Source organism: Cavia porcellus, unplaced genomic scaffold (genome assembly GCF_034190915.1).
Source record: "Cavia porcellus strain 051 isolate PalLab524CR breed Dunkin Hartley unplaced genomic scaffold, mCavPor4.1 scaffold_24, whole genome shotgun sequence".
NCBI lineage: Eukaryota > Metazoa > Chordata > Mammalia > Rodentia > Caviidae > Cavia > Cavia porcellus.
This window is the reverse complement of record NW_026947507.1, coordinates 42,247,744-42,352,341: the sequence shown is the minus strand read 5'-3', so window position 1 is coordinate 42,352,341 and position 104,598 is coordinate 42,247,744. Positions and strand designations below refer to the sequence as shown.

At 53.7% G+C, this 104,598-nt stretch overlaps 3 protein-coding genes and 1 long non-coding RNA gene across 8 annotated transcripts; 1 reads left to right on the top strand and 3 right to left on the bottom strand.

Annotated features, from left to right (window-relative positions):
* Positions 1-3,860: 3,860 nt before the first annotated feature.
* Rp1l1 (RP1 like 1) lies at positions 3,861-42,825 on the bottom strand. Of its 4 annotated transcripts, none has more exons than XM_063234955.1 (4): positions 41,409-42,825; positions 16,533-17,160; positions 11,342-11,483; positions 3,861-10,257 (listed from the first exon to the last, which is right to left on the bottom strand). In XM_063234955.1, exons 2-4 carry the CDS (start codon positions 17,139-17,141, stop codon positions 5,627-5,629), a joined length of 5,382 nt encoding a protein of 1,793 aa, XP_063091025.1. In that variant the 5' UTR covers positions 17,142-17,160; positions 41,409-42,825; the 3' UTR covers positions 3,861-5,626. The 4 variants fall into 4 exon arrangements, with proteins under 4 accessions (XP_063091025.1, XP_063091027.1, XP_003479746.1 ...); XM_063234957.1 differs by having other exon boundaries at positions 17,037-17,160; XM_003479698.2 differs by lacking the exon at positions 41,409-42,825 and adding an exon at positions 18,577-18,653.
* A 10,501-nt stretch (positions 42,826-53,326) lies between these two features.
* Positions 53,327-66,513, top strand: CUNH8orf74 (chromosome unknown C8orf74 homolog). Its single transcript, XM_003479387.4, has 4 exons — positions 53,327-53,374; positions 54,571-54,763; positions 65,129-65,553; positions 66,162-66,513. The coding sequence occupies exons 1-4, from the start codon at positions 53,327-53,329 to the stop codon at positions 66,393-66,395; spliced, it is 900 nt and encodes a 299-aa protein (XP_003479435.1). The 3' UTR covers positions 66,396-66,513.
* LOC106025736 (uncharacterized) lies at positions 55,842-73,494 on the bottom strand. 2 transcript variants are annotated; one of them, XR_010042676.1, is made up of 3 exons: positions 73,236-73,494; positions 69,042-69,169; positions 55,842-61,085 (listed from the first exon to the last, which is right to left on the bottom strand). It is a non-coding gene; the product is annotated as an uncharacterized LOC106025736 (long non-coding RNA). The 2 variants fall into 2 exon arrangements; XR_001199322.3 differs by lacking the exons at positions 69,042-69,169; positions 73,236-73,494 and adding an exon at positions 62,090-62,732.
* Positions 73,495-78,939: 5,445 nt separating this feature from the next.
* Sox7 (SRY-box transcription factor 7) lies at positions 78,940-84,735 on the bottom strand. The gene is made up of 2 exons (XM_003479697.5): positions 84,409-84,735; positions 78,940-81,421 (listed from the first exon to the last, which is right to left on the bottom strand). The coding sequence occupies exons 1-2, from the start codon at positions 84,644-84,646 to the stop codon at positions 80,505-80,507; spliced, it is 1,155 nt and encodes a 384-aa protein (XP_003479745.2). The 5' UTR covers positions 84,647-84,735; the 3' UTR covers positions 78,940-80,504.
* Between the last annotated feature and the right edge of the window lie 19,863 nt (positions 84,736-104,598).

Genomic DNA, 104,598 nt, shown 5'->3' with positions numbered 1-104,598 from the left:
CTCCGGGGCTGCGTCCCGCAGCAGTCAGGGCACCCAGGCTATTCCCAGTGGTTCCAGCACTGGGCTCACAAAGGGGCTGTGTTCTGCACAGAACAGAGGCTTCCAGTCCAGGCGGGGAGAGGCACTGGGTGTTTGGCACAAAAGAGGGGCAGGGTACTGGGGCCAGATGAGTGTAAACCTGGGGGCACTGGAGTAAGGAAGGGACTAGGGCCTCTCTAGAGCCTGACCACTGAGTCCAGGCTGGGGTGGCCTGTGAGTGCTGGGGTAGGCAGGAATGGGCGGTGCTCTGGGGGTAGATACCTGTTCCTCAGAGCTTGCTTCTGAGCTCATTCCTGCGGTGACATGGCAAGGTGAGGAAGCAAAGGAAAGGAGAGAAAGGGCAGAGGAGGGCAAGGAGTGGAGCCAGCTGGCCGGAGAGTCAGCCTCTCCAGATGGCTTTGACTCTGGATGGTGAGTTATAGGTGAATGAGGACCCAAGGTGTTTCTCTAAGGAAGGTCCAGGAGCAGGCAGAGGTGGCCCTGCCCTTGGTGTCCCTCAGGACAGTGCCTGGGAGCTTGGGGAGGACCTGGGCAGGCGCAGAAGCAGCAGGAGTAAGGACAGGATCTTTGGGAAACTGAGGGCAGAGGGAGTGATGGATGCCTGCATCTCCTCTGCAGAGAGCCAGAGCCAGGCTGAGGGGGCAGGAAAGGAAAGTGGTCCGAGATGGGGCAGGTGTCATCGGGTGTGCTGGCCACTTAGTCCCTGGTGACCAAGATGGAAAAATTCCTGGCATCTGGGAAAGGATGGCAGTCATTGAGGTCTCAGGCTCATGGAGCAGTGAGCAAGATAAAAAAAAAATACTTCCCAGAAAGGGGCAGGAGGGCAGTGGCCAGTGGACCCCCATACCCACGGGGTTTGTTTCAGCTGCAGACCCCTGCACAGGTTCTGAGGACCCCAGCCAGGTTTCACAGCCTGGGAACCAGGAGATGCAGCTGGGTGCAGGCTCTGGTGGATGCTGCAGGCCCCTCTCAGGGGGGAAGCAGGGACTGGCTTCTGAGGGACAGTGCTCCCCTGGGCACCCCTAGTGGGCTGGGCTCAGGCAGGAGCCATCACTTCCCAGGGGTAGCCCTGGGTCACACCCAGCACCGGGCATGAAACAGGTCTGAGCAGTGAAATGGAATGAGCTCAGGGGACTGGCAGCCCAGCCTGGGGATCCTAGGTGACCCCCTTTACACAGACCCCAGGAACCTGGCCTCTCAGGCCTTTGGACTTGGGGGCGGGAGAGTGGGTCAGGGAAGGAGAGTGAACTTTATCCCCCTAATTGCCTCTCAGGAGACCAAGATGGAGAAAGGTTGACTTGGTTGACCCTCGCTGTTCCTTGGGGACACCATACAGTGAGGGACAGCAAGAAAGCTGACTCTGTGTGTATGCTCGCGCATGCACAAATATGTACATCTGTGCACATGTGGATGTGAACATGCATATATGTGCATATGTGTGCATATGTGTACATCACACTTGCATGTACATGTCCTTATGGGAGCCTGTGTTTATTGCACATGTTAGTATGAGTGTGCATGTGAGTATGCATGCACATGACAGCCCTGTGAGTGTGCACCTAGGTGTTTGTATGTGTGTGTGTTGTGTTTGCATATGCTTACATGGAGGAGCATGCATGAGAGATGAATCTGTGTGAGTTGCACACTTATTGGAGTGTGCAGGCATGTGCATGCGTATGCATGTGAGCAGGGGCAGGCGTACTTGGTGGGACTGGGCTGGTTAGAGTTGTTCATCGTCTCCAAGGAGCCCCAGTCCTGCGGGGGAGAAGGTACATCTGGCAAAGTTGGGCATTAGAGGTTTAAGCCCAGTTCCCCCAACTGTTTGCTGAACTTGCTTTCTGGCCCTGCCTCTTCCCAGGGGCCAGGGTTTCCTGCAGCAGCACTGTCAGTGCTCATGGAGCTCTCGGCATCTGCTAACTCTGCTACCTTGAAGGGAACATAATGGCCATGGTTTGTTCACAAACCTCCCTAGCAAGCCCCAGCCTACACTCCAGACTCCCGCTAGTGTGAGGACTCTCTGAGCCTGAGTGCAGGTCACCTCTCCCTGACCTCATCAGAGGGACCCCGTGGAGACAATGCCAGCCTCGGGGACACTCAGACGCAGGGCTCTAGGTGAGGAGGGCAGCAGAGACCCATAAGAGCGGTGCACAGGCTGTGCTGTGTGCTGTTACCCGCAGGGCCTCTCTGAGCTCTGGATGAAAGGTGCTAAGTGAGAGGTGGGAAAAGACTTGATGTCTGGGCTTGACCACTGACACAGCTGTGGGAGCTCTTCCCAGAGATGCCTCTTCCAGAGGACGAGGGACCAATTACAACCAGACATCCTATACATCTGGAAGCTCTGGAAGGAGCAGGGTGGAGCCCTGACCAGACCAGCCAAGTCAGCCTTGGGCTGTGCTGCTCAGCCACTGAAAGGGTGTGGTCCAGGTGGGCTGGAATCTCTGATTCCCACCAGCTGGACAGCAAGGACAGGATGAAGGATTTTTTTCCTCCTCCATCCTCAGGGAGCAAAAAGGATTGGCACTGAGACCGGAAGCACCTGGCTAGCATCTGCAGTGACCCATGACTTGAGGGGAAATTTGGGAAGTGGCTAAGGTGACCTGTATGCCAGGCTTTTAAGAAGGCTGAGCCACGATAAACCGGCAAGCACAATGCTGGAGAGGAGCTCTATGATCCCCACCTTAGCTGCGCCCCAAACCCCTTATCTCCAAGTCAGAAGGAAGCGCAAAGTTGCCCATTACCAGCAAATGTTTTACATAGAAAAGGCAGAAATGTTTAGGGCTTAAGGCAGATGAGTTTATAACCAAGAGGTGAATCCTGGGGTTAGATAAGTATTCTTCCTCTTCCTAGAGCCTTATTATCGCCTGCTCCTCACATCTGCCTAGAGGCAGATCACTACTGAGCACAAAGCGCCATCAGCTGAGTGGAAAATCCCACTGGATTTACTTCCCTAAATCTCCATTATTTTGCATTAAATTCCTTCAGAGGAGTGCTGACCGCCTTTAGCCAAGTTACTTATTCACAGACCTGATCTGAAATGGGGGAAAAAAAAAAAAAGACACAGTGGAAATAATGTGGACGTGAGAGTCCGAAATAGCTGAGCGTAAACCCTGGCTCTATCCTAGCCAGCTGTGTGGGCTCAGGTGGGTTTATGTTATCTCCACCATGCCTCAGTTTCCTCATTTGTGAGGGGGGTATGATGGCACCTGCCTGCCTGCTTGACGGAGGTGTTGGGAAGAATACACTGCACGGTTTCTGTGAAAACCTAGGATGGAACCTGAGGCACAGTACACGTCGGGTTCAGAGCAGTTCTAGCTGAAGCACAGCATTTCCAGGCGCCCGTGTGCTGTTGGGCCTGTGTCACCTGACCCATTTCACAGGAGTTAAAGCTGAGGTGCCATCCCTGCTGCTCGAACCTGCTGGCCTGCTCCCTCCCCCGCGCAATCTCAACTAGAGACAGATGATGCTATTTCATGAAGTGCAGGTTAGCGGCCCCTGGCACTGCAGGAGGTGACAGGCAGCGAAACAAGGGCACTGATAAGTCTTTTGGGGGATGACTTTGGACCCTCAAATCACAGCAGAGGTGCCTGCTGGGTGCAGTGCCAAGGGCACTCTGTGTCACCACATCCAGACAGTTCACAGCACCGCCTGTCTCTCTGTGGCTTCCAGCTAAGATGTCATTCTCCCGCTCTGCTGGATTAGTGGCCCATGAGTGCATCATCTCCACCAACTTTTCAGACAGTTGACACAGGCAGATTGTCAGAGCTAACTCAACAGCTGGCAACACCCTCCACCCAAAACAGACATAAAGCCATACACAGGTATATACGCATCGCCTTCTGCTTTTATTGTAAAAACTTTAAAGCATCACCTCTGCAGATATTAAAAACAGCTCTTCCATCTGTGGAGTGAGCACTGCAGATGCAACAGACAGCATCCAGCCGTCGCGGCTGCTCTGAAACAACCAGGAACCAAACCTGCTCATGAGGCTCTGATTTCCTTTTTCAAGAATCTGGATATCAAAATCCCCTGTCCAACAGGGAAGGGGTGAGAACCATCCAAAAAGATTCCGTCCACCCAGGAGCTCCCTACCCAGGCAGACCCAGTCCCAGGCTGGCTCTGGAATGTTAGGACAGGGTAATTTTTGAATCTCAAAAATAATACATGTAATTTTTAAAAATGACAAAGGGTACATACAAATCAACTCATTAAAAAAATAAAGCTAAGAACTCAGTAGAAAAATGGATTAAAGGCATCTACTTATAATTTATATGCAAATGTTTCTTCAAACCGTAGGGAAACATTAAATTTCATTAGTAATCAAAGATATCTAAAATAGTACCACATTAAAATGAAGTTCTTTTTTGCCCATAAAATTAGCAAACAATTTCTCATTTTCAGTGACAATACCAAATACTGATAGGTATGTGAAGGGCCAGGTGATATAATTTAGTGATTATGTTTATGAAAAATCAGAAGGATATTGATCTTCTGGGACCCAATAATTTCATGCCTCCTGGGAATCTACCAGAATTTAGGGGGAAATAATTATTAGAACAAAATAATAGAAACGTAGAGTCAACAGTAGGAAAATGGTGAAATAAAGTTTTTAAATTCTCAAATTGGAATTTTCTTCAGGTATTAAAAAATAAGTTTAGAGCCTGGCACAGAGGAACATGCCTGTAATCCCTGCTACACGAGAGACAGAGGTATGAAGATCACAAATTCAAACCCGGCATGGGCAACTTAGCAAGACCATGTCTCAAAAAATTAAAAGAGCTGGGATGTAGTTCAGTGTGAAGGATCTGAGCTCAGTTTCCAATTAAAAAATAAAGGTTTATGATAAATGGGGAAAATTCGTATACAGTCAAGCTTTTTTTTTTAAAGCAGTATGTAAATGTTATGTGAAGAACAATCCTAACTATAGATGCTTATAAAACCGTGGGAAGGGCGCATGCCAAGTTGCTATGGAAGCTATGTCTGGGGGGTGGAATTGTTTATGTTTCCCCTTCTTCCCCCTTTGCTTATTTATTTATCTACTGAGCTTGCATTTTTCCCATTGCAAAGAATTAAATATAAATTAGGGGAAAACACTGAGTTGGGGACTGAGAACACAGCTCCTCTAATGACCCTGCCATTACCTGCTTTTCCCAAGGGCCCACATCTGCAGTCGCCAAATGTATTCATGACCAGCAAAAAGCCCTTCAAAGTCGAACAAGGTGAGCGCCAGGCAAAGCCAAGAAGAGCAAACAGCAGATCAAGGGGAAAGGAGGAGCGCAGCCTTGCTCAAAGGAGCTGCCCCACGGCGCCCCGTGCATGCCTGCGGCAGCCACCCACCTGGGCCCACAGAGAAGCAAGGGCCACCGGCTTCCCAGGGCGTGGCAGACCCGCTCCAAGGCCCCTTGTCCCCTGCGTGGCAGGTGGTGGGGCTGTCCTGGGCCCAGGGATAGCCAGGGGCGACCTGTGCCCTTGGCAAATCCTCCCTGACAGCCTTTGCTCCTTGCAGTGACCCCTGGCCCGAACCGTGCAGAGTCTGTAGACAAAATATCAAAATGATTCCCACACTGGTCCTTGTCTTGCTGCTTAATGTCTAGAAATCTAAGATATCCTCGCCAAAGCCACCTGCCCCGTCCCCTGCAGGGGAGCCCGCACAGCCTCTAGCTGCCCCCTGGTCTTGTCCGAGGGCGGAGCAGCCTTCACCTGCTCCCGGCTCTGGAGTCCCTGGACCCGAAGGGGGCCCTCCCTCCTCAGAGGTGGAGCTGTCCGGATCCACGATGGCCACCTTCCCCTCTGCCTGTGGGGACTCCGGGCACCCAAGCTCTCTGCCTGACTGATCCTCCAAGTCCTTCTGAGAGACCTGGGAGCAGCTGCCCAGGGACATTTGGGAGCCTGGCCCTTGGTGGGGGGTGTCCTCAGCCTGGGCAGGGGGTGTCATGGGCCTCCCCTCCTGGTCTAGGCTGCTGTGTCCAGAAGCCTCTCCTCCGCCTTCCTGTGCTGTGCTAGCTCCAGGGCCACCTTCTTCCTCGCTGTCACGTCCAGCCTCAGACTGTGGGTGTCCTTCTGTGTCCTCCGCACCATTTCTCTGTCCTGCAGCCTCCGGAGCATCCCCATCCCTGGAGCCTTCACTGGCGGCTCCTTCCTGCTCAGCCGGGCAAGGCTCCAGCCCCTCGGCCACCTCCTCCGGGGCACTGCCCACACTGGCTGGGGTTCTCTTTCCTCTCTCCCACCCCTCGGCTTCCTCTTCCCTCTCCTGCTCACCAGCTCCCTCTGCCTCCCTGAGACTGGGGTCACTGCTTTGCCTCTGGTTCCCTGGGCCCAAGCCCAGCTCCTGCTCTCCGTCAGGTCCCTGGTCAGGGTGGTCCTCCTGAAGCCGCTCGGTCCCTATTCTCTTGGGGGTCCCCTCTGCTGCCTCCTCTCTCTTCTGCTGCAGAATTTGCCGTAGGTCAAAGGCTATCTTGATAGGTGCACTGGTAGCCCCTGTGGTGGCCTTCCGGGACTTGGGAGTCACCTTCTTCCTCACACAGGTCTCGCAGGGACAGAACTCATCCCCCTCGGCGCCCCCACCTGGCCCGGCTCCCCAGACTGCGCTGAGGCTGGGCCTGTCCTCCAGGGTGAGGAACTGGGGCTCCCCAGCAAGGTTCTGCTCAGGGAAGGCTGAGAAGTTGCGCAGGCCCTGGAGCCAGCGCCGGCGCTGCTCAGTCTGCAGGGACGCCTGTCCTCTGAGCGCAGTCCTCCCCGCCCGGCTCTGGATCTTCTGGAGCTCCTTGTCAGTGCTGTCTCGGAGCCGCTGGCCCACATCCTGCTGCAGCTCGGCCACCATGTGGTCCAGCAGGTTGTCGCCCTGCAGGCTCCAGCGGGCTTGGAGCTCAGACAAGGCACTGGCCAAGTGGGCCATGAAGGCTGTCTCCATCTTCTTCAGCAGCTTGGACACCCACACAGGGTCGGGGTCCAGAGATGTTGCTTGAGTCCCAGATAGGCTCATCACCCCAGGCTCCGGGGTGGACTGGGCCCGGGCTTGCTCCCAGCCTAGCACTGCTGCCCTGGGCTGGGCTTCCAGACCAGGCTCTGAGCTGGGGTTACTGGGACTCTCACAGGTGTTTGCATCCCCCTCGTTGAGATGGCACTCAGTGGGCTCCTCTGTTCTTCCTAGGAGACCCAGCGCTATAGGATCAGGGTTCCTGCCTGTGTCTTCCTCCTCACCACTGACCCTGGCCTCTTCTGGAAGCCCTTCCTCCTGGACACCTTCCTCTTGGGGTCTTTCCCTTTCTTTTGATTCCTCTGCTGGTCCCCTCTCCTCCTGCGTCCTGTTTTCAACAGACGGCTCTGGGTTATTGTCCAGTTGCTCCAAATCATCGTCCGATGTCTGCTCCCTGCTGCTGCTCCTGGCTTCCTCCTGCACTGGGGAGCCAGAGGAGGCCGTGGAACAGCTCTGCTGAGGGTTTTCCCTGTGCTCCGGGTGCCCTGAACTGCTGGAACTGGGCCTCTGGGAGGAGATCTGCAGGGACTGCTCCATCTGCTGAGGACCCGGGGCGGCCTCCATGGCACAGGGCACACCGCCATCCCCTGAGCCTCCGGAGCCACTGCTGACGTCCACCCCGGAGGAAGAGGTGGGCGTGAAGTCCTTGGTGATTGGCAGGGCCTTGAGATCTGGGTCCACGGGACCTTGTCCGAGGTCACAGCCTGGCCACAGTCCCTGGAAGAGCCCAAGCAGCTCCTGGTACTGAGGGGAATCTTTGAGCCTCCCTGTGTCTGCCAGAGCCCCACAGGCACCATCGAAGAAGCGCAGGCTGGCAAGGCAGGTGACGAGTGCCTCGGCCGACCGGCTGAGCCTCTGGGCCATCGGGCCTGACAGCTCCGGTAGGCTGCTGGGCCGGCCCTGCTTGGTGCCCATCAGGGCCTTCATGATCTGCGTAGAGGCAGAAACTCTGCCAGGAAGGGAACACAGTGTCAGCCCACAGCCCACAGGGACCCCATCTCCCACACCAGCCTTTGCAGTGTCCTTGGGCCCTTCATCCAGACCTGTGCCTTGATGGGGACCATCTCCCAAGTCGGGGTCCTCCTGAACAGTCCCTGGGAGGCCTTGGTCCTGTGTGGGTTGCTCATCAGGGTCCCCTTCTGGGACCTGCTGTCTGGTGTCTCCAGCGTCCTCCTCAGTACTTCCCAGGCTGTCATGGGACACAGGTGTGGCCTCATCCACCATCCCGTATCCCAGGAGAACGGGCTCCTCTGGGATGTTGTCAAGCCATTCACGGACCACTGCATCCGGAGAGGCATGGGGCAGTGCACTGGGTGTCATACCGCCGTCTTCCCGTGGCTCCTCAGTGCCTGCCCCGGCAGCAGGACTGGGGCTCCTTCCTGCTTCCCTGGCTGTGCTGCCCATTGTCCCTGATTGAGGGCTTGGGGCCAGCATGTGCCCCACTTGGAGTGTTTCTTCCCCTGTCTCACTAGCTCTGGGCCCCTCGTCACCAGTCCTTTGGTGACCACTGTGGTTTGAAGGGTGCCTCATGGTACAGGGCCGCCCTTGGGGGGGTGTGGGACAGTATCCACTGCTGGCCCAGCAGGCCTCAGTGTGATCACTGGGGGTCCTCAGGACAGGGCACACCCCAGTCTGTGAGCTGGGGCCACTGTGGTGAGCTCCGGGTTCCTCTCCCTCGGGCCATCCAGCCTGCAGAGACAAGGGCGGCGAGGGCCTGGAGGTGCTGCCAGTCTCATCCCCCAGGCCTCCAGCCCCTGATGTGTGGGTGGGTGTTGGCCATGAGGGGTGCACTCTGCCCTCAGTGTCCCCTGCTGGCTCTGCAGAGCAGGCCCTGGGGTGATAGAAATCAGAAGCCCCATCTGAGCTACTCACGGGGGCGATGGCAGCCTGTGGGGCAGGGGAGCAGGGGAGTGCCCCCTGGTTCCCAGAGACCTGTCTGCTGCTGCTGGATGACTTGGGAGAAGATCGTGGCACTGGCCCCCCTGGGCTAGTGCTTCTTCTGTCCGGGGGCCTTGGTGCTGGCGGGGGTTCGGGGGAGTCTGTGGGGCAGTGAGGGTCCCCGCAGTGGAGACACAGCCTGGTGTGGCTTCTCTGGGTCGCCTGCTGGAGGACAGGAGTGCAGGAGGAGGATGTGGTACTCCCTGGGCTCTGCTGCCTTCTCCTCCTCCGCAGGGCCAGAGCACAGGCAGGAAGACGCAGGGAGAGTCCCTCAGCATCCTGGGAGCCAGCCGACCCCTGAGCCAAGGGCAGTGTTGTCACAGGCCCATCCATGGCCTCAGGGCACCCAGCATCCTGTCCACACTTCTCTGGCTGTGGGTCCTCGTTGTTCAGAGACAGGCAACAGGGATTGTCACCAAGGGTGGCCTTCAGCTGGGAGGTCCCTGTCCTCTCCCGGCCCAGGCCGCCCCACTGCTGGCCTTCCCACTTGCTAGACTCCTTGTGGGACCTGGCACTGGCTGAAGAGTCCAAAAGGGCCCTTTCCACAGCTCGGGTCCCAGGTGCCTGGTAGGTCTGTTGCTCCCAGCCTGGTGGCTGTGCTCCCTCAGGGCACCGGGCCTCCCCACCTGCTTGCTCAGCCCAGCTGAAGGAAGCAGCCTCAGAGGCTGGACTTGGGCTGTCACTGTCCGCATGGCCCTCTGGGGTCCTGGGGCTGCAGGAGTCTGAATCGGAGCCTCCTGGGCGCTCAGCACTAGAGGCTGGGCTGCTATAGTCCTTACCGCATCTCTTCTTGCTCTGGCCCCAATCGGGCCTTCTCCAAGGTGCAGGCTTCACATCCAGGGGAGCACACAGAGGGTTTCTCCAGATCTCGAAGCTGGACCGGGGTCCCTCAAAAGCTCGACGGCACCCTGCCTTGCAGAGACCTGGGCCCTTGCCTCCCGGCTCCAGGCTGTCCCAAGAGTGGCCCTCCCATCTGCAGCAGTTGGGGTCCACTTCCTTCAGGCTGGGGCCCTCTCCGCTGGCCTGCCCCACCCTCTGGGACCACAGCATGGCATCCTCACCCAGGAGGTGGAGGCGGACTCTCATCTCCACGGACAGGCTGCCATCCTCATTCATGTGGACCTGCTTCTCCACGTTGTCACTTGTCACTAAGGGGCCAGGCAGGGAGGCCCCCATCCAGGCACGAGGCAGGGATGTGGGGGGCTCATTGAGCCCAGACCTTGCTGATGATAAGGACCTCGGCAGCCGGCTGCCTGACCTGGATCTGGGGTGGATCACGCTTGGCTTGGCCTTGGGCCCCCAGCAACCTGATGCACAGGAAGGAGGAAGAGAAGAGGAGGAGAGAGTGAGCCACCAAGCAGAATCAGGGTGCAAAGGACAGCGATTGGAAGCCTCCCACCACCTCCGTGCCCCATGTCCCGTCCTCACTGTGTCTGGCTGCATGGCCGGGATGACTGGCCTAGAAGGGATGTCCCCAGAGCTGGGAACACTTGGGCAGAGGCTCCTTAACTGTAGAAGTGTACTACCAGTTTAGTAGGCTTGCTTTTCTTTCATTTTTTTTTCCAGACAGTATTTGGGGATTGAATTCAGTGCCTTTGCACTAAGCTACATCCTAGCCATTTTATTTTATTTTATTTTTTTGAGACTAGGTCTCACTGAGTTTAAAATGCCCAAGTTAGACTCAAACTCTTGATCCTTCTGCCTCAGCCTCCCAGAATGCTCTGACTGACTGCATGCTCAGCTGTAGGTTTGCTTTGGACCATATCTTACCACACAGATAAATCACATGCTTCCACAAGCAGACAGATTGCTGCTCAGATAGGGAGTCTGGGTGGAAGTGGGCTCCCCACCAGCCACTTCCTCTGAAGGCCTGACTGAGCTGGTTCCTCATGATGGAGCACCCAAGGGAGCTGTTAAACGATCCTTGGGAAGGGCCTGAAATCACAGTGTCAGGTCCCGAGAGCTTGCACTGTACTCTAATCAGAAGGAAGAGCAGACAGGCTCTCTGGGGACAGAAGGAAGCAGACTTGGCAGGCTGTGGGTCATAGGTGCTCTCCTGAGCTAGGCTGAGCAGGACTCATGGAGGCAGCTGTGACCACCGTGCGCTCAGAGCTCTGCCTTCTGTGCTTCTCCATGGAGGTGAGTGTACACCCTAGAAATGCTGAACTCAAGACTCTCTAGCTCCTGACACCTCCAAACACTGTGCTCTGTCCTCTCATAGCTCAGGGAAGACTGATGGTGGTGAGGAGGAGGCAAGAGGGATCCCAGAATGACTGGATCCTGAGGACCTGGGGCCAAAGGCCCCTTTCCTGAATTGTACAGGACACCTGCCCACTCGTACGGACTCTCCAACCCAAGCATATCAGATGGGGAAACCCCAGACCAACTCACCGTTCTTGCTGCTAGAAGTCAGCGAGGATAAAGCTTCAGTTCCGCCTCTCTGGGCGCTGTCCATTGCAGGGGGTCTAAAGGCCTCATTTCCAGCACACACCAGCACGGAGGGGCCATGCAGCAGCACCTGCAGAGGGTCCACCTGCGGACAGCAAGGTGCAGTCAGGACCCAGGGGAGGAACTCAATAGCTACAGCCCTTCTGGACTTCTGCCGTCTCTGCCCATGACGCCTCCATCCCTAGCTGGACACCTCTTCCACGATCTCTCCAGTTGGGAGCCTGTGCTGCAGCTCACCCTGGAGAGAGAAGAGGTTGGAGAGCTCCAGGCCCACATGTCCACCCCGCAGAGTGTGTTCTTTCTGATGCTGCCACACCAACAGCCCCAGCCTGCAGGGTAGACTGACCCTCTGCACCGGGCTTTTCCCAGGCCCACTCTCCATTCTGGCCAGGATTTTGGTACAGCCCTTGCCTCTGCCCCTAACCTCACAGAATGAAGCTCTGCTCTCCTTCCCTTCCTGACTTCCTACAGTGGTGTCTGGGTCCTACCACCTATTCACCCCAGCACTCAGCAGCAGGATGTGTCCCTGGCCACTCCCGAATGACCCCAGTGCTTAGGGAAACCTCCCCCTACATGTGGGAGGATTTACACTGTTGCTACAGTAACATCACCCGGTAACGAGCAGCGCTGGGGATTTGGTTCCATCTTTGAAGGACAGAATATGTTCTTTTTCAGTCACAAGGAAACGAAGGAGGGAACTCTAACACCTCCTCCTCCTGACACGACATTTGTTGCACTCCCAGACCTTTCAGCTCAGTTAATTAGAAGTGTGTTTTCAGCTTCTAGATGCATGTCTCCTTTGATTCGGATTTCTAATCCGTCTTACAAATACGGACATGACCTGAGTCTATCAAAGGAGAGAGGCAGCCACGCTTCCAGGGAATTGGACTCCCCAGGGAGGAGGACAGAGCTGGTGCCTAAACAGCAAACCCATCCCAGAAACACGTGACCTATGGGGAGAAAGAGAGCATGATCAAGCGTCCATCCAGGAGAGGACCCCAAATTAACAGCTATGGCTCAGTTCTCTCTGGGGAGCAATAAGATCATTTTCACAGAAATTCCAAAAGCCTTGCAGTGAGTCTAGGTGAAAATGTCCCAACAGCTTTTCCTCCTGTTACCTTATTCTGCGACAGGTCTCCCTTCACCAAGCCTCCTGAACTGCGAGCTAACCAGAGACGGGGACCCAGCCTTACTCTGAATACTCCACGTAGTACGAGCTAGTGCCTGGAAATGCTCCATAATTCAACAGCATTTCTGCGTTATTGATGGTGGCACCATCATTTTCTAACTATGCAAACGTGGGAAAATTACTTAAGTCTACGCCCCACTCTTCTAACCTAGCTAGGGGCAGTAATAATACTGGTTGTACTCAGAGCTTGTGTGGCAGATGCTGCCCTCTAGACTGGTCCACTTTTCAGGCACCTTTTTTCTGGGTGCTTTCCAGTAATGCACGGCTTATGAGGCCGGAAATCCATTTCCCCAGCCCCCTTGCAGCCAAGAATCTCAGGATGAAACAGGCCTCACTAATTGAACACATTTGCTTAAGACAGGGACATGGCAATGAAGCAAAGGCCATTTCTTTTGCTTTTTCACCGTTGCCACAAGCAAAAAAAAAGTCAAAGTGCAGAGAAGTATTCACAGCAAAAGCCATGCTCATTGTTCTATCAGCTTCCGGGTGTCAACAGACAGTTGTATACATCAGCCTCCCCATGCCAGACTACAGCATAGTTAGGGTGGTACCGAACCCACTCATTCCAGTGGTAATCACCCACAGGCTGTCTTCTTTCCTGAGGTGTTGCTGTGATGGGTTATTTCAGAGGTATTCTAGGAATGTTCTTTCCTAGGAACCCAGCCTCTGCTCCCCCAGCCTTTCAGTGAATCTTGAAGCATCAAAGCTGTCTGTGCAGAATTCCTGTCTGCATTAGATACTGAGAGAGGACCCTGCTTCCAGCGCTGCACCATGCAAGGGACAGTGTGCACAGTCAAAGGGGACTGCAGGTAGCAGACCTTCACGATGGGGCTGAAGTTGGGACTGAAGCTGGTGATGAACTAGCGTCAATGGGACACAGGTACTCCATGGCTCACAGCGACAAAGTAGGTTCTTCAGTGGTTGCCTTGAATGGACTTTGGCTCCCACCAGCTGCTACAGTGGACTATGACAATGTGGATGAGAACCACAAGGACTAAGTGCTGGGTTGGCTGCTTCTAACCTTAAAAGTGGCAGCCAAGTCTGAATTCTCCATTCAAGGACAGCTGGGGACTCAGAGCTTCCGCAGCTGAAGGATCTGTTGAGCAATATAACTAAGACTCAGGTGCAGAAACTGACTTGGCTGGTGCTGGGCTACAGTTGAGCGGGCGTTATATGGTCCATGAAGCCATAATACCTGTGTGGCAAGCACTCCGTCATCAGGTGGGGGTGACACACTGGGTCAGGCTCATGAAGTTTGCACTGAACCATGAGTAAATTGCTGAGCAGGTGGTGTGGCACCTGCTCCCAGTTCACCTGCACCTGTTGTGTGGCTGCCTGTCCTCAGCACACACCTGTGGCTTCCTGGGGAATTCCCTGGGTCAGCTGACCAAAGAACACATTGGAATCTGGGTCACAGAAGACTGCCAATTCTGCTGATGTGATCCAAAGTTGGCCATGGCGGCATAGGCAGAAAGGACTCATTCAGGAACCATGAAAGGTGGCAGAGAAATAAAATCCAGGGAGAGTGTGATTGTGTTGACTGCTTTTTTGGAGGGAATGAAGGCATGATGTCCTGCAGTCATTTATGGGTGGTGGGCAATGGCTCAGTCTGACAATTCTGGACTTGAAGGACTGGATGATAAGGCAACCTGGAGAACCATGGGTGAAAGGATTCCTCATGGTGAAAGGTCCAGATGATGACCGATGGGAGCGCTCAGCAGACAGGAACACTCTGGATGACACTCACATACATTCCTCAGCTGCCCTGGAGCAGGTTCAGTCAACACACGGGGTGGCAAGGCTGCATGAACCAGCAGTGTGGACTCCACCCCATTCCCGTGGACCTGCCTGTTGGGTCTCCTCGGGGCCTGAGCTGCCAAGACTAACCCTAAACTCGTGATTGGAATCCTGCCTGAGGGACACAGCCAGCCACCTGGTGGGGAGCTACTGACCCAGAACCCTGCATCAAGGAGACAGTAGGCAACTCGTATTCACTGAGACAGACACTCATTTTGGATGCAGACTCTGTTCCTTGCACACAGTTCATCCTTTATCACCGCCTGTCCACCTACTAACCCCGGTTTATCACTGCATATCCCATGAAGCTCACTTCTGTACAAAGAACTGATTTTATAGTAGAGGATGTGAGCCAGTGGGCTGACACCCATCGCTATGTACCTCATTACCCCAAAACAGCTGGAACTTCCACAACAGTGGAAATATCCCCTGGGGGGCCCTGCTGGGAACCACCGGCAGGCATCTCTCTAGGGAGGATTCTGAGATGTTATCCTACAGGAGATGATAAGAATTAAGGGCCTGAAGTGAAAGGGGCTCCTCTCAGCATGGCCTTCCTAGCTGCGAGCATTTTGCTTCCCATCCATGAGCTATGGGCTCTGCCGGTTGGGAGGGCTCAGGACCAGGAGACAGCACCTGGCCGTGCTGAGCCCCTCACGCCATCAGCCCGAAGGCAGCAAGACGGGTTGTGTTGAGGGCGATGGGGAAGGTGGAGTTGCAGTTTCTCAGGGAACCTGCTGGGGCTTCCAGCCTCTGTGTGTAGTGGCATGTTAATCTCTGCAGGGGCTCAGTTGTCCAGGGTTACGGCTGGACCCCGCCACCATGCTCAGAGCCACAGCCTGCCAAGGTGCTGGTGGAAAGCAGGAGGCAGGAGGGTCGGATGGCAGACGGAACCTTGACAGCAGCCCTGGGGGAGATTATGGAGTCAGCCCCACAGCTCTGCCAGGTGCACCCTCTTTTAATCATATTTCCCCCGATTTCCTAATTTTTGCTCTTGATTTCATAGCAACTTTATATAAGGTATTTTGATAGCTGTGGGCACTGATAGATCTTAAACTAGAAGACATCAGGTTGGGATTGTGACAGCTGGTACAAAGCTGGTGTGGCTTGGGAGAGAGTGTCAACATGGTGCTGATGGCAGGAGGGAGAGCTACATTCTGGGTGGCAGGCGCCTTGCTCAGCCATGTGTGCAGATGGAAGTGCTGGTCAGTGGTCAGAGACAAGGAGCCGAGGCGCTGTAGGATTCAACTGTGGGAAGACTGAATTAGGTCAGCCAACTTCTGTGCAGCATTGTGTCTTCTTTTGATAGAAATTCATGCTCTGCAGACTCTAGAAAGGCAAAAATTCCATTCACAGGCCTTCTGTACAGTTAGGGCTGGATGCAGGTTGGATTCTCCCTCAACTAGATGCCAAGCCAAGCTAGCACCATTTCTTCCTGTTCCTGGATGCTGTGGGAGGTGATCCTGTGGGACACAGGAGGCGATGGCAGAGAAGGTATCAGCAGCACACATGGTCCCTAGTGACCCTGAGAGCCAAGATGCAACAGAGGCTGTGAGCTCAGCACCGGAGCACAGGCTGCTGCCCTCTCCCTCCGGAAGTGTTCTCCAGCTCAGCGCTCATTGTCACTTGCAGCATAGGTGGCTGGGCCACCCTTGTGGACCAGACTTTGGGTTCAGGCTCCAGCTTTGCAGGGATTGGCACTCTGCTTAAGGGATCTGGAGTGGTTTCTGTTTGCTACACTGACCTCCTACAGGAATAGGCTGCACCTACTAAGTGCACCAAATAGAAACTGGAAACGTAGGTAGCAATTGCCTGTTGGATTAATTGACCTGACTGGATGTCGCTGCCCTCTATATCTTTAACTAATAGCAAGGCAATCAAGAATAACCTCCCTTTCCATCTCCGTTTGTGTATGTGTGTGTGCGAGAGACTGGGGATTGAACCCAGAGCCTTCTTGCCTCAGCTACATTCTCAGCCAATGTGCATGTTGGTTGGTTTGTTTGAGACAGGGTCTTGCCACTAGCTTACACAGACTGGGCTTGAACTTGTGATCCACCTGCCTCAGCTTCCGGGAGTGCCGGGATCCTAGGCATGCACCACCACACCTGGCTGCAGGGGCCTTGTTTAAGGAGGTCCAGACACCCTTCCTACCTTTCGCCCACTGATTGTGTACAGCTGCTTCACGGGAAAGCCCAGAAGGTCTGAGGCCCGGCTGAGGAAGGCTGTCCGGCTCCTGGCATCTCTGTAGCTGAGAAGCAGCATCTGCTGGTGTCCAGTGGCCCCATTCCTAATCAGAGTTACCCTTCTCGGGGCTGCAGGTCCCTTGCAGGAAGATGATGTCCCTGGTGCCTCACACCCACCTTCTGCATCCTGTGACTGCACAGCAGAGGGGCTTCTGGCCTGCAGCTGGCCTGGTCCCCTAGAGGTCTTGGGGAGCTTCCTATCAGAGCAGAGGTAGCAGCCACCATCCTGCAGCTGCTCCAGGGCGCTGAGGCCGTGCAGCCCCCGGGGCGTGGTGACAGAGCGCACCCCAAAGGACAGAGGCACGCGCTGGGAGAGCTCGTCCATCAGGGCACTGAAGGTCTTGAAGGCCCGTCGGTGGACAGCCAGGCGCACTCCAGCAAACCGAGGGTCCCCTCGCTTGAGGAAGGTTACCTTCTTGGCCGGTGTGACCTGGGTGACGGAGGGAGTGTGAGCCACAGAGGGTAAGAGGCACTCACGGTGGCTGGGGGCCTGGACCTCCCTCAGGTCGCCGTTCATGACGCCAAGGCCCTAGCAGCTGCAAGTGCAATGGGAGAGCGAGGTCAGGGACTGCTCCCAGATTCACATTCTCTACCTCTCCCCTCCCTTCCTGCCACCCCACATGGACCACACTGAATCATACAGAGGCAGCTTGGTGAAAGGGCAAAGGGTTGGCCTTGGACAGATGTGAGTCCAAACCCCAATCTCACTACTTCCGACACATAACCCAGGAGAGCAATGATATAATCCACACTGTCATCTGAAGAATAGTCACCTTCACTCTGCAGTGGTTCTAATCATTAGTGAGTTTGTGTATTAAAAAGCACCAACACGAAGTGAGGCCTCAACTCTGCGCTTTCCTTCCGCCTGCTAGTTCTCTTACCCTTTGTGGCCAGCACTGACCTCCTCTGAATACATCAGTGATTTCTCTCCCAAAGAGGTGGGTGGACAACACAAAGACCATAAACACCGGACAAGTACTGGACAAGAAGTCAGGGACCCGGGGCACCTGCTGAGGCCTCTCCGGTGGCCTGGAGGACCCTAGCCTCCCGGCTTCATCTTTCTTTCTAACTTCCAGGTGGGCGAAGACAGAAGTGCAGTCCCAGACCCTTCCAGGGCACGTGGCACTGTGGGTCTGGCACCCAGAGGGCATGCCTGTGGCATCCTGTTGGTGTTTCCTTCATTCTCACCCTGGGAAGGAAAGTACTGACCTCGGACCCCCCGAAGTCTTGACATGATGCAGGATGAGCCTTAAGAGTGCGTGTCTCAGCTTCACTGGACACACTAACCGGCTGTGGGAGGCTCAGGTTCAATCGCCCTGCTTCCCCAGCACTGGCACCCCAAAGGATCCTGTGGCGCCACCGCACAGCTTTGCCACTCCAGGCTCTGTACTCTGCTCTGCCCCTGCAGACACCCACCAGCTTCCCTGGGATACTTCTTGTCTCTGAAAGCTCTGGAATCTGTAGAGGAAGCCCCAGCCTTCATCCACAATCAAGGGGCTTCTCCTGCTGGTCCCCATGTCTCCTCCACCAGCGTCACCCCTGCCCCACTATGTGGCTCCGTAGCCCTCCTGCATAGCAGCCCATCCTGGGCCCTGCAGGTGGAGCCATCCCCAACCCTTCATGCCCAGAGAGCATGCATTTTTGGTGTGGTTTTGCCATCAAGCTGTGTCCTTTTGGGTCCCTAGCTGCTGAGGCCTGGGAGGTGGGGCCTGTCCTCCCAAGGTGCCCAGACCTGTGTTTGGAGCAGGGCAGGGCTGGGGAAATACAGGCAGGCTAAGATCAAATGCACCTCACAGGGGCTCCCGTCAGAGGTGGGCTGTCTGGAAGCTGGCACCCAACAGCTACAGCCAGATGAGGAGTCCTGCAGCTTTGGGGGACCAGAGCCTTACAGAGCCTCCATCTCACCACCGCTGCCACCTGCTCACACCAGCCAGGCCATATCCCCTTCTTACCTCTCCTTTCCTCGGGCCCTGTTCACACGAAAGGAAGGAGCCTTTCTCTCATTTTCAAAATGAAGTGCGCAAAAAGGCCTCATAATCCTCTCTTGTCTCTGCCCTGCTTCATAATTAGCTTTGCCCACCTCCTCCCTCCCAACTAATCCCTGTAAGCCGCTCTCATTAGCCCCCCACGAATACCCCGCAAAGGCTCAGCTCCTTTTGCTTGTGAGCACGAACTCTTTTCTGGGACCACAGTCACCCAGAGAGAAGCCACACACTACCCCAGCATCATTGCCACCGACAGCGTCACCGTGCCCCCAGCACTGCCACGTGCCTTACGTTGCTGTGACTTCTGACTCTACTATGTTTCTCAGAATCACCTTCACGATAGCTCCACTGTGTTCTCCAGACCATCAAGTCCCCAGTGTCACGTGGACATACTGAATGTGTGTCCTCTGCACAGGCTGTGACATGAGCAGGGGAAGACAGCTTGAAATCCAGGAAGACTTCTTGCAGGAAGCAGCATGGAAACTCCTGAGCTGAGACTCGGGACAACTTAAGGACAGGCCAGCCAGTGAAGGAGAAAGTCAGGACAGCTTGGCAAACAGAAACAGCCCTGATGCCCCTCTTGCCAGGTGTGGTGGTGTCTGGCTGGCAGAGCAGGCAAAGACGAGAGGCTCCTGTAGGCAGAGGTCCATACTCTATGGACGAAGGGTGGGAGACTGCCCTGGGGCCGGCACACTAGCCACCTGCATCTGAGCATGCAGAAGGAAACATGGACTTTTCAGTCCCCGAGCAACAGCTCTCTCCTGGACACAAGCTGGGGTGTTCCCTCCATCATGTGAAGGGTGTGGGCCAGCCAGGGCTCCCAGGGCTTCCACTATGCAGAAGCAGCTTGGGGAGGCCCCAGCAGGTGCCCTCACTGCTGCCCCTAGTGTTCCCCCTTCAAAGGGAGCTGCCTGAGACATGACCTGCTGCTGCCTGGCCTGGGGGGGGGCCACCTGCTAGGCTCCCCTTCCCTGCATTACAAGGAAACCTGCGATGCTCCCCGTGTGGACTGGGAGACCCTGATGGTATCGGAGGGGCTCCCCTACCCCACGCCCCAAATCCAGCCAGGGCAGATGAGGTTGGGGGAAGGGAGTGGGGCGGGGCTAGGATGGGAGGGGATCACGCGGGGATTTCAGGAGGAAGCCAGAAAGAGCAGCCTTCCAGCTGGGTGATGGGGACAGGAGGCAGAGAAAAACAGATAAAGGGGTGAAAGGAGAAAAAATAGAAGTTGCAGGAAATTCTCAAAAGGTGACAGCCAGGGTGAACTGTGGCATTGGGCAGGGCCGGCAAGGGAGGAAATGGTTTGGTGGCAGCTGTCCTGGAGTAGGTGGAGCCAGGTGAGCTGGCAGATTCTGGAGTAAGTGGGGAGAGGAGACAGTCTGCAGGTGGGAGGGTGAGGGGCAGAGACCTGTGAGCAGCCTGCGAGGGTCACAGGTCACAGCAGAGTGCGGTGCTCTGGACAGTGCCCACTCCAGAGGGGCGTGAGGGAGCTGCAGCCTCCAGAGAAAGTGAGAGCCCTCACCACCCAGCAGGGACCGAGGTCTCCCCAGGTCCACCCGGCTCAGCCAGTCTTTCCAGCACCATGCCCACCTGGGACCGGTTTTGCCATGGTTGTTAGGAGCACCACTATTTTATGGACCAGTAAGAAAAAAAGGAAAGGTGGTGCGGAACTAAGACAAAGACCTGTGGTTAATCGCGAGGCACAGTGCATCCTGATTTTGGAGAAATGAAAATGTGCGTTTATTAAAGTCCGTGAGAGGCAGGCAGAGAAAGCAAGTGCCAGCCACACCATATTAGTGATGGGAGAGCGGAACACTGCAACCTCTAAGAGCAACGGTGTGGCTGGTCCAGGAGGAATTAACCACAGAGTTACCTTACAAAGCAGCAGGCCACTTCCGGGCACAGACAAGGGTTGGGGCAGGGGCTCAAAGCAGAGGACATTTGTGCACCAGTGTTCAGGGCAGCATTACATGCAAGAGCCAAAAGGTAGGCACAGCCCAGTGTCCACTGAGGAACGAGCAGATTAGCAGACTGGTATCCTTCCAGACAGTGGAATATTACTCAGCTTTCAAAAGAAAAGACATTCTGTCATGTGCCACGTGGGACATCACACAGTGAAATACGCCAGTCACAGAAGCACAAGTGCGATCCTAAGATGCCTGGAAAGAGATGGAAAGTTGGATGGGGCTGCCAGGAGCTGGGGGGACAGGGAGTGAGGAGTGTGTGGGTTAGTGGGGACAGAGTTCCGTTTGAGCAGATGGAGGCTCTGGAGATGGGCAGTGGTGTCAGGACTGACACTAGGCCTGTACTTAATGCCAGTGAACTGTATGCTTAGCAACGGTTAAAATGGTTCATTTTATATTATGTGCATTTTACAATAAAAATCCATAAAATAGAATCATAAACATTAAAAGGAAGGGCTGCCATGAACTGTACGGTAAGGAAGGTGGTTTGGAGCAGGGGGTCTTTCCACAGCCAGTGCTGTGACCTCAGGGTGGTGGCAGCCTCAAGCTGGGAGCAATGGAGGAGCAGGGGTGGGGCCATAGCCATAGTGCTTCTGATTGACAGGCAGAAGCACCCTATCAGCAACAAGCTCGCCTAATCCATAGCTTGGGCTCACTCCTGGGCTTTGCCGCCCTCTGTTACTGTAACTGAAGGACATAGGTGCCATGCTTTATAAAGGCTGCCAAGGGCTGTCCCAGCCTTTGCGAAGCTTGCAGGAGAGGCTGTACCATACATGATCACCCCAAGCCTGAGATACCTCCTGAGAGACTGTGGAAGACACTGGTTCTTACCATGTCCAGGGAATACCCCACTTCCTTTCACATCAAAACCATGGACAACGACAACCCCTCTCCATTCCTGTACACACAAGATACTATGGATAAGTTCTGGGGTCCAGGCCAGGTGTGATGGCATGCCTGTAATCCCAGCACTTGGTGTGCGGAGGCAGAAGGATTGCCATGAGTTGGAGGCCAGCCTGAGCTACAAAAGGAGTTGGAAGCCTGCCTGAACTGCATAGTGAAACCCTGCTCCGAAAGACAAAGAAAGAAAAATAAAAGTCTGGGGTCTGTGCCTCCAAGTGTACCCCTGATGCTCCAGCAGGGACCCAAATCCTAGGACAATCCTTAGTCCCTGACAAGGGTCTTTACACTTATTCTGTGGTGCCCATGGCCCCCAGTGGTGTGACATAGACAAGAGAGAGGAAACGGTGCCGTGGACTCTTGCTCAGCTGCATCCGTGGGAAGCATTCCTCCAGTCCCCTGTCTGTCTGGTGATGAAGGATGCATCCACGGGAAGTCAGGAAGAGACCCGTGGAGGCAAAAGAACAGGTAGTGACACTGGAAGTAGAATCCCTGAAAACCGTCAAATAATGAAACCAAAGCCAGTGCCAGAGGATTTTTCTGCCCCACTCCCTGCTCACTGATAGAGCAAGAGAGGCAGCCTCTCTGCAGGGCCACTGGCTACTGGGGTGGCCTGGACATTCAGGGTTTAAATGCAAGAGGACCAGCAGCTGGGGCGGAGCTCCCTGAGGACAGGGACCAGATCCCTTCTCCCTGTGTCCCGGGCCTGGCACACCGTCAGTGCTGCACAGATGCGGGACAGTAAATGACGCGTGGAAGGCAGAATGGTGACTCAGTCACTGTCTCGCTGAGATTCAATGCCCAACACCCATGCCTTAAAGCAGGGGATTATTTTGGCTCCTGGTTTCAGAGGTCTCAGTCCGTGTTGGTTGACTCCAAGGCAGGAAGACGTGGTAGAGGGCAGCAGCATGAGAAAGCTACTTACAGCACAGCTCTGGAGATTTAGATTTAAAGGACTTGGGAGGATTGTGAGGGTGATTGCTGAAAGACTTGAGCAATCTCTGATTTTAGTATTTTTGGAAGGCCCTGGAACAAATCCCCAAGGATAGCAAGAAATGACTGTACTTCCAAACTGCTGTAGAGGCTCTAGGGTACCACTGGTATCCCTGGCTCCTTCCTTCCTTCTGGCCTCCTCTCTGTATTTCTGGTTCCCTCCTTAAGTTTCCTCACAGTTATAAAGTGGCTGCTGTAGCCCCTGCGGTTTGACTAAGACTTCATTCAGCACGGTGCTGAGTGTGGCCCACACACCATGGGCCCTGGGGTGGCTCAGGAAAGCCATCTGTCAGAATGCTTTCCTCCTTGTCCTTCAGCTTGTACGTACCTTGATGAGGCTCCATTCCAGGTAAAGGGCAGACAAGGTTCTGTTGAGCACTAGTGGTAGAAACACTGAAAGCCACGAAGGACAGAGTGAGGGAAAACCCAAGATATTGTGGAGCACTAAGGGGTCTTTTCATGCTATTCCCCATGGAAGAAGGTACAGTCTGCAGCCCATGGCACAGACCAAGGAAAGCGGCTGTGCCCTGGTGGGCAGCCTCGGTGCAGGCCAGCTGCGTTGAGTGGCTGGAAGCAAAGCACTGGCCACCATGGGGTCTGGCGTTGCATTAATGGGGGACCCCGGAGTTCTCTCCCAAAGCCCAGGCTGAGCCGGGAGAGGAGGCCTGGTCCTCAAGAGGGCTTTCATCTCTTCTTCCCTCCTCTTCCTCCTCCTCTGCTCCTTTTCTTTCTTCCACTTCTTCTTTTCCCCTTCATCCTCTTTCTCCTCTCCTTCTTTTCTTCCTCTGCCTCCTTCTTCTCCTCCTTCTTTTCATCCTCTTTCTCCTCCTGCCTTCTTTTCTTCCCCTTCCACCTCTTCTTCCTCCTCTGTTCCTTCTTCCTGTCCTTTATCTTTTCCTTCTGTTTCTCCTTCACCCCTTTCCTTTCTTTCTTCTTCTGTCATTCTCTTCGTCTTCTCCTTCTTTTCTTCCCCCTCCTCCTTCTCTCAGCTTCCTCAAATGTCCCACTGCTGGCTACTGCTGTCCCAGACATCCAGGCCACTCCAGAAGAGATTTGCTTTGGCTTTGGCAAGCTTTGGACACAAGTCTGCCTCCGATAGGTTTACCAGGGGTCCTAATCTGACACATGCTCATGCCAGCCTCCTACGTCCTCAACAGGTCAGCACATGCACTGTTCTCCTTTATGCTGATGAAGCCTCTCTAGGGGGCACCTTTTGTCTATTTGTGATTTCTTTCTCAAGTAGCGCAAGCTGAACTGATTCCACTAAGTACTGGTACTACCAAAGGTTGTTGGCATCAAAAGTGGCCAGCAGCTGGGACTGGTAACTCCGAGAGTGAACAGAGAAGAACAGGGAGCAGGAGAGAATTTCCAGAGCCTTCCATCTCCAGTGGCCAGAACTGTTCCCAAGCCCTGCTGGTAGTTTTAACTCTGAGTTGTGAAAAGGGCTGCTAATGCTAAGAGCTTAAAGCTGCCAGCATCCAAAGCTCAGGGCTGTTAATGCTAGAATTTGCCTAGTTGTGATTTTCATCTGAATTGAGCAAAGAACTCTCAACAAATCCAGTGGTCAGAAACATGGTCCCTTCCAGAAAGAGCAACTTCCTGGCAAGATGGTCCCGGCTCAGCCACGTGAGGGTGTGGAAGGTGCAGGGACTGTCTGCAGCGTCTTCTCCAGCCTGCAGGATGAGGGAAAGTAGACAGACAATGGCCACAGAGGGGGAGATGACCAGGCTAAAGCATCACCTGCTCAGATTTGGAATCCAGAAGCGGCCAACACCACACAGGGGGGCCAGAAGAGCCAGCCTTCCTTACTAAAAAGTTAAAATCTAAAACATGTGAGCAAGGGCCATGTCCCTGGGACTGCAAAGAACCTTTGGCAGAAAATGCTAGGAACTGTGCTTGATGTGAATCTGGCCATGGAGGATCCTGAGGACCTAGAGCTGTGCCCCACACTCTCATTGATTTCACCAGGTAGCCAGTGGTCCCAAAGGACACGAGGGGACTGCAGGGGGTGTCTGGGTGTCTGCTCTCTTGATTAGGTGGTGGTGTCATGGGTGTTTGTTCCTAAGGTCAAATTCACCAGATTGTACATATTAAATGCATGCGGTTCTGTGTCAATTGTACAACAAAATAGCATCATTTAAAAAGAAGTGGCCGAGATCATGTGCATATTAACACCACAATTAAAAAAAAATCCCAAAGCTTCTGGAAGTACTGTGGTACACGCATGCCACTTGGAACCCAAGGAATCAAAGTGCACTGTGACTTCCCAGGGAACATCTGACCTCATCAGTGTTGCGTGGATGCAGCTGTCATGAAGCTCCACCTGGGGGTGCACAATGAGGTCCCCTCAACAATGATTAAAGGGGCTGATGTGGGAACTTCACCTGCAGAGATTCAGCTCTTTGTTTTGTCTTGAGGCTCAAACACTGTTTCCATACAAGTTTTTAGTATTTCCTCTCTTTTTTGGTTTAGTCAAACTTTCTGTGTTATTCAGCTATCCAAGACTGTAATGAAATGCCTGACATAAATCAAGTTAGAGGAGGAAAGGTTTGTTTTGGCTCACAGTTTTAGGAGACTCAGCGCATGGAAAGCTAGCTCTGTCACTGTGGGCCTGAGGTAAGGCAGAAACATCCTGGCAGAAGGAGAAGCAAGTCTGCTTCCCTCATGGCAACCAGGATGCAGAGGAAGAGAAAGACAGAAAGAGAGGAGGGGCCAGATACCCGATGGAGTCCGAAAGTCTCACCCCGTGATCCAGTCTCTTCACCAGGCCTCATCTCCTGTTTCTGTTGCCTCTCATTAAAGCCATCAAATAGGATCTCAGCACCAGTGGTCCACTCCCTCTCCCAAAGCCCCAAGCAACCAAGCCTTCAGCTCAGGGAGTCTGTGGAGGACCTTGCATGTCCCAACCAGACTCACCCCAAGTGGTTCCCAGCCAGTGCTGAGACCACTGAGTTTACACAGCATGTGGGTGCTGACTGTGATGCTGAGTCTAGGCACAGCTGAGTTCAGAAAAGGAGGGCCTGGTCACTGCAGTCAGTCGGGCAAAACTTTTGGCGGGGCCTCCTTCGTGGAAAGGAGGTGGCACACAGAGCAGGACCAAGGGCAGCTCAAGGGCTCCACTACCTTGCTGATGGGGCCCTGCGGTCAGAGAGCACCTCAGCCCAGGAGCAAAGGCCCTGGGAGGTAGCAGGGCTTGTAAGGAGCAGAGCCCGGGGCTGGACTTGAGTGATGACGTGCAGTTATATATACATAAACATTAGCTCAGCGCTTCCTACCGTCCCCCAAGGAGCGGAGGAGTGGAGGCTGGGAAACCCCCTAAACGAGGAGGAACCGGCAGTTTGGAAAGGCTCCACACTTCCCGCTGCGCCCTGGCCTCCACTTCCTAAGAGGAGAGACAAGGTCAAAGCCGCTCTCAGGCTGCAGACCTGCCGCCCTGTGGAGCTGCTTCAGTACACAGAGAGCTCTACTTGGAGGCAACGCAGGCCACACCAGCCCAGTGCAGGAAAAGCAGGACCGCCGGCCCCCAAGAGGGTCTGGGTCCACACAGGAAGGGAGCCAGTCTGGCGCAGCTCTGGACCAGTTCCACCACAGGAGCACACAGGTCCCTCCAGCCTTCTCTCCCGCACCGCTGTGGCTTCCGTGCACATAACAGCTCGTTTCCTTGATAATGTTTTTGTCGTTTTGTCATCATACAGTTCACAGCAGGCGGGTGGCAGGAGGTGACGGGGTCTGAGAGGCTGCCAGAGGACAGTCGGTCAGGTACAGAAGGAAAGAGACAGACTAGAGAGGCAGCCACAGCAGGGAGACATCCTCACAGTGGACTCCTGGTCTAGTGTGTGACCCAAACCATCCCTGAGTCTCCCTGCCTAGGTGTAGCTACAACTCAGTAACCCACTGCTCCATTCCTTTCCTTGGGGTGGAGATAGAACCTTCTAGAACTTTTCATCAGAATTTTTTAGAACATTCCATCAGAACCTTCTAGAACATTCTGCTCAGCTTTTTCTCCTTGGGGACATGGGTAGAAACAGTTATGTGTTGCATATGGCTGTTGCAGAAATAGGGAAAATTCCTACAGAGTGGGATCATTGTGACCCAGGAAGATATGGTGACAGATACAGTGTGAGCTAGAAGCCAACAGTACTCTAGTCTCACTTCTGGGTCATGGGCCATTTGGCTAACGCCATAATGTCTGCTGTTGTCTCAGCAGAGACAGGGCTAGGGATTCTCCATTGCACCCCAGTTTCCTGGTCTTCAGAACCTGGGTGACTTATATCCTGCCGTAGATGTCCTGGGCTGTCTCTTATCTGGCCAGGTGATGATCAGGTCATACCGGGATGTTCTGAGGACCCCTGTGCATAACACAGTGCATGGCACATTGCAGGTGCTCAGGAAATGTTGAATGACTGAATGAGTAAAGAAATGACCATTCATTGGACACAGGGTCATCTGATTCTCACTCTGAAGGTGACCTGATAGAGGGTCCCTGTATTCATTGTGAGGAGTTATAAACCTTTGAGGAGCCCATGATGGCTCTGACAGTATCTGGAGCCCAGAGTGACTTCCCCATCCACTGTGAAATGCTCTTCCCATCCTCAGTCTCTACTCAACCCTCCCTTCAGGAACTGGGAGGTAACACTGTGACCCTGCTCCCACCTTCACTTCTCAGGTGTGCTGGGTTGGACCCCAGGAGTGTCCCTGGCCTTGGGGTCACCATGACAGTGAGCTCAGCATCAGAGACCAGTGGGAAGGAGTTTCGGGGAGATATGGGTAGAGTGGAGCCCGACACTGCACAGTCACGTCCAGCAGGGACAGCGGTATGACCAGGGTACATGACAGGGGAGGCTTTAGCTGGGCTCCTCAGCTCACAGGTTGGCAGGTGGAGAGTCCAAGGTCACTCACTGGACTGTATTCCAGCCTCTTGGCTGTGCACTGTGACAGTGGATGCCAGAGGATGGAGAATGGGGAGGTGTGAGGGAGAGCATGTGACAGGACAGGCTGGGGCAACTCAGGTCATAGCCACCCACTTGCCCTTGGGGGAACTGAGCAGGGCTCCACACAGACCACATCCATCCCACAAGATCAGCGCCATCAATGCACTATGTCCTACGCAAAGCCCCATTTGACACGTCCTGCCGCCTCTTACTGCCACCATGTGGGTCAAACTTTCAACTCATGAATGTTTGGAGACAAAACTCTCAAATCACAGCACAGTCCATCAGCTTAAAACCCAGGGAAATGCTGGCCAGGGCGCCAGTGACCTTCCTGTACCCCTGGATTGCACTTCAGCCCTGGACATGGTCTGTAGGACCCTGCTTGTATGAGGGCATGGTGTGGCAGTGTGCGCCCCAGAGGACCCCAGCATCCCAGGGACGGGGACTGTGCCAGGCTCAGGGCAACCCATGTCACCTGGAGAGTTGTGCTTAAGATCACAGGGACGTGAGGGATCCTGCTTCTTGGTGAGCCCCTCGATACATCCCAGGTATTTCTGCCCCCAGGGGGGGAAGCAGGGATCACAACCCCCTCTCCCTCTTCTCATTTTTAAAATGAGCCAACTGCCTCTCTCAGTTCAGAACCCCTGTACCCCCAGGACCCACCCACACCAAAGGGCAAGGGCAGGGAGATGCTGTGGTTGGTGGACCACAAGAGGAGCCACTCCTGCAGGACCCCCATGTCTTCCTCAGCATCTGAAAGCATCCAGTGAGCAGGCAGTGAGCTGAGCTTCTGTGCTTGGGAGGAGTCCAGAAGATTGGTGCGGGGGATGCAAGAGACCATGGGCTAGAGAGCAGGGCATTCAGAGCTCCTGTGTGAGGAGGACTTGGCTGCTGTATCCACCTCAGTTACTGGCCCTGCCTGGGTGCTGCTCACTGAAACTGTAGGACACCCCGGGTGCAGCAAATCAGCCAGTTTCCCGGGCACCTGCTGGTTTAGGGGGACATCCCAGCAGGAAATCACAGCTGCTCTGCTGCAGTCACTAGCGCCCTATAGCACCCACCAGGCCCCAGACCTGCAGGCAGAGCAACATCCCCTCCAGGGACTGAGGTTCTTCCTCCCTGCCCAGGTTCCCCCTCCTCGAGGGCACCAACTACCCTGGCCTCTCCATCCTCAAGAGACTGCGCCCCAGGGAATCAGAACACATCACTCCCAGAAATGCATCTGCCAAGACCCCGAGACACTGCCATGTCTTCCTGGTCTTTTGCTTCCTGTGGCACAAGCTGTGGACCCGTGTAGTGTGTGCTTCTGTCTCCTCTTTGCCTCATTAACAGAGGCAGAGAATAATAAAGGCACAGAGCAGCTGAACTTCAGGGAAACCAACACAGGCTTAGCAGCAGGAAGACCTGCCAGCAGCTAACACAGGACCTTCAGGAAGGCACTTTACCTCCCTGGGACTTGGTTTCCCATCTGAAAAGTGGGGGAGAAGTGACTCTCAGGTGTTACCTGAGCCTCCTCAAAGAGGGGGCCCTGGGGCAGTGAGAAGTCCTTCTAGGTTGGTCAGTTTTGTTACTGCAATGATACACACAAGGCTGGAACACTTTACTGGGAAAAGAGGTTGCTTTGGCTCATGACCCCGGACATCAACGTTGGTGATGGCCTTGGTCTGGCATTGCCCCGAAGCAGCACAGGAAATCCCATGGTGAGTGCTGGGAACATGTGGGTCCCCTCTGACTGCTCCCTCCTTTTTCTCTTCTTTGTGTTAGGAATCAAACTCAGGGCCTCACACTGTATGGAGCCACCAGATTCAATCATTGGGGCTCCACCCTGGCAGCCTCTGCTCATCATCAGCATCACCCCAGGACCCCTGCTCTAGATGCCCTCTTTACAGCAAGTGCCCACCCTCACAACACTAGTTCAGTTTCAGTACTTGAAGCCTGTGGGGTGCACTGGAGCCATATCCAAGCCCCAGCACCCTCAGCTGACCTGTGGTCTTCTCTGTACCATGCCTGTCACCCCCACCCCAGGATACCCAGCCCTACATGAGCCTCCTGCTCTGTCCTGGGTGAACTAAAGGAGCACAGCCCAGAAACACACATGACTGCAGGGCTCCACACATCCTGTACCCCACAGAACCTTACTAGTACCCACCTAGTCCTGGTCCCAGTTAGGGCTGAGTAGAGAGGCGACACGTGGCCCCTGGGCAGGGAGGCGCCTGACTGCCCAGACTCTGAGGAAGGGAAAGCCTTTGATCTCAGTAACCAGAGCTCCCTGCTCCAGCTCCGCTCTCCCCTCCCTGCCCCCTGCGCAGTGCTGTCTGTGCTCCGGGCTGCAGGTGGGAAGAGCCTGCACAAGGAGAGACTGTGAGTGCCATGGCACAGAGGGCTGGGGTGGTAGGATATGGGGGTCTCTGCTATTCTCTCAGCATTTCAGTCTGCTGCGGACCCCCGAGAGGAGGCTTGGAGTCCACAGACCCTGAAAGACCCCAGGGAGCCCTGTGTACCAAGCCATCCCGATGAAGAGGTTTCATTGTCCCCAGAGGACGGGAGTCCTCTGCTATGGCCTGGTGATGGGGCTTGGGCCCCTGGCTGGCTCTCTGCCCCTTGTCCATCTTCTACTCATGGACTCTGCAGGTGACCTGCTTCACAAGACACTGGATGCGATTTGGATGCAGATAACTCATTTCGGTGTCCTCATCTATAAAAGGAGTCCCTTGCACTCAAGTACACTATAGTCCCGCCACCGCCCACACCTTCTGTGATGATGGCAAGAGCCGCAGGACACAAATGTCTCTGCCCTTTGGGACTGGTGACCTGTGCTGTGGGAGACGTCTATAGGAGGCAGGAGGACAGCAGCTTTGGAGTCAGCCAGACATCCACAAGGACCCAGCGCTGCCCTTCAGGGCAGTGACACCTGGGTGAGGTGAGTGACTCCCTGTGTGCCAGGCTACCTGGTGGGATGGGGGAGTCTCCTCGCCCTCCTCCCCCTCAGATCACACACAGCCTGGCTTCCCAGTGCCCGGCCTGGATGAAAGGCTTGGGACCACAGGAAGGACTGCTGTTTCTAGGCCCTGGCTTCCTCCTTTTGTGTCCAGCATTATAAACAAGCCTATTCCCCAAAGCTGCATCTGATAATCCAGCTGCAGGGGGTCAGAGGTCAGGCAATCAGAAACACACTCGCCTACAATCAGGGAACGTAGCCGGCCTGATGCCCATGGTGGGTTGGAAGCAACTCCTCACACTGCCGGGGCTGCCTGGGCTCAGATGGCTCCTGGATGGATCTGGAACAGCCAAGGGGAGATGAGCCAGTCCACTGGGCTCCTTGAGACAGCTTCAAGCCTGGACCAGCCTCAGACTCCTGAATCTGAGGCCGGGACAACAGGGAGCTGAGTGCAGCCCAGGAAACACCAGCCACACTCTCCCAGCCATCCCTGCAGGAGCCTCCAAGGGAGAGAGACAGGCAGACCTTAGGTGAAAAGATCACAAGGCCAAGCATGGTGGTGCAGGCCTGTAATTTGTGTACGCAAAGAGGGTGAGACAAGAGGATCATAAGTCGGGCCCAGACTGGCAGTTTAGCAACTTAGCAAGACTCTGGCTCAGAGAGCAAAATGCTTTGAAGAAGGTGTTGGGGTATGGCTCACTGGAAAGGTTCTGGGTTCAATCCCTAGCATGGCAAAAGAAAGGAAAGCCAAGAAAAAATGGACATGAGGCCAAGCGGTGAGAGAGACTGCTGGGCAGCGTGGTGGTGAGGGGGACCGAGCTCTCCTGGGCGGCTCCCTCAGCCTCGTCCCTCAGCAGAGCCTTGAACCCCCAACCCCCCAGGTTCAGCCTCTGATCTCAGAGTGACAGTGCCCTGGGTCCCAGGGTCAAGCACGTGATCCTCTGCTGTGGACATACTGCCCCTCATCAAGCCAGCTGGGCCCCAAATACAGTGACACCTACCACGTGCTCAGCCTTATAGGGAGACCAGGTAACTTGTCTTTGGCATTAAAGGGAAGCACTGAAAGCATAGTAAAGAAGAACCCCCACCCCATAACCATGGGACCGCAGCCTATGGCGGTATTAGGGGCAGCAGGATGAGCCACTCGGCCAAGAAGGAGTTAACGCAGCTGTTACTGGGGGTGACTGGTCTCCCATGCAGGAGTTTATTTCCCTAAGTTGGTGGAGACGAGGAGAAGAAAGGGGGGGGGGTAGGAAGAGGGAGAGGAAGAAAGGATTAAGCTCAAGATCAAAGATGCTCTGAGATCCAAAAGGAAGCAAGGGCTCCGGGGGTGGGGGATTTTCAGGGCTCTGTATCCTCCTGATAAGGAGCTGCATCTTGGGACAGCCTCACCTTCCTGCCTGCAGCCCCAGAGTGAGGGATCATGGGAGCTGGTGGGCTGTGAGTGGAGCCCAGGCAGGTGCAGCCAAGCCCCGGGAACGTGGCCTGAGTCCACGAGAGCAATGACAACTGCCGAGGCCCACTGCCCCTGCATGGCCAGGTTCGTTGCTTGTGAGGAGCATCAAGACGCTCAGGGGCCGCGCACAGCTGGCTATGCTCGCCCATGCAGAGACTCCCATCGCTGTGTGTTCTCAGGCCCTGTGACCCCACCGAGGACCGCCCAGCAGGGAAGCAAACAGGAGACACAGAAGCACCAGACAGCGGCTCCCCATGGAGGCCTAGGAATGAAGCAGGAATTGGAGTCGGTTGCACATGTGAAAAGCATTAAAGGAAGAATTGCAATAATTCATTCTCTCCATGCTTTCTTCTCTACCGAAGAAAGAGAGCCGGAGTTGTGAGGACCAGAGCTGAGGACCAGGAGATGGACAGAAGACAGAAGGACGCCGGGAGCCTGTTACCCGCTTAGCAGATTAATGGCAGCTCAAGGCCTGGGCTGCTGGGCTGCTGGGCTTCTGGGGCGGGAGCTCCGGCCATGGCTCTGCAGGACCTGGTGCTCCCTCATATCTGGACCCTGCGGCCCCATCCTGCTGGGAAAAGCTGACACATCCATGCCTCTGAGAGGGAAGCTGAGCCTCGCGTCCCCCAGGGTCATAGCTGTGGCTCTGTCCCAAGCGTGTGTGGCCTCTTGCCGATGTTTCAGATGGATTTAACAGACAGTGCCATTCAAGCACTGCAGGTGAGCCTGGCTCATGCTCTCAGGGGAAACACGACCCAGCTCCCCTTAGACAGCCTTTGCGGCCAGGTCCCCCCAGCAAATCTGACGAATGGACGGCGTGGAGCTTGGCAAAGTTGAAATGAACGGCATGTGCAGCACAAGGGACTGCGCTAGCAAAGGCACCGAGCTCTTGTCCTCCTTTGAGGGGAAGGCACTGGCTGACTGTGGCATGGGTTGTGTTTACTGCAAGCCTGGGACCCTGGTCAGGTTTCTTGTTTGACTGCCTTTTGGTTCTACTTTATTCTCCTCCAAAATATAATCAAATGTTCATCACACTGGGGCAACACTCGTAGCAGGAGAAGTTTGAAAACTGACTGAGAGATCTCAGACTGCAGAGAGCCCACTGGGAGCCCAGGGAGCAGGGCTGCACAATGCCAGCGGCTTCCCTGTCTCCTCACCTGAGTGATGATACCAGCCAGAGAGGGAGGTCTTGCATGCCCTAATGATCACAGTATAAGCCCCTTTATACAGGGAACTTTCCAAGGAACGGAATTCTTACTTCATGAAATACTGAGGTGTTTTTCTATTTTGGAAAATCATTCTAAAAACTCTTTGAAGAATTTTCAAGAAATAGATTTTGTTATAATATATTGTGTGTTGTAAGACCCCAAAATTGCATTATAATAGTTTATTTATTTATTTTGAGGCAGTGTCTCGCTACATAATTCAGGCTGATCTCACCGAAGTGCTTCTGCCTCAGCCTCCTTCATGGTGGGATTATAGGCTTTTGCTGCTATGATGGCAATTTCACACCAAAGGCACATGAGCAGACCAGGCCTGCTATTGTCAGGCTAAGGCAGTTGGTACAGCAGAGCCCAAATGCTAAAGCAACCCTGAGTCCCATGCACAGGACAGTGCCTCTGAGGGCTTCCTGGACTGACAACGGCCTTGAACAGTGAGAGGTAAACCCATGGGACTGACTACTGGGGCCCGGGGCTCAGCTGCCCCTACAGCCCACCCTGGCTGTCTCCACTAATGTGCAAATGCAAGAACAACAAAGCCAAAGACACACATTTTTAAAAGGTAGCAAGAGAAACTGAATCTTCAGTGCTTTTTTTTTCAGATGATGATAATACAGGTAAAAGATAATTAAACCTCACTCGTTTGCCTGTCTTTGCTATGACCATCATATGATCTAGGTCATATAACTAAGCAAGGCCCATCCTGGACTTTTATCCCAAAGTGAAAACTTAGCTTCACACACACAACAAAAAACAAGCACAAGCATTCGGAGCAGCTTTCCTGCCAAGGACTGGGAACCCCAGACATCTAGCTAAGGAGAAGGGAGCTAAAACAGACGATGAGACCTCAATGCCATGGAATACTAGTCGGCAAGGAAAAGGAGCAAGCCGTAGACACACAGGATTGGACACAAATTGATATGTGTTCATCCATTCTGTTTACATAACCTTCTGGAAAGGACAAAACCATAGGAAAGGTGCATTATCGGTGGTGGTTGCCAGGAGCTACAGAGAGAATGGAGCAGGGGGGGTGTGGGTGTGGTTCTGCATCCTTGTGGCCAGGGTCAGGGGAAGGAGGAACGGCTGGTTTTCCATTTGCCAGGTAGAGTCTGACAAAGGCTGCCCGAGCTCATCCCTGCTCATAGGATGAAAGCCCAGGCCCTGCACCCAGAAGGTTTGGGCCTTGAGACTCACTCCCTCCTCACCCGAGGCCTGGCTGGCTCCTCACCTGGGCAGGTGGCAGTGTGTGGCAAGGCACCAGTTCCAGAAACATGCTGACAGATCCGTGAAAACAGAAGGTGGAAGCAGCCGGGGTGTTATGGGAAACCAAACGGCAAAGCCAGGCAATAAGGGGGCGCAGTCTGTCTCATGCTGGCGGATGTGGCCAGGGCCAGGTGGAGAGAGCAGGGGATGGGCGGGTGAGCAGTAGCTTCCAGAGCATGTCCAAGGGGGTGTGTTGCCAGGGAGCGTTTGGGAGGTGAGGAAGACTGGGCCGTCCTGGACTCCTGGACGCAGCAGCCCTGCTCTGCCTCTGGGAAGCCTGCGCTGGGCTCCTACCCAGCTTGGCCCTGGTCCTGGCAGGGACCAGGTACTGGGGCCACTCTGGGCTGGGTCCAGTGACCTAGATGCTGGTCTCTCTGGGGCCACTCAGGGACTTCAAAACACACATCTGAACTTGTTTCTTCTTCCAAAAATGAGGGAGCTGAACCAGGTGTCCCTAAGTAGCCCACCCACCGGAGGGCCCTGTGAGAGCTTGGCTGCCCTGTGCTGAGCTTCCAGGCTGCTTTGTCCACTACGGTCATGCTCTGTCCTTTGAGGACATACCGAGCCACCTGCCTGTAATCATGCAAAGACTGATGGCTGAGAATGACAGGTCAAGGTTAGGCCACAGTATTTGTGAACAGAGGCCTGGGAACTGGCCCTTTTCCTCTCTGGCCTTTGGCTAGTCTGTCCACCGTTCTAGATCTTTCCATCAGTAAAGCAAGAAGAAAACCCCTGCCTCTTTCACCGGCTGTACTAAGCCCTATTCATGGTTCTAACAGATTGTGTACTGCTGAGTACTTGATACCAGCTTCCCCTGAGGATGCCATGAAGCCAGAGACTAGAGACAGCTGACACCACAGCTTGACAGAGTCCCACCCAAATGTGCCACTTGCACCTACCACATGCGTGACAAGTTTGTGCGAGGCCAGAAGTTGCTGCTCCAGTAGAGGCGAAACCCAGCCTCCACCCATTCAGCCACTATAAGTCGATAGCCAGTCAATTTAAGATGCTTTGGCACAGTGGAAGCACCCCAAACATGGACCTCACACTCTGAGATTTCTTCAGGGCTTTGAATTCTTTGGGAATGTAGAGAGAAACTGAAAACAGGAAATGTGTGAATATTTAGAATCAGTTCTATAAGAAGTCTTCTATGGTTCTCAAACTTTGGTCCGCAACACCAAATAGAGGTTAATCACCGAGGGTTTGGTCATCACCCCAGGGCTTCAGAACCGCAGTCCACAGAGGAGAGTGGGTGGTCAGGTGAGTGGTGGCCTGAGGTGGCTCAGAAGCAGCGGGGCCACCTCAGGCCACCGCTGCCATGGGCTCATCAGCCAAGACAAAGGTAGGAGGCACCTGACCACGGGCATTGTGTGTCCCTTCACTGTGCTGGTCCCTCAAGTCCACAGCCCTGAAAGAACAAGACAGGACCATCCTTGCCCTGGGGAGCCCGGAGTCCAGCCCGGGAGATCGATGGGGACCCGGCGGTGCTGGCAACAGCAGAGGCTGTGGGAAGGCCAGGCAGAGTTGGCCTGAGCTCATTATGATGGCCTTGTCCTTGCCAGTCTGGCCCATACACCTGGGTCACATTGCTCCCATCACTGCATTCAGAGGAGGAAACAGGAACTGGAGACTGGAACCCCGGAGTCCTTGGCAGCTCAGGAGGGAGCTGGGATTCAAACCAGAAGCGCAGAGCTGCTGCAGGGCAGCCAGGCAGAGTGGAGCCAGCCCTGCTGAGCTTCCAGGAAGCTGGGTGAGGCCCAGGCAGATGCGTGTGGCCCAGATCCTCCTCCACTGTCATCAGTGACTTTCGTCTTTTGGAAATCACAGTAAACACCCAAATGCACCTTCCGGGACATTTCAAGGTATCTGGGGAGTATTCAGTACACCACGTGATTGTGTGCCAATGCCACGGTATCCCAGAAGGCCACTCTCTCCCCCACCTGACTCTGCAGCCCTTTCCCCATCCCAGCAGCCCCATGCTGCCCCTGTCTCTGTGACTGTCCCTGTGCCAGGGCCTTGTACAAGGGAATCACATGGCATCCTTCTGTGCTTGGCTTGTGTCCCTGGCATGACGTCCTCTGGGTCTGTCCATGTCTCAGCAGTGTCAGCACTCCCTGATCTTTAAGGCAGAGTGATGTGGCATCAGGCAGACAGCCTACATTTGGATCCCCACTTGTCCTTTCATGGACACATGGCTGGTTTCCACTTTTGGCCATCGGGATTATTATGCTGCCATGAACATGGCTGTGCAAGTATCCCAGGCCCTGCCATGTCTTGGGGGCAAGTCTCAGAAAGGTGATTCCTGGAACCCAGGGGGATTCTGGGTTTCCTTTTCATGGATGCTCTACATAGTTGTACACAGAGGCCATTCCTTTTCTCTCTCACCCACAGCACAGGGGTTCCAGTTACTCCATGGCCTCACAAAAATTTATTGTTTTCTGCTGCTAGGAAACCTGTGATTGTTTTTCAGTGAGACCACCAGCACCCACCCCTAGGCTCTGCATTTTTAACATGCTTCAGGCACCCTGGGCACCAACAGAATTGGGATGCCAGCTCTAAAATCCAGTGTCCTGGGCATCACTGCTGCCCTCCTGATGTCCCTTGTTGAGCTTTGCAAACAAGCACCACACAGAGCAGCAGGACAGGACGGTTCTTCTCCTGTGGCCTCCATGTCTTTCCCAGGAACACGGGGGCTTTGCACTGAAAGGGTAAGGGGTCTACTCATGCTCACACTTACTGCTTCTTTGCTGGCTGTAAGGTACAGGCTGGGGACTCCTTTAGGGAGGTCACCATCACCAATCGTGACTGACACCACCAACCAGGGAAATCAGACACAGCCCTGCACCTTCCTAGCTTCCTGGGTCCTGCATGGTTGCTCTGGGGACACCAAGAAGGTTCTCCCCTGCGCCCAGGTGGGAAAGAGAAGCTCATGGAGGCTTCCCTTCCCTAGAAAATCCTGGATCCACCCTTCCAGTGGATGTAACACTCTCACAGAGGAGGACAAGTCCAAAACCCACAGATGTGACTTTCTCAGATGCCAACAAAGCTAACCCATTGATAAAGGTCTTCCCTGCGCTCTTCTCTGACCCTGCTATTCCACTCACTCATGGCCTTTGCGCTTCTATCCTTGGCCCTCAAGTCCTTGTCAGGGGCCTCCTGCAGGTGCCAGGACTGTACTACACTTGGAGGAGACATGACAGAACTCACTTGTGAATCCCCAGGGGCCAGGGCATCATGTGACCCCAACACCCTGCCCACTCCACCGGGATAAGAGCTGATTTGGTGGGGACTCCAGGCTCTGGCTGTCAGGAAGCTCAGGGTTCTCTCTTGAGGGCCCAGGTGAGCTCTGGGGGTCTTGCAGGGGCCTCTCTGGCCATGCACCCAGCACCAGGGAGGTCTCCTAATATATGTTTTATCAACAGGACACCAGTCCCATCGGAAAGAGATACCAGAGTCTGCAGACCCCTTTGGTCATCTTCTCTCCAGCCTTTCCCACGCCCCCTCCCACTGGCCAGCAGAAGTCTGGTGCGTGTGTTTCTGGGCCTTGACTCACCATGAAAAGAAAGCTAAGAGAATGCCAGTGTCTCCTCATCAACTCCAAACCACCCCGCCTCTGGACATCTTGCTTACAGACAACCAGCTCTGAATTAAAAGAGCCATTTTTAGCTGGCAGCTCTTTTGCCAACAGCCAGCACATCCTAGCTGGTGGCACATCAGCTCTGACCAAAGGGGCCAGAGGGACGCAGCACAGAGCAGCCAGCCTGCTAGTCCAAGTTTGCACGATACACCTCTGTAACCTCGAGCTGCCACGTGACCAGGGCTGGCACTGGGCCAGGCCCGCTGGGCATCCTGCCGTACCATGGACGAGGAGATTGAGGCTTAGGGAAGTAAAAAGAACAAGACTCTGGTTCTTTACAGTTCACAGTGCGCTTTATGTAGATCATCTCACCTGATCTTTATAAAAATTACTATCATCATCCCCACTTTACAGGGAAGTTAAAGCTGAAGGGGAACATTAAGCTATTAATAGGCATATTGTGTTTTATAGTTTACAAAGTGCTGTTAAACAGTGAGTCTAATTACTACCTTACAGCGCACCTGGTCTGTAAGGTACAGGTTTACAAAGAAGCAGCTCAGAAGGGCCAGCCGCTCAGCCAAGCGCCACTGACCTCTAGGACAATTTTCCTATACGCAGTACCCACCCCAGGCACTGAAGACCTGGATCTGGGCCTCAGCTTTATTTTAGAGATGTAAACCATCAGCCATCCAGACTCACTGAATCATAAGCGCTGGGCGCGGAGCCCAGCAACCTGCATGTTAGCAGGACTCTGGACGGATGTCGGACACTCCCTTACCAGGTCAGCACAGGTCTGGATCAAGGATCCAGTGTTCTTCCAGTACAGCAAATGGGTGTTAAGATAAGCAATACACTGCTGATCCAAGACAGAGCATTCACAAAGCATAGGAGACACTATAGAAACAAAAGCCTAACCAGGTATGCGATACACCCCTGTAATTCCAGCATTCTGGGAGGCTGAAGCAGGAGGATTGCAAATTCAAGGCTGGGCTGTATAACCTAGAGATTTAACGAGACCCAAACAAAAAAATTTAGAAATTTTAAAAAGGGCTGAGAATGTAGCTCGATGTGAAGGCCCGGAGTTCAGTCCCCAATATCTCCCCTCCAAAAATATAGGTAGGCCAAGGATTTTGCTCAGCAGCATAAGCACCTCCCTGGCCAGCGTGAGGTTAGGAGTTCGATCTGGTACCAATAAATAAATAAATAAATAAATAAAAGATGGTCCTTCAAGGGGGACAGATCCACAAGCAAGAGGAAGGGGAGGAGGCTTCGGGTCGCCTGCTGTGTGCAGGCATACTAGGAGCTTAAACCCTAGGGAATAAGGAAGAGGAGGAAAGAGAAGCAGGCGAGGAAGGACGGGTGGGAATGACCAAGTCTGTTATCTGCACATACGAAGACATCTCATAAAACCCACTAATAAAATGCTTTTAAATTCTAAGTTAAAAAAGTTTCTTCCTGGTGGGTACTGTCCTCCACTGTCCTTTTAGAGAGTTCAGGGCTCAGAAAGGTTAGATGAGTTGCCGGAGGTTCACAAGCCAACAGTGATGAAACTGCCCTTCAAATAAAGATCTGCACCCCAGTCCCTCGAGCCATTTGACTTCGTTATCCATCATGCTGTATCTGCACTGCATCATCCTGCCTCAGCCTTCAAGTCTGGGACTCCCAGCTTGGGCCCCTTTACCCTCCTCTAGCCCCTGCCTCCACCCCTGGTGGCCACGGACTGCTTCAAGCCCATTGTCATTACTGTCACGGGGCCCAGCAGAGCTCTGCACCGAGCAGGTGCCCAACGGATGTTGATGTGTAGCATTTCCCAATATTACAGCTGGGACCAGGAAAGGCCCTGATCTCTGGGGAACATGGCCTTCAGTGGAGGGACATCCTCCCAGTGTGCCCCCAGTGCCTCGGGCTCCGCTCTGCTAGTGAACTGGGGTCTGAGGCAGGGTGGAAACCCTTTCTGCTCCTGTGTGGTTGGATGGTAACAGCCCTATACCTCCAGTGAGCCAGGCGGGGCTTGCTCAAGAACGTCCGCTGACAGATTGATTTACTGACTAATTTATATGACATACTTATCCAGTGACACAGGGCTCTTGGAGCGAGTTCAGAGGAAAATAAGCAAGATGATTAAAGGATTGGAAAATGTGTTTTACAGGGAAAGGTTGGAAGCAGTGCGGTGACTTAACTGGAGTGGGAAAGCTGTTGGCACCGCATGCATGGGTCATGAAGCCATGGAGAACCCCGGGTCCCTTTAATATGTCCCCTCTGTTCCCTCTGGGACACTGAGGCCCAGAAAGCAGAGCACCACATGGCTGGCCAGCACTGCGATGTGCATGTGACTTCCAGGCCAGGGCTGCCCCATCCCACATACGTCACATGTGAGTACACCACGTGTGCACTGCATGGACACACATCCACACTTGCACACATCCACACCACACACACACACACACACACACACACACACACACACATGCACACGCACACGCACATGCACACACACTGAACGGAATGGTCCTGAGAATGGCTCTGAGCTCGTCTCTTCCCCTGGGTTAGGAAGGCAGGCCCATTGGCAGTCACTGACTCCCTAGGCCATCTGGAAGGTGCCTCTGTGGCTAAGAGGGGACAGAAGAATGATGGAGGTCCCACTCTTCCATGGCACATACTTGCCATGGGACTGAGATGTATTTCTGGGCTGTATGCCCCCCACCCCGGGGAGGGATGGGTGTCCCCCCAGAGCCTCCTCCTTGGCTGTGTCACCAGGGTGTGTGGCCTTCACCCCGTCCTAGTCACTCTGCAGCAGCTGGGAGTGGGACATCCTCCTCCCTGCAGGGAGCCTTTGGAGGGTGTGGGTGGTGGGATGGCACAGAGCCAAGGCTCGGGGACAACCACGCTGGGCAGGACTGAGGGACACAGATTCAGCCATGCATCTACACTCCACACAAAGTCCCCAAGCACCCCACCCGTGGGCTTCATCAATATGCCTCAGCCAGGAGGGTAGCAACAGTCCCCAGCCAGCAGGGAGAATCCTCCCCATGGACAAAGCCTCAGTTTCAGAAAGGGCACAGATGTCAACCTTGACGCAGGTGGGGAAACTGGATGAGGCCCTCCCTAGGGACCCTGGCCTCTGCATTTGCCCTGGCTCCTCAGAGACTTCTGAGCAGCAGACGGGCCCCCTCCCCAGAAGCCACTCAGGCCCAGCTGTCCCCCATCTGCAGAGCCCTGGGACAGTCCCACCCCTCCAGTGCAGAGCCCCAGGAGTGGCCTCTGGAGGGATTCTTGGCTCCAGCCCCTGCATTGTTCGCCCTCCAGGTCCAGGTGGGAGGACCAGACAGGCTGGGATGTTAACATCCCATAAATCAGCGAGCAGCAACCTGCAACCCTGCCACCCCATGTTCCAACACGACCCGCCCTGGGCAGGCTGCAGGAAGAGGCCTGACCTTGCATCCCCGCCAGCCTGCTGCACAGGCAGTACCTCTGTCTCCAGGGACTTCCCAGAGCCAGAACTCCCTTGCCCTGCCCCTCGGACACTGACCCCGCCAGACCAGCAGCTGCCAGCTCACCGTGGTGCAGGGAGCTCATGGGCATGGTGTCACTCCCAGAGCCTTGAGCATGGGTGACGTCCAGCAAGGGAAGGACAGGCTAAAGGGACACTGCCTCTCTTGCAGCTGGTGTGTCCCCCTGGACAACCCCATCCCAGCAAGTGGATACCAAGCAGATGACACACATTCAAGGAGACCCAACTGCCACCTCCAGTATCCTCAGAACTGAGCTGGATTATGAGAAATGCAAGAGGATTAGGGGGACACCATCTGCAGAGAATTTGCTTCTTGGGGCTCCACAAACTGTTCTTGGCCTCCAAGTACCAGGGGCCCCCTCCATTCCAGCCATCTGGGGAACAATAGGCAGAACCCTGTGGATACCAAGAAGGCACATCATGTCCCGAGTGGGGACATCAAGGAAAAGGGGGTGACTGTCACTGCTCTGAAGAAAGCAGAAAAGGAGATTGGAGAACTGGCATGGACATAAATCAGGAGCCCAAGGCCAGAAGTACCCCCCGGTCTTGAGGAAAACCATCCACCAAGCCCTTTCCCTACCAGCCTGCCCTTGGAGGGCTCTCCCAACTCATGTTACATTAAAGCCATCTTTTGGTCTTAAATTGGCAACACCTATGGGACCTATGGCCTGAAATTACCCAATCTGAGGACAGGAAACTGTCTTTAAACAGCTATACCTATTTGGGTGCCGATTGCCCAAGAAGGGGTGAACTGTGACCCTGGGCAGGTTCCTCCTTGGAAACCAATCAGGTGGAAGGGCCACACTGTGGGCGCCCTCGTGGCTGAGGACACATAGAGAGGCAACAGATGTGTGCTCAGTCTCAAACTGATCCATCCTGTGGTGAAATCGCACGGCTGAGCTGCCAGCTCCCAGACAAGGAATCCCGTCCCCAGGGTCAGATGCGTGTGGATGGGGTGACAGGCGGAGGCTGCTCTGCCTGGGAAAGCTGGGGCTGCCTGAGGATTTTAATAAGTCATAGCAAGCATGGTCACATCCAAGCAGCGCCAGCTCAAGTCTAGATCCCTCACAAAAAGCATAGATTACAAGGGACACAGAGGACCTGAAGGTATTTCCTGCACCTGTATTGAGCCCTTGAATTTCACCAGTGCCCATCCCACTGAACATGCGAGCAGGCTCACAAGGCCTGTGCCTGTTTTTCAGGAGAACGTGGGGAAATATTTTGCAAGGAAAGGGAAACTGTCATTTGCTTAATATGCGTATTTATAAAATAAGGGGAGTAGACTTAGTAGCTCTGAGTGGGTGGCCCTATACTTTGTCACCAAACCAGGGCACTTCAGAGGGTGAATGGGAACATTGTCAGCCACCTTAGCATAACAGGAGTCAACCTGGATCACCTCAGGAAGTAGGGACCCAGGCCACCCTCCCTCTAAGAAGGGCCGCATGTATGTCCATCATTACATGGCCCGAAGACTTTGCCCTACAGTGAACCTGCCAAAGTCATTCAAAACTCTAAAAATGCACTGAGGACTAGTGAGGTCGAGCTTCAAAGGCCAATGCACCAATTGAGGAGAGATGTCTCCATGTTTGTAAAAATCCATTCTTATTCTAGCTGTTCTTGAGCCATTCCAGGGAATACAAAGGAACCCCCAAAACTCTCATCAAATAGCAGAGACAAGAGACAAGGCCATAAAGGAACTGTTGCCTGGCAGAAGTTTGACCAATGTGTGACAGACCAAAGTAGAACCTGCCAAGTGAGGCTTATTGATGGTCAGTGCTACAAAAGCATTCAAGCTGCCCAGGCCATTGTGCTTGGAGGAGGACATCGCTCTTGAAGGACAAGAGGAGAGAACATTCCCACTTGGGTGGAACAGTATGTGCGTGCACCAATGCCCACTTTAATCCACTCCACAACCATGAGAGACTAAATGAAACACAGGATAACCAAAAAGACAGAGCTAGGCTGTCCCACCGTTCACCACCAAAGAAAGAGAGACATTCCAACTGCCCCAAGCTGGAAGACAAACAGGAAGCCATGAGCAGGGCCGCTGGCCCTTCCACAGGGCAGGGGTTGGAGATGTTTTGGTTGCCAGGACTCAAGAAGAGAAGTTACCAGAATCCAGTGATAGAGACTAGGGACCCTGCTAAATACCTTACAATGTACAAAAAACCCCTGTGACAAAGGCAAAGAATGACCCAGCCCCCAGTGTCACTCAGGCTGAGGTCCAGGGACCTGGGTTTGAAAGAAACATTGACTTAATATGTACAGAGAGGAGGACCACAAGATCTGGCTTGCTGGGGACAGGATTACAGCCACTTTCGGGCTTCTTTCCTTCGTGAATTCAACAGATAGTAGTTCTGGCCTATGAATGACAAACATTAGTTCTCCTTCTACGTCTGCTACTATTCTGGGCACAGGAGATGCCAAAAAAGCGAACAGCTACTGTGGTTGGTGTGCTGGAGTCTCCAGTCTCTCTCCACAGCTCTCTCCTGTCCCCAGGATGCAGGAACTGTCCACAACTTCACACATCCCTTCATTACACTGGCAAATGAGTGACCAGACCTTTAACAAGTTCATCTTTTGCTGGGCTGGCACAGCTGAGCATCAGCAGCGCGCCGAAGCCCAAGGTCAGTGCCACAGTCAGAGCGGGATCAAGGGACACTGCAGCGGGCTGCATTGCTAGGCTAAGATGCTCGCAGCCCACACGTAGCAGTGCGTTTTTTCAACTTGCGGATGATAGGTTCACTGACCTTGTCCCTCAGCAATTTGGGGAATTATCTCTACAGCAAAGCTTCCATGACACCAAGTTTCCCACGTAGACTTGAGTTTCCTGTGCTGGGCAGATGCTCTTCCAAACTAGCAGCCACCCCTTGGGCCACTGTGTCTCAGAGAATCCGCTAAAGAAGCTCTGTCCCTCCCCCCCCCCCATGGCCTGGCTGGGACCCTCGGTGCCCCCACCCTGCATCTGGAGCGACCTGTGAAGCTAAGGTTCTCACTAATTCCGGGTCTGGCAGAGTGACTTTGGGGTTGCTGCCATCCCTGCCCAAATTGATGGCAACTCTGGCATCTGATGACAACGTGCATAGGGACCTCTGGGGCTTCCTGGAAAGGAAAGACAGCTGGAGCTATCGCACCTCCCGGCAGGGAGTCCCCTGAACTGTCAAGCCCTTGGCCCTGATGCCTCCCACTCCAGCCCTAAGCTGCCCACTCTACTCTCTCCTCCAGCCGCCTCTCTGACTCCTGGACGCCCCAGTGTCCCCGACATTTCTTTCCCAGATGGTCTTCTATTGTTCCCAGGCAGAAAGACCTCATGGCCACGGCAGATGGCAGACGAGCTGGGCTGCCACTCCCAGAGTTGTTCCTACTCCACCCCTCTCCTACGCTGGCAGCATCCCCTAAGACGACTGACTGGCTGTCGCCTTCTCAGGGTCCTGACAGGAAGTGGGACGTGCAGCTCACAGGGTTGGCGGGAGAGATATCCTGAGGCCTGGACACCCCCATTTCCTGGTTCTGGCAAATTGCTTTGCCTCTGTGAGGAGTGCCTGGCCCTCCTCCTGACCATACGCAATCCATCTGGGCCTCAGAAATTCAGGCCTCTCGAACCTAAGGACTGCATCAGCTACCAGGGACTCTAAACTCAAAGGCTTGAACCACAGTGGAGGATTTCCTCCTTGTCCCATGTCACAGAGAGTCCAGAGAGGCAGCCAAAGGTGGACACAGTTGACCTTGGCTGCCCAGGGGCCCCACCATGGAATATTCATTGCCGTGCTTGCAAGATGATTGCCTGTGCTTCAACAATCATCTCTTCATTCCTAAATGGAACAGAGAACAGAGAAAAGCATAAAAGGCAAATAGGCTTTTCAAAGCCTGGAGAAGCTAACAAGAGATTAGATGACAAGATTAATCTGCAGTGAAGACACTTAAATCCTGGGAAGTTATATTTGTTGGTTTGTTTTTTATTTGTTCATTTGTTTTTTAGCTGTGTATATTATTACCTCCAACAAAACTGGCCCTATTGGCAAGAACTGGGAGAGAATAAACACTAGACAGAAACAGCATCTACCACAATCCACTCTCTCCAGCTACACCCCTGTGCAGCCAGGTTTCCTGTGGCTGGCACAAATCCTGATACCCACACCTTAAAGGAAGAAGGGTCTCAGAGGATACAGTCCGTGGTTTGCTCCACGAAGTGGAGCACGTCAGGCAAAGCTGCTCCCTTCATGGTGGTCTAGAGCAGAGCTCAGGGGAAGAGCACCTTGAGGGATCGCCCTACAAAGGCAGCCCCCATCACCCACCTCCTATTGGCCACCTCCTTGCATCTTGCTCAGTGGGTTAATCCCCTGGTGACCTCTGTGCCCTGAGACCCAGGTGCTTTTCCAGGCCCCCCATGCAGCCATGGTAATGGTAAAGACTGAGTTCATGTCCTTCCCCTCCAAGTTTGGCCCCTCTGATGCCTTGAGACTCAGAGCTGTAAACACAAAAGGCCAAGAGAGGTCAGTAAGACTCCATCAGGAAAAGACTCCATGGAAAACACCAGGCAGCCACAAGGCTGCAACAGATCCGCAGCGCCCTGGCGCACAGTTGGAAGGGCTCCCAGTCTTTGCAGTGGAGGGATTGATGAATCACATCCCACAGTCCTCACCAAGCTGGCTGGTTCAATTCAGCTTCACCCTCTGGGTCAGCCTTCCTGCAGCTCCAGCCACCACACTTCTCCCCTCTAGAGCTCTTCCTGGTTCCTCGCTCCCCTGGCTTTCTCTTGGAAGGGTTTCAGGAGGACAAGCTTCCCTGGAAATGCCCCTGTAACCCCTGCTGTTAATTTGGTTCCAGAAGCTGGTAGATGTCTCCAGGATGGTGTATGTTGGGTTGTGTTTAGGATGGCAGTGCGGATCTCTCAAAATTCACCTCACCTGGGTTTGGCTGCTTTTAGCTGATCCATGCAAGAAGTACATGGAGGCCAAGCTCTTGTCCCGACAGAACTCTTGGGGCTTAAGCTCCTCAGCTGCTGTACCACTCCAGCTCCAGCACTTAATTCCAACCACCGAATTGAGGTAACATCTCAAGCCAAGAGCTCAGTTGGAGGTGAAGTCCTATCTTTGCCTTTGCCCAGTGATGTAGTTCGCTTATCCTACTGTGGCTGTCACCTGAAGCCACCACTTAACAAGCCGATCATCTATGGTGTTGAAGCAATTGGGCTTTTTCCCAATGGTCCTTGACAAATGGATGGATTAAAAAATCTAGTAAGTCCATGCAGTGGTATATTATTCAGTGTTTGAAAAGAAAGGGATTCTGACACATGCTACTGAAGTGGGAGGTAGTGAGGTAAAAGGCTGCAGACAGAAGGAAGAAGGGTCACCTGTCCTAGAGTCAGCTTTCTGGCCTAGATCTAAGACAGGAGGAAATGGCTCGGACAGAAGGCCGGGCCTGCCTTGCAACCTGCTTTCTGGGCCCACATCTGCCTTCCGAGTTAATCATTAGCCTGCGGCAAGCATGCCCAGATCTAAACACAATGGGAAAAAATAACCAGGCAGCTTAGCTTCCACACAAATTCCCATGGCAAGCACCCAGTGGTCAGTCCTGTGGGCTGTCCTGACTCTAATCAACATGCCCACTGACCATGCAAATTTGACACTGCCCCATAGCTTTGGGCGCCATGAAAGCACCTCCAGTGGTCACCAAAGGTCAAAAATCTACAGCCTGATGGTAGGATTGAGTCATTGGCAAGAGTTACAATTCAAACTCAGCCCCTGCTCCAACCTTAAATACTAAATCTTCACACCCTCAGCATCAAGTTCCCGGGACTCTGACCACTTCCCTGCTGGCTGCCCCCTGCGGTGGTGGACCTGCTTTCCCTCTTTCAATGCATCATTGATCCGCTGAAATCGCTGATCTAGGGTGTCCTGCTCAAGGCTGTGTTTAAGACATCAAAACCTGGAAAGAAACCCAACTCAGTAACACTGTGCCAGGAAGGAACTTGCGCTTAGTAAACTAAACCAGGGACGAGGGACAAACGGTGCATGATTCTGGTCCTACGAGGCTCCTAGTGCCACGAAATTCATAGACAGGAAGAGGAATGGAGTCCCCAGGGTGGGGGAGGGGCCTTAGTGTTCAGTGGAAACAGATTATCACCTTGGGAAAATGACAAGAGTTCCAGTGGGGGCAGTGGACACAGTGACACAGTAAATGAAGTTACTTGGTGCCACTCCATGGTGCACTTAAGGTAGTGACATGGTAACTCTGAAGGGCATTTTGGCGTGAGCTTTAAGTAAATTTACAAATGAAAGGACTGCATGCTCTCCATGGGCACTGCTGTCAGCCACAGCTCTTCGTGGGCATCGCTGTCAGCCACAGGCCGTCTCTCCTAGGGACAGCAGTCTCTCTCTGCCTGATGCTTTCAGACCACCCTGCACTGGTGTGAACTCCCCCTCACCCCAGACTTTCCTGCCAAGGATGTGGGTTCCCTTTGCTGTATTCCCTGTGGCGACGGCTTTGCTTGGCCTGTGATATCCATTGCCAGGGCTGGCAAGGTGTTCCCCACGCAGGGCAGGATTGCCGGCTCTGACCTATAACCTCCCTCTCCCTGCTTCTTCCTGTACCACCGTCAGCACCACTGCATGGAATCAGAGCTGTGCGACCACAGACTCCCGGATGTGGTGGTTTCAACACCGACAGGGTTGGTTTCTGCCACCCTGGGTGAGGTTGACAAGGAAGTCACCACCAATGAAGTCCAGCGGCACAGGAAGCCCATGCCGAGGACTCTCCAGTGCATTTGGGTTCTGCCCCAAGGTTCAAGATGGGTCAAGATCGGGCTCCCTGCCAGTGCCACCCAGCCCATCTGCCAGCTGCGTCACACATTAGGCATTCTGGGGTGAGGGTGGAAATCTTTAGATAATTTTATCTTTATGAATTTTCTTTAAATTCTATATGCTGCAAATATGTGAACAAAAAGATTATGTAACCATGTACTTCTCTGTGGGGCAGCGAATCCATCGGGGCTCCAGCCAGGCAGTAGGATGGGTATTCGGACAAATGGACAAAGGGATAGATGATGGATGGGCAGACAGATGGTAAGTGGGTGAGTCATGATAGACAGAAAAAGATAGACAGGTTTTTATCTATCTACCATCTATCTATCATCTATCTATCTCTCTATCATCTACCTATTTACTGCATTGGCTCACATGGGCAGACAAGTCACAAGTCCTTACAGCGAGGAGCAGGCTGGGAACTCAGGCGGAAGCTGATACTGCAGCACAGGGGCAGAATTTCTTCTTTTTCAGGAAATCTCCATTTCCTCCCTCAGATTCTTCATCCAACTGGGCAAAGCTCACCCCCAACACTGCAAGCAGCCTCTGTGCTCACAGTGAACAGGCTGCAGGTGTCAAGCACACCCCCAAAACACCTTCTCAGTAACACCTCGCCTGGTGCTGATTTAAATACCCAGATGTTATGGCCAAACATCTGCCAATCAGGCAGATAATGGGATGTGGGTGAAAGGGCACCAATCTGGGGCCAGAGGCTTAAATCCACATCCCCATTTCAGTATCTGCCTAATGACATCCTTTTGGCTCCTCTAGCTTTAGCTAAGGTGCTAAGGGTGCAGATGAGAGGGTCCATGTCTCTTTCCATACACAAAGCTTAGAGATAGCGTGGGCATGTTCCTGGAATCCGGGCTCAGGTCTCTAAAGGAGCTCCAGGAGACTAACAAAGAAAATGACAAAGCCGTGTTGATGATGATGCTGATAAAGGATAAAAAGAAAACTGTTGGGAGCCGCGGCCGACACCGGTCGCCTTACTTGGCGGACGTAGGGCCTGTGGGTGGGAGCGGAGCCTGAGCTAGATTGCCCCTCCCATCGAGTGAGTCAAGTTGGCGCCTGCTTTCTGCCCCCTGATTGCGCTGGCGACTTAAACAACCCGCTCTGTAAGATAGTCTGCCTAGCAACAGCTGATGTTAGCCAGTCAGCCCGCATCGCGCGCTTTAAACTGATTGGCTACTGTTGCCCTATAAAAGTGAATGCCTCTCCCGCCACGAGAGGAAGCACAGAGAGAGATAAAAAAAGTCCACGGGCGAGAAAGGGCTGGTGGCAGAGTGGAGGCCTCGCGGGGCCCACGCGGAGACAAATAAAGGCAAGATTGCACACCACCAGACTTTGTCGTGTGTCTTTCCTGCCGGCCGGGAGCGACCCCGACATTTGGTGGCCCATACGGGGACTGATCAACCCCGAGACACGGCGGTGGTGTGCAACGCTCCAGCGTGGTGCTGCCGGACAGGTGAGTTGGGGATAAGCCTGGGCTCTGGGTGGCGCGCACCTACAGGGCTTTTAGACTCCCCTCAGGCTCACGCGTAGGTGACGGGTTCTTTAAGTCACACTCGGTGAGTTACAGCCCTTAGAGGTTGAGGATGGGTAATTTACCGAGCGCGGAGGCGCGGCCCTTGGTAAAGGCCCTTAAAAAGCTTTTAAAAGCTAGAGACCTCAGGGTAGGTCAAAAAACACTAAAACTATTCATAGCAGAGATAGATAGGGTGGCTCCCTGGTTTTTACCCACAGGGCATTTAAACCTGCCGTCATGAGAGAAGTTAGGCGGGGACCTCGCCTCGGCGGAATTGAAAGGGGATATTTCGCCGGCTATTCGCCCCCTGTGGGAAATGATACATGCGTGCCTTGACTCCTATGCCGAGTTGCGCCGCAAATTGTGTGCGTGCGCCGCTCGAAAAAAGCAGAGAGAAAAAAAAGGGCCCCCGAGCGCTCTCTGGCGGGGAGGAGATAGAGAGCCATCCGCTCCGCCCTGGAGCTCTTCTCCAGAAGTGGCTCCCCGCCGAGAGGCCGCTACAGGGAACCCTCCCTTCTCTCAGCCGGCACAGAAAGTGACGCCCCGTTCCACTCTGTTGCGACCGCCGTCCTATGACGTTGCGCCGCGGGGCGGACGGTATTTTCATGGGCGGCTACTCTGCCGAGCAGGCTGAAAAAAACGCCGGTCGAGGAAACGGGGGCTGGGGATTTAGCTCAGCGGCATAAGCGCCTGCCTTGTAAGCAGGCAATCGCGAGTTCGATCCCTGGCACCGATAAAAAAAAAAAAAAAAAAAAAAAAAAAAAAAAAAAAACGAAAAAGACCAAAAATAAAAAAAATAAAAAATAAAAAATAAAAAGGGGGAGTAAGCCAAGGCCTGCCTCCAAAGGCGCGGTTATCTATGGCATGACAATGGATGGGCCCGGATCCGGTGGTTAGCTGGAACCGAGGCGCGGTTTGTGTTTTTCCGCAGGAACTGGGACGAAAACCACTGTGGGTCCCAGAGAGGTTGACGCGACAAGTCCCTCGACTGAAGATCAGGCCTGTTCCACCAGAGGCCAACCACAGACCCAACAACAAGATGAGCCCTAAAAGAACTGCAGGACAATCCCTTTTTGGGGAGCCTGGAATGGCTTGCTCCCCTATGTTTTACCATTGTTAGGCCCTCTATGCTCCTTGTTCTTGCTCCTGCTTATAGGACCATGCTTGCTCCGATGGGTCACATCATTTATTAATGGGCGCCTTGCGGCGGCCCGGCGTCAAGTACGCCTGGTTGCCCATGCGGCCCTGGCAGCAGCCCGTGATGGGCACAATGACCCCCAGGCCTACGCATGGCTCGCTCGACTGGCCTACGACCGGGTCTAGGTGTGGCGGGTCTTCCGCATTCCTTCCCTATTGACACCACACAGCAGGGTGGGTGAGTCAATGACGGGTAAGAGCGTGCCTCCCCAGCACGACTCGACCTAAGCCAGGCCCTACCCCATGGCGCACAAAAGCCGCTGGATTACTAGAATCTGACCAGATCTAGATGCCTCTCCGAGGGGATCACACGGAGGGGCATGAGTGCATGCCTATGTACATCCAGGTTCCGTCCAGTTCACTCCTGGCCCTGGAAAAAGGACGAGGGTCTCAAGGCCTTGGCGGACCCGGGGGCGGCCGACCAGGGTCCAAGCCAAGGGCCTACGGTGGGCCTCAACACAGGGCATAAGCCTCTACACTCGATCCAGGGCGGGCTGCGATGCATACATTCATTCAAAGTAAATAAAATAGGGGGAGATGTTGGGAGCCGCGGCCGACACCGGTCGCCTTACTTGGCGGACGTAGGGCCTGTGGGTGGGAGCGGAGCCTGAGCTAGATTGCCCCTCCCATCGAGTGAGTCAAGTTGGCGCCTGCTTTCTGCCCCCTGATTGCGCTGGCGACTTAAACAACCCGCTCTGTAAGATAGTCTGCCTAGCAACAGCTGATGTTAGCCAGTCAGCCCGCATCGCGCGCTTTAAACTGATTGGCTACTGTTGCCCTATAAAAGTGAATGCCTCTCCCGCCACGAGAGGAAGCACAGAGAGAGATAAAAAAAGTCCACGGGCGAGAAAGGGCTGGTGGCAGAGTGGAGGCCTCGCGGGGCCCACACGGAGACAAATAAAGGCAAGGTTGCACACCGCCAGACTTTGTCGTGTGTCTTTCCTGCCGGCCGGGAGCGACCCCGACAGAAAACATTTTGGTCAAATCCTCCCAGAGCCAAGGACAAAGTCCACACATGATTGTGCATCTCGAAGCCTGACACAAGCAGGTAGGTGAATTGGACTTTAACCCTCCCTGGAGTCTGGGGGCCTCCCTGTCCCAGCTCGAAGCAGATGGTGCCTAGGTTTTGCTGCAGAAGACGATTTGGCCACCTGTAAGGATCGAGGTCCCCAGAGCAGCTCTGTAACCCGGCTTGGAGAGGTTCCACAACCAACTCCTCTCTGTCAGTGCCACTTCGTGACACCTCCAAACTTTCAACTTGCACAGATTTACTGGACTTGTGTTCCAGAGGCACAGAAGACATTGCCCATGTCCTCACAGGGCAAGAGAGCTCTCAGGGGAGGTGGCCACCCACAGAGACACAGACTGCAACATCACAAGAGCTGCGGCGAATGCAATCACCGCCAATCAACAACCGTCATGCGCACACGAGGTGTCCACCTTGCACAGCAATAGGTAAAATAGTCACGAATAAAATCCCACCTGCTGTCAGTCCTATGGAAGTGTGTGCTGGGGAGGGGGGTCTGAACAAATTATCAGATAGCTAAGAGAAAGTACCAAGGTGCAGAGTCCTGTGATGTGACAGGGTCCAGGGAAGGCCTCAGCACAAGGTGACTGAGCAGAGACAGAGATCTGAGAATCACCCGGGCAGAGCAGGGTCAGGATGGGAGCCCAGGAGCGGTAGCCATGGGGGGGGGGGCGAATCCTGGGTGTCAGCAAGATCAGCAGTTGCGGAACTGGGGCGCTCTCAGAGAAGACAGAGAACAGACATCTGCCTCGGGGAAGGTTGCTCTCATCCGGTATCCCCTGCGCTCTACACATGGGTGGGGAGCAGATTTGGCCCCAGGAGAGCCTCAGGCTCCTCCGCTCCCAGCACAGAGGCCAAAGTCTGGCAGGAGATGGCAGGAGATGGCGCCTCATCCCAGCAGGCCTGAGGGAGTTTGGGGGCACCCATGTGGAGTTACTTCCTGTACCCCAGAACACCATCATGATGCTAAAAATACAGAATCACAGAGGGTGGGCCAGTGAGGGAGGCTAGGTCCCAGGGGCGAGGCAGCAGTGAGTTGGGGAGATGGCGGCAGACACAGCTGGACCTGGAGATGACCCTGGGCTGGGAGGCTGGGCTGCCCAGCTGGAGCTGGAGGGCTGGGAAGGAGGAGGAGCGTATGCGCATGTGCATGCATTCATGTGAGTGTGTACATGTGCATGTGTCCAAAACTGCTCACTGCTGGACAGCACATGAAAGGCAGGAGCAGATGGAAGATGGGCTGGTGGTGCCCACACACATGGGTACAGGGCGATGACCCAGGCCCAGCAGAGAAAAGGGCCAGGAGAAAAGAGACCTCGAAGGCTGCCCGCACCCTAACAAAGCTAGCACCCAACCCCCGTTCTAGAACCTCCAGCATCCCACGAGGTCTCCCAGCAACCTGATGCAGGACCATGGCACTGTTGACACCCCAGGGAGTAAAGGAAGTCTTCCAGCTGCCGGTGAGGGAGGGAAAGCGGGTCTCTGGAGAGGTGTAACTTTGAGGGTCTAGGGAATAGTGTGTGCTGGGGTAGCTCTGGCGCTGGCCCAGCAGGAGGACACCATGGCCTTCCCCGGGCATATAAGCCCTCAGCCTATACCAGTGAGCGCAGCCAGGGCCTGGTCCTTAGCAGCCCAGGGCTTCCGGGGAAACCTCAGGTGCAGGGCCTGCAGGAGGGGAGAGGAGTGTGTGCCCCAGGGCCTCGGGATGGGACCCAGTATGGGGGAAGAGGGGCTCTGATGACTTGGGTGTCACCTGGGTCAAGAGGAATACTGCCACCTGGAGCGGGGCTGCTGGGGGCCGACGGCAGGGTGCTGGCTCCCCGGCCCCAGCTTTGCCACTGGTTCCCTTGAAGTGCTCCCAGAGCCTCTTGTTCTGGGACAGCAGTGCTCGTATTTATGTGTGTGGACCTCCAATCACTGCACACCTTTTCTTACCCCAAGAAGAAGTGCTGGGGTGCTGGTGGCATTCTGAGAGCCCTTCTGCAAGAGTCACAGAGCCTGAAGAAGGGGGAAAAGGGCCCCTCAACCAGGCTTTTCCTGGGCATCAGAGAGCCCGAAATTCTACTATTATAAGACTTAATCCTTGTCAGGTGTGGTGGTGAACGTTTGTGATCCCAAAAGGCTGGAGGCTGAGGCAGGAGGATCACAATTTCAAGTCTAGCCTAGGCAACTTAACAACTTAGGGAAACCCTATCCCAAAATTGAAAAAGAAAAGTAGAAAAGGTCTGGAGGTGTAGCTCGGTGTGAGGGTCCTGGGTTCAATCTCCTATATGGCAAAATTATTAGATAAAGCCTCCTTTCCATTAGTCATTTGTGTGTTAGTATAAATTTCATTATCAGACCAGTAAGATAGCTAGTTGAAAGTACAGTAGTCTAGAAAGGAAATCTTTGTTTTAGGGAAGGGAGAAGAAACGCCATAATTCAGAACTTCAAGCCTGTGGAAGCTCTCACTCCTAGCTCTCCAGTAGCTGGGATAAAAACTCACCAAGAAAGAGGAGCTCTTGACAAATGACTGGGTCCCCAGCAGGTGGTGGGGAACTGTCTAGAAACCAAAGTGCAATTCCTTCCAGGTGTTCCAGGCTCCAGGTGCTTTCTGGCCCTGGAGGGCGGGTGTATCTCCTGCCCTGGGGATAAATTAGGCCTCTGATTTCCGCAGAGACAGCTAGGCCGGGACCTCCTACGAAGACTTCTGCGCTGGGAGCCCCTGGATGAGTGGAGCGACCCTCGAGGCAGCATCCTGCTGGACGCCCTGTACGACTGCGTCCTCTTTGCAGCTGGCAAAGGCTTCCCATGGGTGGAGGTGGCACGGGTGGTCAAGTTCACAGATGAGCTGCTGGTGGAGACCAAAGGTAGTGGTGCTGGGTTGGGGGGTGGGAGATCGCTGCCGCCTGAAAGGAGCTGTCCTGGCTGTCCCCACACTGTGGTGGCACCAAGGTGGGCTGGCTTTTGTAAGGTGAATCGAGTGTGTCACCCACGCCCTCTATGGACTGCACCGGACCTAAGCAGCAGATTGGGGGGCGGTGCGCCTTCCTGTGCCAGCTTGGCGAAGCAGGATGCAGGTCCGGGGCAGTCGTCCCTGGAAAGGGACCCGTGGCTGAGTCGCAGAGTCATTCACTGTATAAATGCAGGAGGCATCAGTGCCACGGTCCCCCAGGGGTCACCCCCTCAGTGAGACCAGGCACCTCAGCCACAGCCATTCTCAGGCCCTGGGGTCCAGGCAGGACAGAGCAATGTTCTGTTTATACAGCCCCAGAGCGCACAGCCTTTATCAGACTTGTGTACACACACTGGGGCAGCAGCTCTGAAAATCCTTCCTCTTTAGACCTCTTTGGACTTGACCCTGGGCCATGCAGCCTGTGGTTTCCTCCTTCCCACCTCTGACACCTCTCAAAGTATGGGTGGTACAGATTGCAGAAGGAACTTCTCCCAGGCGGGTGAGTGCCTGTGCCTGACCTGGCTGTGAAAGAGCCTCCCAGATGAGCCAGAGAGTCCGTTGTCATGACTACGTCCTCTCCCTGGTTGTCTCAAGTTCCCAAGAGGCTCAGCTTCACCTAGACCAGTTCTCCAGAACTTGCTGCCAGGGATCCATCTTGGATATCACTTGTCTTCCCTGACGCTGCCATGGCTCCACTTGATCAGCTCTGGTTCTGCCCAAGCCAAGCCTTAAGCTTTTTCTTGGGGTAGGAAGTACTGAAATGGACCCCTGGGCCTTTGCATAGGCTGTGCATGCTTTGTGCCGCAACTTAGCATTCTAACCCTAACCTGGATCTTCTCTTTCCCTTGCTGTCCAGACCCATCTGGGCCACACTACCCAGGTTTGGACAGGGCCAGGGCCATAATTCCAAATGTTGACATTCTAAAAGCACTCAAAGCAACATCTTGAAAGATCACACCCCCCCAAAAAAAGAAAGATCAAAACCCAAAACCTATAAAAAATTACTTAGACATATGTATTATATATATATATTAGAAGGAAATTTGTTTGAGGAACATAAAAACTTCATATGACACCTCATGGGTCACTTTACCTAATAAAAGCCACCTATTTTTTGCAAGCACATACCCTCAGGCATTCTAGTGACATGAGCAAATGAACCATATCAATGAAGAAAGAGTTCTAAAGTGGAACATATAAACATCACTGTGGCCCAGCATGTCCCCTGTTGTGTAATCAAAGACATCCCTAGTGGTACACACCAATAATCCCAGCACCTGGGAGGCTGAAGCGGGAGGATCACTGCAAGTTTGAGGCCAGCCTGAGCTACCCTAAAAGACATCTCTTCATTTACTGAACCAGTTTCAAGATTTTTCCATGCATCCGGTCCTTAAATCACCATTGCCATGATGCACATTCAAGGAGCCACGTTTGCAAACCCTGCATAAATCAAACCAGCTCTCTCCAAAAGTCTTGACAAAGTCTGCCTCCTAGGCTGGGAATGAGGCAAAGATGAAATACGTGGCACACACATACAGACACACACACATAACTAATGCACGGCTTGTGGAACAGGCTGCACTAAAAAAAAGGAAAAAAAAAAAACTTTAGAAAGCTAGAAAGAAAATTCAATGGATGAAACTGTTAAGAGCCAGCCAGCCGACTTTCACCCTGCAGAGCACTCATGGAAGCCTCACGCCACTGTGAAGCTGCCTTTTCCTGGTAAATCACCCCCTTCTGCTGCTCTTTTCAAATTCTTCTGTGAGCTGAGAAGTGCCGACCTGAGTCCTGTTAGGCTTCCAGCTTTTCCCTCCAGGATGCTATGCTCTTCTGAGAGTCCCGTCCACCCACGCTCAGAACACACACTTGGCTCAAACAGCAACTCTTGTGCTCAAGCTTCTTGCACGAATATCTTCTCATCCTACCTGCATATAATTACTTTCCAGTCAGTGAGTACTTTGCTGGCGTCACTGGACAGGACACCGATGCAGACAGACACCCTGCTTGGAAACTCTTGTTTCTGTTGTTCTTGCTTGGTGTGGTGAAACCACTCACCTGAATTTTCTGTCAAACACACTGCGCTCGGTGCAAACACTAATTTTCTTGGTAACATGCAAGTTCGCCTTCAGCAGCCTTAAAGGCACACATTTCCACAACTGTCACAGTTTTCACACTCAAATGAAATCCGTTTTCTTCTGCAAAGTCTATCAAATCTCCAAATAAGCATAAAAGTGCTTCACTCTACCCGATATTAATACACAAGAAGTTTTAGAATTTGGGGATCTAATGGATATGAATTCTACACATTTCGTAAAAAATACCTAGGACTAATTTGAAAAGAAACTTCCGTTAGCTAGAATGAAGAATGTGCTGGCCTTTTGATTGCTGTTTTTGTCTTTTTTTTTTTTTTTTTTTTGAGTGCTACATTTGCTTAGGGTGGACTCAGATTCAGGGGCTCAAGTGATCCTCCTGCCCTCAGCCCCCCAGATAGCCGGGACCACACGCATGTGCCACCACACTCAACCACTAGCTTTGCTTTAGTCTTCTTGGTATACAGAAGTTGTCTTTTCCGACAGCCCAACCCCTAAGCAAAAGCACCATAGTAATGCGCTTCGGAGCCCGAAGGCCGCACAGGCAGCACTGTCTTTGGTTCACACGTCTCCAAGTCTATATATTCTCTGGCCAAGGCCAAGGTTTGAAGATCAGCATGGTGGTCTGTGTGGAGGGGCAGGAGTCACGCAAAATCAACAAATCTGAAATTCTCCTGCCAACCTCCAGAAAATGCGCTGAGTCCTTCCCTGCACTTGCACCTTCTCCTTCCCATGGGAATTGCAGTGCTTGGCTTTCAACTTCCAAGGGTTCCCTGTGGAGTCTGTCCCCAAGATCTCAGGGGCTCCTCATCAGGCTGCCGTAGCCCCAGCCCTCGCCCATCTCATCCCCGCGGCTACTGTAGGTGCGCGCGCGCACACACACACACACACACACACACACACATACACACGCCTTTCTGGACCATGCCAGCTTGAGCTTGGACAGCTGTCTGCACTGGTTCATTTTCATCCCCTCTGTGCCCTTGGTGCCGATGCACATGGCACTTCTGTGTTGGATGAAGAAATGAACAAATGCATGAATGAAGGCTCAGATCTCGAGCCTTGACTCACAGAGGTGCACGGGATGCAAAGTCAGGCAGTTCTGCAGTGTTTGCAGCTGGCGCTAGAGGCTCCATTAGGGGAGCAGGAGCTTTGAGGCATCGGACCTGCAGGCCGAGGTCCAGGTTCAAATCCTACCTTCTCCTGCACTGCTGCTGACTGTGGATGGGTGCACCCTCTGTGATAACAGTTCCCAATGCAGGAGCAGAGGTAGGACGAGACTGGGCAAACTGTGTTAACACAGCAGGTGACTGTCACACAGCAAGAGATCTGTCAGGAGCTACAGAGGGGAGACAGGCAGTCCCCACAGCCCACCATGAAGAGCCAGGGCTGCCTTCCCATGCTGTCCCCTCATCCCCACAGGGGTCTGAGCAGACAGAGGCTCCAGCAACTCTGGCAGCTTCCAATCCAGGCATCCCTCTCTATGACCTGGCTCGGCACTCGCTGGCCACAGGTACAGGAGCACACAAACCACTCGGTGTCCTCAGCCGGAGATGCCGACCACCAGGGGCAGGAGACTGGCAGGGATCTGTCAGTGTCTTCTATCTCTTCTATAGAGACCCCTGTCAGATCCCAGACACACGGCCAGTGTCCCCGCCCTGCATCCCACCCTGCCTCCTCCTGGGCGTGTCATGCTGCTCAATGTGTGGGTATTTCGGGGAGTTGGCAGGCCCCAGGCCAGCTCACTGGGGTTTCTGTTCCAGCTGACATCCATGCTGGCTGTGCTCCCCTTGGCAGGTGGCTTCCCTGGGGACACTTTGTTGTGGCTGATCTGGGGATGAGGGTGGGTAAGCTCTGTTTGTGAATTAGATAACACGAGGTTGGCAGACAGTGCGTAAGGAGGTTCATGTTTGCACAACAGTGACAGAGCTTTGCCAGGCTGGCTGCCAGCATAGCTTATCTCCTTGCCCAATCCAGCCCAGGACAGGGAGGGGAAGGGCCACCCCGGATTCAAAGCAGAAGCTGACTCGGTCCTGGCAGAAGGCTTGCCAGGATGTTCTGGCCTCTATTCCAGGCCCAAAGAAAGGATTCTTTGCTTGGCACCTTCTTGGCCAGCCTCCGGGAAGCCTTGGACCAATCACACCCAACTATCCCCTAAGGCAGAGGATGAAGTCACCGAGGGACAGAATTCTTCTCGTGTGGGATGCCCTGGTGGGAGGAAGTTGCAAGAATTTAGGGTGTCCATGAGGCCCTGCAGAGAAAGGGGGTGGCCTACCCTGCCTCCAGTTCCCCTCAGAGGAGGGCTGCAGCCCACACCCCCTGCTTACCTACAAGACCCACTGCAGCCAATGCCACTGCCACTGCAGCTTCCTGTCACCATGGACACCTGGCAGGCAGCGGCCTGGGATAGGAAGACCCCCTTTCCTGCTAGCCTGGCCACCAGATCCACAGGCTCATTGGAAGCCAGCCCCGAGGCCCAGCCCCAGGAGGTACACGGAGGCAAGCAGTCTGTCATGGTCCTGGCAGCTGCAATCCCACTCCCAGCCACTCTTGAGTCTTCAGGAAATATCACCCAGGCCACTATGGGATGGGAGGGCAGCTCCTGCCTGCTAAAGAGCCAAGGCCTGGAAGAAGCAATGACCCACCCCATGGTCTCCCGCAGGGCTCTTGCAGGACAGGCCTGGTTGTCCCACTGTCTGGACTGTCACCCCACACAGGGAGCTTCAGCAGGTACCTGAGGACTGGCCCTGTAGGGAGCAGTTGCTCTTCCCGAATCCTGGGCTGGACCTGTCCAACTGAAGCAGGATGAGTGCCCCCGCCTCTTAACTCAGCCAGGCGGGATGGGTCTGGATGCAGTTTCTTCACTGAGGTTTCTATAGAGACCATTGCCTGAGATCTGGAGAGAAAATTTCTTTGGAAAAATGGGTAGCTGTGATCTCAGGGATTCCTTGCTGGGTGTCTCAGGCCACATCACAGAATGCCACAGGCAGAGGACACTTTGTGTCTTCAAGAGCTGGAGGCTGCATGCACCGAGGCAGGCGTCAGCAGGGCCGGCTCCTCCTGAATTCTCCCCTGGGCTTGTGGACACTGTGTTCACCTCTGTCCCCATGCAGGCCTCCCTCTGTGTCCTAATCTCCTCTTCTCATAAGGACACCAGTCAGAGTAGATTAAGGCCCAGCCCAATGATCTCATTTAACCCTAATCACTGTTCTGAGGCCCTGGCCCCAATATACAGCCAGTCTGAAGTCCTGGGGGTTAATGTGCTAGGGACACAATTCAGCCTATAGCATAAGTGAGGACACAGCTCACCGGGGATGCTTGTCCATAAGGAGGTCAGAAACCAGCACTGCGTCCTGGGAATCCCACCCTGCTTTCCCTGGGCAGGCTGGCCTCGCCCAAGTGCAGCCTTTCACCTGCCCACAGCTGGGCACCATGGGTGAGAGGGTCACACCTGGCCTGAGGTGAGTAGGGTCAGGATTCAAGGACAGAGCACGCACCCCACCTCGTGACACTGCACCTTGAGCACGAGACCTGCACCTGGGGGCCGGAGAGAAGCCCTGCCTGCAGAAAGCGAGTACCTGGAATCGCCGGGTGAGAGACACCAGCGCTGTTTCCAATTGGGTCCCTGTCAGGGGTGGGGAGCTGTCCAAGCCCCCACAGGAAGAGGCCAGTGGGGGTGCATCCCAGGCCTGGAACAGAGGGTGACCAGTGTGTTCTCGCCTGGCCGTGCCAGCTGTGTGTGGACAGATGTGCAGTGCCCCGAGGCCAGACCTCTGGCACTCTGATGTGGCTCAGCTTGCTTGTTTCCTCATTCAGCTGGACGTGGGCTCACTCTTGGGTCCCCCAGGGGCGATTAGATGTGTGTGAAGCTGATTGTCAGGCTCCTGATGGTCCTCTGTCCCAGGGATGATGCTGAGGGTGTCTCCAGATCAGCCCTCATGACGCTGGTGTCAGCAGCAGAGGTTGGTCCGAGGGAACTGCAGCCACATTCTGGGCTCTGTGAGGCGCGCATCAGCTCCGTGGAAGTTGCAGCCTTCCCTATGGATGCCCAGAGGCCACCAGATCCGCATCTGCGCCTGACACAATCCAAGGACCCTCTCTCCAGCTCTGTGACCCAGCTGTCCTCTGCAAAGGGCCTCGTCCCTCCTAGGAGCAGAGGAACTCAGGATGAGCAGCTCTCTTTTCTAGAACAATCTTCCCCTGTCTCTGAAATCTGCTGCCTACTGGGCCCTGCCCTGCCCCATACATGTTCTCTAGGAGACACTGCCAGGTGGGGTTGCCAGGGTGTCATTCGCCTGGTTTTGAGGGCATGATTAGAAGAGCTGTCCCTTCCTCTAGAGGGGTCCTGGCCAACTGCCAGCTCCATTTCCCCTCCACCATCACTGTGAAGCCCTGTGCTGATCCCTCTCATCCAAGCCATCCAGCCACCAGGGCACAGACACCACCACCAATGCTGGGCCAGCAAAGGGCCATGTGTGACGATGGGGAGCAGAGGCCAGGCACGAGCCTGAGGCATTGCATCCCGCCCTACCCCTTCTGTCAGCATTGTGGGCCAGAACGTCCTGTGAAAACTGTGGCCCAGTGGGCTAGGATCCCTTCTGCCATCCACCTCTGAGATCTGCACAGAGGGACTGCAGCCGCTGGAGGCTGCGTGCCTCTGAGCAAATTCCTTAGCCTCTCGGAGCCTCAGATTTTCTGTGGATAGAGGTAATGGTGCCTGGCAGGCTCCCCCCCGCCAAGGGGCTGCGGTGGTCTAGGTGTTCTGTGGAGCCCCCTACCCCATCTCTTGCTGCCACAGTTCATTCCCAGAAGTGCCTCTGGGGGTGCCTGTCCTAGAGCAGAAAGGGACTGGTGCAGAGCTGGGGGAGGTAGGGCAGGGTGGGGTCTCCCTCAACCTAAATGCCCAGGGAAGAGTGGAGCCAGCTAGGCTTCTTCCCAAGCTGGTTCCTACCCTGAGCCAGTTCAGGGACAACCAGACTGCTGTGCTCGGGCCTTGTGCCCCTGGGCCCCCCATGCCTACCCACCCGCCATGAGGAGTGGCCCCTCTTCCCAGCCTCCATGCTGTCTCCCCTCCTCTCATCCAAAGCCCCACCGCACAGCCCTCAGCGCCCTCTGCCGCTCCTGCCCTTCCTCCGCTCCCCATTCCTCACCGCCTCCACTCCGGCCTGGCCTGCAGGTGCTGGCCCCCAGGGGCTTGGGGACCTGTCTTCAGGAAGTTCTCAGCAGTCAATGCAAATGAGGGCCACTCCCTGTTATTGAAGAGCAGCTCAGATCGGCAGGCACGGATCTGTTTGCTCGGCGGCTGGACTTAATCCCTGGGCTCTCTGAGTCACTAGGGCACAGGGAGCGGGGTCTGGAGGCCAAGACGGAGTGCCCATGAGCCAGCTCCAGATGGGCCAAAACCTGAAGCCCCGGCGGGCCGGAACAGCCTCTTGGGACTGGAAATCAGAACTCAGCCAGTACTCTGTCCTAAGATCCACACCAGTGTCTTGCTACCTCTGAGGCTCTGCTGTAGCCTGTGCCTGCGGTAAGGCAGCCCCTGGGAACCTTGAGCACCCTGTGCTGCAGACCTCGGGGTTGTAGTCTGGGCCCTGTGCACAGTCGCCAGGGGCTTCCAGGAGAGGCCTTGGCGGAGGGAGCAGATGCGGCCACCCACGGGGAGCAGCAGTGGCTCCCACCCCACAGAGGAGGAGCAGCACCCAGGAGCTGGAGGAGGGCAGATGAGTCACCTGGAGCAGTTCCCACACAGTCCCTCCCCAAGGGCCTGCAGCTCGGCTTCGATGGTCACAAGAAGGCGATGCTCCACCCACCCACCCCCACCCCCCGTGGCCTGTCCTTGGCCATCCTTGTCCCCTTGCACTCTGCCCCTGAGCCCCTTTGGACCCCCTGGCCCCCATTCCTTGCCTCTGCAGGGCTCCACAGCTCAGCTGCAGCTCTTCCCCTTTGGAAACATCCGGAGAGACTGCCTGCAAAAATTGGGGTGCAATCCTGGGGGGTCCAGGCAGGCCTGAAGCTCATTCTTGAGTGTCCCAGGGCTCCGAGGCCAAGTCCAGCCCTTCCATGTGGCCTGCAGACACTTCCTGAGCTCCTCTGTCCAAACTGGAAACCTGAGGTCTTTCTGTCCCCATCTCAGGCCTGCAGAGCACAGCTATGCCTTCAAGAACCAGCTCCATGGGGTCAAGTGCAAAAGCGCAGGCATCCTGGGCCCTGCTGGCCGCGGCCTCCGCCTGTTCACACCACATCTGGGTCCTGAACGCCGGAGTACTCCAGCCTGTGGGCCTTCTGTGTTAGGGGTGTCTCTTCCCTCCCCAAAATCAAAAGGGGTGCAAGCAGGATGCCCACCACTGCCAAGCAGCACAGTCTTTCTGAGATGGGGCCAGGACTCATGGAAGAGTGCCACGTGATCCTGATGGCAGGACTGAGGGCCACTATTATGGGAGCACACGTCCTTGCCCATCACCTGTGGGACAGCAGTGTGACACTCAAGGGACCCCCCGCCTGGGGAGGAACTGGACACTGTCTCCAGGTGGCCTGAGGCAGGGCTGAGCCTTGGAAACCACAGGCCATTGCTGTAGTTGAGAGGTTTTGGCCCTCTGAGGACACCTGTGTCCAACGTGTAGGGTAGGGAAGCCCAGCAGGGACAGGGTGGCCCAGAGCACTTGGGCGACCTGCCCAGAGTCACTCAGGTGTGCAGTGGTGAAGTGAGGCACAGCACCCTGACCTCTGGACAGCTTCTGGAGTGAGTGTGCCCTGTCCCTGGTCCCAGGGTACCCCAGACAACTGTCACCTGTCCCTGCTGGAGAGAAGCTGCTGCCTCCAGCCTGGTCTCTGGCCTGCTTCAATGCCTCCAAGTCCCTGACTGCCACTGCCCAGCTCCTGCTGGACACCCATGCCTGCCTCTGGGCACCAGTGCATCAGCTGTTTGTTTTCTAGGCGGTGACCCCACATGCCAGGTGTGGCCCCTCTGGGCCTCACACTGCTGCCTCTGCTCCTCGGGGAGGACCTGGCCCCCTGAGTGCTATTCTCTGTCACACTCTGCTCCTCTTCACCTGCCCTGTGATCCACTGGCAGGGACAGCCAGGGCAGGTATCCACCTAGCACAGCCCCAAGGGGCCAGGCACAAGCCCTCGCAGCAGGGGGCAGGTGTTCACAGGCTCCAGGACAGTGTAACAAATGAGCCTTTCGGGCCCGACAGACAGGAGGAAGAGTGGAATCAGGAGAGACTCCCTGCCCTGACCCTGCTGCAGGCCATAGTGCGGCCAGCCAGGCCTCGGATTGTTCCCAAGTCTGCAGACTCAGTGCAGCCCTGAGACGGATGGAGCACACCCAGCACCTCCACCTGTGTGTCCAGGCCCTGCCCCGTCCCTGGGAGGGTGAGGTGGGTCTTCCCACAGATTCTACTGTCGAAGGAAGACTGAGAGCAGGATCCTGGGGGCCCCAAGAGTCCTACAGGACACGCAGCTCAGGGGGACAGGCTTGAGCGCTCCCAAGAGGAGAGGCAGAGGGAGGGGCGCAGCCGTGCACGGACCGGGAGCTCCAGGAGCACAGGCTTGGGGAGTCCAGGTGCAGGGGAGACGTGGACACTGCAGACCGGTGGCTGTGTAAGAACCAGGGCTCCCCACATGGCTATGTCCCCTCCTCTTCTGCCCAATACGTGTCACCGGATGAGCCTGCATCTGGCCACCGCCCCTTTACAAACCTATCACTGCTGGCACCCTGCCTTACCCCTGCTTGGCACTCCTGAAGGACACTGGAAGGGAATGGGCCCTGCCCCCCGCATCCCCAGAGCTGACCTGTTGCTCGGGGTCAACACCATCTGTCTGACTGCACCGAGTCACCAGTCTGGCCTTTCCCCAGTCAGTACCACTTTTCCTGTCCTGTTTCCATACCCTCATGGCCCTCTAAGGAGTTCAAAATAGAAACAGCATAACGCTCAGCCGAAGTAAGCCTTGGCAACAGGGTTAAAAGGCAAAACTCAAGGAGTGGGATAATCTAAAAGAGAAAAATGGGATAAATATGTTATGGCCATAATGCCATGACCAACCCTCTGAGCTTCCCAAAAGCCGAGGTGAGAAGGGAAATGTGGAACTCTCCACAGCTTTCAGTGCTAATGGAGAATGAGCTAGACACAGGCCTCGGAGGCCAGCCACTGCTGGGCCTCACACTGTGCTGGCCCTCTGTGCCCGCAGGCTGCTCCTCCATCACAGAGGCAGTGACCATCCTGGGGAACAAGCTCGTGGACTACCAGCGGCACTTCACTGCCAGGGACCTGCTGGCCCTCTGTGACTACTCCCACAACACCTTCATCCGCCACTTTCGGCTCTACCAGTATGTCCTGGGCCAGGCCCGCACCGTCCACCTGACTGTCACCCACCTGGAGGTCTGCACACCGCCCCAGCCCCTGCCGCTGGCCGAGGGCATGCACAGGGACATGTGGAATCACCAGCAGCAGGTGGCTGCCCTGGAGGCCACCGAGGAGCAGAAACGCAGGGAGCTGCGGCTCCTGAGGGAGGCGCTGCGTGAGGAGGAGGGGCGCCTGCTGGAGCAGACCTTTGCTAGCATGCAGCCCCAGGGCACTGAGGGGACACAGCCGCACCAGGGCCTGTGCAGAGAGGTGAGTCGGGCCCCGTCCCCTGCCCCGTCTCCAGGCTGTATGTGTGTCTGGTATCTCTCGCCGGCCCTGGTGGACTTTGCCACACAAAGTCCCTGCTGACTGGAATCCAGGGCTCTGCTTTAGCAATGGGGAGCTGAGGCACAGAGGACTCAAGTTTACCCAGAGTCACCTCGCTGAGTTTATGGCTGGTCTGAAGTCCCTCGCTCCTGGCTTGGCCTGTGCTCCTTCTGGCAGCTCCAGGATACCGGGGCACACCCAGAGCCTGAGGGAGGGGGCACAAGGGTCTCGTGCCAGCATGGAGGATGGAAGCGGGTGCTGCCCAGGGTTGGTGGCTCTCTGAAGCTATTTCCTGTCCCCTCCTCGAAGCCCCCAGAGGACCTGGGGATGTGGGAGTGGGGCAGTGTCCAGCAGAGCTCACGGAGAGCAGAGTAGAGCACGCTGCCGCATGAGCTTGGCCTGAGAGCTTGGGAAAAAATGGCACCACACACGGGGCAACCACCACTTGCGGCCCGAGGGGAAAAGGCAGGGAGCAGTGACTGGAACCCCGAGAGGACAGGGGACAGGAGGCGAGGCTGTCCCTGACTGTGTCCCCACCCGTGTCCCCACAGGCGCTGGAGCACCTTGTCCACGAGGCTGTTGGCATCCAGATCAAGAGCCTGGGGCAGCGGCTGCAGTGTGAGGTCCAGATGGCCTTCAACATCCTGGACCTGCGGCTCCAGAAGCAGCTGCTGAGTCTCAACGTACCCCTGTCCCCCCTGCCCCCCAGCCCAGGCCAGCTGGGCCCAGAGAATGCTATCAAGTCCCACAGGGCCCATCGACAGAAGAAAGCCAGGGCTAAGTAGCCTGAGTCCCAGTGACCACCACCCTCAGGGACTGGGAGGTGAGCTTTGGGGTGCACTCAGCACCCCACTGATCAGACGTTCCAGCAATTAAAGGAAACAGAGCCACGTGTGTCTGCGGTCTGCCTTGGGCACTGTTTCTCACCCTTGTGGGTTCGAATTGGCACCACATGGCTGGGTGCAGGGCTTGGCTCCATGATCAAAGGTTCAAGCAGAGCAGAGCGAGGGGGATCCCAGCCCCCAGCTGGCAGAACCACTGACCCCAGGAAGCTCAAGCCCAAGATTGGGGCCTCTCCTGTGCCTCCACCCCAGACCACCGAACCTGTGCCAACAGCTGTACAAGTGCTGTAACTGTTGGTTCCAGGTGGCAGTGTCCCCCCATCAGGGATGTCAGGACCTTATACACTATCACTTCCCAAGCAAGTCAGAGAATGAGTCACCCTGGCCGGCTGGGACAGCTTCGGCCTGACCTCTCTCCTCCCCTGGGGGGCCCACCACCCCTGCACCCTATCCTCAGGACCCAGAGGTCTGAGCCCTTCACCACAGGCCCTTCAGGCTCAGAGCTGGCCATGGTGGGCCCTGGCACTGCCCCTCTTTCAGAAGGGACCCACTTTCCTGGTCACCCACTTCTGTAGGGACTCAGCATGGTCAGGCTTGTCTACTTAGCACCAGCAGAGCCACCTGAGGGTGCAAGGAGAAATCGGTTCCCATGGTGCCCCCACAGAGCTGTGCCCCTCACTTGGGAGGGCTGGGGTCTGAGCAAGGCTGTCAGCCCCACAGCGGGTGTGATGTTAGGGAACGCTGCAGAGTGTGAGAAGATGACTGCACCGGGAATGTGAGGGAAATCTGACCTGCCTCGGCCCCTAGAGGCGTGGATGACTGACTTCAAGACCAGCAGAGGAGCCCTGTGGCCAAGGGGCAAGGCTATAATGGTCAGCAGCTGGGCAACCTCTAGGAAAACCCTATCCAGGACACTGAGCCACCTTCTGGTGGACCCCAAACCAGTGCAGTGGCCCCCAGGCCTTGTGCCGTGGGAAGGTGGGACCGTGAAAAGAACAGCTGCTGTGCCAGCGTTAGCCTGGGGCACCAATGGGAGCCCAGCAATAGAGGGAGGAGTTGTGTGCTCTGGTTTTCCACAGGGTCACATCCTGGGCGACACTGCTGTCCCGGTACTGGGCTTGCTTTAGCTTGCATTGTCCCAGCCATGCCTCTGTTGAGCGGAGGGCAATTAAGACTGAGTGAGAGGAGAAAGCTTCTCCAGCACATGAGCTTGGCGTGCATACACTTTTTGGCGTGACAGCACGAGGGGACCTCTGGGGCCAAGCCTGGGGCCCTCCCTGGGACACGAGATGCAGGCAGCCACAGCAGCAGAGGACAGGCAGCCCCTCCCCTGGTTGGGGTCGAGAGGAGGATCCTGCACTGCTGCTTGGGCCTCTGGATGGGAACAGGGGACGCTGAGCCAAGGTGAGCGGGAGCAAGCAGGGGTTGCGGGGCTGCAGGTGGTGGGGAGCCCACCACCCCTGCACCTATCCTCAGGACCCAGAGGTCTGAGCCCTTCAGCACAGGCCCTTCAGGCTCAGAGCTGGCCAGTGCTGATCTTACTGTTTCTTCCCCCTCTATGTTCAATAAAGCCTTTGGCAGCAGAGAGTTGGAAGAGGAGAAGTGAGCCCGAATATGAGAGGGAACTATCAGGACTTTTTCTCTTCCAACGAGGCTGACCTGTGCACCCCCGCTTTCCCCCCAAACATGTTCACCCTGCACCCGGAGCCTTCTAGCGGTGTCCCCGAAGTGGAATAGGAAGGCACCCAAGAGCCTGAGCATCAATGGAAACTCCATTTCAGAAACAGGTCAGCGCTGCCCACACTGCCGGCAATCCTTCTGGAAACTGCTGCTCTGTTGCAGGCGGAACCCTCTTGGACTTGGTAATTCTATCAGAAATCTCGAGACTTTCAACGCTAAGGACGAAAGTACCTGTTTTTGATGTGATAGCACAAATGTAAACGTGTATCTTAGTGCCTCAGTAAAAGCAACATTCTCCTTATTGTACCAAAAACAAAACAAACAAACAAACAAAACACCCACAGGAATGGAGTGTAGCGTTGCTCACGTACCAGGGACAAACAAAACAGAAACGAGGATGGAAGTGGGGAGAAGGCAGCGACCAACCTCAGGAGCAGCGAGGGCTCCTCGCTTGAGGCACTGGGCATGGGACAGCTGAGCTTCACATGTGTTTGCTGCGCCCTGTGTGCGAACTGCCCGATCGCGCGTACCAGACATTGCTGGGCACCGCGCTGCGTCGCCACACCAACCAGCAATTAAACAAGATCCTCCTTGAGGGGCTGCGCCACACCAAGGCCATAGCTGGTAGGCAGACCTTGGGGGAACCTTGGGGTGCAAGTAACTTCACTGCCAAGGACGGTAAGTGCCAATGTATGCAGGACTGAGAAAAGACACAGCAGGTGCCCTACAGAGAGCACAATCCAGCGGTCCTTTCTCCTGGGGGCTCCCAGCCACCCTGCCTCCCTCCCTGACTAATGGGTAAGCTCCTTTCCTGAGTGGCCCACAGTCACCGGCCCCAGTGGTTGGACCGGACACAGGCACGTGAGTCAAACTGGACCAATCACAATGCACCGTCGTCACCCTACATACCACACACCCCATCACGATGGCCAATCCCAGGATTTTTCTCCTTAAATCTTCTCCAATCATTTCCCTTTGCTTGTGAGGCTCCAAGGCTTCCAGGAAGTCAGAGCAGCCTATGGTGTGGAGCTTCCAGCCTGAAAGAAGGAAGGTACCAGGCAAAGAGAAGCAAGAGAGGGAGGGAGAGAGAGAGAGGAGGGAGACTTGAGAGTTTGGATCCTTAATCCAGCAACCCTGAGGGCAGCTCCACCCTGCCAGGCAGTGGTTTGGTTTCGTGTGCCAACATGCAACACCCACTATTTGACTGAGGTCAGTGAGACGGGCAGGGCAGGGGAGGGAGGCTTCAATAAAACAGATGAGGAAACTGAGGCTCAGGCAGGTGGAGTGATTGCACAAGGTCACTTGACTAATAGAGGGCAAAGCTGTGACTGAAGCAGCCAAACCTTCTACCCGCCCAGGTGACAGCTCTCCCCCTGTGTTCTCCTGCCTCACAGGGCGTAGTCCCTTAGAGAGCCCTGCCTCCTGCCCTGGCCTCTGAGAGAGACCAAAGGGTCTACTGTCGGTGCACCACTCTCCAGGGCCAGCAGGGCTGCTGCCCTCGAAACCAGAAATGCCCAGCAGAGGCCTCCTGGTGTGTTTTCTAAATTTCTCGAGTTCTTCTGCTCTTACTCAAAAGGACACACAGGCCAGGACAGTGGCCCATGTCCTTCCGAAGGCCCCTGCCTTCCCGGACACCCTAAGATGTCACCGTTCCAGGGTTCACGGGCCACCGTGGGACTTAGGCCACAGACTTTTGAAGCTGGACCAGGCCCCGCCCCCCGGGCACCATGCGGCCCCAATGGCCCAGGCTGCCCGGGTGATTCCTTCTGAGGACCCCACACTCCGAGTTTTATGAAAGAGTCAGGCCAGACCGGAGGCCTCGCTGCCTCTCTAGCAAAGTGAGGCGCTGTCAGTCACAGACAGAGCCACCAGGACTCCCCAAGAAGCACTGCCGAGGGCCAGGCAAGACCACATGGGAAGTCTTGGGTGTAGGGCCGGCTTGCAGGTGGTGCAAACTCGTGGCTGCCCTTGGGTGCAGCATCCCAAGGACTGGCCAGTGGAACCCAGTGGTTAAAGAACGTTGGGGGATCGCACGTTCCCATTTCAAAAGAGGACCATGGACCAGGTGGCCTGTCCTGAAGCTGCCAACTCGTAGCAAGGCCTGCTGCTATTGACCTGTGTTTCCTGGAATGCTCCATGTCCTCCACCAGGCCTGATCTGGTGCACGGGGACAGGAAGTTCACATCCTGTGTGGTCACAGTCCAGTAGGGTAGAGAGGGATTCATGTGACAGTGTCCCCCAAAGCTCTGCACATTGGCAGGCCTGGGTACCCCAGGGCCTTTGCCTGTCCCTCCCAGGAAGAGACATTTCTGCCCCAGCATGACAGCACCTAGGGCAGCTTCCCAGCACTCAGGGCGGCAGGCGAGCCAAGCTGCTGAGTCACTCTCAGCCCCCTGCCGAGTCACTTCCCTCCTGGGCACCTGGGGGGAAATGAAAGTGGAGGTCCCTGGGTCTTGGCCACTTGGGTGGGGCCCGGATCCTCAGGTGGCCTTTCCCAGCAGGGCTGACTGGGGCTGCCTGAGGGGGAAGGGTCCGGATGACATGGGGAAGCCAGGACAGGACCTCTGACATAGGGCAGGGTGTCCTGTCCTGCCTTTCCCCACTCCACAGAGACCGGGTGGCACTGTGCTCCGTCGGAGCTTTGGCTCTCCATTTAGGGCAAAACTGAGGGCAGGGGTTGGGGGCTACAGAAAGCCCCCTTGGGACCCCTGGCAGCCACCAGGAGCCACCTTGACTGAGTGCCCCCTCACACATCTCTCTGTCCCCCCCCCACTCTGTGGCCCTGTACCCCCCTGGTTCACTGCGTGCACTGAGGTATACCGTACAGTATATTACGACACAAGAGTTTGTAATTGGGCATGGAAAAGGTACCACTACCAAGGAGAAACCAGTGCTATCTGTCAGCACCTGGCCCTGAGCTCTGCCCCAGGAGATCTGGTGACCCTTTGTGTCCCCCGAGTGATGTCTGCACACTCCCTCACTGTGCTCTGCTGGGGAAGGCATTCTGGATCCTTCTGGTTCCTGCCTGATGGCCCAGGGTAGGGTACACACACGGCCTAGGAAGCGGCAAGAATCCAAGGGAAAATGACATTTTTCTAGGATCAACAAGAGGCGATGATATTGGGAATTTCTTTCTCATCTCCTGAGCTGTTCCCGCTACTTCTGTTTATGACCGTCACCTGCAGCCTCCTGACTAAAGCAGTGCCAATTTACAGGGAAACTGAGGCACAGAGAAACAATGCCATTGGTGTAAGAGGAAGCCAAGCAGTGGGTGGGATGGCCTGCGTTTGAGCGCTGAGGGACCATTCTGCCCGTGAAGGTACCGTGCCCTGATGGGACCCTTTCCCAGGTTAATACATTGCCAGACTATCGGGAGGAGAGAACTCAAAGAGACTGCACTTCTATCAACACACGCTCAATGCCACGTGAGGCTTATGGGAATAGACGGCCTGGAAGGGGATAGGGATGGGTGGCCGGGGTGGGTGGATGGGGGATGTGCTGAAAACACCTCTGAGAGGGAAATAATGCTGCTGTGTTCTTAGACAAGAAGAATCTACTATCAGCAGGTGTAGGGGAGGCATTTCAGCCTAGGAAAAGCCTGTGCAAAGGCTCTGAGGTAGAGGAAACAATCCATTTCAGCATTTGCTATGGGTGCACTCCAAGTGAGGAGAACTTGGCCTGGTAAGCTGGGACTGCATGAAGAAAAGCTGTGAGAAGTCTGTGCCTCACTGTGTTGGCTTTACTGGGTGAGCAAAAGATTTTACCCAAAAAATTTCTTGTGCTTTTTTTTAACCTTATAGCTGGACAAGAGGGTGGAGATCAGGGCAGTTGCTGGCAAGAGATTGGGTGAGGGTCTGGAGGGGCTACAGGGGATGGAAGGACAGACTCTGGGAACCTGGGGCCTGAGCCCTGGCTCCCATGAGTGCTGGAGGGGCTGGCACAGCCTGGTATTCCTGGTGCCAGGGTCACGGGAGGATCTTCAGGCGGGGTGCAGGTGGCAGTGGGGGGTACAGGGGGAGGCCTCTTGCTCCATCCTGCCAGCCCAGTAACCAAGCGGGTGGGCGGGCAGAGGCTGAGGCTCGGGCAATGTGGGCAAGGCAGGGCAAAGCTCAGGGAGGTGGGGCTGGCCAGGGACTCTGGGAATGGGGCCAGGCCAGGTGTCAGGGGCCCTGTGCCCGGGGCAGTGGGGGCCAGAGGGTGCTGCAGGAGGAGATCTTGCCCAGATGCACAGCTGCCTCTCCAGCCCACTCTGCATGGCTCCGGGCCTCACCAGCAGGCTCTGCACAGCAGAACCCCTGCTGAGGGACCCCCCATCACCTCCTCCATGCAGAAGCCAGGGCAGAGAGCTGGGGACCCTTCATGCTTCCTCACCCCCCATCCCACCCCAGGGCTCCAGGAGCTGGGGTGTGCTCACTGGAGGAAACTGAGTCCTGCCTCCTGACTTACCAAGGCCCAAAGAGGGGATACGAGTGGTTCAGCATCATGCAGCAGAGAGGTGATTGAATGGGCCTAGGACGCATGTGGTGAAAAGGCTTAGACCTCGATCTCCCACCCTCCACCAGCCTCTCCATGCTCACAGCCCTGCAGTGCAGTGGCCCTGTGCCATGCCCCCCGCCAACCAGGGAATTCCCCAGCTCCTTGTGCTGCCCATCCCTGTGTCGGGGCGGGGGCGGGGGCTGGGGTGCAGCCAGGTGGGCCGGGTGGGAGAGAGACCTGGCTGGGGGCCCAGAGGCAGCACAGCTCCTCCTGGGCAGGTGCTGTCTCCTACCAGCCAGGCGGGAAGGCCCTGGGACACTGTAGTCCCCGCATCCAGCACTGTGACCTTGCTGGCCCCATGTACAGAGCAGATTGGCTTCCCTGTCTGTTCAGGGGCCCGAGAGCACCTGCATCAGGATTGCTGTGATGGCACTGGAAACACCACAGACTGTTGGGACCATCAAGGGGAGGATGGAGCCGGGGTTGGCCCATGAAGGCACCCAAAAGAAGGAGCTATTCTCCCAGCCACCCACCTTCCCCTGTTTGTGCTGCCCTGGGGATACTGCCATCCCCATGTCCAGTCCTCAGTCCTAGGGGGAGGGGCCCCTCAGCTCCCCTGGGGCTCACCTCTTCCGGAACAGGAACAGGATGCAGGTCAGAGAGGGTGGCCCCACTCCGTCCATACAGCTATCCACACTCAGCCCATAGCCCCTGTCCTGCAGGGTCTCTCCGAGGCAGTAACCAAGAGCAACCGAGCCAACAGGAGGAGGCAGAGGAGGCATATCGGGGACCAGGACCAACTGAATTTTCTAACCTCAGGCTGGGGACTGGCCAGTCACACTGGGGGTGGCAGTCACTGGCCTCCTGGGAGGCTGGGGCTTTGAGCAAAAAGAGGGCTCAAAGGTGGGGTGGGGCCCCGAGGTGGGGCCCCAAGACAGCGGCAGGGCTTGGGTGGGACCCGGGGACTGCAGGCTGTGCACTTCCTGTGACTGTGGCCTCTGGACAGGCGGGGAGGAAGGCAAGGCGGGCTGATCCGGAGCAGAGATTTTCTTCCTCACCAGGCTTCCCTGAGCAAGGCCGAGGCTTGAAGGTGGCCAGCCTGGCTCCCTGCACAGGGCTGGTAGCTTATCAGGCAGGAAACACTGGGCCCCGCCACATCCTCCTGCTCCTGCCAGGGCAGCTCCTGTGGGCAGGAAAGTGCTCTGCTCTGTGGTGGTGGCTGCTCCTCGGCCCTCAGCTCCTACCACCAGCCCTCCCTCACCTGGCTCTGTCCCCAGCCACCACAGCTGGGGTACATGCTGTGCCCCTGCACACTGCATGCACAGTAAGGTGGGCACACAGGGTGGCACTGGCTACCAGGGATGTCAGCCCCTGCCTGCAGAAACCACCAGCAGCGTCCAGGCTGGGACTTGGCCTCCCGAGGCTTCTTCCTGCCTGTGTGTTCTGGGCTAGCAGCCATGCACAGGAGCTGGGCTTCAAGAGGCCCCTTTGGCCCCACTCCTCCCTGAACCCCGGGCCCAGCCCCTGTCCTGAGCCCTGGGAGCCTTTGGGGAGAGTGGGAGGGAACCGCCCTGCAGCCACCACCCTGGCCTGCTCGCCTTCCCCATCCTCCCCCAGGTGCTTGGCTGTTCATTCCCAGGCAAACCCCTTCACCTCTCTGGGCCTCCATTTCCTTTCCTGTCAAATCTAGGAGTTGGCAGAAGACAGCTGTGATTCCTTCCGGCTCATCCAGTCTTTTCCAAGATCACAGAGCTGGGAGGAGAGTCTCCAGTTCAAGCACTTTTTTCCTTACAGTAAAAATGCAATGATAGGCAGCCCTCAGAATCCTGTGCCTACAGGTTCAACCCAACACAGGTGGAGGGCTCTCCAAGAAAAGATGGCGTGCTGTCACCAACGGGAGCTGTGTGGAAGGCCCGGCACTGGGAGGAGACTTGGTCTGTGCTGATTGTACACTGTTCTGCTTTCTTGTCTTTATGCCTTAAACGATACAGTGTAACAACACTTTCCTCCCGGCTCACATTGTTTAAGTATGGTGCATGTTCTAAGTTAAGGGCAAGCCCTGCCCTGTTTTATGTAAGGGAACCGAGCCCCCAGGGTGTTGGTATCCGCAGAGGTCCCAGTGTGGAGCCCGGGGATGCCTGTGCTGTCTAGGACAGGATGCCATGAAGGGGACATTCAGACAGATTGCCTGTCTTCTGCTCTCTCCAGCTCATTCTCAGAGGTTACACCTCTCCCTGACCTCTCCTGTGTCCTGCGATGTGAGGCTGATACTTCCCTCTTTCGCAGAAAGAGGTAAAGGAAAAGGAAGTTCTCTGACCGTAGATTTCAGGGCGGAGGTGCTCCAAGGTTCTCCAGGATTCTCAGCTATCTGGAGTGAAGAGAGGCGAGCTGGAGGAGCAGGCTGATGACCCTGGCCAACTGCCCTCTGCCTGCCCTTTTACTCCTGGAAGTTGCCACCTTAGCTGACAAGTGATGGGCATCTCTCAGACACAATAAACAGCCTCCTCGAGGTTTGGGGCTGCAGAGACCACTGTGGCTCCAAAGCCAACATCTTTGTAGGCGAAGCACTTCCCATATTTCAGGGTCCCCTTGTGCTGCAAACCTGTGCTACCCCAAAGCCTGTGGACAGAGGAGAGAGTGACCATGGGCAAGGATGATGAGCAGGGCTGGGGGAACCCATCATGTAACTTGAAGTGTGTCTACACATGGTGCCATTCTGGAACATTCTGGAAGCATCCAGAGAGCACAGCCCCTGCTGAAACCCTGCATCCTCCTCCCACTTTTCCTAATAATAAGAGCTTTACCTTCTTCCAACTCCCACATCTATACAACATTCAGGGTTTGGAGCAGTCTCCACCCCAAACTCAAATGTGATCCCCAAAGGGATAGGGGGGTGACCACCAGCCTTCTCGGGTGGGAATGACCTGGCCAATAGGTGGCCAATGCCCTACATCTTCACAGGTGACACCAAGCAAATGTAGACTTCGGCTGAAATAGGAGCAGTTCTGGAAGTCAGATGAAAGAACTTTCTGAGGGTGGGCATTTTAGACTAGCTCACACAGGGAATTATTCCCAGGGGGTCCTCAAACTGAACAGAAAGCTGTCTTCCAAGAACCACAAGCAGGCTGTGTGCCAAAGCAGGGAGGACCTTAAGGGGACCCAAAGGCACTGCAAACCCCAGCTGAGTGCCAGCGGATGACATCCACAGAGGCCCCCAAGCTCCCCCTGGGTCACACTTCAGGTCCTTTCCTTCCATCTCCAGACAGTAGGTCCCAAGGTGACATCAGTGAACACCTGGTTTCTAAGTTCTTAGCTGGCCACCAGCTTGCATGCTAAAAGCAGTAGAAATCACCTGCAGAAATCCAAAGCCACAGGGCTCCTCTGTGCACGGCGGAGAGCTCTGCGGGCCCTGAGATGCCTGTAAACTCATTGCGTCTCCCCCGAGGCCACAGGGCAGGTACAGGATGCACCCGTGTCCCAGCAGGACCCGGTGAGGGTGAAGGCCTGGAACTTCTCCTGACCCAGTTCCCACCCAGGGACACTGATGTTTGCACCCTGTGTGGCTGGAGAAGCCGCCGCCACCTGCTGACAGCCTGGACAACCCTTCCATGATCAAGGTAAAAGGGAAGGATCACCCAGTGGGAGCTGCCACCAATGGCACCCCAAGATGCGAAGAGTAAAGAGAAGTGAGCCTGTGAGAAGTGAACCCCCTAACTGTCAGCAGTTCGTACTCCCAGAGGTGAGGAGCTGTGGGAATCCAGTGACCAGGTGAGACCCACATGGGGCCCAGCTCAGGACACAAACTGGGGATGTTCACTGCAGGCAACGACCCAGTTACCACGAGTTAGGCACGAGGCTGGTCAGATAAAGCCAATGAGGTTACCATGCAGAGAGTGATAGAGACGGATGTCACTGTCACTGTCATGTCGTAGGATGCAGAGCCCCTGGCCTGTGGCCTGTCCATCTCTCCAGGGTCGGAACTTGTGCAACTATACATGCAGAGACACCGGTGGGGCAAGGAGTGCAGGATGTGGAAACGAGTGTGCTAAAAGTAAACCATGGGAAATTCGTCTTTTTCAAAGTTCTGTTCCTATTGATTTTCCAAGAAAATGGCTTTTGCGGACAAGTTTAATGACATAGAAAAATGTTATTTAATGTGAATGAGTAAAAAAACTCTATCATAACAGGCACATGTCAATACATGTCTGTGAGTAATTAAATCATGATTTAAAAAACCACCGGGGGTGGGACGCAGCCCAGCGGTAGAGTGAGCGCTCGCCTGGCCTCAGGAGGCCCGGCTCCATCCTCACCACTGTGAAAGCAAACAAAAGTCAGCAGGAAACGCTGTGAAGAAGCATTGGTAATGTCTCCTAAGTTGTTGGCAGTGGGTGGCTTATTTTTTTCTTTGTAATCTATTATTTTTTCTCAACTTTCTATAGGGATAATGTCTCTACTGAGACTTAGAACGCAGACAGACACAGCAATAGGGACAGATGGATACACAGATGAGGAGTGAGGATGGGCAGAAAGATGGTGAACAGGGAGGGGGATGCGGCAGAGGGAGAGACAGAGAGAAGGAAGGAAAAAGAAAGAAGACAAGAGGGTAGACTGGTGGATAGACGGATGGCTAACAGGTCTCCTGCAAGAGAGCCTGCATTGCTGGATGCTCCACTGCCAACAACCACCCAAGTCCCGTGGGAGTACAGTGACCATAGCCATGGCGGGGACATTTGACCCCCATTGGGTCAGGAAGTAGGTGTCACCAGACGGATGATGGGGTGATGGGTGTGAGGGTCTTGAGCATGTGCCCAGAGACACACAGGTGAGGGCCCAGAATGGGAATCTTCACCTGGCTGAGAGGCGCCCTCTGCACTGCGTACTGTGGGTGACAAGCAGTCCCCACCCAGTGATCTCTGGCAATGAGTGACATGGGGACTTCTACAGCGGCAACACTGTGCACTGCCATCTGGGCCCTCAGCGAAAGCAAACTGTGCTTCCAGCACCACTCCAGCAGGGGAACCCTGGACGGCAGCCGGGACCCCCAGACAGCCCTGGCTTCTGGCAGGAGGCTTCCCCAAGAGCAGAGTGGGCACAATGCCCACCTCCTTCCTGCCTTAGCAGAGGCGTGGTGGCACCTGCCCCACGCTGTGTGCAGGGACAGGCCCTGGCAGAACTGCTCCCCCAGCAGTGACCCTGCCGAAGCCCCATTTACTGGCCACTGTGCTGGCCAGGCCTGCAGCCTCATCTTGGTCGGGCTGTCACTTCCTCAGACACACATCCTTAGCCCATGTCACTTGTTGCCTGAGAGGTTAGGTGTGGGTGGCGCAGGACTGAATTCCATGCCACAGAGAAGCATGAAAGCAAGGGCTCCAAGCCCGGCTGCGACACTGTCCAGCTGCTATTCTGCCCACAAGGGCGTCTGGCGGGTGCCCTGGCACAGGCACTGAGCCCACTGCCAGCCTCCACCTTGGGCCTCAGTGTTCCCAGCTTTGCCAGGGGATGATGGGCCCCCCTCTTGGGGCCGTGAGTGAGAAAGAGCCCATAAAACTCTCTGAAAAGCTCCTGCACCTATAAAACGCTATTAAGCTAACGAGCAAAGCTTAGGATCGGCTGAAGAACGGGAAGAGGCCCATCTGGCCCCCTGTGCCCCACCCCTTGGTCCCGAGGAAGCCCACTCTGCCCTTGACTCCAGCAAGTCACGACTGCTTCCCGACAGGGAGCCAGGTGAGGTGACCTGCCCGGAGACTGAGTAATCTGCAGTCTCTCCAGGTACTTTTTCCTGGGAGTCTAACTCTAACCCTGGCCAGACTGGCATTCCTTCATCCCCACTCCACGCTGTCTGTCCTGCCTTCTCCACAAGGGGTTCCGTCCCCTCGGGTCACCCAGAAAGGGGTGAGGAAGGTATAAGACAATGTAAAAAAAGCAACATGGCTCGTCCAGTAAGTACATAACTGAAGGAAAGTAACTCGGTGTCACCACCGTCACCATCATCTCATTCCAGTTTGCAGGTGTGAAGTCACCTGCAGGAGAAAACTGCTTGTCCTGGGGACTCTGAGTCAGCTTTTCTTCCAGTGCTAATGCTAACGCACTTCTCTGCTGTGTGAAATTGGCCCTCATTTGTTTGATATAACTCATAATATAAGATAAGCCACTGCTGGAAGATGGCAGATTTTTGAAATAAAAAAGTTGGTGCAGAAAACATTTTGACCAGTACCACAAGTAGCATTGGACATAACAACTGCACCCCACTGGAAAACTTTTTCTTTTTGCACACACACACACAAACATACACATACACATACACGCACATGTTTTTCAAATGACAGAATGGTCATGGTACAAAACAGTTTATTTAAATTAAATATTTTTTGACAAATTAATATATAACCATTCCAAGCAAGTATAATCCTTACAAAAAAATGGAAAAGTTTAGCTTAATGTCTGTGATACTATTTTACAAGATTATTAATACACCTCTGGGTTTTGCACCAGAACGGTTCACTATTTATTACCAATGGCATATACAGTAATAACATAAGGATTAATCATATCAGTGATTTTACAGTGAGACTTCTTGGAAGGAAAAAAGAACCTGTCAACAATACAAAATACAAGGTGAACATAATAGGAGGATATATAAAACACACTTCATTTGGGCAATAATATGCTGATGTTAAGACAAGTGAGGGACACGTTAGGCTTGCTCCTTGGAAGGAAGTTTGGGGGAAGACGGGGAACGGAAATGTCTGGGGCTCAAGACCGGCGGCGTCAGAGTCACAGTGTGTTTCTGCTTGGGAAGCCAGTCTCACCCAGGTGCCGTGGGGATGCCGCTCTCCGTGCAGGCTGAGGACAGTGCTGGGGACTGGCTGGCTGGCAGGGAAAGGAAGTCTGCTCCCGGACAGGACAGAGTGCTGGGATGTCGAGATGGCTTCTTTGCATAGGGGACTAGCTCAGGCAAAGGAAGAGCAAGCAGAAGAGAGAAAGAAATTCCAGGAAGGGGAGAGAGGGAGCTGAGATGGCGGGAAGCACAGAGGAAGCAGACAAAAGGGTGAAATTCTGCTTAAGACACCACCAACACATCTGGCTGTGCAGAAAGAGCCCCTGCTCTGTCTGGGTAGGAGCCTGGCTCTTTGAGCTTTCGGAGCAGCAAGCGGTGAGAGACTGCTTTACACTCCATGGGGTGTGCATAAAGGGGAGGTTAGGGGCATCTCTCTCCGACTCTCTCCATGTGTGCGTGAAAAAAAGAATTCATCTAAAAATACATCTTAAACAAAACAGCTTGAATTCAGTGTCATTCCCAGTGATGCTGTCTGACTTTCTGAATCTCCATCTGGAAGAGTCCTGCAACCCGAGGGTCCCTGGGGAAGGGAGGCAGCAGGAGCAGAAAGCCCAGGTCCACAGCTGTGTGCACAGGGCTGGGCTGTGTGTCGTGAGGACTGCCCGATGTCCCGCAGAAACTGGACTCAGAAACTGGAGGACAGTGCAGGCCTTGGCCGTCCAGCCCACCCCGGCTCCAGAATAAGGGGAGGGTGCTCGGGGTTAGAGTGTCTGTGGCAGTGCTAGGATTCTGACCTTGGCTCTTCGTCCCCCAGCGAGCAGGTGTGGCTCCCACCCAGCGATGGGCCAGGCGTGCAGAGCAACTCATTCCAGGAGGTACAGAGCAACCCAAGGAGCTGAGGTGCCTGGTCCCTGGCTGCAGCCCAAGCAGTTTACTTGAAGGAAGTCCGGCTCCACAAACCCGGTCCAGCTGTAGGATGAAGCTCTGGGGCCGGCTTTGGGGCCTCCCTGAACAGGGGAGGAGGAAGGCTGATAGCACTGTGCAGTCTGCTCACGCTGTCCACGGGATGGACAGGGCAGCAAGGGCTGGGCCGGGCCGCCGGGCGTGTGCCTCAGGCTCTAGGATGCACTGTAGCTGTTGTAATATGCAGCCGTGGCATCTGCCAGGACGGAGATGAGGCTGGTCTCTGTGGGGCCCGAGGGGGTCACCTGGGAGAGTGGAGTGTGCCCGCTCAGGGCCCCAGCCCCAGCGGCAGAGTCTGGGTGGCCAGGAGTGTTCAAATATTGGTCAAATTCATTGCGATCCATGTCCCCCAGAAGTTCCACCTGGCTCAGCTGATCCAAGGCGTCAAAGCCGGGGTGCTCTGGAGGCGGGGAGAGCTGGCCCAGGTGGGTGTGGAGGGTGGAGTGCAGTGGGTGGTAAGTGGCTGGGGAGTAATAGGCAGGAGATGGGGGACAGCCAGGGACTGTGGACATCACTGACACCCCTGGGGTCTGGCCAAGGGCCAGAGAGCCCAGGGGGTGGCTGCAGTGGATGGGGCTGGGGGCCAGCTCGGGGGAGTAGGGGGACCTGGGCAGGTGCTGCAGGTGTCGGGGGTGGGCGTGCTCCTCCGGGCAGGGGGAAGAGAAGAAGGTCTGCTCCGGCTCCAATGCATCCAGGGGAGACATCTCGGGGGGCGTGGGCAGCCCATAGGGATATGTGTCCACACTGCCGGAGGAGCTGCCGGCCGGGCCCTCATGGAAGCAGCTGTGGAGGCTGGGCAGAGCGGTGCCTGTGGAGTACTCACCCCTGCCCTCCTTCTCGCCCTGTGCCCCGCAGCCACTGCTGCCCTTCTCTGGCAAAGAGTTCTGGTCCCGGGAGAGGGAGCTCAGCAGGAAGCCAGGGTCCACGCGCTTGCACAGGCGCTTGGCCTGCTTCTTCCTGCGGGGCCTGTACTTGTAGTTGGGGTAGTCCTGCATGTGTTGCAGCCGCAGCCGCTCTGCCTCGTCCACATAGGGCCTCTTCTGCGACAGTGACAGCGCCTTCCACGACTTTCCTGTTCACACAACCAGAGAGAGCTGCGCTCAGCATCTGGGCTGCTGGGGGGGCCGGCCAGTGCACCTGCCCCACGCCTCCTCACATGGCTCCACCCTGCAGCACCCTCACTCCAGTGCTGAGCCCCAACACACTGGAGGCTGTACCAACCCCTCTTGCTCGCAGCCTACAGAGCCACTCCATGCTAGGCGTGCACAGAGACACCAGGTGCCACGCCAGCAGGGCACGTCTCTTGATTCAGTATCAGTGACAGGAAAAAAAATACCCAACAACCTTGACACTGGCTGAGGCTCTTCCTATCCTTCGAGGGCTAGTTCTGATCGTGTGTGCTTCTAAATGCAAACTTCCTGCCTCTCAGTGATACTATAATAATCTCTGGCATCACTCTCCCAGTGCTTGGTTCGGCCAACCCAGGCTCAGCAGCTTCACAGATGCAAATCAATTGCAGGGTCTCACCTAGGCTAACAAATGACCAGTCTCCACCAAGGAGGTCAACAGGGGCTCTACAGAAAGAAGACCTGCGTGCACACACAAGGTAGCACTTCTTGCTGTGTACCTGCCATAACAGCTCAGAGCCAGAGCTCTATCTTTAAGAAGCAGCCTGCTTGTAACTCACCAGTGCTAAGATGCTACACTACTTGACTTCTTAACTCTCATTCCTTGCTGTCTGTTGTTTTGCAAATCATCTTGGTGTCTCTCTTTTATCCACTCCTCTGGATCCAGAGCATTCTGATGAGAGGATAAAAGACTTCTAGACCCGTAGGTCCCTACCTCTTTGAACTGTCTCAGGATTCTGCAACCTCCCCATGTTCCCCCATGACACTAACAGAGCCTGAAGGCTGAGACCCACCAGCCGAGAGGCCAAGGCCCTGGCTAAGCCCTGAAAAGAAAGGGGCTGAGTCTCCCACTTAGCATGCTCCATCTGAAGAGTCAGCACATTAGCTGTTTATGTGGTGATCCTCAAGCCCTGGGAGGGAGAGCAAGTATTTAAGCTTATCAAGGAGCAGTTTAATGTGTTTGGTGTTCTTGAATGGGGAGGTATTAGAAATCAAACTAAGGACCTCGAGCTTGCCAGGCAGGTGCTTTGCCGCTGAACTAAATCCCAGGCCCAAGAGGGCAATTATTAAAGCACTGTATCACTTGGGTAATACAACTATTACAACAACTCTGGAGTGCCAGTCACTGTCACGAGCTGTCACTTCACAGGTGACACAAAAAGGGTTAGGATCTCCAGATGCTGGTCAGGACACTGGTCCCTGGCCTGCAGCTGAGGCCACAAAGATCTTATAAGAGTCCTGCAACCCAGATACAGCCCACACTCTGTGCCCCAGATAGATGTGACCAGCTCCTAAATGTGCCTGGATGTCCTAGTGGCGATAAACACAGGTCTGACCTCACAGTCCTCATGCACTCTCTCCTGCGGTACTAGGAACGCTGGTGCCTCTGGTGAAGCGCCCAATGTCACAGTTTTTGGAAAGTTTACAGTGGAAAATTTGGGACCTGCATCCAGCCCCTTTTTTTCACAGGTCAGAAGGAGGAGGGCTGAGCCGAAAGATCAAGGCTGGAGGTCGCTCATCTCACTGCCGGGGCCCTGTCAGCAGTGCAGCAGGGAGCTGGGACCCCTCTACTGCAGTCACATCCAGGGTGGGAGCAGGTACCAGCAGGGATGGCTGCCGGCAGGGCTCTGCGTCCTACATCCCTGTCCCTCTGCCAGCCCTTATCCCCAGGAGCAGCCACCTCGACTCTGCAGGGTGAGTCTCTCCCTTACTGCTGCCCTACTGCTGCCGGTGCCCACAACAGAAACCTGGTAACCACTGGCAGCTTTCTGTACCCAGCTGTGCCAATAGGACCAATAGGACCTCTGGGGGAAATATTTTTTAAGAAACCATTTTAGTTAATTCACCAAAAAGTATTTCTATTTTTTAAAAAATTAACAAAAATATGGGCTTTTAGATTAAAGAAAAGATAGTTATTATTACCTAGGTGAACAATGTTTCTCGTAGTGCTAACAACGGTGCAAAACAGACATTTTACTCTTCCGTACTAAGGCCGAGGCGCCGCCAGAGCATCTGGGACGCGAGGCGCAGGGGCCCAGGGATTCGGCCAGCCTGACTCTGCCTACCCGGAGGGTGCCGGCCGCGCTCCAGGCCAGGCTCCAGCCAGCGCTGGGTGCTAGCATTCCCTCACTGCGGGGGGAAGGAGCCCTACGCTCCGACGGGAAAAGGAAGGGCCAGTTCCGCCGCGGCCGCCGGGCGGGGTTGAGTGACCGCACGTCCCTCTGGGGGGCCTGGCGCCCGCGCCACAAGCACAATGCGCTGCGATTCTCATCTTGTTCAAATGGATCAGACCCGGGCCGCAGAGAGGGCCCCAGAGGAGCAAAGAGCTGCTGGGGAACTCGGGATTTTCGGATGCGTCCTGACGCCCTAATCCTCAGTTCCTCCGGCCTGACCCCTCCCTGGCCCCAGCGTCCCGAGGACCCAGCGTCGCCTGCGCACCCGCGACACACATGCACGCGTTAGGAATCACGGATACCCGGGCAGCTCTTTTCCGGCTGTCAGCTTAGTAACCAAGCAAAAAAAGAGGTTCACTCCCAGCTCACTCCAGGGGCCTCTCCTCGCGCGCACTCCTTGCGAGGTTGCCCGCGGCAGTCTCCCTCTGCCTGTCCGGATCGGGAAGCGCAAGGAACAGTGCGGTTTCCTGCTCCAACCTTCCCGGCAAGCCGGGGTTCCCGCCTCGACGTTTCCGCCCCGGCAGCGTCCAGGAGGCCGGGCAACCGCCTTGGGGCTGGGACCTCGGGCCTCTTCCCACAGGAGGGGCCTCCCGGAACCCCGGAACCCCCAGCCGGCAGTTTCACTTTGCACCGCGCGGGCCCATGTGTCCCTGCTTCAATTCTGGCGCCGAGCGCGCCCACGACGGGGCAGCCGCGCTCCGTGCCCCGCGATCCTGCCCGCCGCCCTCGGGGAGCCCCGCCGCCCGCCGCTCACTCACCCAGCATCTTGCTGAGTTCCGCGTTGTGCAGGTCTGGGTTCTGCACCGCCAGCCGCTTCCTCTCGTCCTTGGCCCACACCATGAAGGCATTCATGGGCCGCCGGATGCGACTCTCGGTACCCTTGTCCCCGGAGGGCCGGGGGGCGGCCGGCGACGACAGCCCATCGGACAGCTCCGCCTCCAGGCCCGCACACTCCAGCCCTTCGGGCCACGGGTAGGCTCCCAGCAGCGAGGCCATGGCCGCACGGGGTCGCCGGGCTTCGCCTCGTGGGGCCGGTGCTGACCAGGCCCTCACTTAGGTCGGGGCGTCCAGCTTGGCCGCCGGCCGCGGCCGGGCCCCTTATTTATCAGCTTCGGGCGCTCGGGTCCGCCAATGAGTCTCTGAGGCGGCGCGGCCCCTCCCCGTCTCCGCACGGGTCCCCTCCCTGCGCCCCCACGCCGCCTCCCGCACCGACCTGCAGGGGAGAAGGGAGGGCGGGAGGGAGACAAGGGAGGGGCAGGGCCTCGGCTCGCGCCCGCCCCCTGCCCGCCCCGCGCGGGGACGCGCCCATCCTGACCCAGCCGCAGGTGCAGAGCTGCGCGCCCCATGTGTTCCTGGCCCTGCCCGTCGGGCCGCGGCCCCCGGCCAGACTCCAACTCTTCCCGCAAGGGAAATCTGAACCCTGGCGCGAGGGACGTCACCGAGAGTCCCCACAGCCCTTCTCGAGAGAGATCACACCCAGAGCGTTTCCAAAGTGACAGGGTTCCGGCCACTTCACCCCGTCAACTAGGGGCGCGGCACCTGCCCTGGGCCTCTCAGGAAGACACACCTGTTGTTCCCAGCTCTCGGCCACCCGAGCCCCCACCCCCACCCCGCCCCACTTCCCGGTCTCCAGTGTCCGGGCCCTCAGCTCCTCTGCCCTTGTGTCTCCGTGGAAATCCTTCTCCAACTGAGGTGCTGTCATTCAGCTCGCCTGTGTCCCTTCTGGCTTCAGGGAGACCCGGGAGCTCGCCCATTTCCTCACATCCCGACACCAGGATGCAAGGACTTGGGTCTAGGAGTTCAGCCTGTCCCTCCCTAGTGAGCGCCGAGGCTTTCATGCCACCCGCCCGGTGTGACAGGGCTGTCCCCGCACTCTTAAGCCAGCGCGCACGCACACAGTGGGCTCACAAAACTTGCTGCGTAACGGAGTGAATCCGCGAGTTAACAAACGTCACTTAGAACACCCAGCTGTGTAAGCCTCGAGGTCGGACTCCATCCTGGAGTTCAAGCCACACATATATTCTCTGGGCGCCACCTCTTTTGCGGGTCTCGGCAGCGGTGACGCTGGAAGACGGCAGCACTGCGGGGGGAACCCCAGGCTTGGAGTCAGAGCGCCTGGCAAGGCAGGGGTACACACCTGGGCCTCCGCGCCTAAACCCCAGACGGAGACGCTAAACTTGATTTCAGGGCGCTGCGCGGAGGATTCCGTGAAATAAACACAGTGAAAGCTCACACTCTGCTTGACGACCACACCACGGTGAGCTCGAGTGCTAAGGCCCCAGGTCACAGACGCCTCGTATGCAGCACGCAAGACCCCGGACCCGTACCTAAATCCACGCAGGTGCACTGAGAAAGGCAACCTCTGGGATTTGACCTCAACAACCCAAATAACTTTCATCGGAGCACGCACTGTGGGCATGAACAGATTGCTGAGGTTTCCTCCCTGCTGCCGCAAGCGCCCCGGCAAGAGCCAAGGGCGCTGGTCTGGAACGCGGGGCTCCATCGGGGCGAGAATACTGGGACCCGAGGCGGAGGCACCCAGCTGGGATGAGGCGGTTTGTACAGTATCCGCCCGACGGCGGATTTCCCTGCCCCGGGAAGCCGAGTTCATTTCCAGCGTCCGGCTGGGCCGCCAGAAATGCTTGCAGAGAAGGCCAGGCCGGGAGCTCCTGGCTGGAAGCGCAGGCCTCGCGTGCCTCGGGAGGGGGGCTCTCAGAAGAGGTTGTTAGAGGGTCCCACAGGGGACCCCGAGCGGCAGCGAAACACCCCGACTCTTGCTGGCAATGCGGCTACTGCAGCTCCAGGGCTGGGACGCTCTGCAGAGGCCTGCAGGGAACAGCGCCCTCTTCCCGGCCTTGGGCGTCCGGCTCCTGCCCCTGAATCACCCGGAGCAGAGTGCGCGCCCAGGGACCGCGCTGGCTCAGGTTGGGGAGCCGGCGGCCCCCGGAACGGAGCTCAGAGCAGCCCAGCCGCCTCCAGAGACCCAGGGCAAAAACAGAGAGAACAATGGAGCCGGGCGGAGAGAGTGCTGGTGATCAAGGGCGGTTCCAGCTGTTTAGCTGCCCGCTCGGAGCGCGCCTAGCCTGGGCTGTCTAGGAACCATCTCCTGGAGCTAGCGCGGCTGAGCGCTGGAGCCCTGAGCGCGCCGGAACCCAGGCTCGGCCGCTGCTGCCTGCCTTCGTCGTAGCATCCTCGGGTGTATTCCCGCGTGCGACTGCGTGCGACCGAGCTCACCCTTCTGCAGGCGACGCCAAGGGACGCGAGGTCGCCGTGACCCCGCTCTGGTCATTGCAAGCGCCAGTCCATTCAGAGCTCCTCGCGGGCCCTGCGCGTCCTGTCCCGTGGCGCCCCGTGACCTGCTTTCCCCGTAGCTGATGCCGGTGGTCGGTCCCACCTCTTATGCCTGGGTCGAGGCTCACTCGGTGAATCGAGCGAGGGCTGCATCGCCCGGTCCTGGCTTGGCCCCTGCGGACGCTAGAAAGCGAGGTCTGAAGAGGCGGACGGCGAGTGGCTACGCGGGCTGCGGTGGATCCCGCCTGTGCACCCGCAGGGAACCGAGAGGCGCGCAGACCGGAGTCTGCTCTTCCAGCGCGCGATGCGAGAACTGCGCTCCACGTTTCCTCACTGGCTTGTTTTATCTTTTCTTTTCCTTCTCCCTTCCTTTCATTCTTTTCTTCCCCCTTCTCGCTGGCCTTTCTCCCCTTTTTTCTTACTTCTGTCCTTCCCCTCTCCTTGTAGGAACACTGGATGAAATCTTAGAAATACTCCAAGTTTGCTGGCCTTGAAGTGTCCTAACTCATTCCCCTGACCCAGCCTCACTCTCTTCACCGGTAAAATGGGGGTAACACATAGCACTTAGTGCTTCTGAAAATTCCTCATATACTTTAATGGAATGAGAAAGAATGTTTCAAACAGTTTTTTTTAATAAAGGTTATCGTTTTCCTTATCGTTTCCACAGAAGCATTTCAGCATCTCTAGGGGGATGGAGAGAGGGAGGAGCAGGAGGAAGAGAAGGAGGAGGATGAAGAGGAGGAGGAGGAGGAGGAGGAGGAGGAGGAGGAAGTGGGTCGCAGGTCCCCACCCTGTGCAGCTGCAGCAGCCCTGCCCACGGCTGAGAACCGCTCAGGCTCTAAGCTCTGATGTCACCAAGTGTGACCAGGTGGAGGGAGGGTCAGCTCCAAGGCTGGGCCATGGTATGTTGTTGGATGCAGATGTCTTGTTGTTCTTTATCCCCTGCACCTGGCCAGAGGTGCAAACCATGTTGTCACCATCTTTGCTCACAGTGCACCATGTGTGCATGGTAGACAGTCTTTGTGAAGCACATTGCCTTGCTCAGGCTCACCCCTGTCTCCACACAACCTCTGCGGAATAGGGAGCCTGAGTCCAAGACTGAGTCCTTTCCCAGATAAAAGCAGGAAGCAGAAATCCCACGGAGGCACCTTTCGACCTTGAGCCTCTGCTGCCTGATCCCTGTGTGCCAGGGCAAGGGCTTCTCTGCAGCTGCCATGGTCTCCTGTCCTCTGCCTTTTCTGGTCCCAGCAGACTTCTCTCACTTGTATGCTGGAAACTCAGGCAAGTGTGCAAACTCTGCTGGCGGGGGGGGGGGGGGGAGCCCGAGAGCCAGGGACCCAGCCAGCCCCTTCCCTACCCTCTGGAGCCCCCACCTTGTGCACAATAGCACTGTTCTACACATCACTGTGCTCAGAGTTCCTCATTTCTAACCCACAGAAATCTCTCAGGCCATTAGGAGAAACCCACCAAGGTTCCTAATTTAGAATAACTTTCCGTGCGGGGAGGGGGTAAAAATGAACAGCAGGGGTTTAAGATGAACCTGCAGGCTTAACCAAGCCCGGTGAAGCAGACAGCCGAGGGACATATGGGCAGAGCTGCTCCCAGGCTCTTGGGGTCCTTAGCTCTTCTACTGGTGGCAGGGGAAAGGAATTTTCAGACTAGACTGCCCCTGGCTGTGGGTGGATCATCAAGGCCATCATGGAAGAGTGGATTAATAGCAAGGCGATGCCAAGGTACAAAGCCCCCAAGTTTTCTCCAGGTGCTCCTCATGAGGCACCCCTCCAGCCCACAGGCATGGCAGTTCTCCTGTGACCCTTGTGACCATGCAGGTGTGAGAGCAGAACCCCTGTCTCCAGTCCCTCCTGTCACCACTGGCTGCGCAAACCTCAGCAAAAGTCACTTATCTGGGGTGGAGGGCATCTCAGAAGCCCTGAGGGACAAAGGACGACATGACCACGCTGTGTGCGCCTTGCAAAGAGTGTGCGCGGGGCCAGAGTTTCGGTCATGATGCGAACAGACTTCTCTGTCAGGCCTGTCACTCTGAGTGCCCCTGGGGCCTCCTCAAAGGGAGCATCTGTGGCAGATGACTGCATAGAAGTGATCTTTCTTAGGACAGAACTCCAAAGTCCCAAGTTTTGATGGAAAAGTCAACAAATTTCTATAAAAACTAATGATTGATTCAAGGCAGTATCCTTCTTTCTTTCCTTTTCTGTTTCTATTTTTGTTTATCCAACTGCCTCTTCCAAAATGCCTGAGGAAGCGGTGGAGAGCGGATCCCATGCCACTCCTCAGGTAATGCAGCCTGGGAAAAGTCCGTGCCCTGGGGCTCCTGGCTGAGGAGTGATGCCCAAGAATCCCATCTCTGAGAATTTAAGGGAAAAAACCATAAAATAGTATTAATTTGCAACCCATCCATTAAAGCAGTCTCTTTAGCCAAGAGGCTGAGGACAGTGTTTGTTTAGCTTAAGAGACTCCTTTAATGGTGGGATTGCAAGCTGTCCTTATGTTGCATTTCCTATACAAAATGCCAAGAAAAGTAAAGCATCCTGCAGGGAGGTGCGCAGGAGACACAGTGTCCCCACAGGATGGTGCTCAGGTTGGAAACTAAAACACACACGCCCGGCAACTCGGGGGCTTCCTCAAAGCAGGCACTGAGCAGCAACCATTAAGAACAATTTTTACTAAAACTCTGCAAGACTGTGAGGTCCACAGGTCAGGTGTAGTGACCTTGAAGAAGAATTTGTCAGCACTCTTGGGGGGACGTGGGGTGTGGGCTCAGGCAGGAGGCAGAGGGACAGGGCTAACTATGGGCAAGAGCCTGTGCCATAGAGAAAGGCAGCGCCAGGCAGGGTGAGCAGGTGTGTGAGAGATTGCAGAGGAGGCGGCCGAGTCTGCTCTGGATCCCGGGTTTGCACATGGAAGATGTTCCCAGGTGAGTTCTTTAGGTCCCATAGGCATAGGACCTGGCTAAGTTCAGGAGACACAGTCCCTTGAGGGTCTGCAAAGCCCCAGTGGTCAAAGCATCAGGATGCAGAAAATACAGGTCACAGCTAATATGCATCTATCTTTGCCACTCCAGAGCCTAAAATAATGATTTGCACATAGTGGGCACCTGACAAAGGGGGAAAGATGGAAAAAAAGAAGGAAAGGAAGAGGGAAAGTATGGGTTGGCTATTGGGTCATAAGAGAGCTGCTAGCATTGCACAGAGATGCCAAGAGCAAATCAAGGAGTAGGGGTGGGTGGGGCGAGGTGGGGGTTGCTGGGCATCAAACCTCTGCTTGCTAGGCAAGCACTCCACTACTTAGTTACATCCCAGCTCAGGTAACTGACTTCTTATTTCTGCCTCGCTTGCTAGTGTGAAGAGATTATGTTCAGAAAGCTGGCTGCCCCAGTAGTCTTCTCTGTATTTTTACCCTGCCTAAATTCATCTTTGAACCACTTGTCCCACAATTCCTTGAGCACCCAAGAGTGATTTGGGAGGCTGTGTGCTCCACCTACTTGTTGCTACCTGGTGCAATACCCAGGCTCCATGATATGACCAACTGTGGTTCTGCCCATTGACTCTGTGGTTGGGCTCTGGAGAGTGCATCAGGAGGAGGGCTTGTGTCTGTTTCCTGATGGCTGAGGTCTCAGTGGAGATGACACAAACAACTAGAAGTTACTTGGGTGGCCAGAAGCCAGGATCACCTGGAGATATCACCACCCATGTATCCTGTACCTCCTCAGGTAGAAAAACAGCAGGAAAACACACATGAGGCATCATAACCAGACTTCTGAAAGCCTCAAAAACAACTAGAGGGAGAAGGAAACATCACACATACAGGAGCAAAACTGAGAATTGAGCTGAATTATGCTAGACTTTGTGTTCAGAAATGTGTAATCCAGAAGACAACAGCGCCACATTTTTTTTCAAACACTGAAAGCAAAGTGTAAAAGCTGTGAACCACGTACAGAGCAGGGTGCTGGTAAGGACGCGGTTTATTTTGCCTGGGGTTTGGAGGCTGAGCAACTATGTGGGGCAGCATCCTCTAGTCAGGGTTCTTGCCCTGTCGAAGCCCAGTGGATGGCGTCACAAGCGGTGAGCACGGCAGAGGAAGCCAAACATGGAGGGGCCTGGGCTTAACCAGCTCGCGCTCCAGTGACCAGTCCAGTCTGTGAGGCCTGACCCACTCCCGGGAGACAAGCATCAATCCCTCCTGGGCCCAGGCGCCCCTGATCCAAATCCCAGCCCCAGACCCTGCCTTCACACGCGGGCCTGGCTTCCTGCCCACGACTCGCTGGCGAAGGCACCGAATCCAAACCACGGCAGCAAGCCAAGCTGTCTTGCAGGAGGAGGCGAAGACTTCCAGACACACGAAGGGCTCATGGATTCACCAACAGGCCGGCGTTACCTGAAGAGCACGGTGCCAGATGGAAATGTGGGCCCGCTGGAGCACAGGGCATAACTGAGCCCTTTCCCCACGTTTAAAATCCCATTCAAAGTTAACTGACTTCCTGAGGTGAAAATAACCGTGTTCTGTGGAGTTTACAGCAATATAGAAGTAAAACACAACAACACTAGCACAAGCCAGGAGGAGGGACATGAAAAGACCCCGCTGTGGCTCCTGAATAACGTGAAACACATGACATTACTTGATGGTACACTGCGACAGAAGTCATGCTTTGTAAACTCTAGACTAAACACTGAAAAAGAGCTAAAAATGCAATTAATGTACACAAAATTGAAACATAAAATTTAATTATTCCAATTTATCTAGAACACGAAAGGAAGAACAAAAAACAGGCACACTGGCACATGCTTGTGGCCCCACACTTTGGGAGGTGAGGCAAGAAGATCACAAGTGTGAGTCCAGTCTGGTGGATTTAGAAATTTACAGGTCTCTGTGTGAAAATTTTTAATCAAAGGGGAGGTCTGGGGTTATAGGTCAGTATGCAGCCCCTGATTTCTATGTTCAATCCCAAGTACTGCAACAAAACAAAACCAACAGAACAAATAAAGAATAAATAGTAAGATGTTAGATTAAATACAATTATACTGATGAGTACAATAAGTATTTATGGCTTATATTCTCCATTTAAAAGGCAGAGATTTCCAGATTGAAGTTTTTATAAACATAAGACTCAACTACACTGTTCTCATATTGCAAATAAATACTAATACAAAATAAATTTAAAAACCAAAAGGGTGGTGCTCAGGGCATAGCCTAATGGTACAGCACTTGCCTTCCATGACAAGCCTTAGGGTCAATTCCCAGCAATGAAGAAAAAAAAGTGGGGAGTTCTGATTCCCAGCCTGACATGTAAGGAGTTGAAGGTCATTAATCCTACCCTAAAAAGGAAACGAGCTGAACAAACGGAAAATCTAGAATCCTTTTTTTTTTAAAGCTCTATTAGAGTATTAAGGACACATGGCAAATCATTATCCTAAGATTGGAAAGACAGACAGATGGTTACCGAGAGTCACAACTTCCTGGAACAGAAACTCACAAAACGACAGCTTGACGGGTGCCAGTAACAGGTCTTCTTGTGCAGTATATCATGTTTGGTTTTCAACAAAAAAAGGCATGCTAAGATGCAAAGAATGCATTTTCAAGAGACAGAGAAAGTGTGAGAATAAAACTCATATCATAGGGACATTGGAGTTATCATGCCAGGAATTCAAAATTACCATAAGTAATGTACCAAAAGCATAGACAACATGCAATAACAGAGGCAGAAAAATGAGATTTCTAAGAAGACTCCAAAAGAAATGCTAGAAATCAAAGACTTAAGTGTAGAGTGAAGAGTGCGTGTGTGATGTGTGTTTGTGTCTGGTGCTGTGGGCCTTCCTTAATAGACTGGATGTAGTTGAACAAAGAATCACTCACCTTGAGAAGATGTCAACAGACACAGTCCAAAATGAAAAAGGAAAGAAAAAAAAACAGAAAAAAGTGCAATATTCAACGACTGCAGGGACAGGACATAAGGTGAACATTCACCTGGTGGAACCCAGAAGGAGAAGGAAGAGAAGGGAGCCTACACATGGTATCCTTCCCCTAAAAACCTAAATACCTCGGCATAGTGTACCCAAACTGCAAGAAATCAGAAAACAAGAAAAAATCCTGAGAGCAGCCAGTGGAAAATTCATTCTGCTACAGGAAAGAAAGGGTAAAGTTGCATCCGACTGTCTTCAGAAGCCGTGCGAGCAAGAAGAGTGGACAGAAATTGTTCAGTGCTGAGGGAAAGAAAGCAGCAGCTTAGAATTCTGCATCTAGCAAGAGATTTTTATATTTATATAAACAGAACCAAGAGGATTGGTTGTAGGTAGCCCTACCCTGCAAGGGACGTTAAGAGCTCCTCAGAGAGATGGAAGATTGTGTAAATCAGAGACTTGGACCCACATAAAGGTCATTAAAAACAGTTAACCACAGGCAAAATAAAATGCTTTTGTTAACTTGGATTAGGTTGAGAAAAGTCAATAATAATAAAGTTTGCTCAAAGTAATAAAACAATAATTATTCAACCATGATAAGCTCATCATTAGGTGAAATAAGTGATGACAACGAGAGAGATGTCAGCACCCACGTTTTTGTGGGTTATATACTTAGCGATGGGATCGCTGACTCTCACAGTCACTGCATTTAATTTAAGGAATCTTCTTACCATGGCCACAGGGGCTGCACTATGCTGCCGTTCACCAACAGTGCACAAGGGCGTCAGCTTTTCCACAGCCTCAGCAACCTATTGTTAATCCGTAGCCAACCAGGTAAATGTGAAATAACATCTCAGGGGTTTGCTTTGCAGTTTCCTCGTGACTAACGAGACTGAGCATCTTTCCTGTGCTTACTGCTCATGTATGCATACTCTTCAGAAAACATCTGTTAAAGTTCTTTGCCCATTCTTTAGTCAGATTTTTGTGGCTGTTAAGTGTTCTTCATATATTCCAGATATTGAATGAATACCAAATATATAATTTATGAACATTTTCTCCTATTCGCTATGTTTGCATCACAGCACTTTAGTTTTAGCCGTTAAGAGTTAGGCCTTGCATTCACTTTGAATTTGTTTCTTTTATAAGGCAAGGATTGAATTAATTAATCATCACACGTAGATATTTTCCCAACACTATTTGTTGTTTCCCATAGGATGGTCTTAGCATCCTCTCTGGCCGTCCTATTACTGTGTGTAGGAGTTTCTTTATGAACTCTACCCCACGCACTGGTCTGTATGTTTCTCTTTCAGCCAATACTATTTATCCTGATTACTGTAGCTTTATAGGAGGTTTTGAAAAGAAGGTGTGGGATCTCCAATTTTGTTTTTAGAGAGTTTTGGTTCATAAGCACACTTCAGATAACATATAAATTTTAGGATGGTTTTTCTACTTTTGCTAAACAAAACAAACACAAACAAAATCGCTCACAAATTTGTCATTGGGCTTTGATAAAGATTACACGAAATCTGTAGATTTCTGTAACAGTCTTAGTATGTTAACACTGTCTTCCAGTCTTCATATCTTTTATGTCTTAAATATATTTCTTTTTTTTTTTTTTTTTTTTTTTTTGTCTTTTTCCTATTTATCGGTACTGGGGGTCGAACTCATGACTGCCTGCTTGCAAGGTAGGTGCTTATGCCGCTGAGCTAAACCTCCAGCCCCAATATTTTTTAACAATATTTTGTAGTTTTCAGCATACAATTCTTTAATCTCCATGCTTAAATTTATTTCTAAGTATTTGATTCTTTTGATGCTATGTATTTCTAAAATTTTTCCTTAGGACTATTCATTTTTAAGGGAAAGACATGCAACTGAATTTTGAGTGTTGATTTTGTATTCTTCAATTTTTGCTGAATATAGTTTTTTTAGCTGGAGAGGTTCCATGTACAGAATCTTTATAGGCTTCTGTTGGGGACAGAGATAGCTGTACTTCCTCCTTTCTCATTTGGATGTATTTTGTTTCTTTTTCTTGCCTGAGTGTTCTGGCCACAACTTACAGCATCTTGTTGCATAGCAGTAGTAAAAGCAAACGTTTTATCTTGTTCGCCATCTCACAGAAAAGCTTTCCCTCTTTCCCTCTTCTGTACCATGCTGTCTGGGGGTTTTCAGATATTGCCTGTTGTGTACTGAGGTAGGTTCCATCTAATCCTAATTTGTTTGAGTGTTTTATGAGGATTGTGTGTGTGTGTGCTGGGGATCAAATTCATGACCTCATACTTGCCAGACAGGCGTTTATGCCCCTGAGCTAAATCCTTGGCTCTTTTTATCATAAACGGATGTGGAATTTTACCAAATACTTTGTCTACATCAATATTATATTTTCCCCCTCTTTTTAGTAATGTATTACATTGATTTTTGTGTTTAGAACTTTTCTTGTATTTTGAGAATAAAGCTCCTGTGGCCAATGATATATAGTCATTTTATATGAATTTATATGAATCCTTTTGTATGAATCAATTTATATGAATCAATTTTATATGAATCATATATTTATGAATTCTGTTGAATTCATCATGTTAGTATTTTAATAGTCTGTTGATTCGGTTTCCTAGTTGAGGATTTTTGCACTTAAGTTTATAAGGGACTTTGTAGTTTCCTGTTCATTGGGTAGCTTTGGAATCTGGGTAATTTCAGCCTCATAGAACGATTTTGGAAATGCTTTCCTCTCTTCAGTGTTTGGAACAGTTTAAGAAGGACTGGCATTAATTCTTTAAATGTTTGGTAACATTTAGCAGTGAAGCCATCTTGTCTTTGGCTTTGTTGGGAGGATTATAGTTACTAATTCAATTTCCTTTCTAGTTTCAGCTCTATTCAGATTTTCTCTTTCTTCATGAGTCAGTCTTGGTAGGTTGTGTGTTTCTAGGAATCTGTCCAGTTTAGGTTATCCAGTTAGTACATAATTATACATAGTACTTTCTTATAATCCCTTTTTATTTTTGTGAAGTTAGTACAATATCCCCTTGTTCATCTGATTTGCATCATTTCACCTTTTTTCTAATCTACTTAAAAGGTAAATTTTGTTGATCTGAGAATCAATAGCTTTTATTTTTCCTATTTTCTATTTTTGCTCTAAATATTCATTTCCTTTCTTTGCTCTCTGAGGTTGATACAGTACAGACTTAGATAGTTGGAGATCTTTTAAAAAATGTGAATGTTTATAGCTATCAGTTTCCCTCTTAAAACTGCTTTCACTGCATCTGATAGTTGGGTATGCTGTTTTCATTATGTCTTAAGATAGTTTACAATTTCCCTTGTGATTTCTTCTTTCACCCATTAAAAATGTGTTGCTTAATTTTCACATATTTGGAGAAATTTCAGTTTCTTTTTTGTTATTCATACCATATTTATTCCATTGTGATAAAAATGTATGATTTGAATTTTCAAGAACTTGTTAAGAATTGGTATGCAGACTGAAGTCATTCCTGTAGGATTTTCCACATGCACCTGAGAAAAATACTTGTAATACTACTATGGTTGGGTCAAGTGGTCTGCATATGTCTTTAAGGTCCAGTTGATTGGTCAAGGAATTTAAGTTCTTTCTTTCCTTACTGATCTTTGGATCTGGTTGGTCTAACTATTATTAAAAGTAAGGTAATGACAGAGTTTTCTCCCTTCAGTTCAGTGTTTTCTTCACACACTTTGGAGCTTTGATGTTTGATACAATGCTTATAATTGTATCTTCTTGGTGAACTGACTCTTTTATTACCCTTCTTTGTTGTTAGTTTTTGACTTAAAACTTTTATATTTGCTATTGTGGTCAATCCTCCTCTCTTTTGGTTATGATTTGCATGGAATGTCTTTTTCCATTCTTCTGCATTCTACCTGTATCCATAGATCTAAAAATCTGTGTCTTGTAGACTGCACATAATTGGTTCTTGTTTCTGAATAATTTAATCAATTTGCATTTAAAGAATTACTGATACAGAGCACTTCCTTTTGCCATTTTGTCATTTGTTTTTAACTATGTCCCTCCTTTTCCCCATTACTGTTTCTCTTTGTGTTTAGTAGACTTTTTGCACATTGATTATCTTATTTCCTTTTGTGCATATTTTAGACAATTTCTCTGTGGTTATCATGGACATTAAATATATAGAAGTGAAGACAATCTTCCTTAAATTGATACCTACTTGAAGTCAACTGCATACAAAAACTATCACTTTGTGATTCCCACCCATGTTAGTAATATGGCAACTCTGTATCTACAATGTATCTATTAATACAGATTTATATTTTAATAAATTGCTTTCAAATCCTATGGAAAATAAAAAGGGGAGTTACAAATCAAAATTAAATCTTTTTATATTGTCCAGGTCTTTTATGTTTACCAGAGAACTTTACATAATATACATATTTTCTTTACCAGAGGAGTTGATATTTCACATGGCCTCAGGTTACCATCTGGCATCCTCTTTAACCTGGAGGACTCCGTGAACATCTCTCCCAGGGCAGATGTAGTGGCAGTGAACCAACACACAGCTCTTAGCAGGTTGAGGCTGTCAACCCTGTCTGTTGCAGGAACCAACACCAGAAGGGTCCTCTGATTTTTTAATTCAAAAGTTTTTGTTTTTATTACATGTTTGCAGTACATAGTGGTTACATGCATGTGGAGCTGCTACAGGAATGTCACACATCTTAATTCTTCTCCTGTCTCCTTCCTCCCCACTCTTGGTTCCCTCCCCTTATGCAAAACATCTGTCTCCTTGTTTCCTACATCTTTTATTTTGCTCCGTGATTTATTTATATTTTGGGTGTCTCATATAAGGGAAACTGTGGTATTTAAGCTTGTGTCTGATTTATTTCACTTAACAGTATGTTCTCAAGGTGGATTCATTTTCTGACAGAGACTCAGGTTTATGCTTCTATATGGCACAGTAGTACTTGGGTAGACACCATATTTCTTTTATCCATGTGTCCACTGATGTGCATACAGGTCACTTCCAAGATTTAACTGTTACGAGTTGTGCTGCTGTAAACATGGGTGTGCATGTATCTCTGCAAATGATGCCTCTCTTTCCAGGAGATACTAGAAAGGGAAGAGCTGGATTGAGTGGAATTTTTTTTTTTTTTTTTTTTTTTTGCTACTGAGGATCAAACTCACAACCTCATGCTTGCCAGGCAAGCACTTGAACCACTGAGCTAGATCCCCAGCTGAGTGGAATTTTTATTTTAAAAAAGCTTTTTAAAAGAATCTCCATACTGATTTCTATGGTGGTTGTACTATTTTATATTCCCAACAGCAAGGTAGGGGGGCTCCTTCCTTCTCCTCCATGGCCTCAGCAGCATTTGTTACTTGACTTCTTGATGAGAGGCATTCTTTCTAGAGTAAGATAGAATGTAATTTTATTTTAATTTGCATTTCTTTAATGGCCACAGACATTAAGTATCTTTTGCATGTTTCTATTGGTCAATTATGTTTTTTTCTGAGAACTTTCATTTTAGTTGCTCATTTACGACTGGGTTTTTTGGGGGGGTCTAATGTTTTTCAGTTCCTTATGTATTACAGATGTTAGTCCTGTCTGAGGAATGGCTGGCAAAACATTTTTCCCATTCTGTAGGTTGCCTGTTTACTCTGTAGTTTTTTTCTTTCATATAGAAGCTTTCTGATTTGATCCATTTGTTGATTCGTGGTATTATTTCTTGTGCTTTTTTTTTTTTTTTTCTTTTTCTTTTTGAGACAGAGTCTTGCTATGCAGTTCAGGCTGGTCTTGAGTTCACTTTGTAGCCCAGGCTGGTCTCAATCTTGCAACAATCCTCCTGCTTCGGCCTCCCAAGTGCTGAGATTACAGGAGACACCCGGCTCTTGTGCATCTGGAGTTGCTGTTAGAAAGTCTCTGCCTGTGTCTTCAAGACCTTAACAATGTTATTTTCCAGAAGAGTGTGTTTTAACATTTAGATCTTGGATTGGCTCTGATTTTTAGTTTAGCACTAAACTGAGAGAAATGGGTCTTGATATAATCTGCACACACACAGCCAGTTTTCCCAGCACCATTTTAAAAATAGAGTGCCTTTCCTGTAGCATGTTTTTGGCTCGTTTGCCAAAGATCAGATGGCTGGACATACTTGAGGTTGCTTCTATGTCCTCCATTCTGTTCCACTGAGCAATCCTCTGATTTGGCTGCTGGCTTACATACCCAGAACACCTGGCCACACTCATGTCCCCTTTCCAGCTCGCTTACCATCATCTGTTCATCTCAGATGGGCAGTGCCCCATCACAGAAGAGTTTTGCAATTCCTCTAGGCTAAATTGCAACAAGTTGCTCAACTTGGGGCTGCCCAGGAGTCCCAGGCAAGGGCAGGATTGTGAAGCCTGTCACCAGAGAAGTCTGAGTCAATGTAAGCAGGCCCCAGCCCTGCCCCCAGGTTACCACCTCCAGCGACCAGCCCTAAGCCTTCTTGGGACTCTGCTGTCTTCAGGATGACCTGGCCACACCTTCCTGTGTCATCCTGAGCTTCTCTGTTCTGAGTGCTAGTTGCTGGATCATGTCAGAGAGGCCTGACAGCCCTGTGAGGTCTCTGCAGACTCCTAGGACTGCCAGGCCAGGCCTTCCCCACCTGCAGGATGGCAGCCACCTCCCCATAACTGGGCTCCCGACTGCACATCAGGAGGGCTTTAAAGCAGCTTTAGGTTCACAGCAAAACGAAAAGGAAGGCACAGACTTTCCCATTCACTTCCTGTCCCCACACAGGACCTCCACCATCAGCGCCCCCTTCAGAGTGGGGTCTATTAGAGTAGTCGGATGTAGCACGAGAGCTCATGGCTGACATCAAGGTCTACTCTTGATGTCACATATTCTACTGGCTTGGATGAGGATACAATGTTGTGGGTCTACTATTAAAGTATGCAGAGTGTGCCAGGGATTTAGCTCAGCAGCACAAGTGCCTGCCTGACAAGCGCAAGGTTGTAAGTTCAATTCCTGGTACAAAAAAAAAAGTATGCAAAGTGTAGCTTCACTGCCCTAAAAATTCTGGGGAGTATTATTCATTTTCTTTTCTTGTAGGTGTAGAGGGAGGGGAATGCTTTGAGTGCCTGCTGTCAGGGTACGTTGCTAAGTCTCTCTTTCATTTAATCCGACCACTACCCCTTAAGAGACTTGGAATAAAGACCTACAAAGGAGTCACAAGAGATCCCAGTGACCAGTGAAGGGCCTAGGGGGACATTGACAATCAAGCCTTTATACAGGTTAGAGGAGGTTTTATGTTTACCAGACCAAATGCTAGGATTTAAGGGAAACCCCAGAGAAAGGGTATAGCTTCATCCCTGGATATAACTCAGGCCTTCAGAGTAGATTCTTATCTAGGTATGGTTTGTTCATTTTTTATTTAAGGCTCCTACTGTGTACAAGGCATAGTTTCGGGTGCTACAGAGACACAGAGATTAATGCTGTCTTCGTAGAATGGAGACAGTGACATGTCAAAAACTCTCAGCACTGGTGGACTTTGATGGGCACAGAAGCAGTGCAACAACCTCGAAAGGTAAGGCAGTGTGGGAAGCCCCTAGGAGGTTAGGGAGGAGACCCACAGTAATGGGCAAACCAGGCTGCACCCAGGGGACCAGAGGGATGGGAGCCGTGGTGGCCCGGGAAGCAGCAGTCCAGGGTGAGTTGGTGGGAGGCAACGAGGGTACAAAGGAGTGTGAGATCCATGAGCAGCAGGCAGAGGGCTCCAGAGTGAGGAGCGCCAAGCTGTGAGGGCAAGGACCTGCTTCTTGTGCACTGATGGCAGACGTTTAGTTTGGCTGTGCTGCTGAGCACAACTCTTGATGTTGGAGCCACTGTGAATGAGAGCATGGGGACCAAAACAGCTGCACAGCACAGGAGAAAGATGAACAAGAGCTCCACGCAGACCCTCTGAACTGAAGCCCTCAGCGCCGTCTGCTGGAGAAGCACGACAAAATTTCGAGATCAGTGGGGGACAGAAAGACGCACCTGGGAATCCTCCAGAAAGCAGCAGAACCAGCAGCCAGGAGCACCCATGTTGTCCTCAGAATAGGGACCGAAGGTGAGGACAGGTCTCTGATCTAAAGAATGCTTCAGGGGCTGAGGATTTAGCTCAGTGCCTGCCTGGCAAGTGCAAGCTCACTAGTTTCATCCCTGGTACGGAAAACAAAACAAAACAAAACACAATACAAAAAACACTTCAAAGACCTCCTGCATACTCCTTAAGCTTAGCTGGTGGCAGTGGGAGGAAAAGCTCTGGTGCGGAGAAGGAAGCGGCAAGGCTGGGAGCCAGGATAGAGGAGGCCTGGGAGCTGCTGGAAGGTGACCGGATGGGGATGCCGGCAGTCCAGGGCCGGGGATCACCTCGGACTCCTCACAGCCTTGTTTCTCCACGTTCTGCAGGCTGCACATTTTAACAAACATTTTAATACTTGTTTTTGTCTTTGTCAGGTTTCAGGGATGTCCAAGCCCCTCTTCACACCATCCCCTCAGCAGAACAGAACTGCTGGTGACACGGGCACAGGAAGTGAATGTGGTTCTAGCACTCAGCCTCAGCCTCTGGCTCAGACAAACGCCTCCTCCACTGCCCCGAATGTGGAGGAGCACCTGTAACACCAGTTTGCTCCTTAGGTGGAGTTAGAAACATGCTAGTAGGGAGATGTCAGAAGAAAGCCGCACCTCAGGTTGCAGTCAAACAGTGAGTTAGCAGTCCCTGGTTGCTTACAGCATACGCAAAGCATTCCCAATAAACGTGAAGGGGAGTGGGGTAAGTTTGCTTAGGCTGCTCTAGGACACGGCAGCCCACTCCACTAACAGAAATTGGTGGGAAGCAGATGGGGCAGAACCTGTAAGGGGTCAGTGATTTCACCTTGAATCCACCTAGGGCCCAAAGCTGAGGCTAAGTGTCTTTAGAACAAATAGTTGCTTTTCCTTATCCAGGTACCTTTCCTTTTCAAAGGATATGCAATACAGAAGACACAGAACATTTCAGATATCATTAATTACTCAGGTCTTCCCTCACCTGAAGAACTCACTGCACTTCCTCCCTTTAAAAGTTTGCTGCTAATCTCACACAAAACTACTCAGGTGGTGGAGGAAGCAGCCTTGAGTCAGGTCTCTGCAGGAAGCTCTCGCTCACCTGCCCCGGTCACATCTGCGTCTGCACTGCTGGGGGCTGTGGTGCTCCCGGCCCCCTCACCCTTTTCTCTGACCATGCCCCTCCTTACTGGTTCCAAGGTGGCTATATATGTCACTTTAGTATATTCAGTATTTCCTAAATAGACTGTCCTTTCATGCAAGGGACTTAGTCATCTGCTTCATTAGAAGACGGTACTAATTTGCTCATCAATAACCCATCACATCAAATCGCACTGGAGCACCCAATCTGACCTCCTGGGCTCCACATGCCAGCATAACAGGCTCCAAACTGCAGAGGCTGCAGAAGCTGCGAGATAAACAGGGTGGCAGTGGTGAGGAAGTTCTTGCTCAAAACTAAATACAGCCGCTGTTGGATGATCAAGAGCTGAGATCACCCTGAGAGATTGTACTGAAACTCTTCTGGGATCCTGACAGGTCTTGGCCTGCTCCTGCCACTCTGCACAGGCGAGGCCAGAGGAAAGCAGAGCACGCCTGTGCTGGAGACAAGCACTCATTTGAGTTTTATCTTCCAGAACATCAGTATTTCCTAAAACTCAGAAGTTTTTTTTTTTTTTTTTTGCAGACTTGCAAACAGGCTATAAGGAGCATTCTTACCTAATTCCCAGCTAACCACCTGACCAGGTTAGAAAGGTGAATCCTTTGAGCTTTCTGATGCGCAGTGTACCCAAGGGCACTTTTTACAGCAGACACAAATACCAACGTGAGTCACTTGAGACCTAGTCTGCCAGCTGCTTCCAGATCCACCCCCACTCGGAAGCAGCACTGGCATGGACACTGACAACATGAATCCTTGTTGGGCCGGGGTTGGGGAGGAAGAGCTAGGGTCTGACTGGCAGAGAGGTCTGTGGTGTTGTGGGTCCATGGGTCAGCACCAATCTAGTCTGTAGATACTGGAGGAGGGGATGATGATACTGGTTCCCTCTTCAGGTTGTCTGAGGACTTGAGTGAGTTGATCCATTTAAAGTGCTGGAAATAAGGGCAGGCACATAAGACTTCATCTTTTTTATTTTGCTTTGTAGCAGGGTCTTGCCATGTATTTCAAGTTGGCCTTGAACTCACTGCAATCCTCCTGCCTCAGCCTCCTGAGGACTGGCGTTACAGGCATGCACCACTATGTCTGGCTACAACTTCATCTTATAATAATAATAATCTATTAAAATAAACAGAAGAGGAAAGATCACATAGAAGAATCTCTTCATCAAACAGGTCTCTTCCTGGGAACCTGCTTTTCCTGCCAAGAGAAGCACAGCAGAATATAAAATCAATCTATGTTCCTCCTGGTCAGATAATTTGAGGCAAAAACTACGGTTCATATGTGCTAACAACTTCAAAAGTATCAGGCCTGCGAAATGCAATTCTGAGTATTTCACTGTTATGACTTCTGCTCTGACCCACCTCAAAGTGGCTTGAGAGACAGTGGAAAAAAGAAAAGTCAAGGACTTCTAAAGCAAACGGTCACTGTATTTTTGAGCTTGTGCATCATCCTCATCCTCAGGATACCTGTTTGACTGTTCAAAACCATCTGAGGCCTTCCTGCAGCCCACGACAGTCACAGCCCCTCACCCCCTGAATCCCTTCTGTACAAGCCACACTTCCAGGGGTGCAGGCTGCCGTGGACCTGCCTCCCGCAGTACCTGCTGCCTCGGCCTCCCATGCAGCCCCCGCATTCTGCTGACGTGAACGTCTGCCTGCTTCCTGGCACTCCTGCACATGGGCCCTGCGTCCTCCTGGCTCTCCTCATGGATGAAGAAGTGGTTAGTGCAACACAAGGCAAAAAGGAATCAACTTCATGTTCCTGGGCAACAGTGCCCCCTGGGTTGTATGCATTCCCACTCCCTCCTGGGCCTGCAGTTTCACCTGCAAGATGGGACAGGCCAAGGTAACTTGGGCATGTGCCCTCTGTGAGGAAAGTGACTATAAATCCTGGGGCTTTGTAGCTGGGATTCTAACCCCCGAAGAAATGGGGAAATTCAGACAGCAGGCTGAGGCCAGGACTTTCGTGTTAGTGTGTGTGGATGGTGGGGTGGCAGCAGGGTCTTTACAAATGGCACCATTTGCTGTGCCTATAGACTTAGACCAGATGCACTGCATGCAATGTCTCAATTTCAAGACTCTTGCAGAGCGGCTTCTTATAACATGTGTGACCATGAGAGTTAAAATCAAGGGCAAAAAATCATGAGAATGTGTGCGAGATTTTTAGTTCCTGCTGCCAGCAGTGATCTATAAATCAAGGGGCAAACAATGCCAGCCAGCCAGGGCCTCCCTGCCTCACCCTATCAGCAGCATGGCCCCAGTCAGACAGAGACAGGGCAGGGGCCTAGGGCTCCAGCAGTGGCCAAGCAACGGAAATGGAAAACAAGAGCAAGAGGGGACGACAGTGTACAGGGTGAAAAGAAAAGGAAAGCGGGGGGAGGGTGCAGGCTAAGAGAGGTCGAGGCCACAGTGCTGTCCAGAGCACATGCAGGGCCAGGCCCGAAGGCCCCGGGAGACAGGTGAGCAGGTGGCCAAGGAGGTTCATACCACAAGGCACACCCGCCAGTTCGGCCAGGGCTGAAAGGCGTCTCTATTTACAGAGGCACACTTGTAAGAG

Bases quoted from the DNA above. Each gene is read 5' to 3' on its own strand.
- CUNH8orf74 (XM_003479387.4), top strand. From the start codon at position 53,327: ATGGCACTGTTGACACCCCAGGGAGTAAAGGAAGTCTTCCAGCTGCCG. The intron at 53,375-54,570 runs GTGAGGGAGGGA...TGATTTCCGCAG, and splicing joins AGGAAGTCTTCCAGCTGCCG to AGACAGCTAGGCCGGGACCT. The intron at 54,764-65,128 runs GTAGTGGTGCTG...CTGTGCCCGCAG, and splicing joins GCTGCTGGTGGAGACCAAAG to GCTGCTCCTCCATCACAGAG.
- Rp1l1 (XM_063234955.1), bottom strand. From the start codon at position 17,141: ATGAACGGCGACCTGAGGGAGGTCCAGGCCCCCAGCCACCGTGAGTGC. The intron at 11,484-16,532 runs GTAGGAAGGGTG...TGCTGTCCGCAG, and splicing joins ACACAATCAGTGGGCGAAAG to GTGGACCCTCTGCAGGTGCT. The intron at 10,258-11,341 runs GTGAGTTGGTCT...CCTGTGCATCAG, and splicing joins GACTTCTAGCAGCAAGAACG to GTTGCTGGGGGCCCAAGGCC.
- Sox7 (XM_003479697.5), bottom strand. From the start codon at position 84,646: ATGGCCTCGCTGCTGGGAGCCTACCCGTGGCCCGAAGGGCTGGAGTGT. The intron at 81,422-84,408 runs GTGAGTGAGCGG...TTGTGTGAACAG, and splicing joins GGAACTCAGCAAGATGCTGG to GAAAGTCGTGGAAGGCGCTG.